Source organism: Lygodium microphyllum, chromosome 8 (assembly GCF_053477565.2).
Source record: "Lygodium microphyllum isolate KBCC chromosome 8, Lygodium_microphyllum_v1.1.10, whole genome shotgun sequence".
In the NCBI taxonomy this organism is placed as follows: Eukaryota; Viridiplantae; Streptophyta; class Polypodiopsida; order Schizaeales; family Lygodiaceae; genus Lygodium; species Lygodium microphyllum.
The window spans coordinates 110244468-110388646 of NC_141142.1; positions in this window are offsets into that span (position 1 = coordinate 110244468).

Here is a 144179-nt window from a genome sequence, read left to right on the forward strand (position 1 = left end):
CCTACTTCGAGTCTAATCATAATTCTTTGACCAGAAAACACCATTCAACGGGTGAAATGATCTCTTGGAATGGAAGCGACACTTGTGCAACAAGTTGCAACGTCGCATAGCCTTGTGGTTTGATCACAAGAAAGTTTTGCCATTCCTTGGAATGAGGTTGGCAGGTTCTTGCGCAAGTTTAACTTGCAAGGGGATGGGTAGTCATCCTGTTACATCGCCCTCATTAGGGGAAATTTGCCAAGTTAAGGGAAGTTAGGTATTTGCTTGGACGCAAATGATTAATCAATAAATTAAAGCGACATGGCCGCCGGGATTTACTATTAATAAAACCTAAGGTATTGGTTAAGTTGGGTTAACAGGGTATGACCCTAACCCAAGGACAATAGGAATCTTGCCAAGTTGCAATTGATTCCGGATCGAATGATGGATGCATTCGGAGAGAAGGATTCACTCCTTAACAGTTTGCCAAATAAACAACCACTGGAATTGATTGTGCTTGTAACAGTTTAGAAAGCACTGTTTGCATTGTTTGCTCAAGGAACTAAAGGATGAAAAGATATATAAATGCTTCAGGTTGAAGGCCTGAAGGGAGAGGCAGCTTCAGTTACCCCCGACTGCCTGCCTGACCCTAACCAAGGGGGTTGTTGACCGCGCCGGGAACGTGGACCGAACCCGCCGCGAGAGGTCTTTCCGTTGAGCTCTACTTGGAGCAGGAGGACGCTTGGGTGCCAGGGGGGGCTCTGGCCGTAAATCCCTCGCCTTCCGGGTCCTGCACAAGAGGCTAACGTGACTTGGGATTGGATCTCGAGGCCCGCATACTAGTCAACGGGTAGAAGCTTGGAATAGTGATCCCTAGCAGATTACTGGATAAGCCTTCAGGCGGATTATGGACAAGCCTACGGGCGGAACTCCTTGTATTTCAAAGAAAAAAATGATGAAATGATAATAAAGAAGTTGCTTGATATTGTTTTTCTATGTCACGTGATAAGATTACGTGAAGGAACCAGTGCTTAACAGGGTTAATTAAAGAAGCTGTTTGTTATATGTCAAATTAATGTGTTAGATAATTACATAACTAAAACAAACTGAGGAAAGTGCGGAGGATGGACCATGGGTCCGTCCTACGGTTGGGTGGTCCCGGTTAGCCGGGAACTTTTCTCAAAAATCTCGAGGAACAGCGGAATGATCATCATCATCAAAACGAATAACGAGAACGATGACTTAGAGTTACATCTTACCCAAATTTACGTTGTTTTAGGGGAACGGAATGGGACTATGCCTTACGGCAGAGAGGTTGAGCCTTGCATCCCTCTCGTTTCCCATTCTCTTTGAACCAAGTGCAGCGTGAATCCGCCTCGGACCTGGCATTTCTGCGTAAAGTAGTTCGCTCGGGTCTGACGCTAGTTGCTGCTAGCTAATGACCAAACAGGGAAAACCCAAACTCAGGTCGATCCTAAGTGGGAACGGCCAGGATACTTCCGCTATGTGGTAGACACGGGAAGACCTAGATTGCAAAACCCGTAACATTTCGTGGGAGTGCCGGGCGGAGTTTTCTAGACATCCTTTCCGATGGACTGCTAAGACGTGTCCTGGATGATTCTAGCGGACACGTTACACATGGCTTCTTTGTAGCCTCCAAATCATGATGGGGGGGATCATGGCACATTTTTCACATGGCCTACAGACGTTGCCATCTTCTTCTTCTTCACGTTTGTTTTCATCAGAAAATTGGGTGGGTTTAAAATCTCCAAAGGGCACCCCACCTTTGGTCCCAATCTTATTGTCCACCTTTTCGTATCTTGGCCAATTTATGGCCTCTTCCTCGTCTGGGCTCCGTTTCAAGCTCTGAAAAATCCTGCACGTCTGGCTCAACATCCCGCACTGACTAGCAGATCCTGACATCCCACATGGTAGTTGAAAAAATTATCAAAAATCCACAAGTGTCACTCGAGCACCTTTTAAAAGCCGTCTTTCACTTGGTGCTTAAAATCGTCCTAGTTGTAGCCGCCGCCTTTGATGTTAAATTTTTTCCCCTAAATTTCGGATTTTTTGGCAAATTTTAGACACATGTCGGGATCAAAACTCCACTCTCAAGAGAAGGATTTGGCGCGAGAAGAGAACTTTGGCTAATTACCATGGCTTTAACCTAGCAAGTTCCCTTTGCGAAGTCAAACCAGACGTGAATCTCCTGCAATTGATTAAACTTTCTCCAGGAGTACACAAGGAATTCAAGAAAATCCTGTGTATAGGGTATATACTCGAACCTTTGGGCATAGCTAGAGTGGGGGAAGATTGGCTCGATCATGATGAAAAGCATTGCCCTAGGGTTCCAGCATATGTGAATGGAATATTAGTGGAGCACGCTATCGTGGACACTAGATCCTCCATCAATATCATAAGCTCAGACTTGATGGAGAGGTTAGGTCTAGAGATCCAAAAAGATAGCTCCACACTTCTTAGGATGGCTGATGATAGTCTAAGACAACCAGAAGGTTGCATTACTAAGGTCCACGTTACAATTGCGAATGTGGAATGCTATCTGAACTTTAGGGTGATAAGGTTTGCAGGACGTCCTAGCTATCAGGTTTTGCTAGGTAGGCCATGGATTCTATGGACAAACTGTCAAGTCGATATACCCACTGGTCAAGTGATTCTAGGTCGAGGTGCCCATCGTGTAATAGTGGATGCTTACCCTGAGTCCCCTCAGAGTGAGAGAGCTCCATTATCCTCCACTAAACTAGAAACACTAGATGATCCATTTGGTAGTGAGACATCATCGAGCAATGGATCTAAGGAAGGGTCCACTATAGAGGATATTTATCAGATAACCTTGAATGAGCCGATAGAGCCTCATGATCGAATAAGAGACGCGGACATTATTGAGCTGGATCTTGGTATGCTAAATGATTCACGATCAATTAAATTAGGGTCCATGCTCAATTCAGAAGAAAGAGAGGATTATGTGTCCTTAATTTGAGAGTTCCGCGATATCTTTGCTTGGAGCTATGACAAACTTCGGGGTATTCCTCCCAGTCTAGCTATGCATATATTCCTGTAAAGGAAGGTACCCACCCTGTACGTCAAAAAGTAAGGTATATGCCTTTTGAATTAAGGGACGGGTTGTATGAGAAATTACATTAGTTGCAGAAAGTGGGTTTGATCTTCCCTGTTCAGAATACTGAATGGTGCTCACCAGTTGTGATCAGGAAGAAGAAGAATAATCAGATCTATCTTTGTGTAGACTTTAGAGAGCTGAATAAGCAAACTGTTAAAGATTACTACCCATTGCCATTTATTGACCAAATTTTGGATCAACTAGCGGGTAGGGAAATATATTCGTTCATGGATTGCTTTGCAGGGTATAATCAAATGGCGATCGTTGAGAAAGACAAGCTAAAAACGACGTTTATTACAGTCTTTGGTACCTTTGCGTACCATGTGATGGCATTTGGGTTGTGTAATGCACCTGGTTCGTGGCAAAGAACAGCCGACAAGACCTTCGGTGACATCTCCTAGAGGAGCTGAAAGTATTCATTGACGATCTGGGGGCAGCCAACCATAAGGGATAGACAATTGATCATTTTGCGGAAGCGTTCTAAGCATTGCAAACAATTTTGCATAGCTCTTAACCCACGGAAGTGCATCTTCAAAGTCCCTTATGGGCCCTTGTTAGGCCATGTGGTCAGTTCCATAGGGATTGTGACTAATCCTGAAAAGATCAAGGTTATATTCGCCATGAGTCCACCACGTAATCCAAAGGAAGTGCATAGCTTTCTATCATCATCAGTAGGGTATTATCAGAGGTTTATCAATGCCTTGGCAGAAAGAACATTGCGGTGACCAACCTATTGTCCTTTAATTGTCAGTTTTCATGGAGTGATACTTGCAAAGTATCTTTTGACGATGTGAAGCAGGAGCTTGCCAAAGCACTTATTTTAAAAGCACCAAAAAGGGGTAAAATATTCTATATATTTTCAGTAGCAACCATGTATAGTATCAGTTGTTGTTTAGCTCAAATTTGGGAGGAAAAGTGGTACCATCCGATACCTTTTGCTAGTAGGAAGTTGGGCATATCAGAAATTAACTACACCTATATGGAGAAGTTGTACCTCGAGAGGGTGGTTTTTTATGCGAAGGTGGAAGGGCTTTGATTATTGTTGAATAAGTTGCAGCTGCCTGACCGTTTAGGAAAGTGGTTAATCACTTTGCATGAATTTGATTATGAGATTAAGAGCAAGCCGCCGAAGCTTCAGGGCATTGTAGAGTGTCTTGTGGATTTCGGAGAGCCAAAAGAGGTCGTGGTTGAAGGAAGTGATATGGAGAATTTGTTCAAGATTGATATGGCATCTATTCCCTCCTGGTATGCTGCTATAACACACTATCTTTCTACGGGAGAGACTAGAGCTACTTTATCAAAATCGGAGAAGAGGAAAATTAAACAGTAAGTGTTAAAATTTTCCTTGATCGCAGGCACATTATATCGGCAGGGTATTGATGATATCTATCGCCGATGTGTAATGCTTGACGAGGTTCCCTTTATTTTGGAAGAGTGCCATGACTCCCTGTGTGGAGGGCACTTCGCTGGGCGGTTGACGGCACAGAAAGCTTTAAGAGCTGGATATTGGTGGCCGTCCATCTTCCAAGATTCCTTTGAGTACGTCAAGAGATGTGATACATGTCAAAGACATGATAGTTGAGAGAATAGGAAGTGTCTACTTACACCTATCATGGCTATCCTTCCATTTGAGGAGTGGGGCATTGACTTTGTGGGTCCTATTACGCTGTCATCTGTCAAGAATCGCGTGGTGAGGGGACTTGCTCAAGATGCTACGTCAACATAAAGGAAAGTGGCCTACTAAGTCAAACAATGCATAACCGACTACACTAGTCGACTGGCGCTATAACTATGCCAGTTGTAAATAGGTGTAACAATCTGATATAATAAGTAATGAGTCAATGGCCATGTGAGAGTCATAATGACCATCGACGTGCTAAGTGTAGACATGTGGACCCATCTAACCAGGCAGTCCATCATCAATGTCCACATGTGTTGAGCTTGTCATCTCAACATCATCTACTACTCAGAAGAGGTACATTATAGTAGCAACTGATTACTTTACAAAGTGGTTAGAAGCATGGGCGACGAGGCAAGACAATGCAAAAGAGACTGCCAGTTTCTTACTTGAGCAAATCATCTGCCGATTTGGTCTGCCAAAGGAAATAGTATCGGACCATGGAACCCATTTTTTAAACGAAGTGATTGAAAGTCAAATTGAAGCTTGGAAAATCAAGCATAACAAGACGACCCCCTATAATCTGCAAGCAAATGGACAAGTCGAAAGTACCAATAAGTAGCTTGTGGGTATCCTATCCAAGTTAGTCTCCAAAAAGAAGCGAGACTGGGATACAAAATTATATGTGGTGGTTTGGGCATATAATACAATGTTTAAACGAGCCACTGGCCACACCCCATTCAAATTAGTTTACAGGGAGGAGTGTGTCTTGCCCTTAGAAATTGAGTTGCTGACCATAAGATTCGCAATCTGGGTGATGAAGATGCCCTATTTGAGTGGTTTACGACTATAGCCCACTTAGACAAGCTCAAATTGCAGAGTTTGTTACACCAAGAGGTAGCTAAACATCATATGAAGCAGTTGCATGATCTGAAGGCAAAGAAGTATACCTTTAAGAAAGGGCAGTTAGTTCTATATTACGATGCACGTAGGGAGCTATTTCTAGGGAAGCTAGAACCTCGATGGAATGGTCCTTACAAGATAGTTCGGATATGTAAAAATAAGTCCACAATTCTATTAGTTGATCTACAAGGGGTGGAATTTAAGAATAAGGTTAATCTTAATAAGATTAAACCTTATTATTTCTAAATATGATAACACACTAAATGCATTGCAGGTCCATGCTGGGGCTGATTTGAGACCTATAGGAGAGCTTAAATTGGTTGATGGGGCGGTTAATTCCCTATTTGGAGCACCCATATCTCGAGCAAAGATATCATCAGGGGAGGACTATCTAGTGGAGCAAGGGATATAAAGTGATTGAGAAGGAAGACAGTACCTTTGTGTGGGAAATTAAAGCTTTCTGCCATCACTGCTTACAAATCTTGACAAGCATCCCTGTTGAGTTTAATGAAGAAGGTGTGATGGAGCCGTCTGTTCATCCTTTAAATATGTTGAACTTTGACTATCATAATTACGAATAGGGGAGTTCTTGATGGCTGGCTGGGTAAACCCATTATGGACGTATACATTATACTTTGATGGAGCGTCCAGGGGCCCTAATAGAAAAGGAAGTGTTGGAGTAGTTATCGGAGATCCCCGACGTAGAGTTACAATGAAATTAGCTGCTTATCTCGGGGTAGGATTTACTAACAACATGTCCAAGTATAAAGCCCTGATTATGGGATTGAATATTGCCAAGAAAGGTGGTATTAGGCAGTTGTTAATAAAAGGGGATTCCCAGCTGATCTTAAATCAACTCAATGGGACATATACATTCCGGAATCCTCTCCTTTGTATGTATCATCAAACTGCTATAACCCTACTTGATGAATTTGAGAGCATATCTCTTCAGTTGATTCCACATTATTGGAATCAGTTTGTGGATTTCTTAGCTCATTTTGCTTATGAAGAGGACCTCTTTTTCAACTGTGGTCCTAGTCTAGATATTGCTATTCGATAATGAGACAGGACCTGGTCGCTTGTGGGGGATGTTATCAGACCACGCGTTATATGGCAGGCAAAGGTTGATATGGGTGATGCAAAGAGTAGCCGAGACCCATCTACCACTATTATCCTAGACCCATAGGTTGATCCGATGACATGTTATGCGTACGCCTCTTGCTATATATGTAGAAGGTATGGGCCATAATTTGATGCATTTAGCTTAGGGCTGCGAGCCCTATTTTTCCCCTTGGAATGGAGTGTATTTGCGTATATTTGCCTTTTTCCAAGGAGGGATCTCTATGAGCTATTTTATTTTATTCCGTTAGGCCAAGAGGGCCAATAGCTTTAGGTAGTTAATGTCTGATTTTGTTAGGCCAAGAGAGCCAGTTGTTTTCAAGTTTTAATAATCCATCTCTTTAGGCCAAGAGGGCTAGTTAGTTTGCAGAGAAATGTGTCATTTCTTCAGGCCAAGAGGAACCTATCTCTGTTTGGTGCAGGTACGTTTAATGCTTTGTTGTTTTAGTGATTGTGCCATACAGGTTGACGAAGTCGCTAGAGGAAGCCTTTGCTGCGAAGAAGCTTCTTGTGGCCATTCCAAGTGGTTTTGTCCCCTTTTGGAGTTTTTCCCTTAAGCAATTAATGATATATGTGCGGGTGAGGGTTACTTTCCTTTGTTTGTTGGGGATCGGCAATCAATGCATGAAGTCCCATGTTTAGGTTAGGTATGTCTGGGGGAGGTCTGAGTAGTCATTGCCTCCTACAAGGCATTGTCAGGCATTGAAAGACCTATTTTAGATGGGATTTCTAGTGACCCTGTTTTGCTGACCTGCTAGGCGGCTGTTCTAGGAGTTCTTCTAGTTGTGAGACAGCTAGAGAAGGCTATTGAAATAATGATGGAAAGAGACAAAACCCTAAAGATCTGAAAGACAATATATGAATATACGGAGGTGTGTAAAAAGGGGTTTTTACCCTTATAAAAATAGAAAAGGAAAGAAAGAAAAATCCTTGAGTTGTTGTTTATCGCCTTGCAAAGGCCTAGTAGGTTCCTCGGGATGATATCTTGCCATAAAAATAAAGAAAATAAAGGAGGGTTGGAGCGAAAATAAAAGTGAGCATTAGAAAAAGATTAAGTGTCGCCTTGCAAGGGCTTGGTAGGTTCTTGGGTACCGAGACAGGACCTAAGGCAAATGCTCTGTTCTCCTTGGGTCACTACGCTCAGCTCCCTCCTTTTTACACGCCCAAGTATGGAAAATGAGAGGTTAAAAGAAAAACTGTGCTAAAAGAAAATATTTCTTGATTAGGCTATAGGAGTTCTTGCTTAGGAGGAGCTCCTGGTTGAGTTGTCCTTAGTTATGTAGGTAGTTCAGACCACCACTTAGGATGACCTCTTTGATAGCTCTTTTAGTTTGGTCGTGTTGTAGCAATTGGTTAGTGACTAGCTTCGGGCCTTCTATCAGATTATGTTGGGCCTACTCCTCGTGGATTTCATGCCTTGGTTTTGTCAGGGGGATGTGTTGTGTTGTGGATTTTTTGGATTAGCTTGATGAAAGCGGCGGTGGAAATCAGTATGATTTTAAGCGGCAAGTCCCTAAAGAGCTAGTGCTTATTTTCATGGAAATCAAACGGTGGCAGATGGCCAAGCTGGAATTTACATAGATGTAAAATGGCATTAGGAATCCAACGCAAGTGTCAGATCTCAATTCCGAGGTCATTTGATCCCCCATTCAATCCCCGCAAGGTTCGGGGTTGTGAAGCAGCTACTAGATTTGGAAGTCGGGAAGAGCATGACGGGGCCCAGCTTTGTAGATTTCGATGTCACGGAGCCATCCGTCTAGACAGATCTTGAATCCGATGTTGTTTGCCCCCTCAAAACTGAAAAAGCCACTTGCCGTAAGTGTGAATGCAAAATGCATGAACTAGATATTTGGGGTGTTTAGCCTTAAAGCTCTAATTAAGAGCAAAAATGCCAACGATATGAAACATTGAGGGGGAGGGGACGCGCGTCAATTTTTTGCGCCCCATTCCCCCCCCCCCCCCTTCATCATGATTTTTTGATCAAGAGAATGGAGAGGAATGCTCCTGGGCTTGGAATGCTTCTATCCTTCGCCCTCCATCACCACAAACGGATCAAGGAATGATACACTGAGTGAAGAGATCAAAAACTAGTCTTTCTCTCTCCTCCTTCTCTCTCTTGCATAGAGGCAATTCGTGTGCAAGAAATCAAGGAGAGGGGCTAAAGAATGCTTGTCCGGCTGTGATCGGATTGCTTCAAGATGAAGTGGAGGCTAAGGAAAGAGATTCAGCACTAAAGAATGGTTGTTGGTCGGTCCGTGGACTGCTCAGAATAATTATTAAAAATGTGCAACACGTAAGACACGCGGTATGCTTCAATTTTACAAAGAAATTTGATTGTTTTTGTTGTTTAATGGTCCAAATGTTGTTTATATGTGATGAAAATTTTGTTTGAACCTTGTTTGCATCATGATTGAGGGTTATAACTACAAAAATACAGAACCCGTGATGATTTAGAGCCGTTATTAATTCTATAAAACTCGTAAAATGTCATTTTCAATGGAAATTAGTGGTTTTTTTCAATTTTGAGTTGGAGAAAAGGGATGGAAATGGAATAAAATCAGAGAAAATGTTAAGTTTCAGTCAAAAAAATAGGACAATACAAATAAATCAGAAAATACCTATTTTTCATGAATAATAAATAGGAAAAAATAGCAAAAATAGAGAAAATTTGGGCTTTTGCGCTCAAAAAATATGGAAAAATAAGATTTATGTGCGTGAATGTTTGGCAAGGTTAAAGCATGAGGTCAAGCCTCAGTTGGCCTTTTCCTTTGTGTTATAGTCCGTGTTTATCGCTTTTTACATACAAAAATGATACAAAACAACCATTTACACCTATGCACTGCAGTAACACCTAAACGGTGAGGGGAGGATGAAGGTTGTGCGACGATCTAATTGTTGGAAAGATAAAAATTCTGATTTCCCTCTTTGTGCATAGCATTTAGGGATAATTCCATAATTAAATATAGGCAACTAGTAGCACGAAAGTTTCAGTGCTAGTTCCTAAAGCAGTGCAGCACGTAAGGCTTAGTTAAAATTCATGAAAGGGTTGTTTTTCGCACCCCACATGGCTGGTTTTTTAATCATAAAATGGTTATACGCAATCTTTATACACCTTGCATCAAGCATACCATGTGGTATCTCCGGGAATGCATTGCAATTGATTGATAAACTTTGACCAATACTGAGAGGACATGAAACCTAAGCTATAGGTTTAGATGGATACTTCCGTTGGGAAAAGTTTTGTGAGGCAAATAAAAATCTCCTAGAATGCTAAATTATGAAAGAGTGGAGTTTATGTGAATGTCATATGTGTTAGCGATGCATCTTGGGGCTAATCCCCGAGGTGTAGGAGAGTCGCAGTGGAGCCACGGCAATCAGTTGAGAGGTGCTTCCCTATGTGTATATTACGAGGCAGTATGCCTATATGTTATGGAATCTCCCTCTGAGGAGAAGGGAAGGTGAACATTGGACTACATATTGGATACAAATTCAAAATTGTCATAAGCATTTAGTGCAAAGTGAGTTTTAGTAGATACTCCTGGCCTGTGAGGTCATGTGGTGGGGTTGTCTGTCGTATGTATGAGGTCCAGCTAGTGCCACAGCCAGTGCCGGCCCATTTTAGGTCCCATCAGTAGCTAGTAGTTTCCCATTATTAAATCCCCCTCTCTTACATTCCATCCCCACTCGAAGGTTTTTTCCCTCAAAAAAAATTTGGGCACTTATGATAACTGGGCAGGAGGAAATCAGAGTACTACTCTACTGCATTATTATAGGGGTATACTAATGAATGAAGAGGTATTATTGTGTATGATGGATCATTGGGGTATGTATGATACATGGGCCTTAATGGGGAATTATAAAAATGAAAATTTGACCCAAATATCTTGAGTAAATGCGAGCTGTAGACAGTGGACAACAAGTTGTTTACTACAGGGCCCTATTGTAGTAAATATGTCATAACTTTCTGTAGGAGACTTCGATCGGGGTGTGCCATATGTCAAAATGGAGCTCTCGAGGAGTACTTTCATCTCATGTACGATGTCCATATCTGTCCATAGTACAAAATAAAATCTTCTTTGAAACAAAAATCTGAGAGAAGTCAGGGCCATAGTTAGCTAGATTTCAGCCAAATCTACTTCTAGTAGATTGGAAACTCTTCCAAAACTGAAGCTAGCCTCCAAGAAGCTTCCTCAAGTGGTAAACCTTGCCACTTAATCAAGTATTCCATGATGGAGTGAGAGTGAAGATTCTTTTCCCTTTGTCCTATGGCTTGCTCGGGTATGTACTGAATGATGCCTTCTTCATCTATTGATGGTAGCTTCTCAACATAATCCACTAATGATTCAATGAAGGGCTTCAATTGACTCATGGAAGACATTATGAATCTTCATGGATGGGGGCAATGCCAACCGATATGCCAAGTCTCCCACTATTTTGACAATCCGGTATGGCCCATAGAACCTGTGAGCTAACTTGTTGTTGGACCCATCCTTAAGGGTGGCATATCTAGATTTGGGCACCTTCAAAATCACCAAATCCCCTTCTTGGAACTCAACATCCCTTCTTTTGTCATCAGCATAAAGCTTCATTTGATCCTGAGATTTCTTCAAGTTGACTTTACACTGCTGAAGTAAGGCCTACATTCTATCCAACTCCTTCTTGCTTTGTGGGTTTATCTTATCACTTGAAGATAACGTGGGAAGGGGCACCTTATAGTCATAGAATGCCTCAAAAGGTGAAACTCCAATGCTGGAGTGTGTAGAGTTATTATAGGAAAACTCAACCAAGTGCAACCATGAGTCCCAAGCATGCTACACATCATGACAAAAATGCCTCAAGTAAGTTTCCAGCCACTTGTTAACCCTCTCTGTCTAGCCATTGGTCTGTGGATGGTAAGCAATGAAAGGGGCTAACTGAGTGCCCATAGAGCTGAAAACTGCTTGCCAAAAGTTACTCATGAACTTATCATCCCAGTCATGCACAATGTCCTATGGTAAGCCATGTAATTTGAAAACATGTTCCATGAATTGGCTGGCTACTTAGAAGCATTATATTGAGTCTTTGTAGGAATGAAATGGGCTACCTTAGTGAGTCTGTCCACAACTACATAGATGTTGTTCGATCCTTTTTTGGTCACCAGTAGGCCTTTATCCAATCATTATGAAGTTCCATGATGGCTAAAACTTTACAGGCCCACATTCTAGATAACGAATCAGCAACTACATTTTCTTTTCCCTGCATATGTGTAATGTCAAAGTCATAGTTCTGCAATGTAGCTACCCATCTGTATTGTTTGGGGGTAAGAAAAGACTGAGAGAGGAAACACTTGAGGACCCTATGGTTGCTTTTGACCCTAAATCTGCTGCCATACAAGTAGTGGTGCCATTTCTTAATGGCATGAAGGATGGCCAGCATCTCTTGGTCATATACATTCATGGTCATCTCATTTTCAGCAAGTTTGCACCTCTTAAACACTATAACCCCATGCTCCTGTAACAATACATCCCTTATGCCTCTACCACTAGCATCACACTGAATGGTGAATTCTTTCAAAAAATCTAGGCAAACCAAGATGGGAGCTGAGGTAAGCAATTCCTTGAGCTGTTTAAAGCTCTTATTAGCTATGGCAACCCAGGAAAAGGCCTCTTTCTTAAGCCTATCAGTCAAGGGAGCTACAATAGTGGCATAATGCCTAATGAATCTGCGATAGAATGATGAGAGACCAAGAAATCCTCTAAGTGAAATGGTATTTGCAGGTGTGGGCTAGTCTTTTATACACTGCACTTTCTTAGGATCAGCCCTAATTTCATCTTCACTAACAATGTGCCCCAAGTATTCCACTTATGTCTTCATGAAAGAACATTTTGTCTCCTTGACAAAGAGTCTATGCTGCCTCAACACATCAAACACCTACCTCATATGCCAAAGGTGATCCTTCAGTGATCTACTATAGATGAGGATGTCATCAAAGAAAACCAACACAAATCTGAAAAGAAAGGGCGGAAGTATTTTGTTCATTAAGCTCTAAAAGGTGGCTAGTGCATTAGTTAACCCAAAAGGCATAACCAAGAAATGATAAAGCCCTCGATCAGTCTGAAATGCTATTTTGACCTCATCCCTTACCCTCATGCAGATCTGATGCTGACCTCAAATCTATCTTTGTAAAGTACTTAGCCCCCTTGAGCTCATCTAGCAAGTCACCTATGCGTGGAATGGAGTTCCTATTCTTCACAGTGATCTTATTAAGATCCATGTAGTCTATGCACATCTTGAAAGATCCATCCTTCTTTTTGACCAATAACATAGGGGTAGCATATGGTGAAGAACTAGGCTCAATAAATCCCATTTCCAGTAATTCTTTGACTTGTTTGGCAACTTCTTCTCTTTCACACCTAGACAATCTGTAAGGTGGCTTGTTCACAGGATTTAACTGAGGCTCCAGATCTATGGGATGATCAACCACCCTATTAGGGGGTAGTGCTGTAGGTACTTGGAAGAGGTCCTTGTACTCTTCTAAAAGAGCTCTCAATGCTGAATTCTTTACTATTTTAGTGGATTGATATGAATTTTCTTTATTTAACTGCAATATAAAGATTTGGAACCGTCTCTTGAACTCTTTCTTGAGTTTGCTAGTAATGAGTTGAAATTCACTGTTATTTTGAATTCCCTGCAAAAAGTGAATGAGCTGTCCCACACTGACAAACTCCATATATAGCAAGGAAAAATCCATGCTTATAGTGCCCAAAGTTTTCAGCCAATCACAACCCAAGACAACATCTATAGGCCCCCCCATTTCCAATGCAATTAAATCCATTTACTGTCCAAAATTTTCAGCAAACTGAATATGAATAGCAGGGCATACTTGAGTGCTAATTTCTTCATCCCCATTGGCAACTTGCACCTTCAATGGCTGCTATAAATCAGTGGAAAAATACTTCACCATGTCCATGAATGCTCTATTAATGAAACTATGAGTGTGCTACCACTGTCTACAAGAATAAACACATCCTTCCCATGAGTTTTTCCCTTCATATGCAATGTATTAGGGCTTCTGGATCCTGCCCAAGCATCAATAGATATGGTATAAATAGTGGTAGCATATATTTCAGCATGTGGTTCATTCTTTCCACCCATATCCCATGATACACAACCATTGGGGTCAAAAGGAAAAGAGTCACCAGGGTCAAAGAACTCTTCTTGACCAAACTCTTCATCTGCATCATCTGTTTTAGCAGTCATCATAAAAGCATGTGCATCCTCAAGGTCCTCCTTTGAGTCCTCAAATACCAACATGCTGTGAACCCGTACCTTAGCATTTCTAAAAGTACATTTTGAGGCATGATCAACTATATACTTCTCGCAAAACTTGAAACAAAGCCCTTTTTCCTTCTTTCTTTATACAAATCCATGGGAATGGACTTTGGGAAGTTGTCCCCTTGCCTATTATCCATTCTCGGGATGTTTGCTGTCCTAAAATTACTTTGTGGTCTTAAGGCATTAAAAGTGGGGTATGTGGGGATCTTAGGAGTGCTAAATTGCCCGTTACCACCACCATAACTTGCCCCAAACTGTCCCGGCCTTATAACACCTCTTTGCTGCCCAAAATGTGACTCCATAGGTCCTCTTTGCTGCCCATGCTGAAATGAAGCATCTCGACGATACTTACAAGAGTACATCTCAGTCAACTCAATAGCTTTGAACAAATCCGATGGATTTTGAGCTGAAACATCAGTCGAGAGTTGGGGATCCAACCCATATACATACTTCTGTAACTTGGCATCATGACTAATCGACTCAACATACATGGTAAGGTTGAGGAACTGATTTGTGTATTCTCTAACAGCAAGACCACGTTGTTCAAGGCCATACCATTATTGAGATGACAAGCTCAACACATGCGGACATTAATGATGGACTGCCTGGCTAGATGGGTCCACATGTCTACACTTAGCACGTCGGTGGTCATTATGACTCTCACATGGCCACTAACTCATTACTTATTATATTCAGGTTGTTACACCTATTTAAAGCTGGCATAGTTATAGCGCCAATCGACTAGTATAGTTGGTTATGCATTGTTTGACTTAGTAGGCCACTTTCCTTTATGTTGTATCTTATCTATACTTTGTGTACATTGTAAAGTGTATGGAAGAAGAAGAAGAAACCAGCAAGAAAACGTTTTTGGCCTCCATCTCTCTTCTTATCTCTTGAGTGAGCTTCTCCTTGTGCATTCTTTGTGTGTTTGGTTCAGCATCTTGAGCAAGTCCCCCCACCACGGAATTTGTGACATGGTATCAAAGCTGCACCAATGATTGAGGCTGGTTTTGAAGGCTAAAGCAAAGGAGAGGAGCCAAGGATTCGAGCAAGCAAGCAACGGGTAAGAAGCTCTTCCATTCTCTACTTCTTCTCTTGGACAGTGCATGTGGAGGCTCTGGAAGTAGGATAGAGCAAAAATCTCAGATTGCAGTGAGATTTTGTGTGTGCGAAGAGCATTAATGTGTATTCTGTAAATATGCCCTTTAGGGCTTTCTTACTGCTATTTTGGCCATCGAAGGTCATTTCAGGCCCCATTTAAGACCCGCAAGGTTGCGGACAGCAATTCGAGATACCCTGCAATTTTAGCTGTGTCTATCATATACAGGTGCACATGTTACAGATTTTAGATCTGTAAGTTCAAAGGTGTTTACCAACGAATAAACACAAGGTTTATATGCAAATTGGTTGCAGATTGCATGTATTGTTAAGCAGACAATGAAAAAGACTGTGTAGTGTATTGATGTGCACTACAGGTCGAGGGTTGCAGAATATCTGCTTGTTGTTTGGTGTTAGTTTTGTGATAATGGCAGAGAACAGTGGAAACCCCATCATTGAGAAGCTCAACAAGAACAACTACCCTTCAGGGAAGTTCCGTGTCATGAACTTCCTTATTGGAAAATGCCTCTACGAGTTTGTTTCAGGTGAAGAAAAGGAGCCGAAGGTGAGTGATCCTCCAACTGCAGAAGAGACAAAGGCACAGAAGGAATGGAATGCAAAAGACAAAAAGGTCATGTATTGGCTATCTGCAAAAGAGACAAAGGCATAGAAGGAATGGAATGCAAAAGACAAAAAGGTCATGTATTGGCTGTCTGCAGAAGAGACAAAGGCACAGAAGGAATAGAATGCAAAAGACAAAAATGTCATGTATTGGCTGTCTGCAGTAATTGACAATAATATGCCGGGACATATTAGAAATGTAGAGAATTCATATGCAGCTTGGACCATACTTGAAAGTATGTTTTCCGTAAATACAAAGGCATGAAAGATTCAACTCAAGCAAGAGTTGAATACATTGAAGAAAGGGAAGATGTCTATCAATGAGTATGCACTGAAGGTAAGGAGCATTGCAGATGCCTTGGCAACGATTGATGCAATGCCCGATGATGATGATTTGGTGTCATCTACCTTGGGTGGACTTAACAATGAAAAGGCTTGGAAGTCTTTTGTAACTTCCGTATATGTCAGAAAGCCATTTCCAGATTTCGATGACTTGGTCTCCCTTATGATCACTAAAGAGATCAACATGCAGAGTGAGACATCTGAAAAAAGTGGTGAACAGGTCCAAGCTTTCTACTCCAATTCAGGAAGGGGACATGGTAGGTCCTCTTTAAGAGGCTGTGGTGTCAAGAATTGCGTGGTGGGGGGACTTGCTCAAGATGCTACGCCGAGCACACACAGAATACACAAGGAGAAGCTCACTCAAGAGACAAGAAGAGAGATGGAGGCCAAAACGTTTTCTTGCTAGTTTCTTCTTCTTCTTCCACACACTTTACAATATACACAAAGTATAGATAAGATACAACATAAAGGAAAGTGGCCTACTAAGTCAAACAATGCATAACCGATTACACTAGTCGACTGGCACTATAACTATGCCAGTTCTGTAAATAGGTGTAACAACCTGAATATAACAAGTAATGAGTCAGTGGCCATGTGAGAGTCATAATGACCACCGAAGTGCTAAGTGTAGACATGTGGACCCATCTAACCAGGCGGTCCATCATCAATGTCCGCATATGTTGAGCTTGTCATCTCAACACTCCCCCTCAAGCTCAACTGCATCTCTGCAACTCAAAGTAAGCTTCGAAACTTTTGAAGCTTCTCTGTACCCAATGCCTTCGTGAAGATGTCAGCTATTTGATCCTGTGTGCTGACATACACCAAGTCAATCTCACCTGCTAGTACCTTCTCTCTCACAAAGTGGTAGTGTACCTCAATATGTTTTGTCCTGGCATGGAACACATGGTTCCTAGCCAACTGTATACTGCTCATGTTGTCACAATAAATGACAACTGGACCTTCCACCTGCACATCCAAATCAGCCATTAAATTTTGTAGCCATACTACCTCACATGCTGCAACAGCAGCACCTCTATACTCAGCCTCTGTACTCGACAAAGCAACTGTAGATTGCTTTTTGCTGCTCCAAGCAACTGCTGCACTACCAAGAGAGAACATATATCCGCTGATAGATCTTCTATCAGACATACTACCAACCCAATCTGCATTTGTGTATCCAAACACCTGTACATCTGTACCTGCCTCATAGAAAAGTCCATAATGTAATGTGGACTTCACATATCTCAATATACGTCTGACTGCATCCAAATGTGGCTTTCTAGGTACTTGCATAAACTGACTCACAAGACCAACAACGTAGGCCAGACTCCCCACTATCCTCCTGAACATAGTAGGGTCTTCTATCTCATCCCCAACATCAGCACTCAACTTTACATTCTGCTCCAACAGGACTGAAAGTGGTTTGCATGCTGTCATACCATATTTGGACAACATATCCAAGCCATACTATCTTTGGGATAGCCATATACCATCATCACATCTGATCACCTCAATGCCAAGGAAGTATCTTAGCTCACCTAAATCTTTCATCTCAAACTTGTTCTTCAAAAAATCCTTGACTTCAGCAATCCCACTATCACTATCACCTGTAATAATCAAGTCATCCACATAGATAACTATGATGACCAAACCTGCATCTCCCTTTCTCACATAAAGTGAGTGATCAGCATCAGAAACATAAAATCCAATATTGACAAGATACTCTCTGATCTTGTCAGACCATGCTCTAGGTGCTTGCTTGAGCCCATATGCCTTCTTCAACTTGCACATATAAGTGGGATGCTCTAAATCTTCATAACCTACTGGCTTATCCATATACACTTCTTCCTGCAAATCACCATGCAAGAAGGCATTCTTCACATCCATTTGATGCAACCTCCAACCTTTGGCTACTGCCAAAGCAATCACACATCTGACAGTTGCCATCCTAGCAATTGGACTGAAGGTTTCATCATAATCTATGCCACATGTTTGGGCATAGCCTTTTGCAACCAGCCTAGCTTTGTACCTACTAATAGAACCATCTGCATTGTGCTTAATCTTATAAACCCACTTACATCCAATAGCTTTCTTGCCCTTCGACCATGATACTAGATCCCAAGTCTTATTGGCCTCTAATGCAGCTATCTCCTCATCCATTACTGCATCCCAATGAGTATGACCAACAGCATCCTCAAAACAAGTGGACTCAACATCCTCAACTAGTTTCACCATATAAGCATAATGGTGAGCTGCATAACCTTCAAAACCAAATCTTTTAACAGGGTATCTCACCCTGCTAGACCTGCGTACCACTGGATCACTCAATGGAGTCTTTGCATTGACGCATGCTCTCTGCACACCTGGAGTCCTCACTGAAGGAATGCCAAGCTCATCATCCAAGCTCTCTGAGCCACTAGAGTCTCCATCAAGAACTGCATCAATACCATCTGACACTTTATTCTTTCCTTTGTCTTTACCTGTAGTGCTACTAGATGCACTTGAAGATGTAGAGCTACTTCTTAGTCTCCCAGACCAAGGACTACCAGATGATGTCTCTGGTCCACTAAGAGTCCGTGATTCTTGCTTTTCAGCCTGCACATGAGTGTCATGATTATCATCATCATCCAGTGCATCACCACTAGATGCATACCAACTACTCATTTCATCAAAGATGACATCCCTGCTCACTCTAAACTTACATGTGACAGGGTTATAACAGCGATACCCTTTCTGCTAGGACAAAACATATTTAGGTGCACTACCACTTTGTGTGAGAGAGAAGGTACTAGTAGGTGAGATTGATTTGGTGTATGTTAGCGCACAAGATCAGGTAGCTGACATCTTCACGAAGACATTGGTTATAGAGAAGCTTCAAAAGTTTCGAAGCTTACTTGGAGTTGCAGAGATGCAGCTGAGCTTGAGGGGGAGTGTTGAGATGACAAGCTCAACACATGCTGACATTAATGATGGACCGCCGGGTTAGATGGATCCACACGTCTACACTTAGCACGTTGGTGGTTATTATGACTCTCACATGGCCACTGACTCATTACTTATTATATTTAGGTTGTTACACCTATTTACAGCTGGCATAGTTATAGCGCCAGTCGAGTAGTGTAGTCGATTATGCATTGTTTGACTTAGTAGGCCACTTTCCTTTATGTTGTATCTTATCTATACTTTGTGTACATTGTAAAGTGTGTGGAAGAAGAAGAAGAAACCAGCAAGAAAACGTTTTTGGCCTCCATCTCTCTTCTTGTCTCTTGAGTGAGCTTCTCCTTGTGCATTCTGTGTGTGTTTGGCACAGCATCTTGAGCAAGTCTCTCCACCATGCGATTTGTGACAACCATTAGTAGGCAAGCTTTTCTTTCTCCACCAGCGAGACAAATACTTGCACCATAAGTGCCTTAAATACTTCCCATGAGTCTACTTGCTGATTTTCTCTTTTAATGTACCTCCACCATGTATGTGCAAATCCTTCCAAGTGGATGGTTGCAAGATGGATGTTTTGGTCATCACTACGAGGCAAGATGTCAAAATAATCCTCAAGCTTGGAAAGCCACTCTTCGAGTTTAGTTGGAGATAACGATTGACCATTGAATTTTGAGAAAATAATCTTGTCTCTCAACTCTCTTTCATGATCAGGTGGATGTTCCATATATCCAAATTGAGGCTAATCCATGTCACTGTCCGAAAATGATCCATTGTTAGAGTAATTTCTACCAGAAGATGACTGAACTTGCATAGATGGAATGGGCCCTTGCGATGCTAGAAATTACCCCTCATTGCATTATTCATGGGCTTCTCTTGCCTATGTGAAGGCTCTCCTTGTTCAAAAGTGCTGTTAGGGATGCCCACTCTCCCCAAAATTCCTTGGGAGTTCATATTTGCTGCATTCACTAATGGGCCAGTCACTCTTTCAACATGCATACCCGACATATCCTCATGTTCCTTCCCTTTCATTTGGAATTCCATCCACTTAGTGAGTTGGGTAGCAAGGGTGTCCATAATGGTCCTCATTTGACCAATGTCTTCCATGAATTCTCTATGCCTCTCAGCATGCCTTGTCTCATGCGAATTGAGGGTATTAGTGAGCGCGTTGAGGCTCCCCACATCATGAGAGTAATCTTCATCTTCGACCTCAAGGTTAATTTCAGCCCTTGGGGCACGTGCATCCCTTATTTGTTGCTGGAGGTCATCATTTGCCTTAGTTTTTCCCATGTTCCCTGCCATGGCTAAGTGCAGTCCCATTAGACCTCTGCTCATTGTTTTGCTTGTAACTTGAGCTAGGGAGCTCTGATTGACCTAATTTTTGGTTCAAATCAAAGCCAAGGATCCCCTCTTCAAATAGAGCACAAGTACGTTGCTACAGCTTTAGTACAGAAAATTCTATAATAGCAAATCAGTAATTGTTTTATGCAGTCCTTCACCCTATTTGAGAGCAATAGGGGACTGTTTTGGCCTGTAAGGGATGGATAGTACCCAAATAAAGTTAAAAACTAATAAGGGGGTTACTGAGGTTTGCAAACACTCTTTGGGACCTACTCTTCAGTGCTGGTACTCACTCTTTACCTCTATAATTGATTGAAAATGTCTACAGCACCCTGTAGGAATTCAAGAGAGCTGAAATATGGTCCCCCATCTATTGTATGTCTACAACCACTTCTCCCATGGCACCATAAATTGCTTCAGCATACATACACATGGTCTACACCATAACATCATTGATGAGCATGAAAATGAGCATTCCCATGACCGTGTTATCATACATGCACTGTTTGTTGCATTCACTATCATAATTGCATACATGACTGCATATGTATCTAAAGATACATTTTAGCATTGATTCTCAGTCATACATCATTGCAAGTACATCAGTGGTACATAAATATTTCATATACATTAGTGGCATAATCCCAAGTACATCAATATATCATTGACATCAATGGCATCATCATGACATGCCAATTCTCACTGTCCCCAAAATATCTCTACACCTGCAGACAAGTTCGGCGCTCCAGATCACCGGGAGGTGGGCAAAGTGCCCCTCGGGCCGGGTTGTGCACCCCTTCAAGGTCATAATCGGAAGGGGGCTTCAGGGTTCCCTCTTTTGCTTCTGACTCGCCTGGAATGTGTACATGGCAGACATTTGGTTTAATTAAATAATCAGCATTCTATGCATGGGAGCTTGGAAATAATTCTTTTCATGAAGTGCATGGATTTGAATTGGGAATAGGGGAAGGGCTTACCGAGCAGTGACTCACTGCTATCTCACCTCATTTACAATGGATTTCAGAGATTAGTTTATGCTCAAACAATCATCACAAGTCAAGAGATTAGGGTGAGGCAATCACTAAACAATAGTGAAAATTTTTAGCATAGAATGGACCATTTTCAATGCAAGAAAGCCTAAGAGAGGACTGAGATTAAATTGGCAGAATGTAAGCATTGAAACCTTCAATAAAATGCATGATTGACTACTTGAATCTCTCCCAACAATAGGGTTTTTGGCTCAGTAATAGGATGGAAATAAAAGAGAGTTCAAGAGTCAATGACCTCTTTGATTAGTGAAGAAGGGCTAAGAATCAGTGGCCAATGTCCCAAGGTTGCTCTTCAATGCTCCAATTAGCTTCATGATGACAAAGCTTCAGTCAATAATTGAGACTTCAAGCTTGATTCTTCAATGGGAGAAGGAGGGGTTGAGCTTTAGTAGCTCCATGCATGCTTTGAAGGCATAGAAGAATAATCTCCCAAAATTTAATCCCATAATGCCTTCCCGTGCTCCAAACCTCTTCCGAATTGGTAAACAAGCTCCATTGATAGCAAAGACTCCAATCTTTAAGCCTCAAGACCCAATCTTGAAGGTAACTTGAAGAAATTCACGGTTCTTGGTCTATGGCTATGGCTGCCCCAAATGTCAAGCCTCCATTCTTGCTTCCATCTTCAAATATGGGCTTCTTAATGCTTGCTTCTTCAAAGATTCTTGTAGGCACAAGCTCCTGCACCAAAAAGAGGCAAAAGCCCTCAAGATTCAATGAGCTTACAACAAAATTTCATGCTGTCCATGGCCTGCTCTTGTTAGGGTTTCAGGGATCAAGAGAGCTCAAGAAAGGTGAGAAGAAGGCTTCATCGATGTCAAGACCACCTGCTAGAAGCTGGAGAAGAGAGACAAGATGGAGAAGAAGCTCAAGATGATGATTATTTGCTCAGATTGCAGCCCCAAAATTTGTGCAGCAAATCAAGGGCCACTGCTTGGGGAGAGAGGGAAGGTCCAACCATTCAATAGACAGCTTGAGATGAAGGTTAGAAGCCCTGGGAAGCTCTGGAAAAGTCATGAAGATCATTGGAGGTGGAGTAGAGAAGATCTATGGTGTTTTCTCCTCCATGAAAGCTTGGTAGGAGCTTGGAAATGAGGTGAGAGAAGACTCCATGTGAAAAGTAACCAAGACTAAACTCTTTCCTAACTTGTGTGACCACCGTCTTTAGAAATTTACCTTCAAATTTGGCCCAAAATGACCCATGAGCTGCCAAATCCGGTCTTCCAACCTCTAAACTTGGTCTAAGGACTCCATTAATGCTTCTGACTGTTTTCCTCCTAGTCCTTGACCTTTGGGTCCTTCAATGCTCCTCCATTTTAGTGCATGTCCCTGTGTACCTCAAGCTTCTTGGATTTTTAATTGAAAAGGATGGTAACTGAGCATGTAAGGTAACTAAATGGATCAGAACTAGAGCTCTGATACCACTTGTCAAGAAGAGGACAAGAGAGAGAGGGAAGAAGAGGAGAGAGTGTGTGTAGAAGAGAGAGAAAGACTGTAGGAAGAGAGAGAAAGAGAGTGATGAGGAGAGAAAAAGACTAGAAAAGGAGAGAGAAAGATAGGAAGAGAGAGAAAGAAGCCATGAAAGCTTGGAGAGAGAGGTGAAGATGAAAGGAGACTTATATTATTATCTGATGGTGAAAAATCAAGTCCCTAACACCTTATATACCAACCACTATAGCTAGTATTTCCCCATTATTAAATCCCCCTCTCTTACATTGTTAGGGTGCTTATCTCTATTACGCTCATTGTGTGTCAAGAATTATGTGGTGGGGGGGCTTGCTTGAGCTACTACACCAAACACACCCCATATACACAAAAGAAAGCTCACTCAAGAACACAACAAGAGAGATGGAGGCCAAAACATTTTCTTGATGGTTTCTTCTTCTTCTTCCACACACAAAATACAATGTGCATAAATTATAAATAACATACAACATAAAGGAAAGTGGTCTACTAAGTCAAATAGTGCATAACTGACTATACAAATCAACTGGTACTATAACTATGCTAGTTGTAGGTAGGTGCAACAAACTAAATCTAATAAGTGATAAGTCAGTGGACATGTGATGATCATGGTGACCATTTACATGCTAAGCGTAGACATGTGGACCCATCTAGCCAAGTGATCCATCATCAATGTCCACACATATTGAGCTTTCCATCTCAACATTGTGGTGGCCATCCACACTGATAGCTTTGTCCAAGACATCTTTTATGACAAAGTGATTCAACTCAAAGTTTCCATTGAGAGTCTCATATATCCTCTCATTTAAAATACATTTGATAAAGGCATTCGTGTGATTTCTTCTTGTGTAGCTCTTAGCAATTGGAATGCGATTAAAAATACTTTTCACTTTGGAGGCATAGTCCCTAATGCTCTCTCCATCTTGTTGCTCTATGTTCATTAGTCAAACAATAAGGTTATCCCCATAGCAAGCTTTGGAAAAGCATTTCATGAACAAATATTTTAAGAGAATGAAGGAAGTCATTTTTGTAGAATCAACACCTATGAATCAAGTGTGTCCTTTCTCTACTAGGTAGAGCCCAAAGGCTTATGCCTGCTTGCTTCACTTGTGAGATTATTTGCATCACAAACTTGCTCAAATTGCTCTAAGAAATTGTATGAATTGTCACTTAATCTATAATTATCTAATTGTTTGGCTACAAAAAAATATTTGACTAGTCTCTCTAGGTTGGATTGTTTCCCACTGCTTTTCTATTTGAACTCCAAGGCAACTACCCGGGTACTTCACTCCACTTGATTGTAGAAGTTTTCGTGCAACTTGTCTATTTTTCTCCTATGTTGGATGCGTTGTTCTATAGGCAAGTTTTGGAACTTTGGATTTATAATCAAGTTGGGGATTATGTTTTTCCATAATGGGTGGGCATGAATCCTCACAAAAACTATTGCATTCCATGATTGGGTGGGATATGCTAAGTAGACTATAGCTGCTCTAAGTGGTCAGGCCAATTGTTGGATTTAGCCTCCATATTAAAGCTCAAAGCTGAATGGTGCATAGCCACCACCTCGTGGTGGAAATTTTTCTCTTTCTCAGCCCATGAACTACCTATGGGCCACAACGCAACATCCTTGTATATTTTTCTAGACTAGACAATCACATGCACCTCTAGTTTGGACAATTCCTTGATCTCCACTGTGTTAGTGTCAGACATATGTGCCAGGCCTTGTCCATATCTTTTCTAAGCATCATATGCTTGGGTATCTAGACACTTGAATCACCAGTGTCCTTCTTACATACAAAATAAGTAATGTTTAGCAAAGAGCCGAAAATTTCATCGGCCTCTTCCATCTCTACTACACCCACCCCACAACCATTGTTGAGGGTTGTTAGTAGTCCGTATTGGTATACACCATAGCTAAGGTAGAAACTAGATTGGTCAGGAGATTTATACATTGGTCAAAATTTTTTGCTCCAATCCCCCTTACTCCAGGATGGTGGGCCATCTGGTACCTACCATTGTATAATTGATAGTACTCAGTGTTGTGTGTGGCCATGTTACAAATATTGAACCATCTTTGATTTAATTTAGCTTGAACATGTCCGAGATTGTTGCACTATGTGTACCAAAGGTTTTTGACCTCATTATTCTTGGTGTCATCTTCTTTCTTCTTTCTCTTCGGAGTTAAATTTTACACTGTTGGATCTTGCTCCCAGATTAGAATCAAAAGTGGATTCACTACTATCATCACGTTCATGTTTTGGGGTGGACTTACTGGATTTCTTCCCTTTTTTGACTTTTTTTAAAAACAAGAACTACTCTAATCATAGAGCTTTCTTCTAAAATGGGTCAATGTTATTTGATAGATCATCAAAAGCAGGCAATAATATGAAAGTAATTTTGGCACAATTGTTGTGAATGGGAATGAAAGGCAAACCAATTCAATTCAAACTAGTGTGAATTGGACTTAATCTTATTATGATTTAATAACCTTAATAGAGTGGCTCATAGCTTTTTTGTTTGTAGCAGCCGCCATTTTAATAAATGATAGTCGAGCACCTTCTATGACAGTTGAGTTGCAGCTTAAGCTTCATTAGCTTGACTAAACTTTTTGTTTATCTCCATTTCCTTAATCTTGATAGAGGGCTTAAGCATTTTCCCCTCAATAATTGTCAACACATATGATAACTAATCACGCTGATGAATTTGATGGAGTGTCGTTGACTGCACCTTTGGTTAATGTGGAGGTGATGAATTGTTGGAATATGGTAGCAAGACAGATTGCATTGGGGTATACTAGATGGCACCTAGATTAGGCAATATTGTTGGAAGGGGCCACAATGTTGGCACAAATACAAGGATCTTGACGTTGAAGGCTTGGTTACAATGATTTTTTGATAGGAGGGTAGATGGCCTATTACAGGATGTCTCCATTGAAGTGCCAGTTGGAGAGGTAGTTGAAGATGGAGCTAATTTAGGTATTCAGATCTTACTTGCCAATGATAACGAGCTAAAAAGAAGAATATTGGATAAGGTGTTAGGATGTATGTTAGGACTGTGTTTGTTCTAATACCAAATGATAAACTATGGAGGATATGAGAGAAAGTCATTCATACTAGCAATATATGCAAGTAGATGATGATGAGATTTGCATTAGCTGGTGCCTTTGTAAATAGGCAAAGGTGTACTACATGTACAATGCATTTGGCCTCTTTTGGTGCCAACTCATACAACCTTATGCTTCCATATATATATCCATTCTCTTAGGCCTAGTTTCCATACACATGAAATATGCTAATAGTAAGCAATAGTAAGAACCATTGAACCTACATCTTCATTGCTCTACTCCTCCATGGGTATGTCCATGGCAAGTAGGTGGATGGCCAACGTAGCATCACACTCTAAGAGTTCAAAGGATGACATACCCAGAGCATTACTCATAGGTATACTACATGCTCTATGCCATGGAGGAACATGGGCCAAGCATCTACCAACCACTTTTTTTTGTTCTTCCCACATTGCATGCCCAAAAGCCAGTCCAAAGGCACCTAGGATAGGTATGAACCATTGATGGATTATGAGTGAGCAACAAAGGTGCTCACAAAGTCTTCCATGACTTGGAGATTGAGATCTAGCACTAAAAGAATATGTTGCTCTAGGTTAAACACCTTCAACAAGACCTCAAAGATCTCATCATATGGGCTAGTGAACCACATGTTGTGGATCCACTTGTCAAAGTGCGTGTAAGCATCCATTGCAATAGATAGAAGAGATCTACTAGATATGAAGAGATAAAGAGAGAGCTTGTGAAATGAGACAATGAAAGTAAAAGTAAACCACATCTATCATAAAAACCCTAAATTTTTTAAAAAAGTGTTTCTTCATACATGATTTCACCTTATGTTTTTAAGTAACTCTTTAAAAATTTAATATGCATGCATCAATGTGCCAATGTGACACTTACACATTATAATAGCTAATATCAGATGAGATTCCCCTCTCTCTTTTCCCCCCATTCTCCAACATATGAGCGTGTATGTATATATATTCTTTTAGTTTTTAAGTGTATATATTTTAAAAAATTTATTTTAAAGTGAGAGAATACACACGTAGTCTATCAACTAATTTGGGAGTTGCATTCCTCCCTCCCCCTTAGTGGGTATTAGTGCACATGCTTCTCATTTCAATCTAAAAATACATATCTACACATGCAAAAAAATACAAATTAGTGGACATATCTCTTCTTTCTTAATAGACATCTAGGTGCATGTACCTTTTTAAGGAATAAGTTCAATGCATGTAAACATATTCAAATATTTTCAAATAATGTGCATGAGCATATGACAAGTTGAAAAATAATAAAAACTTAGAATATTACAAAAGTGTAGGATATTTCAAAGGACTTGTATATTCTATTTGCAAGAATACAAGTACTTTTATTCTATTATAAGCATAGGATATTGCAAAGTAGTTGTATTCTATTGTAAACATAGGATATTGCAAGATATCTCACTGTACTTATATTCTATTACAAGAATAGAATTTTGCAAAGTACTTATATTCTATCAACCAAGATTCTAAAATTTACAATCATTGGTAATACACTATGTGAAGTTTGGATATTTAAGGAGAATCCACAAATTACAAATTTTCATAATTTGTGGAGCCACACATTTTCCACTGGTAATTGTACTCCGAGCTTGGCTTCAAATCTTCCTTCCTACCATCTAATTTGAAATCAGATATTAGTAGGTAGATTCTCTATTAACATCACAATTTCTTGATGCATCATACTCGACGACCGATCGTCCTCCATTAGCAATACTTAGGGCTCATGACTCTCTCAAATGACAGTAATATCCACAGTCATTATGTATCTTGGTCAAGGCACAACCATTCACCTTTCAACATCATCTATTTGTGATACTTGAATAATAAGCATAAAGTTTGGTGCATGACAAAGTACTTGTATTTGGAAAAGAAAGTTAGCTAAACAACGAAGGGCTTCAATACATCTTTTATTGTAGATGCTTTCACCTTGAAAGCTCCCTTTATGCTAAGATGCATATACACCCAATATGAATAAGGATATGTGTCAATGATGGATGTGATTTGACCAAGAGATAAATCATGGTGAGAAGTGAATTAACACTAGTCTTAGAGAAAAAAAGCCACTTTTGCAACAATCCAGACCCTCTATTAAAAATCATATTTCTCATCAACGAGAAAGATTAAGAATAAATGGTTTTAAAAAAATATTACCAACATAAGATAGTAGCTTTAAAAAAAGCTCAAAATAAACTAGAAAGTGTATATTTCTATGTTTACCTTTGAAACCATTTTTGTAAAAAAGTGAAAACTTTTAGTATTTCTAATCAAAACAATCTCGAAAAAATTTATCAGCCTAAAACTTTCATGAAAAGTCCTTTGATATGTGTAGTATGCATTCCCATTTAGATTTTTGTAAGTAGATAAAAGTTGTCAACTTTTTTAAGAGCTCCATATAGCATTGTTAAGTGCTGCTTTGACTAATTTTCATGCACATTTAAAAATCAAATTTTTATACAAAATAAATTTCCACTTGAAATTTGTTCTAAATATTTTATTTGACTATCTTATAATATTAGTAAATTCTCATCCAATTTTGGTATCATATGCACATGCTATTTGAAATATAGTGAACTAGGACCGGAGCCACTAACATGGCTTATAGCCACTTTTGTGGCAAATTACAAGACTAGTGTTGATTTGTGATGTCTAACATAGGAACAAACAAAAGTAAGGAAGCTTCAAATTTGAATACATTAAAGAGCATTAAAATCCATTGAATAAGCTCTGACATGTCAATTAAAGCCCCTTGCATACATGTAGGGGTCCAAACGTCCCCCAAATGACTATGGCAAGAATGTGCAGGTGGTGAAGCAACAAAATCATGAAGAATGGATGGACATTGACTATATCTCAACTATTGCTACTACTGGTGATGATGCTCTGAAGTCAAGAAACAAATGTGAGAATACCAAAAGGCTTACAATAAACAAAGGAAGGCCTCCATTGAGGCTAGTAAGAATGTGTAATGGGCTTTGTATCCTTTTCAACTAGTTGAATCCATCAATGATATGCAAAGTATGTACTAGGTGGTGTGTACTTGTACTTCATGTGTAAACCACCCATGGAAGATGAGCTCACAAGGTGGTTGGTGTTGGTGAAGACAAGATGACTACTATTAATCATAATTGATTTGGGGATACAAAAACTCACATTACCATCCATGTGAAAACTTATATATATAATATTATTCAATCAATTGTATTATAATAAATAAAGAGGGCTATCATCAAAATACATATCCATGTACTTGCTAATAGGTAGTATTGTTTAAATTATATAGCCTACAAAAGTTAAATATAATCATTTGAATGTAAATGATATTTTAATAGATATTATTATAATTTTTAAAAATAAATTACATAAAAATATTAAAATTTCATGAAAGAGTCATGGAAAACAAAAAACATATTTTTTAATGCTCGACCTAAAATCATCATTTTCTCTCACAAAAACCATAATTTTGTAAATGTTCTCACATTGCCTTATACTAGGTTTGTTTTGGTCAATTTGAGTATGCCAACATCCATATTCATAGTTTGCTGGAGAAAGTTAGAGCAAAAACAATTTGCAAACAACTTCCAAATAGACTACATAGATACAAGGAGTTCTTGTCTCTTATTTCTTTTCTTTTTGAGTTATGTATGATTATTCCTCTTATGTTACTAAGTTTCATTACGACAATTGAAATTGAAAGTAGGATTAAGAGTCATGCATACACATCTGATTTGGTATATCACACATATTGAAATGGGCTTTTCTTGAGAGATATATTGTTTAAGAAGAGCTTATGGTTGATAATATGGTTCTCAAGCAATTTCCAAATTCATATAGAAGATAGCTAATAGAAGTGATTCTTCTTCTTCTTCTTTTACTACAAATTTGAGATTTTGATTATGATTATGATTGTGATTGTGATTGTGATTGTGATTGTGAATGAGAGTGAGATTGACAATGAGATTAGAATCCCTTATCATGTACATAACATAAGCTTGGATGGTCGGGAGGTTCGAGCTCCATATTGGAGTATATGTCGTGATGGTTCACTACTCCTACTCTATACATTTGATCAAATATCATATAGATTTATTTTCTTCTCTCTAGTTTCTCAATATGTATCTTTATTTAGTTTGATTGGCTAGATGATTTGTCGTAATTGTAAAGGAGTCATGCTACAAGTGGTATCAGAGTAGGATGACTTTATGATTGACTTAAGGATAGAAGACTTATAAAGAAAAATGGTCAACAAGGAAATAATGGTCAACAAGGAAATAATGGAGATTAACAATAAAAGAGTATATATATAAAACACAATAGTGACACAAGGATTATTTGAGATTATGTGGTCTTCACAACAGTTAAAAGGAGATAAGTACATTCTCCTCTTTTATTTATCTTATTATCTAAATATTATCATGTATATTTTTATATTGATCAAATATTATGATTTATAGTTTTTTTATAGAAATGGATTTTTATTAATTTTGCCTCTTATTCTAACTCTTAATAGAGAGTTTCTTTAAAAAAACAAAAGCTCGTATGCTTGAGTATATTTGAAAAATACTATACTATTTAAAGCAAAGAAAAAAAATCATCCTTATTATATATATAATTGCGTACTTAATCTATAGTAACTGAGGTATGATTGTATTTTTCTATTCTTTGTCTACATTATTATAGCAAATATTTTCTCACTTATTTAAACATAATCTTTAAATCTCTTTGGCTTTGTTTCGAATATTGAAGTTTATTCTCCTAGGACATCTTTTTAAATATTTTTAAAGATTTTTTTTAAAGAGAAAGAAAATGATGATTTTATTAATGATTCTAAGAGGAAATAGTACATGAGAAATAATTTAGATATTTCAAAAAATCTTTCTAAATTAGTTGAATTTTATTTTTAAAAATATTGAGAGAGAAATTTTGTAATAGTATTTAAATATTTATGATAGATATTTAAAAAATCTTTTATTGAGAGTTTTAAGCTTATGGTAATTATTTTCTTGAATATAGTGAGAAGATTTGAGAGTAATGTGATCATTATTTTTCAATCTCTTTAAAGGGAATATACTTGATATTAGAAAATTATCTTTTTTTATAAAATTAACTTTTTGCATAGAATGCATACTCTAATCAAATTAGTTATAAAAGTAGGATGAGGGAGAAAGGGAGGTATCTAATCTCTTTTGTTGCCACTTATAGATTTATCTTTTCAATTTCATGGATATGATAGAATTGATATATTTAAATCTTATGTGGACCCTAGATGGAATAACTTTTAGATTTACCGCTTTTCTTTGAATGAAAAAATGAATGAATAATAACTCACTTTATGGTGATTATTTATTACATGGTTGTTCTTATATTATATTTCATGGAGTATTAAATCTCAAAACTCGTCTGAAGAAGAAGAGTGAGAATCACATACAACCACACTATTTGAATAACTCTCAGTAGTATATCATACAACTCTCTTAATAATCTTCAAGCTATATGATACTCAACAAATAAGTTCTTACTTCTCTTACTTATAGTGATACATTTCAATATTTTTTATATAGACATTCTTTTGGAAATGATACAAATCATATAAAAAGTAAAATAAATGAATGGTATACATTAGAGTATGTTAAATTCAATAGAGCTACATTTTTTAGATTTAAGCAATGAGCTAGTATTTACCATCATTAGATATTATGATAAGATACTTAAGTATTTTTAATTATCTAATTTTTATTTATTAAAATTAAATAAATATGATTACATATATTCTAAAAACTAGAGTCATCTTATTGATAAATAGTGTAGTTGTTATTGAGTGTGGATTAAATGAGAGAATATACATGCAACACACACACACACACACACACACACACACACACACACACACACACACACACACACACACACACACACACACACACACACACACACACAGAGGGAGGAAAAACTCAGTTTGATTTTAAGTTCATAGATTATGTATTTTATAAATATTTGTATTCCCTTACTGTGGAATATCAAATATATTTCATTTTATAGATACAAATATAACATTTATTATGATGGAGATATGTAAAACATTGGTATTTTAGATGTGTTGATTCATATTCTATGAATCATCCTGCAACTAGGATGGGAGTCTTCCTCTTATGATATCATATATATTTGCAATGTTAAATGATCAATAGTGATTGAGTATTACTTTTGAGAGATATTAAGATGACTGAGCCTTTGATTATTTCTAACTAGATATACTTAGATATAATCTCCAAGTGAGAGTGAGATTAATTCAAACCAATTATGGTTGGACTCCACTCTATTGTGAATAATATTCTTTAAGGGAAAAAAAAGATTCATCTAAAGATTTTGATGATCACTTTATGAAAAATTAAATATGAAGGACCATGAAGAAGATGCCTAGCTATCCATAAAGACTCTTTGTGAAGACTTTATGTAGATGACACGAGCTATTGAGAAGACTCTTTGTGAATATTTTATAACAAGAGAGACTCTAATTTGAGGGCTCTATTCTTACAAAGATATATATGAATTTGAATATGAACATCTATGTAAGTGATGCTCAAGATCTACAACCACATTCAAGACATACCAACAAAAGAAACAATGGAAAGAAAAATTTCTTAGATATTTTAGCTTAATGAGTCTAAATTTTATTTGGCAATAATGAATATAGGTTAGAAATAAATATTCTAAAGAGGGATTAAATGACATAATAATGACATAATCATTTCCTTAAAGCTATAAAATGTATTAATTATAGGTTTTATTTGTATAGTATTATCTAATCGATTATGATACAATAGATAAAGAGTGCTATCATCAAAATATAAATCCATATAAATAAAATTTAAAAAAATCCTAAAATAGTGTGAAAGAGTATTTGAAAATCAAAAATATTTTTTTAATGATACTCAATCTAAAATCATAATTTTCTCTTATAAGAACCCTAATTTCACAATTTTACATGTGGTGCCTTATCAACCCAATCTATTTCAATCAGTTTGAGTACCTTAACATCGATATTCTGAGTTTGGATGAGAAAGTTAGAGTAAAAACACATAAAATATAATCATATTGATCATAAAGGATATTTTGATATTTTTAATAGATATATATATCATTTTTTAAAATAAAACACATGTAAAGTCTAAAATAGCATAAAAGAGTTGTGGAAAACCAAAAATATTTTTTTAATGACACTCGATCTTTAATCATCATTTTCTCTCACAAAAAATCTAATTTTGCTATTCTACCTATGGTGCCTTCTTGGCCATGTTTATTTCAATCAATTTGAATATTCCAATATTCATATTTTGAGTTTGCAGGAGAAAGTTAGAGCAAAAAAAAAAAGCAAACTCAGACTACATAGATACAGGGAGTTTGTGTCCCTTACTTATTTTCTTTTTGAGTTATGTATAATTATTTCTCTTATGTTAATGAGTTTCATTATGACAATTGAAATTGAAAGTTAGATTAAGAGTCATACATACATATCTAATTTGATTTATCTCACAAATTGGAATGGCCTTTTCTTGAGAAATGCATCATTCAAGAAGAGTTGTATGGTTGATACTAGGATTCTTTGCAATTCTCGAATCCATATAAAAGACAATTGATCGAAGCATTTCTTCTCTTCTTCTTCTAGAAATTTGAGATCATGATTTTGATTGTGATTGTGAATGAGAGTGAGATTGTAACAAGTGGGATACACGAAAACTAGGGGTTAGACACCTAGTCACAATAACCCTAAGGTATAAGAGACCCATATTTTAGGACATCCAGATATTATCAAGAACTGACTCTTCACCTTCCTCTCAAGCTTCCATGGCTTCTTCCTTCTTTCTCCTCTCTTTCTTCATGTCTTTCTCTCTTCTCTTTTAGTCTTTCTCCTTCTTCTTCTTTGAACTCTCTTTCTTCTCTTCTACTCATTCTCCTCTCTCCTCTCAGCTCATTACAAGTGGTATAAGAGCATCAAGCTTTGGCCCTTTTCTCCTTTCCTCTTTGGAGCAAGCAAGAGCTCTGGCTAAAGCTTCAAACATATTTGGATGTAACATGGGTAATTTAGCAAGTCGTCACTATTTCCCATGTAACTTTCAAGGGCCTCAAGGCTAGTTGGAGTCTTAGGAGTTAGAGGAGGATAAAAGTTACATCTATTTTTTATTCTAGGCTTCTCTCTCTTCTTCCTGTAAGCTCTTTGAAGGTTTGCAAGAAGATAAAGAAATAGATTTTGATGAAAAATCTATTTCTTGTAATGATAAATCTATTTCTTTATCTTCAAACATTTTGCTCTAAGTCATTGTCACCTGTAATAATCAAGTCATCCATATAGATGACTATGATGACCAAACCTGCATCTCCCTTTCTCACATAAAGTGAGTGATCATCATCATAAATACAAAATCCAATATTGACAAGATACTCTCCAATCTTGTCAGACCATGCTCTAGGTGCTTGCTTTAACCCGTAGAGGGCCTTCTTTAACCTCCACATATATGTGGGATGCTTTAAATCCTCATAGCCAGTTGGCTGCTCCATATACACTTCTTCCTGCAATTCAACTAGTTTCACCATATAAGCATAATGATGAGCTGCATAACCTTCAAAACCAAATCTTTTAATAGGGTATCTATCCCTACTAGATCTGCGTACCACCAGATCACTCAATGGAGCCTTTACATTACTAAGAGCTCTCTGTACACCTGGTGTCCTGACTAAAGGAATACCAAGCTCATCATCCAAACTCTCTGAACCACTAGAATCTCCGTCAAATCCCAAATGACTAGTAGATGCATCATTACCATCCAACACTTTCTTCTTTCCTTTGTCCTTCCCTACAACACTTATAGATCCACCTGAAGATATGGGGCTACTCCTCAGTCTCCTAGACCAAGGGCCCATTGTAGGTATAATATCAGATGATGTTTCTGGTCCACTAAGACTCCGTGATTCTTGTTTTTCTTTTTGCACATAGCTGTCCTAATCATTATCATCATCTAATACATCACTATCAGGTGAATACCAACTGCCCATCTCATCAAAGATAACATCCCTGCTCACTCTAAACTCACTTGTAACTTATCCAATAAAAATACATTTTTATGCCTTTGGATCAAGCTTCTTCCGTAGCTCATTCGGCACATGAATATATGCAACACATCCAAATACCTTCAAGTGCGATACATCGGGCTTCTTGCTAGTAAAAAATTCTTCAAGAGTCATTCCATGAATTGCAGCTGTGGGGGTTCTATTGCAACATCCATTTGCATATCCAATACATGGCAACATCCATTGCAAGAATTCCATCATCTAAAGTGAACATGCGGCCAACTCTACTTTCTTTTGCAACCAACCTGCACTTATCATTAAAGTCTTCTACAAAACAATCTTTTACATTGAATCGGACCTGCAACCCCTACTCTACCATTTGGCCAACAGACACTAGATTCTTTGTGATTGATGGCACATGTAATACATCTATCAGACTCTTTGTCTGGCCATCATGCAATGACAAGGGAACCTTTCCAATGTGTGAAATTGGGTGGCATAAATCATCACCCATCTGCATATAACCTGGATTTTGTAAGTTTTGCATATCTCCAAACCATTCAACATGACTAGTCATATAATTAGATGCACCTGAATCGATATACCATACATCATCATGTGTCCCCTTTCCTGTAACTGCATTCATCATATGCTGCATAACAAACAGATGCTCATTTTTGTCTTCATTCTATCGTGAAGACGATGCATAGTTTCCTTGTGCAATTTACCACTACGAATATCATCCTTCTTAGTATAACAATTGGCTGCAATATGACCTATTTTGCCACAATAATGGCAAACAATAGCAAAATTTCCAGAACCTCTATTCTGCCATCCACCTCTTCCTCTAGAGCTCCCCTTGCCTTTAAAGTTTCCTTGGCCTCCTAAAACTTGCATTTCACGAAATTGCTGATTGAACCTGTTTTGTTGGTTATCACCAGCACGTCCCATTCCCTAGCCTCTCGAAGAGGATCTACCACATTCCCTGGCCTCTTGAAGAGGATCTACCACATCCCCTTCCTGAACCTAAGTAAAATGCTTGGACCTCTTCACCATTTCTTTCAGACGAATCACCCTGCATATTGATCTCTTTGGTAATCATGAGAGAGATCAGCTCATCAAAATCTAGAAATGGATTCTGTAAGTATACTGAAGTAACAAATGATTTCCATGCCTTCTCATTATTAAGGCCACTCAAAGTGGATGAAACCAAATCATCATCATCAAGCATTGCATCAATCGCTGCTAAAGCATCTGCAATGCTCCTCACCTTCAACACATACTCATTGACAGACATTTTCCCTTTCTTCAAGGCATTCAACTCTTGCTTGAGTTGAATCTTTCGTGCCTTTGTATTTACTGAAAACATGTTCTCAAAAATTGTCCAGGCTGCATGTGAAGTTTCTGCATTCTTGATATGTCCCAAAATCGTATTATCAATGACTGCAAATAACTAGTATATCACCTTTTTGTCTTTCACATTCCATTCTTTCCATGCTTTTAATTCATATGCAGTCGGAGGGATGCCTAGCGTTGGCTCCTTTTCTTCACTTGAAACAAACTCATAAAGGCCCTTTCCAATGAGAAAGTTCGTCACACGGAACTTCCATGAAGGGTAGTTATTCTTGTCGAGCTTCTCAATAATGGGATTTTCACTTTTCACTGCCATTATCATAAACAATGATACAACACAGCAAGCTAGTCTTCTGCAATCTTTCACAACACGTGTACAACAATACACCAAGCAACCTTTTTCATTGATTGCTCAATAGTACATGTAGTCTGCAACTTGTTTGCAGATAAACCTTATATTTGCTTCCTACAAACACCTCAAAAATTACAAATTTGAAATCTGTAACCCATGAACCCACTTTCAGTCAATACAATCGAAATGACAGCGTACCGTGAAACTACTATCCCCAACCTTGTGGCTCTAAAATGGGGCCTGAAACGGCATCAGACGCCCAAAATAACTACGGACCAACCCTAAAGCGCTAACTTGCAAAATATAAAGTGCTCTGCTTGCACACCAAATCTCACAGCAATCTGAGATTTTCGCTCTACCTTGCTTCCGACTTCTTACCCATTGTTTGCTTGCTCAAACCTTGCTTCTTTCCCTTCACTTCAGCCTTCAAAATCAGCCTCTCTCAATGGCGTAGCTTTGATACCATGTTAAGAATTGCGTGGTGGGGGACTTTGCTTGAGCTGCTGCACCAAACACACACTGTATACATAAGAGGAAGCTCACTCAAGAACACAAGAAGAGATATGGGGGCCAAAACTTTTTCTTGCTGATTTTTTCTTTTTCTTCCATACACTATACAATGTACACAAAGTATAGATAAGATACAACATAAAGGAAAGTGGCCTTCTAAGTCAAACAGTGCATAACCGACTATACTAATCGACTGGTGCTATATCTTTGCTAGATGTAGGTAGGTGTAACAACCTAAATATAATAAGTGATAAGTCTATGGCCATGTGAGTGTCATAATGACCACCAATGTGCTAAGTGTAGTTGTGCGGACCTATCTAGCCAGGCGGTCCATCATTGATGTCTGCAGTGTTGAGCTTGCCATCTCAACAACATTAACTCCCTAGCATTTGTTGTTGCTGACACTAACTCTTATTTGATCATGTGTATCTTGGATTAATCCCAAGTGGATAATAAGCCATTTAAAAGGGTAAGTGGCAACCAATGAGTCATTAGATTTCCAAGGTTAGTCCTACCTAAGCTCTTGTTCAGCCCTTGTATCTCATGAAATGACCCAATGCTTATTTTTCAATGCAACTCATGCTATTTGCTTAATAAAAAATGTCTATCATGTATACTCCAGTTGAGAAAAAAGGTTGATGTTTAGCGAGGTGGTAAGACAAAAGAGAGGTGATCCTCCCTTATCAATTAAGACCTTGAAGGCATACATAACCTAGCTTTGGGAAAACTTTGCCTAACTCCATAGTCATCCCATTCTTGATGAGATACCCCTATTTGGACACAGTTTTAGTGATCAAGGTACCCATGTATGACACTTGACATGTACGCGGTTAAAGGAGATGTATGATACTAAAACCTACTTATGCAGCCATGGTAGAGTAAATGGCTATGTCAATGTACTTGATATTATGCTCAATATGCTTGACATGTTGTTTATGATGATGGTCAGGCCCCTCAATGTGGAAATTGGGACAAATAGTGTTTTAGTTATAGGAACTTAGAAATAGTCATAGAAAGCTTGCTACAAAAAAGTTTGTATTGCATTTGGGAGTGAATCCTTTAGCTTCTCTTGAAGAGGGCTTTGTCATATTTGATTTGAATCAAAATTCTCCCTAATTAGAGCTAGAGTCTAAAAGTTACGCCCATTTTTATGCACTGAGGTCATTGTAAATAGGGTGCAGACCACTCTAGGACATGCACAAAAATCCAATTGTAAAATGATCTAATATTTTTTGACACAATAATTAATAGTTCATCTCAAAGAGGATTTATTCCCCTTTGATTTTATTCAAAATATCACCAATCTGATTTTTCTACTAGAAGTTACACCCCATTTACTAACAATGAGTCTTGTGGACTGCACCTAACTGGCTAGTTAAAATACAAAAGTAAGGCCTATGAGGAGGTCCAAAGGGAGATTAGGGACTCCACAACCTCAATGAATGATGAACCTAGCTTGGAACAAGATTAGTGTGGTGATATGCATGAGGAAGTGCATGATATGGACCCCTATAGCATGCTCAATCACACTCTATAGATCAACATGAGCTTTGTTACATGGAGAGGTATAATGTCATGATTGTCGATCATCACTAGATGTTATCTAAAATTAATTTGGAAATTGAGAAAATGTCCCTCTCGAATTCTTAGGCTCAACGAAGCCTAGAGCAACTCACCATTCTTACAGCCCAATTAGCCATCACAGTAACATAAGAAAAGGCCAATGAGTCCTAGTACAAGTCTTAAACAACCTCCACCATTGAAGCCATTACATGGTCCACAATGCATTCTTAGATGCAAGGGTATTCTCCCTTCCACTTATGAGGTTGGTGAGTCCTCTCATATTAATGACGAGCCTCTCTTGAGCTCCCTTATCATCCATGTAGCCAATCCTCTAATGAGACACTCACCCACCATTGTTAGAAGCTCCCCCACTCTTTCTAGGAGCCCCAATGACACTTATATGGCTCAGTCCAATCATGGGGATAGTATGGTATTAATGGCCAACATGGCAATAATGGGCACCATAGCAATAATAGATAGCATGGAATAAATACACAACATGGTATGTATGGATATCATGGTATGTATGGATAGCATGGCTTTCATGGGCAAGAAGGCCCCAATGATCTCCAAATAAGGTTCTTCTCACCAAGTACAATGGGCAATTCCTATCGCCATCAAATTTGGAAGAATATACTTCCAAATTAGAGTGCTATGTCAATATCTATCCCTGCACGAGTGATCAAAAAATTATCTTTGCATCTCTTCACTTGTGTAATATTTCCACACAATAAAAGTTAGTTGGTTAGTTTGAAAGTTAGTTAGTCAATTAATAAGTTAGTAAGATTACTAACTAAAGACTAACTAAGGTAAAAACTAACTAACATTAATTATTAATCATTTTTATTTAATTGAAAATATTTTATTTAGAAAAATCAAGAGTCATAAATTCGATATTTTTCTCGGATTGAAAAGGACCATAGCCACCCTTCACGTAATTACAATGTGAACGAGACTTATGAGTTATATTAATCACTAGGTTAATGTGTATAGTTTGGATGGTCCAAAATATTAGATTTTGGGCAAAACTAGTATATTTTAGATATTTTAGATATTACCCTTTTTTTTTAAAGATATGGAGATTTTTAGAACTAGATGTCATTTAAAAGAAAAGACGAGTGATATTTTAGTTAGTTTGGAGATTTTATAAAAAGAAAAAAAATAAAGAGAGGATTTGCGAAATCGCGTGCGCCGCGATCGCAGTACACAGGCAGTGGACAGCACTTTGAAGAGAGAAAAGAAGAAGGAGTGAACTAAGAGCTTTATAAGAAAGTGTCTTGGGGTTTTACCCCCCCTTTCGGAGCCAATGGAACCATCAGATTTATGATCTAAGCATCAGATAACTGATCTTTCCAAGATCCCCCTTCACAAAGAGCTCCACTTCTCAACCACAAGACCTCTTCTCTAATTCACTATAAATATGAGGCATGGGAGAGGCATAAGGAAGCATAAGGAGACCCCGAGAGGCTGCGAGAGAGAGGTAGAGAAATGGATACCCCTCCAAGAGATTGTGAGGAAGAGCTTGAAAGAGAGCTTGAGAGAGAGACAGAGAGAAGAGTCACCTCGAGAGGCTGCAAGGAAGAGAATTAACTCAATTCCCTCTATCTTGATCCTCGACTTAACCATCTTCTCTTACACTCTCCCATATTGAATCTATTGCACCTTCTTAATCTCTTGAGTCTACTTGCAGACGATGGCCTCCAAGCAAAGAATGTCGCGTTGTGCGGATGACAATCCTGCAACTAGCAACAAGGCTTCGGGCAAAGGCATCACTGTCAATCCAACTGTAGTTCCGATCGTAAGTAATGTATTTTCAAATTGATAGATGCTTGCTTTGATTCTCGTATGAGATACATTAGGCCCCATACTACGATGCACGAGTATAGGTCATGGGAAAGGATAAATTTAATCTCACCTACTCGAAAAATAGAGTTTGTGAATTGAATATATCAAGGGAAGTTAATTGCACCTAGTTACATATGACTTATTTGCTAGCAATTACAAGGAAGAATTAGTCAAGGGTTATGAATGGCATAGTCGACAAAAGAACGACATTAAAAGATTGTGCATACAAGTGCTAGATTAAAGTATAGTCAAGGGTTACAAATAGCATAATTACTAAAAGAATTTGACATTGAGATTCATGAATAGAAAGTACTAATTTAAAGTTTAGATACTTCAAAAGTACTTAGCCTAAGAGCCCAAATATTAAGAAAAACTAGATTCTAGCTCAATGCAAGGCCTGTTGGAGTCTAATTACTTGAGATCATCTCGCACTTATCTTATTAAGTATTCACACGTTATGCCTATAACATGTTTGATATATGAGGACAATTTTCTAGTTGCCTCATGACTTGCCTAAAGCTAGTACAAGAAATTAATCATAAGGATTAAAACTAAGATGTTTTGAGATCCTTTGGGTAATTATAATCCAATTCAGGGTTGGGTTATCGATTAATGTAAGTGACCTATAGACCTTACGTCATGAATAGTGTTTGAACCCTTAACATGTGCCTTACCCGAAGGAAGGAAGTGTTAAGAAACATTTTGCATAGTATCGCTCTTCGATCCCAAGGGAAAGAGCAAATATGCAATGGAAATGTTATGTCATCTTTTCTTGCATTGTTTGGAAGAATGAAATTGGTTTTGTCAGTTGATCGAACAACATCCAAAATTCTTTTACATTCAACTAGTTGCTGCTTTGTTGTTTGGATGATTATTCCAAGTGCTTGTGATTTATAGTAAATACATGGCAAGGGTCTGTGATGACAAGTCGCCATGGGAATAAAGGAATGTTTTCTTGGAAAATGATATTAGGACTGAATGCCTTGTTTGTGCTTGATTCTTAAAGGATTTAATTAAGGAAGGATATATTGCACGGGTGGATCACCTCCATGATCGCACTGCGTATTAACTTGAGAGGGCACTGCCCGAATCATGGATCGAAGGTCGAGTGGTGAAAAAGCCAACCACGGGAATGATATTTTGCTCCTAGATAGCTTGCGGGTCAGTTGGAGCTCTAGACACCCCTTGCTAGGTCTAGAATGGAGTTGAAGACCTCCGTGGCCCCCAACATCTGGGCATGTTGGGAGATCCTATTCTAGATAAAGGATTGAGTTTGTGGTGCCATGTGAATTGGACCAGTTACTTCTGCAGGGCATAAGGGATACTTCTGTTGGACAGAAGTGATACATAATTTCTCATGTATGGGCAGGAGACAAAGATTAACTTGAAGATAAGTTAAGGAACTTGTTTGAACTTGTTTGTCAATAGATTGCTTTGCTCTATTTTCGTGTCTGTGCTATAAGTTATGCGAATGAACCCTGTTCCCTAAAAGGCTTAATTAATCAAGCTGACTTTAAGTGTCACACATAAATGTGGTAGGACCTAATTAGAAAACTAAAGCTATTAAGGGAAGCGGGTGGGCGGAACCTCTGACGGGTCCGTCCTACGGCAGGGTGGTCCCATAAAGCTGGGAGGCTTCTCACAAGGTTTACCATCTTTGACCTTAGAAATTGTTAGGATAGAACCTCGGTTCATGCCGTTTTAGGGGACCGGAATGGGACTATGCCCTATGGGCAGAGAGGTTGAGCAACACATCCCTCTCGTTTCCCATTCTCTTTGAACCAAGTGCGGCATGGGTCTGCTTCAGATTGGGTATCTCTACGTAAAGTAGGATGTCCAAAACCCAATGCTAGAATGCTAACAGGAAACCTTGACAACTAGGAACCCGAATTTCAGGTCGATCCTAGTGGGTTTGGTCATGAACGTTCTATTGCGAGGCGGATTCGGGAAACCCTAGGCGACAAAACTCGGAACATTCCCTGGGAGTGCCGGGCAGTGACGCTTAGATTTGTTTCTCGATAGTCCGCTAAAAGAGTGCCTGGAAAGTCGATGGGTGGGCACCTCACAACTTGGAAGGGTTTACCCACACATGGTTGCACTACATGAATCGAGAGAATCATTAGTTTATTGATTGGGAAGACTTTAAAATTCTCATAGCTTATTTGTATCCACTCTGAAAAAAGAGCAATTGGCATGATGATTGTGGACTCTTGACCAATGCAATATCATTGTACAAGAGTTTACAAATCAGTTTATGAACCTGACCATTGTGCCAGGAATAAAAATGGGGTGGCACTAGTACTAGGGCTCTAGCCGCGGGCCTCCTAAACTCACCTTGGTGGGCCTCCTAAACTCACCTTAACAACCCCATAGCCTCATGATCAAGAGCATATAGACATTATGAACTAATTTATCCAAAGAACGTGTTTGTAGATACCATCTCTAGATTGTAGTTCAATCTGATGCCCTTCCCAACTCTAAGCAAAAGGAGTATCCAAACATAATAGTGTCTAGCACCTCACAACACAAACAAAGGGAGCACCCCCTAGCTTATTGCTCTGGCCCCACTATGGCTCTCCTACAACCAAGAGATTAGCCCCATGATATGCCCTTTCAACATAAAGCATATACACAAAATAGTCCTCTCTTTTGATAAAACGTTCTAGGAGATAGAAGAATATAGAGATCTCTTCCCCCAAAGGATGCCTTTTGATTCCAATAGGTGCCAAATACTTTTTTTAAAATGAAAAATTAGGGCACTAAAAAAATGATGTCCCCTCCCCACATTTTTTAAAAGAATCTTTAAGCTTCTTTTAAGGTTAAACAAAAAATTAGTTCACTTTTGAGTGTTCACACTTGACCACAAGTGGATTTTGGCCAATAGAGGGCCAAATGACCTCTGACTCGTGAATGGACTAGACAACTGGCTTCGTGGCATTGAAATCTATCAAGTTGGCCTTTGTTACATGCTTTTTAACTTCCAGATCCAATAGCTTTTTCATAATGCCAAACCTTGTGGCCATTAAATGGGGTTCAAACGGACTCCAATTGACAAATGGATGCTTGCATTGGATTTCCGATATCAAAATGCATCTAGAAAAACTCTAGCTCCTTGATCCACGACCATTTCATTTTCTGTGAAAATTTGCTTTTTTATGTCTCCAGGGATCTTTTGTGCATTAAATTGGCTCCAAAAATCTACTCTCATTAGCAACCTCAAGATAGGGCAACTGAGTTCATTGATTCCACGAAGAACTAACCTGCACATACAAAATCCATAAAGAGTATCAAGTTTCTATAAAGAAAATACATAACAAAATACAAATATAGCTCTCACCCTATCCCCTAACAAAATCAAGGCATGAAGATCCACAAGATATAGGCCAAGTCTAGTCTGACAGATATCCGGAGCCAGTTGCTAACCAACCACTCCAATACCAGACCAGCTAAAAATAACTATCAAATGAGTTTTCCTAAGTGGTGGTATGACCTACCTACCTGACCTAAGACAACTAGACAATAAACTCCTACTAGATGAGGACTCCTATAGCCTAAGATTTTATTTTTAGAAAATTCATTTGTCACCTTTTTTATACTTCAAGGCTTGATATGCGAGCATGTAGAAAGAAGGGAGCTATGTGTATTGTGATCCAAGGAGAACAAGGTATCGGCCTTAGGTCATGTCTTGGTACCTAAGAACCTACCAAGCTCTCCACTAAATCCTTTTTCTTCTACTCACTTTTATTTTCACTCCAACCATCCTTATATTTTTTTATTCCAACTAGATGCCACCCCTAGGAAGACAAGGCATCGCTGACTCATCCCTAGGAACCTATCAAGCCTTCATAAGGCAATGATCACCTGCTCTTTGAATTTTTCTTTTTTTTCTTTTCTTATTTTAGGGGTTAAAACCCCTTTTTACACACTTCTATATAGTATATAGGTTTTTTCAAATATATTTATCATTTTCATGCTTTATCTTTAGTAGGCTTCCCTAGCTGCCTCCACAATAAATAGAAGCTCCTAGAAATAGGTGCCTAACTAACTAATAGAACAAGACCACTAAGGACTACTCTCAAAAATAGGACTTTAAGTGCTTGACAATGCTTTTAGAGGAGGCAGACAACTGCTCAAACCTCCCTAGACACACCTAACCCAATCTTGTGACTACATGTATTGACTTGATGATTCCCACAAGAGAAAAACTCCCCACATATACATATACATATATAACACAAAGGAAAAGAACTTGTAAAGGAAGGACATCACCCTTTGGACCTGGCCACAAGAAGCTTTGCCACAACAAGAGGCTCACCCCAAGTACTCCATCAAATCTGTTTAATAGAGCACTAAGACAAGAAACCATTAACCACACTCGTACCAAACAAATAAACTTCCCTCTTAGCCTAACGAAATAAAGCATTTTAGTGCATAAGAAATGGTTTTCTTGGCCTAATGAAATAAACATTTACTATGAAAGAAATGGTCCTCTTAGCCTGATGAAATAAAGTATTTTACTACAAAAGAAATAACCCTATTGGCCTAATGAAATAAAGCATTTTACTATGAAAGAAATGGCCCTCTTAGCCTTATGAAGTATAACGATACAACATACCATTCAGCATCTTATAGCTGACAACAAACCCTTGATCCCCATATAAATCATACTAAAAAATAACATTAGACCAAGGGATGGGCCGCTTAGTCCCTATACTAAATGCATCAAATTATTAGCTAGGCTCCCTACATAAATGGCAAGGGATGTCTAGTGAATATGTCGTTTAATGATCCTATGCATCCATGAAAGAATCATAAGATGGTCAATCACTACTTAACTCATCACCCATACTGACTATTGGCAGCCATAACAAGACATGTCAAGCTATCCCCACAGTAGTCCTGGGCTAATAAGATTGGGAAATTCTAATAACCCCTCAGGACCATAATTGAGAAATACATCCTCAACAAAGGCATAATTTTCCAACAAATTTGCAAAGCAATTCCATTGACGAGGAACTAGCTAAGTTAATGTCTCAAAAATCTCAAGTATATCCAAAGTTACACGATGATATATTTGTAGAATATGATCCCTCATTACACTATAAGTCCCATTTAATTGATTGATCACTTACTATGAGTCACCTTTCACCATTAACCAATGGATACCACCATGTCATCCTATATTCAGCCCCATGATTAAGGCCTTCTTGTAATGTGTCCCCTTGTCCACTTGTAAGGCACGTCTTAGCAACCCATCGGGAAGAGAGTCTAGAAAGCGCCGCCCGGCACTCCCAAGGAATGTCATGGGTTTTGCGATCTAGGTCTTCTCGAGTCTGCCACGAAGCGGAAGCATTCCAGCCGTTCCCACTTGGGACCGACCTGAATCAGGGTTTTCCTAATGGTCAAGTTCTTAGAAGGTAGCTAGCATCGAGCTCCAAAAAAACCACTTTACGTAGAAACATCAGGGTCAAAGTGGATTTATACTGCACTTGGTTCAAGGAGAATGGGAAACGAGAGGGATGCGAAGCTCGACCTCTCTGCCCCTCGAGTCACGTCGGCCTCTTGTGCAAGATCCAGAGACAAGGGATTTACGGCCAGAGCCTCCCCTGGCACCCAAGCGTCCTCTTGCTCCACCAACGGAGAGACCTCTCGCGGCGGGTTCGGTCCACATACCCGGCGCGGCTAACAACCCCCTTGGATAGGATCAGGGAGACAGTCCGAGATAACTAGTACTGCCTCTCCCTCCAAGATTTTAACCTGAAGCATTAGATATTTTTCTTGAATTAGTTCTTTGAGCAAAGAAGTACAAACAATGCACCTAAGTGTACAATCAAGAACATTCCAGTGGTCGTTTGTATGGCCAACTGCTAAGGTGTGATCCCTTCTCCCCGAATGCTTCCAGCATTCGATCCTGGATCAATTGTGACTTGGCAAGATCCCAAGGGTTTCGTAAGCTGAGTTGCTTTTTCACCCTCTTTCCTTGGGTTAGGGTTTATACCCTGTTGACCCAAATTGGCAATACCTTAGGTTTCCTTATATTAAGGTCAATAAGTCCTGGGTAACCTTGTCGCCCTAACTTAGTTTGTCAATTGCTTCCTTGGCAATTCATTACTTCATTGGCTTGGCAAATTAGTCCCAAGGAAGAGTGAAGTAGCAGGATGACTACTCATCTTCTAGAAAATTAGACTCACAATTAGAACTCGCCAAACTTGGTCTAGGGAGTAGCAATTCTATTTTGTGATTTAGACACAAGGTCATACGACGTTGCAACTTATTGCACGAGATAGGTGTCAGCACCTAACTTGTGGGATTATTTTCTCATCACACGGTATTCCTTGGTCAAGAATACCTTTGATCAAGATAAGGGCTTGGGGATCCTCTTGACCCATTCCAAACCCTAACCCTACTAGGTCGATAAACGTTTTGGCCCTAGGGTTCCTAGATTCGGAAGTCTAGCATTTGGTCTCAACTGATCCTTAGGGTGAGAACCCTAGATCGTTCTTGCATGGGTGATTAGATAGTCCTAACATTTCGAGAATGTGGGTAGGACCTTGAGATCGAAAATATTAGATCCGCATCATAACTGCGATACTAGGCAGAATTTTAACATAGCTTAACACTACCTAGCACATTGAGGTGACCAACATATGCTAACTAATCATGAATTTCATGTAGGCTACTCATTTACGCGAATTACTTAATTGATCAACCCACGATTTAAGATGATCTTCCCTTTTAGAGATGCAAATACTTTCTTATAAATTTGCGAGTACTTTTCCCTAAAAGATGTGAGTAACTGCAAGATAGGTGAGATGCATCATTCCATGCAATTTCAAGAACATAGACCTTTTTGCCTTTGTGCAACTAAATGATTAACATTCACAGATAACTCTTATAAACCCTACGTCGATGCATCGAATTCAAAGCTTTAATATTTTAATGAAGATGCATCCTTTTCCAAATTCAAACTTGACAAAAGAACTCCATGCATGGGCGAATGCCATGAGTCCATCATTTATTTAATCCTTCCTTTATCACTTAACCCAACCTAAAATGTAATTATCATCGCATGCAATTTGCAAAGTTCATTAATCCTTTCCATGCATTGTGACTATTTCGACATTATTTAATGGGTGTCTACGGTTATCTTGTACACGAGTCACAACTAGGGAATTATTATATAAGTCCATTATGTGTTATATCCCTTGTCCTTTGCTCCATGCAACAAGGATGCCTTTGCACCATTCCGTCTTTTTACTTATGCATCATACGTTCAGAATTTCAACTACCCTTGACCATGGAAGTGCAAGCAATTGCAAATACACGACATGCAACGAAACTTTGTAGATCAAATGCGTATATAAATTTCCTAATGTGTTTAAACTTGCCTACAAGAATTAAACATGCTTAATGCATCCTTTCCATGCGGAATTAATTTTCAAAAACTAGGTATTCAAAGTCGGGGCATTGTCCACTCTCGTACTCGGGTTGGAAGCTCCCGCATGTGCTCCTCTCGTCTTTTGCTTAGGAGCCATTGACGCAGCAGATTTCAATTCAGAAAACTTCCCCTTGGCTCTCTTATGCATTACGAAGTCACTTTTGCCCAAGATTACTTCCCTGCGTAGAAATTGGGCCTTGCAAGACACGATTTTAAGAAAACTGGATGCATGGGGTGAACTAGGCCTATGGAAGCTTTAGTTAGAAGCTTCCAATAGAAGCTTCCAAGCTTCTGTAATAGGGATGACGTGGAGAGAGAGTGATGATTGAGGACGATGAAGGGGATGAAGATGACGACGACGACGACGACGACGACGACGATGACGATGATGATGATGATGATGATGGCGCAGCAGCAGGCGACGGTGCAGCAGTCCTAGTGGCAGCAGCAGGCGGCTCCTCACGGCGGGCACAACACGAACCGTCCTTCCTCCCCTCCTTCCTCAAGCTTGGGAGGGGGGTTCTTATATAGGCTTGAAGGGGGGGTAGCCACACAAGTGGCGGGCTGCATGCCTCCTCCCCATGCCCCTCCACCACTCACTCATGCTCATACTCCCTCTCCTGCCATGCAATGACTGAAGGGGAGGGAGTTAATATATAATTTTTTTTGCAAAAGTTATCCCTTTTTTTCCCGTGAAGGGGTGTTCCTGCGGAGGCCTACGATTTCGAGCCACGACTTCCTATACACGACACGGAGCTGGTGTTTGTTGATGCACGTGGAGGGACCACTTAGCCCAAGGTTTTTCTGTTGAGTGGGAGGTTACTTTGAACCGCTTTTTCGTGAGGTCTAGAGTCGTTAATATTTCGTTGCGGAAATATTACATTCTCTCCCCCTTAGAGGAATCGAGATGTCCTCATCTCGAGTAGATCTGGGGGTATTGTTGGTTGAGAGTACTTTCATCCATCCAAGTGGCATCCTCTTTGGGGTAATATTTCCACCGGATTAGGTATTCTCTCAAGGTCCTGGATCTCAAATGCCTCTCCCTAACATCTAAGATCCTGTTAGGCCATAGCTCAAGGACTCCTTGGCTCGGCATTACAACTTGTTGATCATGAAGCACATGACTAGGGTTAGGTACATACTTTTTCAATAAACTGATATGGAATACATTATGAACTTTTAGGTTTTCAGGGAGTTGCAGTCTGTAAGCATTAGGCCTTAGGCACTTGAGAATCTTGTAGGGTCCACAATACCTTGGATTTAGCTTTTTGCATTCTCCTAAGGATAGGGAACTCTTCTTTGGACGTACGCAAATGAAGACCATATCTCCTTCAACGAAGGATCTGTCTTGCCATTTCAGGTCCGCGTAAGCCTTCTGTCTATCCTTGGCGGCTTGGATGTCTTGTCTAACTGATTTGATTTGGTCATCCATGTCTTCCAGCATCTACTTTGAAGCTTCAACCCTCAAGGTGGGATCTGAAAAGCTTAAAGGAGTACAACAATCATTCCCATACACTGCTTGAAATTTGATCTCTTCACTCAATGCATCATTCCTCGATCCGTTTGTGGCGATGGAGAGCGAAGGATAGAAGCATTCCAGGCCCAGGAGCATTCCTCCCCATTCTCCTGATCAGAAAATCATGATGGGGGGGGGAGGGGGGAAAATGGTACGCAAAAAACTGACCCCCCTGCCCCCCCTCCATGTTTCATATCGTGGGCATTTTTGCTCCTAATTAGAGATTTAAGGCTAAACACCCCAAATATCTAGTTCATGCATTTTGCATTCACACTTTCGGCAAGTGGCTTTTTTCAGTTTTGAGGGGGCAAACGACATCGGATTCGAGATCCGTCTGGATGGGTGGCTCCGTGGTGTCAAAATCTACAAAGTTGGGCCCCGTCACACTCTTCCCGTCTTCCAGATCGAGTAGTTGCTTCACAACCTTGAACCTTGTGGGGATTAAATGGGTGATCAAAAGACCTCGGAATTGAGATCTGACACTTGCGTTGGATTCCTGACGCCATTTTACATCTAGGCAAACTCCAGCTCAGCCATCGGCCATGGTTTGATTTCCATGAAAATAAGCACTAGCGCTTTAGGGACTTGCCGCTTAAAATCATACTGATTGCCACCGCCGCCTTCGACAAAGTCCATTTTTCCCTTGATATTCGTAATTTTTGGCTATTTTTAAGCACTTCTCGGCATAAAAAATCATATCTTAGCTACAGTGGCTGGTATATAAGGTGTTATTGACTTGATTTTTCACCATTAGATAATAATACAAGTCTCCTTTCATCTTCACCTCTCTCTCTAAGCTTTCATGGCTTCTTTCTCTCTCTTTCTATCTTTCTCTCTCCTTTTCTAGTACTTCTCTCTCCTTGTCACTCTCTTTCTCATTCTTCTACACACTCTCTCTCTCCTCTTCTTCCCTCTCTCTCCTATCCTCTTCTTGACAAACATTAGGATAATTGCATAAGACATTCCTTCACAAAAAATAGGGAGATTATGGAACTACTTACTGATGTTAAGAAGCAACATCAAGAATTACTCAAGATGGCCCCTTAAAGTTCCATGACCTTATCACCAAAACATCCATTACATACACTGTGGGCAAAGATCACCTTTCTTTAGAATGTTCAAGGCCAGCATGAGTGTGTGGGAATTGTAGACATTTTGGCCATGAGGCAGCCTATTGTAGAGTCCTTGGAAGGCTCCCTGGACCAAAATTTGCCTACCCACAATACAATCAAGGTATTAACTACCTAGGAGCTCCCCCACTTGTATAGCCATTAGCACTTCTAGCTCCATCAGACCCTTGAGCAATTTCTCAATGAGTAGAAGTTAATCCTTTAGGAATACCTTAACCCTTGATCATCGCATACCCACCCAATAATGCTACAGTCCACTACATAAAGGAACCCACCGAAGAAGTGAAACACACAAACCACTTTGTCTATCATGACAAAGAATGGCATCCAATCCTTATGTATTATCAATGACCAATTACTACTATGATGTTAGGATGAGGCTATTGGTGAGGGATGCCCCCCACTAGAGATCCTATTGTATGCTAAACTTGTAGGAAACCAAGCCATGTGTCATCATGGTGCCCACAAAGGCAAGAGCAAGCAAAAGAGAATGAGGTAGACCAATGCTACCCAAAATGTGGAATTTCACATATGTATTCCAATTTCCCACATGCAAAACCAAGAGTGGTAAGGCCATTATGCCCTCTTTTCCCTTAAGCGTATTTGCTATGGGGATGAATAAGGATGGAGACTCTATTCCCATTCTTGTCCATGCCATTACTCATGCTCAAAGCAAAGGAGGAGGAATTAATCTTGAGGAGCTAATGACCTTGAATGGAACAATTATTGGCAACAAAAGTGCCAATAAGCATAGAAGATGAGCTAAAATTAAATCAAAAAGTGAAGGCCTCTCCTCAATTCCACCTATTGTCACTATCTCCAGTAATGAGAGTTCCACTATAGTACCACCTATCAAAAAAGAGACACTAGCAAAATACCATGCCTATCCATTCTCCAACGATTAGCTACTTTCAACAAAATTTAGGAGTGGTAAAAATTGATCAAGACAAGCGAAAGGAAGCACAAATTGACAAGAAAATCAACCTCCCTAGCTTGCCTCCTATATCTAATACATCCAAACAAGTGTAGATATGGCAAACTGATGAGCTCACCATTGGACTATTGAGCGAGATATCACTCTTGGATCATGACCTCTCTTTTGATACAAGTTGATCACAATATCTCTACAAGCATATTGAACTAGCAATGGTTGCCTCACTTGCATCAAAAATTGTCAAAATTCCGCTCGAAACTCTACTAAAAGGTAGCCCAACTATTTGACAATGATTAAAGGCCTAGGTTGAAGGTTTTGATCCAAACTAATCACATCATGATCCTTACACCAACCATAATGCATATCTAACCTTGAATGCTCTCAAGTTCAACATATTTTAAGCAACATGCAATACTTCATATGGAAACCCTTGAGGACACTACACACCACAAAATAGTGGATACTGGAGTTGGTGTGAGTATAGCTAACTATAGTATTATCCAAGTATGGGCTAGTCCAGCCATAGAGTCCAATCTAACTATTAATGATGAAAGATTTAAGGTTTGGTCCTTTGGAGTTCTACCAGATTGGCCAATCAAAATTGTTGGAATCTTGTTCAAGGTTAACTTTTTTGTCATAAATGGAGTAAAATACGACTTGTTTCTCGGTAGCCCATAGATGTGTAATGTGCGACTCATTGAAGATTGAGGCAAAGATCTAGTCTTCCTAGGAAATTGCAACGAGCTAGTTTGCATTGAAATGGAGTCATGAAAGACAACCCTTATTAACCTTGATGCCATTTTGGCCCTATCAAAGGAGAATCCGTAGAACCTCCAACCATTATACCTTTGACTAGATACCTTCCCTCCCTGGATGAGCAAGATTGGATGCAAATTCTTGCCACATTGGAGTTGCCATTCATAGAGGAGTTGGAATATCATTTAGTTTATGAATGTGTGAGTCAGAAAGTCACACTCACAACCACAACTCTTGTGATTAAACCATCCTTGGAAATTCCCTTAGTGCCTCTTTTCATGATGTTATTTGACTTTGTAGCACCACACCCAGTCCAAGGTTATCAAATCCCAGAAGATAGATTGATACTAAAGAAAAATCCTAAGCCAGTCTAGACTTAAACCATCCTTGGAAATTCCCTTAGTGCCTCTTTTCATGATGGTCTTTGACTCTGTAGCACCAGACCCAGTCCAAGGCTATCAAATCCCAAAAGATAGATTGATACTAAAGAAAAATCCTAAGCCAGTGGGGACCATGTTTCCATGATTGTCCATACGCAAATATTACAATCTTTGAGGAATTATTGACTAGCCCCACTTAGTAAACCTGCATCAAATCTTATTCAAAATTCATAAAAACCTATTTGTATCACTAATATGCAAGCTAGGCATAGAAGCTAACAAGCTTAGTGACATTGGAGGATGATCAACTCAGGTTTAGTGGATTATGACATTGAGGGCCACACCATTGAACAAATCCAATTAGATCCTAAACCATCTCAACACTGACCATTGTTCATTGATGCTTGAATGGTAAAAATTACTTCTGAATTAGAATGGCTAGACTATCTCAAGGTTGTGGATCATGATCAAATTGGACCTCTAAGTGATGATCTAGGCCTCAACCTTGAGTTACTTCTAGCCCAACATAGCTAGCAAGGAGCCACAACAAGTTCGAATTTGGGCATAAATGAAGGCAGGGACTCTAACCCTAAAAGAGCTTTAATTATCCCAATTTAGGAATGCTAAAGTTAAATTTTCAATCCATTCAAGGAAGAAGCACTTGAAGAAAGATGCATGCTATGTTGAGTTAGACTCCTATAGTAAAAAAAGCCACAATATTTACCACCTTGATTCACCAAGTTTAAGAAAAGTGATAGAGACATTCTTTTACTTGAAGCCAAGCAAGAAGGTGAATCCAATGAACCTATTGAGTGACCAAACAAACTCAAGGAAGTGAATATTGCTAAGGCTAGAGAACCCCCAAAATTTTATATATTGTTGATGGCCTCAATAGGGAGGATGAGACATGACTAGTGGAATTGCTCAAGAAATACAATGACATGTTCACAAGGAGCTATTTAGATTTGAAATGAGTTCAACTACAAGTCCTAACTCACACAATCCCACTCAAGTTAGATGACAAGCCTACAAAGAAAAAACCTTATCCAATGAATCCACTTATGCACATCATGTAAAGGAGGAAATTGAGAAACTTTAGTAGGCTAGATTTATCTACAAAATCAAACATATCGACTAGGTATCCCCAATTGTCATGGTACTCAAGAAAGATGGTAAGATATGAGTGTGCATCAACTATAAAAAGAAAAATGTAGCTACCATGAGAGATCACTTCCCCCTACCTTACACTAACCATATGATAAAAGGAGTAGCATGGAAGGAGACACATAGCTTCCTAGATGGATTTTCAGTGTATAATCAAGTCCAAGTCCACTTGAATGACCAACCTAAAACAACTTTTGTAACAAAATGGGGAGACTTGCCTATATAGTCATGACATTTGGGAACTCATAATGCACCTATAACATTCCAAAGATTCATGTGTACCACTTTCAAAGGCATGCTTAGGAAATGGATTGAGTTATTTGTCGATGATTTATGCGTCCACTCTAGTTGGGAGGATTATCTTGAGAACTCTAGCTTGTTTTTGAAAGATATCGGTAGTACAATCTATCCTTGAATCCTCTCAAGTGTCAATTTTGGTAAAGCATGGCATCATCTTGGGTATATCATATCCAAAAATGACATTGGAATGACATTACTAAGGTTAGGGTCATCATCAACTTACCATCCCCATCCAATGCTAAGGGAGTCTAGTGCTTTCTTGGATACACTTGATACTATTGCCACTTTATGTTTAGTTACGTATCTATCACTTGCCCTTTGTACAAGCTACTAGTTACCTAGGAGTGAACTGGCTCTCCTGAGAACCTCAATCTTACAAGCCCCATACTGATCACGATTACTTTTCACATACATATAGATGCTTCCAAAGTTGCAATTGGGGCAGTACTATGCCTCCAATGAGCACAACCTTGATTTCCCATAAGCTTTTCTTGTCAACAACTCACTGAAGTTGAAATAAACTATTTTGAGCTATGGTATAAATCGTTAAGGAGTTTTGCCATTATTTATTAGCCATGCCCTTCACCTTTTTTGTGGACCATCACTGTGCTACTAGATGTATTGCTAGATGTCTTCTCTTGTTATTAGAATTTGATTTTTCCATTGTCATATGAAAGGGAAAATAACATTTCATGGCTAATCACCTTTCATGAGTGGCAAGAAGGCCATGGGAATTGACAACCAACTTCCTAATGCTCACTTATTTTACATTACCCAAGAAGCTCGACTCTTCTAGGATAACCTCATGCCTCGTTTGGTCTAATAACATAGTACACATTCTAGAAAATGGTCTTCTAGAAGGCCCAATTGAGAAAGTGCACCTCACCTACATTTTAATCAAAACTTGACCATGCTAACTAATTGCTGATCAATTGTACCATTGAGGACACGAAAACCTTTTCAAGAAATGTATGTGAGCATGAATAGAAGCCACACTGGAAGAGGTGTATAGTGGTATTGCTAGAGACTGATCCAATGTCCATGGTTTGAAATGTGCTTCAAGCTTAATTCTTATGGCCTACACTATTCAAGGATGCTAGTCGCTTTGTTAAACACTGTGAGGAGTGTCAATGCACCGACTTGCCCACTTGTAAGGACAAAATGGAACTCACACTAGTTATTTCCCACCAACATTTTGAAAATTGGGGCATAGATTTCATGGGACCAATCAGCCTAGCTACCTAGTACTCAATAGGATCAATATATCATTGTTGCAATTGGTTACATGGTTAAATGGGTAGAAGCATGGGAAACGCGTAAAAATAACACATAACCACTCTTAGGTTTCCTTGACAACAAGTTATCTCATGATTTGGATGCCCCATAGAAATAGTCAGTGATCAAAAGATACGCTTCCTAAATGAAATAATCCATCACCTCTATCCATGTTCTTCATCATCCATGAAAAATATAGCCCATACTACCCTCAATCCAATGGCAAAGCTAAAGCCATCAACAAAGTTCTCACTACTATCTTGACCAATACAATTTTGGTTTCATGCTTTGACTGGGATCACAAGCTCATGGTAGCTGCTCTTTGGGCATATCACACAACTTATAAGAGTGCCATAGATCAAACCCCATTTTTTTAAATGTACGACAGCAATCCCCTCATGTCTATCAAATTCTTGATCCTTAGTCTGTGCGTCAATATTCAAGAACATTGGGAAGACACTAAAGTGTGGCAAACTTGCTTGCTTAAGTCGGCAGGATTGATTGAAACACGATTACTAGCCACTCATGCCCTACTTGTGGAAAAGTTCAAACAAAAAGTCTAGTTTGACAAGTATGTCAAAAGCAATGCTCTTTCCATAAAAGGGGGACCTTGTTCTACTTTATTCAATTAAAGAACACAAGCAAAAACTCAAATTATGAGACCTTGGACCTTTCCATGTTTGCGTGATTAGTAGAACCAAGAATGTAGAGTCACAAACGCTAGACAACCAACCCATTGGCCACTTCAATGGTAGTAGAATTCAAAAATATTACCCACCTGAACACCCTTCACATGAACCAGTGATAGTAACCATAGAGATTCCTGTGCTAGGCATAGAATAGACGTTTTATGAACAATGTGAGCAAAGTCAGCACATGACTTCACTTATGCCAAAATGTGTGAATATAAGAGCTATGACCATTAGTAGTACTAAGTCAGATGATGAACATGTCATCCTTGTGACATACCTTTGGATTTGACTCACTGTTGCTTGATCAATGAAAATAGTTGACATTCTCATTGATGAGGGATCTGACTATAACACCTTGCCATACTCCTATTGAAAGCACGTAGGGCAACCCACATTACAACCAACCAAGGCCAAGGCTTAACCCCCTATGGAGGATGACCATGCACTTTCTTGGATTGTTGCAAGCTTGTAATCACAATTGTGATAAAAACCATTCCACTTCTTCTCTATGTTAACATGGAAGGAGTTAGTATCAAGAATCTCTTGGGATGCACCTTCAACTATTTGACCAATTGTCACATAAACTACCTTGATAAATGCATCCACCTTCAGTTGATTGATACTCATGTGATTACTATGTTTGCTATTCCAAGGTGGATGATCTAAATCCAATTTAAATAATTATCATCCTCCACCTATCCAACTTGCCAAGACCATGACCTTGCTAAGTAGACTTCTAGAAGATCATGCTAAGAAGAAAACTCCTATTAGCACCACAACACAATGATAGTGACAACCTAAAAATTTCCCACTTGCTCCTTCAATGCTCAAGTGCCCTAAGCATTGGTCCCATTTTCGTCCTATCAATCCCACCACAATCCCCACCTAACAAAAGTGTCCTAAGCATTGGCCCCATTACTATCACTGTCAATCGCACCACAATCCCCACCTAACACATTGTTGTGTTTTTCCAAGAAGCTTCTAGAAGCTCAAGGCTATTATCAAGGATCCTACAAGCTATGGTTAAGTTTTAAGAATATTCTATATGGCTGCAAGAGCACTTGTGTGACTTAACAAATTTCTCTCACTATTCTGGTCACTGAGATGATGATCGCATGTCCAACAGTTTGAAGTGACATGCTTAGTGAATGAGATCATTGATGATGATAAAAACTTCACATATTCCCAGTAACTTTGAAGGATGAAGCAACCTTGTGGTATGGGAACCTTCTTACTACCACAAGGGTGACTTATATAGTATTAAGAGAGGCATTTTTAAACTAATTTTAGGCAACAAGGATTCCAAGACTATTTAGGATTGGAATTTGACGATCTACCGCAGAACCCATGAGAAACTGTGAAACATTACATTGAGAAGATGGAGACATTAATTAGGAAGATGTGACGAAATGCTCCCTTACAGGATATGCAAAAATGAAAATTATTGAAAGATTGCAAGAAATAGTGAGGGAACATGTATGCATTAAGTGACCAACTAATCTAGCATACGCAAAGATAGAAGCACGATGGTGGGAGGAAGTAGAATTAGGAAAGTTGAGGAGGAAGGGGTTATATAGTAACCTTGGATTAGGTCCCTCAAGTATGTCACCATCCATGGCAGTTAGTACTCCATATGTAGGAGTTCCAATAGCTCCTCAAGCTACTTATATGACAAATGTAGGCATACCACCAACATCAATGCCATACTGAAGATTAAATCCATATCTAGTATTGCCTATATATCCACCACCATCAACAATCACTACATCTACAATATAGAGTCTAGATGAGTTTAAGGTGGGTGAATTGATAGCCAAATCATTGGTAGATATGAAGAAAGAGATTTTGGCTAAGGTAAACCCCAATGTGAAGGGCGTTTATAATGTTAGCCAGTTTGCTAGTGCAATGGGACCAACTCTAGTATTTGGTCAAAGGAATCCCACACCACCAAGGTCTAATGCATGGTGCGAAAAATGTCATGGTTTTGGTCATTTAGCAACAGAATGCCCCACACCAAGTAGAGTGGTTTCTGATCAATTGAGAAATTCTTTTTGCTGTATTTTTTGAAAAACAATCATATGGAGGATCAATGCTGGGTTAAGCAAACTCATCTACAACAGTAAGAAGCCCAAATGCAAAAAAATTATAATTATATGGATAGTCAAAATCTAACTTATTTGATAGGACCTCCTAACAGACCATTTATGCCAAGAGGCATGCCGACCCAAGGGACACCTCCTATGCTAAGGAATCAAGGATAGGGAGGATGTTTAGGGAATCAAAGGAGGCCCTCATCTTATAGAAATCCTAATTGTAGAGGGAATAATAACGTAGGAACAAGAGTAGTTTGTTAGAGATGTGAGCAACCTGGACATGTGTCTAGATTTTACCCAAATGAGCAAAAGAGAAAGGATTATGTCCCTTTGTGTGCCAGTGTGGCTGTCATGAGGATCATTATGAAAAGGATTGTCCAGGAGGAAGTACATCTTCACAAAGCCAAGACAAGGGTAAAGACCTTGCTGATTCAATGGAAAACTTAGTAGAAATTGTAGAGGAATTGGACATGAGATCGATCAAGAAAAAACAAGTAGCTTTTAACTCGGATGTAATGATTGGGGCAATCACACGTTCACAATCAAATCCAATGATTATTTTAGAGAAGGAATAGGGTCTTGGGTTGAATGAAACTATTATTGCCAAGACCGAGACTTCAAAATAGGAGAAACCTTTACCAAAACACTCGAAAGATCATAATATAGAAAATTAAGTGATAGATTCACCACCTGATTTGAAAGATCAATCCATTTTGCCCATTCCTTTAAGTTCCCCAAAGATTAAGGAGGGAGTGGCTCCATTTCGTCAAAGATTGAGAGTATCAAAATCAGTTAAAGATGATGATAAGGAACAAAGGAAATCTTTTGATGTATGGGATGAGTTGGAGAGTTTACATTTGTCTATTAACTTGAGATAATTACTAGAAATCGCCCCTACTTGTAGAATGGAGATATATCATAGATTAGTATGGCGAAGGGCTAAAAGGATAATCCTACAATTGTCTTGCCAAATAAGAGATGATAATACAAATACAGATCGATCCTGTAAGAATTATGGATTTATTCTTGAATCCAGGGGCTCTAGTGGTAGACATGGAGGTGATGAAGCACATGATATTTGGGGCCCAGTTGGATGGTGGGACATCAACAAATTTAATGATAGAGGAAACAATGCTTAAATTAGGGTTGAGTGATAATCAGGAGATTACAAGTATTGTCTTACGTTTAGTCGATTAATGGAAAGTGACACCTTTAGTTCTCTTACGTCAAATTTCGACTGTGATTGCCGCGTTGGATTTTAGCATTAATTTCTTAGTCATGCGACCTATTCAAGGAGCTAATTCTTATTCAATCCTTTTGGGTCGACCTTGGGTATTGGAGTCTCCATGTGATCAAAGCTAGTACAAAGGTATTATCACGATAGGACCCAAGTATGATCGGGTGCAATTGAGAGTTGTAGCAAGAGAGTTTTTGCATGAACCGATGGAGGAAAGCACAAATATGAATAGATCTGATGCCTCTATAATTGAGGAGGAATTACATTAGAGTTTAGAGATTGAGCAAAATTATGTGTGGTTATATAGGGATTTGCATCATCGAGCCTCATTAGATAGGGACAAGACTGTCAAGATTGTGGGAGAGAAGGAAGGAGTCTCACTTGTAGATTTCTTGCTTACACAATGGGGGAATATGCACATAGGTGGAGGCTGAAAACAGTTTTCCTCTTCTTAGTCGTGTAAGCCAAAAAGGACTCTCATACAAAGAAACAGAAGAACCCTATATACGGGTCTCAAACCAAACTCAACTAACTAGGGTGGCATAATAACTGAACCACAAACTAGAGTAGATAAGGATAGCTGTCATCTAGCTATTATTCATGGGCGGTGTACAACCGCATCTACAACTAACAAGTCGGTGACATAAATGCACAACGGTCACCCTGGCATATCACGAGTGGAGCTCGATATCTCAACAATCCCCCTTGAGCTCAATCCCAATTCCTGCACACCAAGCAGGTCTCTGAACTTGCGCAGCTTCTCTACGCCCAATGCCTTCGTAAAAATGTCAGCTACCTGATCCTCTGTGCTGACATAAACTAGATCAATAAGACCTAGTAAAACCCTCTCCCACACATAGTGATAATGCACCTCAATGTGCTTTGTTCTAGCATGATATACTGGGTTATTTGCTAAGTGTATACTACTCATGTTGTCACAATAAATGACAACTAGCCCATTTGTAGGCTGATGCATATCATAAAGTAGCTTATGCAACCAAGCTACCTCACATGCAGCCATTGCTGCACCCCTGTACTCAGCCTCTGTGCTCGACAAGGCAACGTAGGCTATTTCTTGCTGCTCCAAGTGACTGCAGCACTCCCAAAAGAGAACACATATCCACTGGTAGATTGTCTATCAGAAATACTACCAGTCCAATCAGCATCAATGTATCCATGCAACTGTATCTGAACCCCAGTCTCATAAAATAGTCCATACTGCAATGTGGACTTCACATACCTGAGTATGCGTCTAGCCGCATCCAAATGCGGTTTCCTTGGAGCCTGCATAAACTGACTTACCAATCCAACAACATGGCTCAAATTTGGCCTGTTAATAGTCATATAAATCAAACTTCCTACTATGCATCTATACATAGTAGGGTCTTCGAGAAGATCACCTGCATTTGCGCTCAACTTCACATTCTGCTCCAAAGGAACTGAAATAGGCTTACAGCCTGTCATCCCATATACAGCATGTCCAATCCATACTGCCTCTGCAAGAGCCATATCCCACTTGGTGATCTTATCATCTCAATGCCCAAGAAATAACATAGCTCTCCCAAATCCTTCATCTCAAACTTCTACTTCAATAGCATTTTCACATGAAGGATATCTTCATCACTATCACCTGTGATAATCAAATCATCAACATAAATGACAAGTAGCATAATACCTTTCTCTGTTTTTCTCACATAAAGTGAGAAATCTGCCTTGGAAATCTGAAAGCCAACAGTGACAAGATACTATCCTATCTTGTCAAACCATGCTCTAGGTGCTTGTTTCAAGCCATACAAGGCTTTCTTCAACCTGCAAACAAACTCAGGATGAACAATATGCACATAACCTGGTGGCTGCTCCATATAGACCTCTTCTTGCAAATCACCATGCAAGAAGGCATTCTTTACATCCATCTGATGTAAAGACCATCCCTTTGATGCAGCCATAGCAATGACTGCTCTTACGGTTGCCATCCTTGCAACCGGACTAAATGTTTCTTCATAATCAATGCCATATGTTTGTGCATACCCCTTGACTACTAATCTTGCCTTGTATCTGTTCACAGAACCATTTGCATTGTGCTTCACCTTATAAACCCACTTACAACCAATTGCATTCTTATCTTTAGGCAAAGGTACCAATTCCCATGTAGCATTTGCTTCCAAAGCATCCATTTCTTGATCCATGGCTTTCTCCCATTTTTCTTTTCCCATGGCTTGCTCAAAAGAAGTGGGTTCTGGTTCCTGTATCACTTTGGCTATATAGGCATAGTGAATGGCTGTAAAATCCATCATATTTTAGCCTATCCACATGATACCTAGCTCTGGTAGACCTACGCAAAGTAGACTCACTTCCAGGTGCTCTCAAAACATCCATGGTCTTCCTTACTCCAGGTGTAACAATAGAAGGAATACCCAACTCATCATCAATGCTCTGTTCTGAGCCACTGGATTCACCATCCACATAAGAGTGACCTGCATTTACATCAAACATGGGCTGATCTACCTTCTCTTTTCCTTTTCGTGATACCTGCATACCAATATCTGCATTGCTTTGAGAAGATTCTCCTGATCTCAATTTGCCTGTCCATGGCGAAGAATGTGAACCACTGCTAGAGGACACTCCAGGTCCACTAATATCTTGTGACTGCTGCTGTGAATTCTGTGCAGCATTACCATTTTGTGCATCTACATTATCAATCACATTTACTGGTTTATACCAACTACTCATCTCATCAAAAACAACATCTCTACTCGCTGTAAACTTACGAGTAGAAGTGTTATAGCATCTATACTCTTTCTGCCAGAGAGTAACCAATAAAGATGCACTTCTCAGCTTTTGGATCCAACTTGGATCTCAACTCATATGGCACATGAACATAGGCAATGCAACCAAAAATTTTCAAATGAGAAATATCTAGTTTCCTACCAGTATACCTCTCCTCTGAAGTCATGCCATGTATTGCTACAGTGGGAGTCCTGTTCATTATGTAGACTGCTGTAGCAACTGTCTCAGCCCAGTAAAAATCTGGCAAGTCTTTTTCATTGAGCATGGCACGAGATACCTCTCCAATATGCCTGTTTTTTCTTTCTGTAATTCCATTTTGCTGTGGGGTATGACTACATGAATATTGCTGCTTTATGCCATGCTCCTGCAAGAACCTTGCAAACTCATTTGAGAGGTACTCTCCCCCTCTATTTGACCTTAGGCATTTTATTTGCAGGCCTGTTTCTTTTTCAACCATAGCTTTAAGAGTTTTGAACTTCACTTTTCTTTTTCATAAAATACACCCAAACTTTTCTGCTATAGTCATGAATAAAAGTGACAAAATAATGACAGCCTCCAATAGATGCAGCTTTAGTAGTCCACACATCAGAGTGGATTAATTCCAATGGCTTCTTACTCTCTTCAACATGTCTAGGAAATGGTTTCCTTGCCTGTTTTCCAAATTGACAGGCTTCACATACCTTATGCATTTCTGCAACCTTGAATTTAGGCAATCCTGCAACAATATTTTGGGCTTGCATTGATTTAAGTCGCTGTACATTAACATGACCAATGCGTTTATGCCAGATATCAATATCTGCAACTACATTGGTCCCATATGCAAACATTCTGCCCTTCTTCTTTCCTTTTGCTATCAAGCGACCTTTATTTTTCATATCCTCATCAAGGCATCCATGAGGATTAAATCTAACCTGCAAGCCCTGCTCAACCATTTGACCAACAGAAACCAGATTCTTGGTGATATTCGGGACATGAAATACATCTGACAGGTATTTCTTTTTCCCATCCTACATAGACAAATGAATTTTTCCAATCTGCACAATAGGATGTGCAGTATCATCACCAGTCTCCACAAATCCTGGTTTTTCCATTTTCCTTGCATCCTGCATCCATTCTGCATGACCTGTCATGTGGTTTGATGCACCTGAGTCAACATACCACACATCGTTGCTTTCTTCTGCACTTGTCATAGAGTTGGTCATGTGCTGCATCATAAACAAATGCTCATTTCTGTCATCACCCTGTCTACTAGAAGATGCATAATTCCCTTGTTGCAATTTTTCATTCATGATGTCATTCTGCTTTTTATAGCAGTCTTTAGCCATATGACCCATTTTACCACAATAGTAGCATTCAACATTGCTGTTTGTATTTTGGCCTCTTTGCCATCCACCACGACCTCTTTGGCTCCCCCTACCTCTAGAGTTACCATGTCCTCCTCCATAGGACTTGTTTTCTTAAGTTTGCTACATATTCTGATTTCTACCACGGCCTCCAGATCGGCCTCCTCTACCTCTGCCTCTACCTCTTCCAACATTTGAGTAGAAGACAATTTCTTTTGAAGTTCCTCCTGAAGAAGATGCACCACCATTTCTCTGCTCCTCAGAAATTAGAAGAGAAATCAACTCCTCAAAATCAGGAAATCTTTCACGGACGGAAATGGATGTTCGGAACTGTGCATTATCCTTTCCTAGACCATTCCATCATGGAAACTAAATCATCATCTTCCACTGGCGACCCAATGGAAGCAAGTGCATCTGCAATCTTCTTCACCTTCATGTGGTAGTCATTGATGCTCATACTTTCTCTTTGCACATTGTGCAACTCTTGCTTGAGTTGCATTTTCCTGGCTTGCGTATTTGTGCTATACATTTTTGACAAAGTATCCCATGCCTCCTTTGGCGTACTTGCATCCTGAATATGCACAATCATAGAGTCTGAAATACTGATAGACAGCTAGTACATAACTTTTCTAGCTCTCTCATGCCATCCTTTAAATGCCTGCATTTGCTGTTGATTGGGAACATCAGGAAGAACTGATTCTTCTTCATTTCCTGCAACAAATTCCCAATATCCTTTTCCCATAAGGAAATTCATCATTCTAAACTTTCATGCTTGGAAGTTTTTACAATCAAGCTTTTCAGTGTGACAATCTGTGAAAGAGAATCAGACGCAATTACAGAATACTGCAAAAAATTATGTCACTGTAAAAAACACAGCTTCAGCCTCACAAGGGCAAATTTGCAAAATTGATGAAAGTGGTATTTGACCACACAGTCACTTCCTAGTGACAATTTTGCATCAACAGGCAACAAGGATGATTCTATAACTCTCAATGTCTCTGCGCATAGGCATACGATGCAATTTCTACGGTAACTTTTCATCGGCCTGTAGAACAATGGTTGCACTGCATAAATAGGGCCTTTTCCTAAGTGCGTGCGGAAAACTTCCGCCTCCAAAACAGGCCCCACAGCATATACTGCCCTCTTGCTACACCGCAAAGAGCGTCTCAATCTAAGACAATGCACTCTTGCACTTTCCGGCTGTGCTACCTGCAGAGACTTGCTCCCAAAACAGAAAAATGAAAGCAACACTGGTCCTCTTACCAGAACACCGTGAACTTGGTTTGCTTTCTTGAGCTCCTTACCACGAACAAGGATCTGATACCATGTCAAGATTGTGGGAAAGAAGGAAGGAGTCTTACTTGTAGCTTTCTTGCTTACACAATGGGGGAATATGCACATAGGTGGAGGCTAAAAACAGTTTTCCTCTTCTTAGTTGTGTAAGCCAAAAAGGACTCTCATACAAAGAAATAGAAGAACCCTATATATGGGTCTCAAACCAAACTCAACTAACTAAGGTGGCATACTAACTGAACCACGAACTAGAGTAGATAAGGATAGCTGTCATCTAGCTATTATTCATGGGCGGTGTACCAACCGCATCTGCAACTACCAAGTCGGTGACATAAATGCACAATGGTCACCTTGGCATATCACGAGTCAATATGGTGCACCAAAAGAATGTTGCAAAACCTTTAGGAATGGGGGAATATTTTGTGGACTACTCTTTGGAAGACAACAATGATAATGATATAGCCAATTGGTTGACTACTTTCGATATAGTTCTTTATATGATTTCTTGGAATTTCTGTGGATGAGGAAAATGTGGAAGATGAATGGGAAATTTCTCATCTTGATGCTAGAAGCTTAGTGTGAGAGGGAGCGTACAAGGTCAACTATTAATGAAATGCAAGAGCATGATAATTTTCAAGATTTCTTCTTTGGGTTTAATTTTTGAGTTGTGATATAAGAAGAATCCAGAGAGATGAAATAGAGGAGACAAGTGATGAGCTAGATACTGAAGAGCCTATAACAATATTGGAGACTAATGAAATGATGACAGAGGATCCACCTGATACCTTTGCCCTTATGCGGAGGGATGAGATTCCATTTGGGTTTGCTCAATTACCTTCGTCCATTCAACGACTTTACTTCCATTATTGGAGAGAGAGAATTCGAGAGTCTCATAGTAGTAGGAGCTATAGGTCTTTCCAGTCTTTCTCTTGTAAATAAGATAATGATGATCTTTTGAATGGCAGAGTTGCTTCATGTTTTGCTACAATGATTAATTGGGAAGAAAAATGAGGAGATGAAATTATCCCTCATGATCAAGTAGTTGATATGCCCTAAAGAATTGTGTCTTGTTCAATGGATGTGCTCATTGGAGGATGAAATTTTACATAATAAAGATGAGGTTACAAATGGTAGTGATCTCATTCAACCATCGTTGAATAGAATCACTCAACTACAAATAGATAAAACTGCTGTAGTACATGAAGCATTAAAGAACAAAAACATGGCTCAATCCTTATAGTTATATTATGATGAGGAGATGAATCATTTAGAAGATATTGTGTTTCAAACGGAGAATTTTGTCGAGCAAATATTACAAGAGAAGCGGAACATGGAATAAGTACAATCACAATTGATAAATCAATTAGCTATGCAGGTTGAAATGATCAATGCTTTGCAAGTAGGAATGAATTCAACATTAAAACATGGAAGAGTACTCATGGTACCCACTAATAGGGGGCATGAAGCTACAAATATCCCTTGGCTTTATCAATCAATTCTATCGAATAAATCATCTTGATTGGGGAGTGTCTTTATGATCAAGGATGGGAAGTTTATCTGCATGTGTAAGTGGCGAGTGTGGTATAAAAATGATTTTAACACATCTCGCCAAAAAGATTATGGAATTTATCATTGATGGTGATGGGGTTGAACCACATGTCTCATGCTATGAATGAGTGGCTCCAACAAATTTCATAGAGCTTAACAAGATTATTCACTATTTAGGTTATCGTTTATAGGATAAAGCAAATGAAAATATTCATTTGTTGATACTCAAACTGAAACGGAAGAAATGGAGCCAGGCTTACCAAGATCAACAATGTCTTGAGTATCATAATTAGATTCTGCAATGTTATTGTCAGAATTTGCATGACTAAAGTAAATCATGCAAACTCACTAAAGCTAGTGAGGGAGGAATGATAACTACTTATTTTGAGGTATTTTTACACTATTTTTCATGCAAACTGAAGGGCTTTGGCTTTGTATTACACACTATTTTTCATCAATTTTAATTTTAAAAAAGATCGTAAAGCTGTATTTGAGATGTGCTGAGGTGGAATTAGAAGTTGAGAGTCAATATATTTTTAATGGAGAATTTAGGGAGAAGAAAAAATAATAGTACTAAAAAGTGAATGTGGGAAAATTTTTAGTGAAAGGCATATACATTTTAGAGACTGGCAGAAATGTGGGTATAATTTAGTATGCATACACTGAATTTGGGTCGAGAAGCAATGGGCGGGGACAAAATAGGTTGAGGGATGTGGAAAGGTATCCGAAAAATCCAATTCAAGTGAGAAAACCTTAAAATTTGAAAAGGGGTTATTCAAGAAGTTGGAGGAGGATGTCATGGGAAGTGGGGGGTTAAGCAAGAAGCAAGAAAGAGAACAAAAAAATGGGTGCCATGTTGCAAGAGGATGCTGATTATTTTGCTATAACATTTATTTTGGCCTCAATTTTAGCATCATATGTTGTAGACAATCCCTTTTCTCATCTCCTTCCTCGTCATCCCATTCTTGGTTTGCATTCTTGAGTGTAGTGAGATGAATTTTCTATAAGATTAAGAGGAGATTAGTGCATATTAGTAGGCGAAGCGGAAGATTAAGGAATTTGAAGATTTTTCGTAGTGAAGGGAGAGAAGGAGCAAGCACCAACACCCCCAAATATCGTGGAACATCATTCAGTTATCTTCTTAATCGGTTATGCTCGTTTTCATTAAAATTTGAATGAAAAATGGATGGAAGGAATGGTTTGTGGTTGAATGTATCAAGTTTGTGATCTCTGAGGCATTAATTGAATGAAAATAATATGAGTTCTTGCATTGGTTGCATTGAAATGGTAGAGAAATGGTCGAAAATAGGCTAAAAACTATATTTTTAGGCCATAATTAAGAGAAATTAAGAGTTTTTGATAATTTCAACAAGAAATTAATCAACAAAAGTTAGAATAAATGGAAATGAATTTAGAAATGGAGTTTTATAACCTGGAGGTGAATTTAGTAAAAGATTTATGTATTTTAATACTAAAACTGACAATTTTTAATTGTAATTAGTGAAAATTAAGGATATTATTGGGGGAGATCAAGGTCAAGGCCTAAAACTAGATTTGAAATAGGCTAAGATAGATTCACATATCAACTTTTAGTTCAAATGGACCTATCGAGTTAAAGGTATTAACTTTTGAAGCGTGAAAATAGTAGTTTTAAAGTATTTTTGAGGAATAATGAGTGAATATTAAGAATAAATGGAAGATTTTATGGGCACAAAATGGTAGAAAAACTACATTCATAATGAGGAATGTTTGGTTCATACGGTTTGATGTGTTATGATTGGATATATTTAGTATAAATATTTTTATTTTTTCGAGTAGTAATAAAAGAAAAATCAATAACTTTTGATAATGAAGTAATTAGAAGGAAAATTGAAAAGATACTATAGTTCATTTTTTTATAAGAATATTTTCCTAAATTTTAATATATAATGGATATCATTTACATACACTTCCTTTGTAAAACACCATTCAGGGCTGAAACAATAATTAGTGAATATTAGTGATTGTATTAAAGATTTAATAGAAGCTAAGAATGAATTTTTTCATCTCAGATTAGGGCAAAATAGGGAAGCCATCAAACTTCATCTAAGTTTACTTCCTTGAGGCTTCAATTCATGGGGCTTTCGTTGTCTACAACCCCAGGAAGGTTTAATTGAAGGTATTCCATCAAGATTGGGCTTAGATTGAAGAAGTTCTTCAAGATTTGAAATGAAGGTTGCAACTTCAATGAAAATTTACACAAAGACTAACATGAAATGCTAATCAACAAGAAATGTTGGAAACCATAACTTGTCATTTCTTAATTCAAGATGTCTTACAAGCAAGAATTACAAGAGATGTTGAAGCCATAGAAGCTTGATAATCATTTGATGACAACTGCTATAAGGAACTCACCCCTTAAAATGGTGGGAAAAAAAATACCTTCAAGCTCCAAGAAGTGGAGATGTGAAAAATGATTGAAAGATGATTTACGTTGGCACCCTCTTGCCTTTTATACTCCAGCTTAAAATAGGATAATTGTCTAACTAAGGTAGCATGAAAATTTGCTTTATTATAATCCATCGCTGCCCACGAGTTTTGTCCTCAAAAGTTTAAAAAATTGAAAGGACAAATGGATGGTAAATGTGAAGAAATGAGAGGCCTATGCTGAATATACTTGTTGAAGTTGTCCATTGAAGAAGATAATCTTCCATTAAAAGAATCTCCAAAATAAGCTCCAAATAGTGGAAAATTGGAATGCTATCCTGAACAGGGTAGTGATAGTAAATGACCTAGAACTTTGGATAGAAATGTCATAATGATGCATATGAGATATAAAAACGAACTATACTCCATAAAGTATCCATCCATATCATCAAAATCCAATTTTGATGTCGATAGGTCAATTATTTTCATGACATAAAATTATAATAGCAAGCTGTCCATTGTGCAATGAACTAATTATCTTCTTGAAGAAGCCATGGAAATTAATATAAATATGAAGCATGTTGCCAAGATAATTCTTCTATAGGCAATCCCTTCCACTTGACAAGATATTCCATAACAATACGATTCCTTAGAAACTTCTCTCTTTTGCTAATAATCCTTTTGGGCTCATAGATGATTAAGCCATCTTCATCAAGAGGAGGTAGTTCTTCAAGAACTTCTATGTCAGGACCAATGTATTTCTTGAGACTTGCTCTTTAAGTGAAGCAGATTGCTAATTTTCATCTGCCTTTGATAAGTGTGAAAATGCAAGACATAGCATTAATTTCCTTCTTCATCTTCTTCTTGTGTTGATTATTTCCACTTGCTTTCTCTCCATGCCATTAAGTTTTACTTGCTGCCCATTCCAAGTAAACTCCATGAACATCTGATTTAGATCCAAAGAAAAATTTCCAAGCTATTTAAGCCAATCATAGCCAATGATGATGTCAATAGGACCCATATCTAGGACAATCAAGCTCGTCATAATAGTGTAAGATTGTGATAATTCAATAGGAGTCTATCGGCATATCTCTTTGCTCAACTCTTAAGCACCATTAGCCACTTGTACCTTCAATGGGCTTCTATTTCTTGAGGTAGTAACTTCAGCTCATACAATGATTTGGCACTGACAAAACTATGTGTGTTTCCTGTATCAATGAGTATATGAGAAACCTTTGAATTTATAGTACCCTTGAGTTGAAGTGTATTTTCACCTTTACAACCCATCCATGCATCTTGAGATATGGAACATAACATGGGCTAATAAGAAACCATAAAAGAATCATCAATCTCTGATCCACCAAGATCAAATGGACCACCTGGATCATAAGGGAAACTATTAACCGGCTCTAATTCCTCCTATGTGTCCTGATCATCATGCTCATGCATCTCATCACAAGTAGGAACTGTCTTTACTTGCAAAAGATTTCCTTCTTGTGTCCCTTCTTCATCAGAATCTTCAATATTCAGCATATTAGACTTTGCCATGTATCCTTTATACTTCTACTTGTGCTCAGGATACCATTTCTCCCCACATTTATAACATAGATCCTTGGATTTGTCATTAGGAAGTGCCTTGTTGCTTTTGTTATTGGGATATTTCCTAATTGCACCTTTAGCCCTCTTGAATTCTCCTTTTGGATCAACATTATATATGAAATTATTGCCTTGTTTTCAAAATAATTTCAGCAAGGTCAGTGAAGGGTTATCTCCTCTCTTTGTTGGTTGAATTGCTATCCAAATCTCATAGACTAAATTATTTTGAAAGGTCGGTGAAGGGTTATTTTGAAATTATCCCTCAGTTTGTTGGCTGAATTGGTATCCAAATCTCATAGTCTGGTCTGATTGATAATTCATTCTTGTTTTGGGCTGAAATGAAGTCAAATCTCTTATATATTTCTAGATTTACCTCTCAGCATATTGAATGGCTGCACGGACATTTGTAGGCTTGGCTGCCCCAACTTCAGCTGAAAGGTTTGGATCAAGATCAGAAATATACTTGTTCAATTTGGCTAAATCGGAAATGCCTTCCACACACAAGGAAATGTTTAAGAATTGGCTAGAATACTCCCTCATGGTAGAATTCCTTTGCCTAAGATCATACCATTTCCTTTCAAGCCTTTCCTTGTCCATTGGTGACATGAACACTTGAGTCATGACTGATTTGAAGTCCTCCCAAGACCGAAAATTCTCCCCAATCTTACTCATGTATCTCCACCATGTATGCGCATATCCCTCTAGGTGTAGGGCTGCATAAAAAATCTCTTGATCATTGCGTGGGTAGAGAGTGAAATACATTTTCAATTTTTTGATCCATTCTTCAAGTTCATTCGGTGAAGGGTTATCTCCTTTGAAATTGGATATGTTGATCTTGTCCTTGTATTCCTTGTCATAATGATAGTGCTGCCCATTATGATTGGTATATCCAAAAGACTATTGTCTATTAAAATGATCGCTCATTGCTTGTTGTCCATGATTAGGGATAGATGAATGCTGCCCATTTTGATTATTTTCAAAAGATTGACAACCAAACAATGAATTCCCATCATGTGATTGTTGGTTATGAGTGGATATCCCATATGGCAACCTATCATCACGATCTTCAGCATGCTAGAAACTGTCTCAATTCCTTGATTTATCATATGCATATTGCTCTTGATCATCTCTTACATGATGAACTTGAGTATGTTGAGAACCAAACTCTTTATAAAAGGGATGGCATCCATGTACAAACTCATTTCTATCATCATGCAGGGAATAATCTTGATGTCCTTTATCTCTTGAATTAGTGAAGTTTGGTCTGGTCCTATTCCAAGAGTTGGTATGAGGCTTAACTATTTCATTCACCTTAGAAGATCCTCCATGTTCAAAAGTGGATGGTATATGCTAATGGGCTGCTGTAAACCTCACATTGCCATGAACAATAGGTACATCTTCAGCATGGGAAGGTGAATTTCTTTGCAATTTGTTACCCAAGTTGCTGAATATTGTAACTACTTATTCAAATTTGACATCCAACCATCTTTCCAAACTTGTCATCTATTGAATGGGTAAGTTGGATTAGACCTTCATTGATGTTACCAACTTGCTTTGATAGCTGCTGGAAATCATTGGAGTCATGAGTAACATTTTCTTCAATTCTAGGCTCATTGTCATGAGGAACTCTTGGCCAATGGACCTCTTCATTAATTGTATTATTGCCCATAAAATATTGTCCCTGATTTGTGTCCCCAATGGTAGCACTAGCTTCAGCATGGTAATCTTCTAAGCCTTCATTAATGTGCTCTAATACCTGCTCCTTCTTCTTATTCCTTGCCACCATGGAAACTATAGTAATTTAGGACTGTCTGTCAAAGAAAGGTCAATAACTAGAGCTATACTCCTCCAATATAAGTGCTTGATAGCTCCAAACAAAGCTAATAACACGTAGATATACTAGATTTACTGAGGTTACAAGTTTGGAAGAGGTATATGGTTGCTTCAGATCAAAACAGTGTACCTTGTCAACCTGTCTAGGTGCTATCTACAGTGTGACCACGTGTCACTAAAATGGCCAAAACTTTTGAACTGTAGGTCCAAATGAGGTGCTCTATAGCTAGGGTTGAAGCTAACTTCATCCTCTATGCATAGAGTATAAGAATTTATTTTTCAGAGTGAAATATCATATTTCTATAATTGATTATTTATGACTGTCCAGGATGAGACATCAATCTGTAATAACCTGTAGGCTCACTGTTTGGACCCTTTTTCAACCCCTTTGGTCATAGATCATTAAGAATCATCTATGGGCACTAAAGTACAACCTGTAGTCTTTGTCATCAACCTGGAGTCACCTTCAAAGTACTTGTAGACATGTATATTTGTTCAAAATTGTCACCAACTATCCTGTTTTGCCCTATTTGGTACCATAAGTCTTTAAGTCTTTATCCACTCTTTCCCAAGTGGTCTTCCATGGTCCACCACCTGTGGTGAGGGATAAAATGGCAAGACACGCACCTAAATGGGCTCTGAAACTTTGGAAGGTGTGCAAAGTTCTTTCCAGGCCAGGTTGTGTACCCCTATACGGAGTCATAAATAGAAATGGAGGGTCACCTCACTATTGTCTTGCTATCTTGTCCGGCTTCGACCATTTTTCTTAGTCGGAATATACATGGCAGGGTTAGTGTTTTAAAAAATCAAGGCATGATATGCATGGCTGAATCAAGATTTTGATATTTTCATGATATGCAAGAATTGGAAGGTAAAATGTATGTAAATGAGGATGATAAAGGTTTACCTATAGTGCTCAGTGACTCATTGATTTTCTATGGTCACCTTTTACAAATTTCTTGGGCATTCTCAATAGATTGAATTAGCAAGAGACCCCAAAGTTAGAAGTTAAGAAATCCTTTAGCAACATTGAAAGGAATTTGCATGGGTTTATGCTATGGACTGATCAATCAACAATGCAAGGAGTAATGATACCATCAATTTCAATGGGTTGATTCATCAATCAATTCATGCTTGGTATTCATGATTCAATGCCTCAATACTTAAGCATTATGGTTCAATCAATCAATTGCTAAAATTGAAGCTCAATGCAAGAGTACTCTACTCAACCTCTCCTTCAACAATAGGGAATGCAACAACAATTGAATGTCATTGAGGAATTGGAGAGATTAAAGAAGAGTAATATAAATACCTATTTCAATGATTAAAGAAGGAGATGTTGCTTGAGTCAAACCTCAGTCACAAAGATTGATAGACCTTCTTCTTGAATCCAACAATTGATCAAGAGAAGAATAGACTCCATAATCCCACACATTAGTTCCAAATATGATCCAAGAATGAAGTCTATATCTAATATTCAACTCCAATGAATAGTATAGATGAAATACCAGAAATTTGAAGCCTATTTGATGAAGATTTCAATGAAATTCTTCAATGATCCTTGTCATACTTGTAGCTCAAGAGAAGATTATGCTTCAATCTTGAATGCATTGTTTGGATTCTTCAAAATCTTGAATGTTTGAAGTAGAAGAGAGGTCCCCAGAGTGATTTAGAGCAAAAGCCCCATGAAATGGAAGAGAATAATCCAAGAATTTGATGCTTAAAGATTGTTGCCCTATTTTGACTCCATAGCCAACTATTCTTGAAGCTTCAAGTCCAAGAATGGTGGTCCCTTGAGTGTTGAGGAAGCTCCGACAAGCTTGATAGAGTAAAAGCCCTTTGATCTCTTGAAGAAATTTCTAGAAAAATCCAATGCTGTCATAAATCTTCCAAAGCCAGGGTTTGGGAGATCAAGAATGATCAAGAGAGTGAAACATGGAACTGAGTACTTGTGCTATAAGCTTGAGTAGTCTTTGTGGAAGCTTAGTATAGCCATAGCCAATAGCTCATTGGTTGAAAATTTTTGTGGAGGAGGGGGGAATGTGTTCAATGCAAAAAATGCAAACACATCCTCTCTTACTTGAAAATGAAAAGACTACAAGCCAAGCACTAAGGTACTCTATTGAGAGCTTACACACTGAAGATTTCAGTATTGTAGGTCATTTGAGCCATTGAAGGGCTTGGGAGAAGGGAGAAGCCAATATCCACCATGAAAGCTTGAGAGAAAGAAGAGAGAGAAACTGGCTCAAAAAGTAACCAAGGTCTAACTCCCATAATCCTTGTTTAGAATCCAATTAGGGTTAAAAACCTTCAAAATGGGCCTCCGTTTGACCACGACCTGCTATTTCATTCAAGAACCTCCATCTTCATCAAGATCTCCTTCAAGAACCTCCAAAATTAATCTCGACTTGTTGCAGAGAACTTTGATTAGTCACGATTTGAACTGTACCAAACCTTATGATCAAATTTTGATACTCCAATTACCTCCTACCTATTCCTGTGACTAAATTCTCCATGAAAAGGCTCTTCCTATGGATCAAAGTCCATGGTCTGATACCAATTGAAATGAAGGTTTCCATTTCAATGAAAATTTACACAAAGACTAACATGAAATGCTAATCCACAAGAAATGTTGGAAACCACAACTTGCCATTTCTTAATTCAAGATGTCTTACAACCAAGAATTACAAGAGATTTTGAAGCCATAGAAGCTTGAGAATCATTTAATGACAGTTGTTGCTACAAGGAACTCACCCCTTACAATGGTGGTGAAGGAAATACCTTCAAGCTCCAAGAAGTGGAGATGTGAAAAATGATTAAAAGATGATTTACATTGACACCCTCTTGCCTTTTATACTCTAGCTTAAAATATGCTAATTGTCTAACTAAGGTAGCATGAAATTTTGCTTTATTATAGTGCCCCTAAGACTGCCTCACTTTTCTCAGCATTGGTATTATCTACCAATCTTTTTGTGAGTAGCTCACTCATTGTAAGGTTGGTCTCTAAGGCTCTTTCCCTATCGGCATTGCCTCCCATTCTGTTCCTATCTAAGATGGCTAGGATCTTGTGAACCTCATTGAGCTCTCTCTCCTAGCACAACCTGTGATCCCTTTTCTCTTGGCTATAACTTGCAATACCCTGCAATGCTATCCTTCCCAAACTCCTCTCCTCCTCAAGATGAGCTATGATATCAATTGGTTGTTGGCCTTCCATGAAGCGCTATCCTTGTCTATTGGTTGTACTGTGTGACAAGTCATCAGATGTCGTCTAGATACTCTACCATGTTAAGATCAAGGTCGAGGTCATTCTCATTCGAGCTAATGCCTACCATGGTGGTTGTCTCCTAGCCCACTAGTGCTTTTATGAGGTGAACTAGGCCAACTAAAGATGTACCCCTAATCTTGGCTAGTCGTTTCTTCCCTCAGCAACAATTAGATGGCTTTACATTCTCTAGGATTTTGTTTTGAGTGTATTGGGCCACTCGTCTAATTCTTAGGGTTGTACTCCTACTACTACATTCATTTTTGGCTTAATCCCCCTTAGTGTGCTCCTTGTTAATCCAACATGTTGCAATTGTATGTAGTTATATGCTAGTAGTGTGACTCAATGTGAGTTATGCAAAATCAAGCTTTCCAACTTTCACATGTGCTTAAATGTCTACAATACAAAGTGTAGCCTTTGATGAAGTCAACTGCATCCAATCAGTTTCATGCCATTGCAACTTTTTGGGTTGGTTTTGATTACTCCTTTTGAGTCCTTCACAAGTTTTTACAAGTAGTTTGATAGGTGCTCATAGTTGAGTGGGTTAATGATGGATCCCTCGAAAGCCCCTATATAAGTAGGCAAGATGACTATATGTGAAGTCATTGTATTAATTAAGGTTTTGGGGTGGATATATATGTCTTCTTTATCCTCAAATTACCAACATAAAAGTCACATTATCATTTCTCTCTGTAGTCCAACCATCAACTATTTAATAACCTTATTTACTTACTTTCAATTCCTTAAACATTACTATTTAACCTCCCCAATTTAAACTACAACCCATAGTGTACAAACTCGGTAAAGAAGATAATTCCCATAGGAAGCCATTAAATTGAAAATACAAAGAAATAGAATACTTAACCAAGGAATGATAGACAAGGTGGCTAGGCATGAAATGGTATTACCATTGTCTGCTAAGAATCAAATAATGAGAGATTGCAGCATGGTATGCACCCCAAGCTACGGTGGCCAAGAGTATGCACCCTCTTAGATGGTGGGAGGTTGAGACCTCAAACATAAAATGTTGTAAAATGGAAAAAAGGTACTAGGCTAGTTACAACTTAGCCTTTTATACTTAACCCTAGGAGGCTAAATGTTGGTTAAGGCATTTAGGCACTTTTACTCTATTACAAGCCATCCTCACCTAGAAGAGCTTTGTTCTCAAAGCTAAATTTGGGAATAAGATACAAGGATGAGTACAAGAATAGCTTGAAATAGATGAAGTCATGTTGAAATAGGAGTCCATGCTGAAGAAGACCAAATAAGTCGATGAAATAAGATCATGTAAATGGAACAAACTACTGTAGAAAACAAGCTACAGTACAAATTTGGCCATATTTTGAAGTAGAAGTATCAAATTTCCATGTGTGAGGTGTAGAAATGTAGAGGATAATATGTAGTATCCATCCATACATGCCATCAAAATGAAATTTTGATGAAGATAAAGCATTTAAGTATAGACCAAAAATTTATTACAACAAGCTAATTACTGTCCAGTGAATGAACTATCCTTTTGAAAAATCCATGCAAATTGTTCCAAATATGAAGCATGTTGCCAAGAAGATTCTTCCATAGACAAACCCTCAATTAATAAGATAATCCATAAGAACTCTATTCTTAGAAATTTCTTCCATTTACCAATAATCCTTTCAAGTTCATAAATGATCAAACTATCTTCATCAAGGGGAGCTAATTCTTCAAGAACTTGGATTTCAGGGCCAACATACTTCTTGAGCCAAGATACATGAAAAACATTGTAAAGGCATGTAGTTGAAGGTAAATCAAGTTGATAGGCAAGATCCCCAACTCTCTTAATTTTTAGGTATAGACCATAATACCTATGAGCAAGTTTATTATGTCCTCCCTTAAGAGAAGCAGAATGGGATTTTGGAACCTTCAAGAAAACCCATTTACCTTTGTCAAACTCCACGTCTTTTTCTCTTATCTACATAGGCCTTCATTGTCTCTTGAGCTTTTCAAATATTTTTCTTGCATTGCTTCATAAGAGCTTCTATCTTCTCTAAGTCTTCATGAGCATTAGGATTTACATCATCATGAAACAATGTAGAAGGCACTTGAACCTTGTAGCCATATAATGCTTCAAAAGGAGATATTCCAATACTCATGTAATGAGTATTATTATAATAAAATTTTGCAAGATGAAGCCAATGGTCCTATGCTTTTTTTGTGTCATGGAAAAAATGATGTGAATGGATGATAAGCCGTACTAGGAGTCAAAATAGTCCCCATAAAAGAGAACATACTCCTCTAAAAGCTGCCCATAAACTTGGTGTCATGATCGAACACAATCTTCATTAGCATTCCATGAAGCTTAAAGATGCATTCCATAAATTGATTAGTCACTTGCTTTATTGTAAATTGAGCCTTTGTTGGAATAAAATGGGTTGATTTAGTCAACCAGTCTACCACCACATAAATGCTATTCCACTTGTGTTTTGTTATAGGCAATCCCATTATGAAATCCATGCTAATATCAATCCACTTCCCGTGAGGAAAAGGTAGCAGCTGAAACAAACCACTGGGAAGTGTGGAATCCTTATTTTGTTGACATGGAAGATAACTCATGACATAGTTTTTTATATCTCTCCAAATCCCTTTCCAATAAAAGCTCTTATGAATATTATCAAATGTTTTGAGCAAACCATGATGTCTTGCTAAAGGTGAAAAGTGCATCTCTTGCAAAATGCGGTCTTTGAAAGATGATTGAGGAGTCAAGAAAACCCATCCTTGATACCATAGAAGACCATTGTGCCATTTATAATTTGGGTACTCTTCTCCTTTGCCTTGCTGAAATTCCTTCATCATTTTGGAGGCTTTCTCATCAAGAAAATACTCTTTTTGAATGTCGTGGATCCAATCTTTATGCACTTTTGAAATGGTAGAGATAGAACATGCCCACATTCTTGATTAGGCATTTGCCATCACATTGTCTTTTCGGGCCATATAAGATATCTCAAAGTCATATCCTTGAAGAGTAGCTAACTATCTTCATTGCTTATGAGACTAATTTGGTTGTGAAAGGAAGTATTTCAGCACATGATGATCTTGCTATTAGCACTATTTTGGGACAATTTAGAAGCATTTTTAGATCTTGAAAATTTGCCTCTTGTATCAATCACAGTTTTGAAAATTTACCCATGTTTCTATGCATAATTTATCGAGGAAGTTACTATATATATATCCTCTACATCACATGCGTTCAAGGCCTATTTCTAATATCCTTATCTATGAATTTTTCTTGAATAAAACATAATATTTTTCTGTTCAATTTGTAAATACCCCCTTTATATTACACCCTTATGTATGCAAAAAATATGTAAAAATGGTATACCCACATGATGCACACATATATTCATGAGTAACTTACCCGAGCATAATTTTCATGCTATTTAGAGGCATAAATAGTGGGAAAAGTTGACACTTTGCTATTATAATTGTTTTGACTGTTGTAACTCCTATTTTCTTGCTTAAAAGAGTCTCTTGATTGGCTAAAAACTTGCCCATATTTTGTAGGTTGATTGGAAATATTATTGCCCAAACTCCTTTGCTAGAAATTTCATACATCTCTCTTGTACTTCAAGGAATATCTTTTAGCCAATTGTATGGCCTCATGTAAAGTTTTTCGTTGTTGAGCTCCTACCTTCAATGATAGGGCAGGTTCAAGACAAAAAATGTATTTATTCAGCTTAGTAAAATCTAAAATGCCTTTAGCATATATGGAGAGATTCAAGTAGGTGTTGGAATAACAGACATTTCTCTTTAAGCACATGCATACTATATTCTTTGGAGTCTTTCTTTTTCCAAAGGAGAAACAAAAACATCAATCATTGCTTGCTTGTAACTCCTCCCAAGTGAGAAATTTTTGCCTAATCTTGTGCATGTAATGCCACCAAGTATGGGAGTAACCTTCAAGATGAAAAGCTGTGAAATTAATCTTGACTTCTTCACTTCTAGGATAAAGGGTGAAGTACAATTCAAGCTTATTAATCCACTCCTCCCATTCCAAAGGTGAAGTGTTATCCCCTTTGAAATTAATAATATTGATCTTTTCCTTATACTCTTTTTCATGGTAAGATGGTTGCACATAATTATGTTATTTCCATGACTCTTTGTTCCAAGAGTTTTTCCTAAAAGTAGATGGCCCAAAACAATGGGATGAGGGTTGACCATTTGAAACATGCTCTTTCTTTGAAATATCATGAGCTGATCTTCTCTCATCATGTCTCCCACCTTCATGAACTTGATTGTTGACTGCATTTTTTTTTGGTACATTTGAGGGTTGATGGTAAAAAGACTTGTAGAAGGGTTGCGTCCATCATAATCATCATCCCATCAATTGTTGTCTTGTTCCCCTTCATGTCTATGACTATCTTTTGGGCTGCTAAACTGAGGCCTTGAGGTATGAATGCCATAGATTTGTGAAGGGTGATGGTTGCCCCTCACTCTAGATGGTTCTCCCCTTTCAAAGGTATGCATAACTAGCTGAGAAATTTCTTTGTTTGGATGGGGAGAATTGCCAACAAGAGGAAATACATGTGGATCTTCAATAGTTAGAGGTTCCCTTTATGGCTTGCTCCCAATTTCCTTTATGGCTTAAATGAGTTCTTGGAATAAAGATTTGTTGCTTTGCTATTGCAGATCAGAGATTCCCTTGTTTACCTATGCCATCCCTTGCAACAAACCTTGATTCATATGTATTAATCCTTCATTCAAAGTCTTCAAATCCTTAGAAATTCCTTCATTCACATATCCCAACTATTTTGAAAATAAAACGTAATCATTCACTGCATGCACATCATCTGTGTCATTTCTTCCTTGGTATGTGCTATAAGTAATCCCAATGCTTAAATATTCATCTATTTGTTCAACATTATGGATTTTATTTGTGTAATTTTGATCCTTTTGAAAGTTCTTGATACATCATTTAATGCTTCAATAATGGGGTCTTTCTTCTTATTCATGGCCATTCGGAGATAGTGTTGTAATAGTAGACAATTTTCAATAAATACCTATTTCTCTTAGAATATAGTACCAAATCCAATGATTAATAGCTCTATAGGAAGCTTATTATATAGAAATATACCAAATTTCAAAAGATATGGAATTGGGTTAGAAACTTTGGGTGGAACAATGACAAACAATGTCCCTAGGATCCCCTTTTCCAATGGAGCTATCAAGATCTCAATTTGGACCAGGACAGACTTTTTTATAATTGAATCTTCAGGCCTAAAAAGAAGTTTCCTACACCCTATCCACCACTTGTAATAAGTACCCTATTTTTTGACCCTGTGGGAGTACCTTGAGTGGAAAAATCCCTTATAAACCTTTGTAGCAACTTGAAGAGGGTTATGGGACACTTGTAGGGCTCAAGGATAACCTGTAGATTGGTAGGTACCTGTTATAAGACTTGTAAAACTTTGACTACCACCTGTAGGCATCCTAAGAGTAGGAGATGCCCTACACCTCTTCCAATCTTGTTCCAATGGAACCTTTAACCACTTATGATATGCTGAATATGATTGATCATTGCTGTAATATTTCCAAAATCTAACAATGGGGAATGTACCTACACCTAAATTTGAAAATTGCATGGACTCCGCCGAGACTTGAGGGGTGTGCAAAGTTCCTCCTCAAGTTGGGTTGTGCATCCCTTCAAGGTCATAATTAGGAAGGGAGGGTAACCTCTCTTTTGTCTTCTCAACTCGCTGGGCATCCACTTTTCCTCACAAGAATCAACATGGCAAGTACATTCTAAAGGCTAATCAAACAAGGATGCTATACATTGACTGGAAAAGCCTTTAATTTTTGAATGAAATGCAAGTGGGTATTGGGAAATGACTTAATTGAAAAGGCTATGGATAGGGAATTACCCTTTTGCAGTGACTCATTGCTTTTACAATATTCCCACTTACCATTTTCATCATTATTTAAGTCCTACAACATCAATATTCAATCATCCAACAAAAATCCACCAAGTTAAGTGGGCACAGTGAGTGGCATTTATGCAACCAATTTAGCACCAACATTTGAATGGGTAGGAAAGAAAATTCATCAAGCAATCATAATTAGTCCTAGGTTGAATTCTACATACCCTTCAATGGGAATTAAGAGGATCTATTACACTCAATCTCTCTTATCAACAATAGAACTGGTTCAACAATTGGATGAAAAGAGAGATTAAGTTAAAAGCAATGTGGAGGGAACAACCTATCTAAATATTCCAATTCTAGATCGCAACCAATAGATCATGGCCTTGTGCCAACTATGGAAGATTCAGGTATGACACCATGCACTGCCTTGTCAAGATGATTACCTTACCAACAACCTTACACTCAGCCATACTATCCAAGAGTTAGGCAACCATACTTTGAAAGGGGAGCCCCTTTGGTTGCTCTACCCTACCTAACGATTCAAAGCCAACTACTCTAAGGATAGAGACATAAACCCAATGGGAGTTCATAGACTGCTAGAACCTCTCGTAAGCCACCCACCAAGTGATGCTCCATTGCAGTTTGTGGAGGAACCATTGGAGGAAGACTCATATGTGAACCCTTATGTCTCTTATGATAAAGAGGGTAATCCCATATTGATGGACTATAGGCATGTGTCAGTCATGGCCTCAGGAGGCAAAGGGAGAGATAGAGACCTAGGAGGATCTTATGAGCCTATTGCATGTTGGGGACGTGTGGCCATCCAGATCATATCTCATCTTGTTGCCCTAAAAAGGAGCAAGAAAATAGAGAGAAGGCCAACTTGAGGTATCTTGAATGCGGTGTGACACACCTATTTTTTGATTACGCTAGGCAAAAATCCTCCACTAGCTCAACAATCATACCATTTGTGGCACTCAAACTCTTTTGTATGGAGTCACTTGATAATGAGACCACACCTATCCCCATAAATAAGCTCAAATAAAGCATGCAGGTATCTCATTACCTAGACCTAACAACTTGGATGCATCCTCTACAGGAAAGAAGAGATAGTGAAGAAGGAAAAAGAGGATAGAGGCAAGAATAATGCTCAAGACAAAGAGTGACACCATGTTAACAAAGGGGAAATAGGTGACTGATGCAAAAGTAGAAATATCTACTTCTAAGATGAGGGAGAAGGGAAGTGTAAATGTTGGCGAGTATCCTGACCTCAACCAACAACTAACGACTATGGATAAGATCAAGGAATTGATAAAAGAAGCATAAGCTCACTTGCAAGATTCTAAACCTATCATTGATGATGGGATCAATGAACTCTCAACCATGAGCCCACCAATCTCTCCCACATACCACATGAGAGCAAGAGATCCAACACTACCACATGAATAGCTACATAGATAGAATGAGGATACCACAAATAGGCAAATGTCTCAATAGCATTGGTAGGGAGCCCATGATGTTGAGGAGGGAAAGACAGATGGAAAATTGCTAGCCACACTAATATCAACTTCAGTGACATTATCACTGGGAGAATTGCTTAGGAAAAACCAACACTATGGCAAGAATTGAAGTGAAGTGTAGAACAAAGTAACAAACATAAACCACAAGACTTCTTTGGTCATGATGCCATGACACACATACCAAGCCTAACATTGAATCCAATGTCTAGGTCCCCACAAGTGAATGACTTTTGGGAAGGCATTGAGATACATGCAGTCTTACCTATCATTGCCCTAGGAGATACCACGTGAAAGGGGATAGTAGACATGGGAGCGAGGGTTAGTGTAATTAGCCACATAGTCCTGTAAGCTTGGGGAAATCCACTTGTAGAAACTGCATGTTTCAATATCACTCTAGTGAATGGGATGAAGGTTAGACCTTTCGGAGTCTTGAAGGATTGGCCTCTAAAGATAGTGGGAATCCAATTCTTTGTCGTGAACTTCATAGTCATGAAGGGACTTGATTATGATATCCTACTTGGCAAACCTTAGATGAGGAATGGCAGAGTGATAGGGGACTGGGGTAGTGGCTTGATATTCTTAGGTAATAGATTAGAAGCTATCTAAGTAGAGATGGACACTTGGAAAACCTCATCAAGGGACCTAGATTCCATATTTGCCATGCTAAATGGTGACACAAGGGATAGAAGTGATTATGGACCTATAACAAGATATATTGCTTTCCCTAAGGATGACATGATTAGATGCATGTGTTCGCAACCACTGATCTCCCATTCTCGGAGGATAAGGATAAATATAGGCAAGTTGTAGACTCAACTAGCAAACCTAACAATGGCATCACTTCTAATCTATTGATAGTGCCCTTGTGCATGGTGGAGTTGGGAGTTCTATCATCCTACCAATGCCAATCATCTATCGCATCCCAACTAAAAAATTCAAACTCCACAAAATACTTGAATGTTTGTCAAGTGAGTTGGCTGGCAACCCAACCTGCTGATTTAAAGCCCCTCAAGGATCTTATGGAAAGCAAATAGTGGCAATGGACTAAGGTGCATGAATTAAATATCTAATATAACTGGACTCTCATGTTAAGTGAAAATTTTTGAAAACAAGAACTTTGAAAATGACACATAGTCCACTTATGAGGATTCCAAGGATGAGTACAAAGATTGTTGTTCCATCAATGAGGAAAGCAAAGAGGAAGTAGAGACCATAGAATATGACACGGATGGAAGAGTGATTGAGCAAATCAAAGTGGACACTAAACCTTGAGAGTTCAACACATTTAGAGTGAACAAAGGAGTTTCCAAGGTAGATTGCGATCGAGCTTGGCTAGAATGCCTAGAGGTGGAAGATTATGAGCAAGCAGGATTAGTGTAGCCTTGCATCACACAAGTATTTGGAATGGATTCAACCTCATAGTTGCAACCACCAGGGTAGACAAACTCTTCCATTGAGGATGACAAGTATAACTTTGAGTGAGAGGTGAGCTTTGATAGTGACCCCAAAATACCTTGACCACCTAGGAGAAAATGCACCAAGGTGGACCTTTCAATCCATCTAAGGCACGTGAGGCCAAAGGAGGAGAGAAATAAATAGTCAAAGCCTTCAAAAGCTAAACAACCGAAGAAACCATGGGACCTACCCAAGTGCTTCATGAAGTTCAAGAAAGGTCATAAGATAATGGTGTTAGTAGGAGCCAAGCAGAAAGGACAAGTAAGTGAACCCATCAAACCATTCAAAGCTAAGGAGATCAAAATCGTGAGGGAAGAGAACAAGCCTTAACTCGTGTACATAGCAAACAACCTAACTAAGGAGGAGGAGGAGAATGATTTGATAAATCTCTTAAGGAAAATTTTCGATGTGTTTGCATGGTCTTGAGATGAGCTAAAAGGAATAGATCCGAGTATCATGACTCATAACATCCCTATGACCCCTGATGTAGTACCACTTGAGCAACGACCATACATGATGAATCTGAAGCATACACATGCATTGAAGTAAGAGAATGATAAGCTATTGAAGGTAGGATTCATTTATGAGATAGAGCACACGTATTGGGTGTCACCTATAGTCATAGTCATGAAAAATAATGGGAAGATTCAAGTGTTCATAAATTATAAGACGGTCAACACAACTACAAAGAGAGACAACTGTCCATTACCATACACTGAGCACATGCTAGAGAGAGTGGAAAAAGGAAGCCTATAGTTTTTTGGATGGCTTCTCAACTATAACCAAGTGCAAGTCCATTCAGATAATATGCACTAGATGGAATTTTCGCCACCAAATGGGGGGGTTTTTGCCTATATAGTTATGCCATTTGGGCTGATAAATGTTGCTATGACCTTCTAGTGTCTCATATGTGCCCTCTTCAAGGACATGCTTAGAAAATGGTTGGAAGCCTTTGTTGATGACCTATACATCCACACCAACTAGGAAGGGCACTTGGACAAGGTGTGAACAGTCTTTGAACGATGTCAATAATAAGGTCTCACACTGAACTCGTTAAAGTGCTAGTTTTGAGTGAAGCGTGGTTATATTTTAGGGATTTGTGTCGAGGAATGGGATAGCCATAGACTCCTCAAAAATCAAGGTAATTCTTTGTACAAGCTATTAATAGTATTCGAGTGGACCAAATAATGTCAACAAGCCTATGAAAGGCTTAAACATGCTCCAACTTCAGCTCCTATATTAAGAGCCCCATATTGGTCCATTATCTTCCATGTACACATTGATGCATCAAATTTTGCAGTGGGGAAAGTGGTGTGCCAACCTGGTGAACATAACCTAGACTATCTAGTGAGATTTACTAGCAAATTACTCATTAATATGGAAATGAACTACTCTACAATAGAGAGGAAAGAGTTAGCCATGGTGTTCATCGTAAAGAAGTTTAGACAATATCTTCTAGCAACACCCTTTATCTTCTTTGTAGATCATCAAGCATTGCTTTACCTTGTGAATAAACCTTATGCAACAAGATGCATTTCTTGATGGTTACTTTTGCTTTTGGAATTTAACTTCTCTGTGGTCATATGCAAGGGCAAACAACATTATATGGCAGATCACATGTCTTGTACACCTACCACAGGAGAAGCCGCTGGATAGGGAATCAATGATGACCTATCAGATGCACATGTTTTTAGAATGTCTAGTGAAGAAGATTTTTTTAGAGTAGACCTCACAATATATTGGGTGAATGATAGAGTCCACATCCTCAATAATGAATTTCCAGAATGACCCATAGAAAAAGCTAGGTTAAGGAGACTAATCTTGAAGGTCTAACTCTATCAGTTGATCACATATCAATTCTATTGGTTAGGATAGGATGGACACTTAGCTGCTCCCTAGGGAATGCACCCATGTCTGACATAGCCACGTGTGAGCACTTTGAGCTTAGCATCCAACTCAGGTAAGCATTATGCGACACTTCTATGTTGAATGAGGGCTTGCTCAATTGCTATCTCATGCAAGGTTATAGGAGTTTTTCTAGGCTTAAGCATAGCTGGGGGGTCAGGCCTAGATGAGCAAGATTGGTCAATGCTAGGATTTCTTATAGTCTCGGGGTTTTCATGTTTTTCCTAAGGTTTTGCTATTATTGCATCATGGTTCTCCTTGGATGTGACCGGTATAGTCTTATCACCCTGTTGTGACAGTTTTGTATCCACTCTTGATTGGTTAATGTGAGTTTTGTTGTCGGTGGATTGAGTGTTGCAAGCAACCATTGATGGTAATGGTTGCTTTGATTTTTCAGAGCACATGGATGTGTTTGAGGTTTCACCACTGTTAGGAGATATGGCAGTGGGTTATTCGTGGGTGGACTTGATGCTTTATTTCTTAGCTCTTCGGCACTCTTGATCTCCATCTTCTTGGGGTCTACAACCACTTGCAATTGCCATTGTTGTTTTCGTTGTTTTCTCTTCTCTTTCTTAGGAAATCAAGGTGTATCCCTGGAAGACTCGGGACCTTGAACTAGGTCAGTCATTGATGTGCTTGGTTGGGCCTCAGCATTCTCTTTCTCTAGTGTGTCCTCATGGGACATAGCTGCGGCATGCTGAACAACCCTGCTAGGTTGTGAGGGTACAACTGCCCCTCTTTTTGGAGAGTCTAGGTCTTCAAGTAATTCCCCTCTATTTAGCTCCTCAAGCCTAAGCTTTAGGTGCTTTGGAAGTGTTGGAGTTGTCAAGGATGTTGGTTGTGACACCTCCTCCACATGTGAATGGCTAAGGACACGTTCTACAAGGGGCATTTTCATGGTGAAGGGTTGTGACTGCTATAATCCCTGATTGGAAGTAGTAGTAGCTAGTTCAATGGACTAGCTACTATTGGTGGATTGCAGTGTCAAGTCCTTAGGCCAATTGGAAGTGGTCATGACTTTTGTTTCCCTTTGAGCATTCACTTGTGTAGATCGATCTAGTCACATTAGGTTGCACAAGTATATCCTTGGGCCAAGAGCTATGGGTGGTGTCATGTCCCACCTCTTGGACATCTGGAAGCTTAGATGGAGATAGAGGTTGGGATTGATCAGCTGCACTTGACGCCTGTTGTTGTACTTCCTGTGTCCATTTAGGGAAAGAGGGTGTAGGAGATCTGGGACTCTTAGGTGGACTTGGCAGTGGCTGAAAGATTTGCTCGCGGTTGTTAGACGATTGTGCCATTTTCTTTGTTGAGAAATCAACCTTCTTATGAGCAGCATTGTGCCTGTGGTGCTCATGATCCTCTTGGGAAGTCAAAAGTTCCTTGAGCACTAGTGGTCTTTGTGCACGCTCAATGGTTACATCTGACATCTGCTTATTAAGCATGCTAGGCTCTTCCTTTCTAATACTCATGTTTGGTTTCTTGTCCCGAGACCTGGATTTTCTCTTAGATTTCCTCTTGTGCTTCTTTGCTTTTGATGCAATCTAGCTTTCAGCTGATAGAGGTGGTTTAGCAGGGGGTTTTGGTACCCAAATCCATCGGTTACCTGCGTAATACCCTTGAACACATAGCGACGCTTTGGATATCCATCGCGGTGTTGTGCTAACTCTCCATCGGTGCCTTCGTCTATAAGGCTTGGGCTTCTTTTGCGGTCTTCTACAATGTTTGTAAGTCCAAAGCCTACCCTTGGCATTGTCTCCTGAACTTCTTGTTTCAAGCCTCGCCTCACTCACTAGTTCTCTCTATTCAACATGTGCTTGTAGCAACTCTTTCAACAAGTCCTTGCTCTCATCACTAGGCTTGCTTGGCATGTCAGAATGTTCCTTGTCTTTCCCTCGAGGTTTGATGAGGTCACCCTTACTAAAGGTTGTGATTATCCTCACACCCGGTAGCATCAACTGTATCCTCTGTGCGACATAGTCAGCCTCAAACTTGATTGCCCTTTTGAAGGGTCGTCCAAGGAGGGTTTCCTTTCCACAACTAGCACTATTCGAAGGAACATGGAATAGGACAGACAAGCTTTTAGTTTCAATAGTTACAAGGATTTTGCACTTTCCTATGAGTGTTTGTGGGTGTCCCTCGTAAGGACTAGGAGTTGCATTAGTCGGTGTGAGCACTAGTTGGCCTAGTAGGGTCCATGCTTCATAGGTCAAGATATTAAAATCTGCCCCTTCATCGATGAGAGCATTGACAGTATGCTCTCTTTTTACTGTGAGTTTGACCCTAAGATAAGCAGGCAGTACTATGTCTTCATCTTTTGGGTCTTGGCTTATAAATTTAAGCCTTCTAACAAATGCCCTTGAGTTCCCAACTGCACGACCATATATGGATTCTCCACTGATGTCTTGGATAATCTGTGTAGTGCTATTCAAGGTGCATGTATCGTCAGGATTGTCATATCTAGTCATTCTCGCAGTTGTAGCTTGATGTTGTTGATTTCCACTTTGATTAGATGTAGTCCGAATGCAACACATACGTGTTTTTGTGGTGTGGCCTTTTTGACCTTGTTGGCTAGATTGGCCCATTGAGGTTCTAGGGTCTCTATTTGTCTTTGTTCGGGTATGGGATTTTGGTTGCTCCTTTGCAGGTGAGAATCCATGCTTGTGTAGAGCCATTACTACACTAGGATCTATTTTGGAGGACCTGTCACGGTGCACGTTTTCTCTGCAACCTACTTGGGGGAGGTGCGGAGGGGGTAGAGCCCCCTCTACAGGGGTCCGGGCGGGGCAATCCCCCTAGCCCGTAGGGCCATTACGATAACCACCATGTGCAATTTGAAGGACCATTCGTAGCCAAGTTTTGAACTACTTGATCTAGATTTCAGTTTATAATAGATCTATGATGTGCTTTTGGCTCTACTTGGTCTTTGGTTGGTTTCGGAATGTACAGGTTAGAATTTTGAACAAATCCAAATTCAACCCAATAACTCCAAATTGTAGGGGTCGAATGCCCAATTCGTCTCATCCGAATGGCCGAGAGCCGAATGTAATTGGTCAAATGTTAAATTTGGCCAGTCCAAGTGCATTTGTTCGAGGGCCGAGTGCCCAAGTGGTCCGAATGCTTCACTTGAACAGGCCAAGTGAAAGGCGTTTGAGTGTAGTTGGCCGAGGGCCAAATACTAAAGGGCCGAATGGATTGAGTGGTTTGAGGGCCGAATGGCCAAGTGGTCCAAGGGCCGATTCTGGGACTTGGCCCAAAATCGCCATCACTCAGACGGGCCAAGCACGACACGTTTTTTCATTGGACTTCCAAGAATTTATCGCATCGAGTGATCGAGGCCTTCCTACCAGTTGAGCACCTCCAGATCCAAGCTACTCATGTAGAGGAAGGTATGGAATTACCTGTGCTGGGCAAATAACTCCTACATAACAAGATCAAAGTAGGTCTACGCAATGGAGCTCTCTCCCTCTCTCCAGCTCTCGTGAAACCCTGCAATGCAAAATGCGGCCTTTTTTACCACTCTTGGCCCCTTATCACCCTGCCCAGGCCTGTACTCACCTTAGTCTTGCTTCCCTTACTAATATTTAACCCAAATTTTCATTTTTTGCCCTTCTTTAACCTGTTTCAACCTATTATACAGTAATAAAAAACCCTACTGTGTGCTCCACTGTTTTGCTCCTACCCTTCCTACATGCAAAAAAAAATCACAAGGGAAATACATAGGCTACTCCATCATGCTTTCCCAAGTCCAAAAACCAAACAACTACTTGCTAAGGAGATCGAATACCTCTTCAAACTCCCTCGCTTCCTACCTACCTACCTCAAGCACCGGTTGAGGGAAAACCCTACTTCAATGCTCTATTCAAAGCGCGCAAGTGCTCAAGGCTTGAATCCATTGCTCCCAACAATGGAACCAAAATGTAAGAGTTCACACCCAACCACCAAGACCCACAGACCGCTTATTGTTTCAAGCGTTCCAAGCCGAGCACTAGTGGCTACCTCTCACATAGGCGACGCGCCATCCATATCTACGGGTGTAGTGAGATTACCTCCATGCCGATTGAGTTACCTCCTCTCACGTGCACTCCGGTACCTCCACGATCCAAGTGCAAGCTTCAAGCAAGCTCCATCCCCAAGCTCCATGCTCCAAGCTCCATTGCTGCGAGCAAGAGAAGAGAAGAGAAGAGAAGAGAAGAAGAGAGGAGAAGATGGAGAGCTTCTCGTCCCCGGTTCCTCACCCTCACACACTCATTTCCTCACACTTTCACACTCCCTCTCTCAAGCACAAGCTCAAGCTAGCAAGAAGAAGAAGAAGAAGAAGAAGAAGAAGAAGAAGAAGAGGAGGAGGAGAGCCACTTTTGGCCACACATAAGAATGAGCTTCTCATTCATTTTTCAACTTTATATACAAAACCCTAAATCCCTTTTGGACAATCATCCCCTTATCCCGTTTTTTGGGCATTCATCCCCTTATACAAAACCCTAAATCCCTTTTGGGCAGCCATCCCCTTATCCCCTTTTTTACATGGCCTAGGTCTTTTTTCCCAATGTCCTCCTATCTTCCTAGCTTCCTTTCCACCGCCCGTCTACATTTACAAATTGCACGGGTGAAAGCCCGGCACTCTTAAAATAAATCATGGTGCACCTTGCACTTTTTACAACAGTATAGACTTGCGCTTTTTCTCATGCACCTTTTTCCTTGATTTAATATTTTTCTGTACTTCTTGTATTTCCAGATTCTTCTTGGCACGCCTTCGTCTTCTGTTTCACTTTTGCCTTGGCCTTGTCTTCTGTTTTAGATTTTCCAGCTTTTCCACCTTGTTTGTTTGAGGGTTAATAGCTTGAGTGTAGTACTTATTGAGAAAAGTGTAAGAAATTGCACTTGCCCCTAGCAAAGGAGCCCCCCTTATAGGAATGAAAAGGCCAACATTAGAGACGATGGATATTGAATCGCACAAGGGCCAAATATGCCTTGTTTGTAAGTGTTGACTACTGCCATGCACAACATTGAAGATCACAACAAGTTGGTAAAATAAATCCAAAGCCAACTAGACAAGATGTTTAAGGAGAAAAAGGCCATGCTTGTAGAGCTAGAAGAAGAGAAGATTGCCTTTGTAGCCTACAAGGGTAGAAAAAACAAGGGTGATGAGCATCATTAATAGAGAGATGATTGCATTGAAAGAGGCCTTTAAGTCAAGGCAGGGAGAAGAAAGCTTGAAATATCTGTATGATAAAGAAAGAGACAATCGTATAGCCCTAGAAGGAATGTGTGCCTTCAACTCCAGGGAAAATAAACACCTCGAGCTAGAAAAGTAGAAGTTGAAGAGGCAAAGCGAGGAGGCAAGGAAAGAGATGCATGTGGAAAAGACTCAAAGAGATGAGGAACCATGAAGAGGCTAGTAGAGCTGCACAACCAACTTCAAGAAGCTCTCCACCACAAGCAGGCTATACTAAGGAAGCAAGTAGAGCATAGAAACCAGAAGAAACAACAAATGCATACATTGTGGTAGGAATAGGAGCAAGTGATTGCCACTCTAGCCCAATACCAAAATCAAGGGCTAGAGCATATGAAAGAGAAAGCAGAGGAATGGGAAGTCAAGAATGAGGGTAGAATCAAAGACAACGTACAAGTTGGCCCACTCAGAGAATGAATGCATCATGGCAATGAGCAAAGTTGCACTTGTGGAGATAGGAATGCTTAAGCAACAACGAGCTTTTTTAAGCACAGTGTTGAACGCCACACAATCAAGAGAAGAAGAAATACTGGAGGAAGTAAAAAGAAAATTACTGGCAAGGAAAGCATTGCAACATGGACTCCATGCCAAGGCACCCAAGCCTAGCACCAGCTTGGGAGTAGAGGAGCAATGAACCCACTCTAATTTTACCTGGATTATCCTTGCAAAAACTCAGCTTGCTAGGGTTTTGAGAGCCAGAGCAGCAAGTGTAGCCACCTCCACATGAGCCAATGGAGTGGATCCAAGACGAAGGGCCCAATTTTGAATAAGACCAGGAAGAGAAAGTGCATGACCGGAGCCCCCCTCTGTAGCCACAAGCACAACCAAAAGAGTAAGGGGAGGAAGCCATACCACCTGAAAGGATGGTGGAGATGAGGCACAAAAGTAGAGAATAGGTGGAACTAGTCCACATGAAGCTCTAAGCCAAGCCACTGCAAGCTCCACAGGTGGCCATCCATCAAAGCAAGGAGTGTGACCCTATAAACTGGGGCCAGGAACTTGTAGTATGGGAGCAATGGGAAAACCACAGTTGCCCATTTGAATTCTCCTTCACTTTCCCTCGTACATTGGATAGGGTGCTATCTCCAAGGGTGGTGGAGGATGTGCTGGGCACATACAAGTACATGATATGTTTGGCAATGTATATGCCTTGGACTTTATGCATTTGGCATGGTTAAAAGGGGTTGAGAAATCAATTTTGGAATGCTTTACAGATCTGAAATTGTAGGCTAAAATCTATCATTGGATATATGAGAGCTTACACCTATGATGTCATTTTGGGTCAGCCCTTTATCATGAAGCACAGATGGAAGCAAAGGTTATAGATGATGGATCTACATGTATGCAGATTCAAGGAAAAGATGGGAAAAGAGCTGAGCAATTTATGACACTCTGTGTAAATCACCCACGAAACAAAGAAACATTGCGGGATTCTCCTCTACCCGCAAAAGAGCCAAATTTTCACTAGGTTCCACTGTCCTACAAGACGACGATGGTACAAGGAGAGAAAAGCTCTCACCTCCTAGCAACAATGATGCTTTTTCTTCAAGATTTATCAATCTTTCAACTAAGAGTTCTTTTTCTTTTCACAAAGTTGCAAAGATTTCTAGGGTTGCTAAGTAATATGCATGAAGAAAGGAAAAAGAGTTGAGAAGAGCAAGTTTATTGCAGGATGAGGAGTGCATTGATAGGATGTATGATGGGCTATCTTATGCGAAGACTATTACAAAGATTGAAGATATTCTAAAAACAGAGGTGCAAAGTGGTTTTGATTTTGTGCAAGCACATTCCCTAGATATGTACTATGAGATTGTTGATTTTATGCAACAAAGAGGGTTGGGTACTGAGTTTTCTCAACAAAAAGAGTTATTTTCTTATGTATTTCAACAAACATAGAAGAGGACTGAATTATCAGCCAACAAAATTACAAGGGACTGAGTTATTTCAGCCAAAAGAGTTTTATGCTGATTCATTTCAACATACAAAGTTTGGGGCTATTTATATGCAGTCCAAAGATACCATAATTGATTTATTTCAACTGACAGAGTTGGGTGCTCCCCATTTGTAGCAAAAGTTGGGTTTACAAGAGAAAAAGAGTGAATCCAATGTTCAAACCAAGTACAAAGCAAGCCAAGGTTCAAGCCAAGTACAAAACAGTTGACAAGAAAGTGAAACCAGTGGCAAGGTCATTACCTCCTAACAATGATGAGAAAATGAAGCTGGTTGCCAAGCAGTGAATTTGAAGAATCCAAAAAATATTTTTCCAGCAAAGACATTAGCAAAATTGAAGATCAGGAATGGGGAATTCTTGCTTCATGCAAAGAGACAATGCTTTGAGGAGAATATGCTCACTATTACTGATGCAATGTTTAGAAAGATTGAAGCTATATCGACAATGAATGCAAAAGAGACACTAAAAGAGCATACTAATGATACCTTGACTAAGAGTATTAATACTAAAATACTTGAGAATGTAGATTAAATGGATAAAGTGCACGTAGATGATATAGACTCAGGATGATACATAAGAATTGGACATTTTGATTGAGGGTGTTCATATGCAGGATATGTAGAAGTTAGAGAGGCGTGCAAAAAAGACATTGTGACAATGTTTCTTGTACAAGACAAATATACTTTCATAGGTGTTTTTCCCAAATTAATCATAGAGAGATATGCTATGGATTGCAAAGCTAGAGGGGTTGACGATACTTGACCTATGTTTTAGACATGGATGCTAAAACAAGGAGATGTATACATACTTATCTATGGATTTCAAGAGTTTCACCAACTTGAAAAGGGAATGATAAAATATTCAAGTGATTGTCTTTAAGAGGAAACATATGTAGAATGATGAAGTAGGTTTTCAATCCTAGCGGACTCCATGTGTTGCTAAGTATTATATATAGGTTGTTTAGACCAAAATCAAATGTATGGGATGTATGCATACCTTATTGGTCGATTATCCAATGGTTGTTTGATCCAAGAGGAGGGATATTGCTGTAGGTTACTGCAGTAGTCAGGTTGGGGCAGAATTGAAGATCTTGAAAAATGTTCTATGTCAGCGAGGATTACTGGTGTCCGGAACTTCTAGGATGGGCTTTTATACCTAGGGAAGGGGCATACCAAGTTTGGTTGCCATCCGAGTTGGTATGTGAAAGTTATAGGGACAAGCAGGCCATGTTCGAGCTAAGACTGAGTGCAGTAAAAGATAGTTGTAAGATGCACATAAAATTTTAGGGTCTAAAATCTTTGAAATTTACTTTTGAGCTCTTCACAAGAGTTATAAATTAAAATCAAGGCTACAAATTCTTAGAAGAAAGCTCATCAAACCAAGCTACGGATCAAAAGATACGGGCATTTTTCTACAAGGTGGTCCTGTAGGACAGTTTTTTGGGCACAAAGAGATTGAATCTAAAGGATGTAAAGTATTGTATGTGACAGATACTTAAACAAAGGTGGATAGGATTGACTTGAGGATGCTCGGAGTAGGAAAAAGTTTCAAAGTGTTTAAGAGAAGAGATAAAAAAGAGTATGCAGTGGATGACTTGACAAAAGAAAGACAAAGATGACAGGGTGGATGAAGATGCACCCTTTTCCCTGCCAAGAAGCCTCAAGGCCTGGTGCAAGTCACCTTGGCCACAACAATATGTTTTCATCCCTTTGATGCTTGGGTGGTGCTCATTAAGCTCCATATACCTTCCTTATTACTCAATGATGCACCTAGGGTTGTTGCTTGACAAAGGGAAAGCCTATTTCTTCCTATTTCTTACTATTGACAGTTGTGATGCTACCTGAGATTAGAGTGTCATTGGGTGGGCTAGAGGCATGCACCATCATCTCTTTTGTCTAAGCCATGATTCTCTACCTCACAGGTGGACTACTAGAGAAAACTCCTATTTGTAGGATTAGAGATGATGTCTATACAATTGAAACAAAAGGGTTCTATGGAAACATCCTGTGTAAAGATGCAGTCCAAAGTTCTTTGAAGAGGGCAAATGGAACCACTGTTCAATCATAAAAAGGTCTAGAATTGGCCACACTGAGAGTTCGAGGTCTGATACATGTACACTCCCTTAACATAATTAACAAATGTACTAGTTTTTCCAACCACCAAACAAATAAAAAAATTCACAATATTGATTGATATGTAAACTGCTTCAACACAAAAAGGGACTACAATTTGATGAGGCCAATCAGCAGTAGGCTATACTTAAGGTTAGCCACCCTCCTTCTACACCCTCTCTGCCCAACTAGCGAGTTCTCCAAAACCTAACAGGCCTAGATCAAGGATGTGTACTATCCAATGAACCAATCCCCTTTGGGAGAGGGGGGTGTATGGAAGCAGAGTTCAATCCATATTTGTATGTCTAATGTGTTTGACCATAGGTTAATGATGTGAATCTTTGATCTTGGCATATTCCATGTGATATACAAGTTATTTAAAGCCAAAGGGAATGTATTGCATGCATGTGTGCCTTCTTGGTCAACTATGCAATGAATATTTGACCAAGTAGGATACTACAATGGGGATAGGCATGACTGAATTGAAGATGTCTAAAAATATTTTAATTGGGATAGGATTAATGGTGATTGACACATCAAAAGTTTGGTTAACATCCGAGTTTGTATGCAAGAGATACAAAGTTGCGAAGGTCGATGTCTAGCTAAGACTACATGCTGTAATGAACAGTTGCAGGTTGCACAAAAAATTTCAGGGGCTGAAATCTTCAAAATTTAGTTTAGGTGTCTGCATATAAGTTTTAGGTCATGAGTGGGGCTACATTTTTTCTTTTTAAAGCTTGGTGATCTGAGTTATGGTCCAAAATATACGAATTTTTTTCTGCAAGTTGGTCCTGTAGGACAGTTTTCTGGATAGGATCATTGAATCTAATGGATGTAAAGTATTGCATGTGGCATATGCTTTGATAGAGACATCTGAAACTAACATGAGGTCATGTAGCCCCCTCTCCTACCAACCTATCACAAAAGTGTTTCTTGTAGAAGAATCTGCAACAAAGACGTCCAGCTCAATGTAGACAATATGAGTCATGAGACTAGAAAGACCATGAATTGAGAGAAGAGAGAAGCCCAAGTCAAGAACATGTAGGGCCTCAAAAACAGAGCTCAATGAATGATCTGACAATAGAGGCAAGTTACCAGCATCACTAATAGGCACCAAAGTAATGTCACTAGTAGCAGTGATGATACCCTCTGATGGATAGAGAACATGTAGTAAATCACCTTGCAGAGTCATAGGACTAAGGAGAGTATAGAGGCCTCGAACATATTACCTAAGGGATGTCCAATCAAGAATGGGTGAGCCAAGTCTATGAACCAACTGGGAGACAATAGCAAGGATATTAAAGGCATCATAACCTACCAAAAAAGAGCAACCAAAGGCCATGGGATAGGCATGCAAGCAATAGGGGATTGAAGGGAGCTCTGTAGCTCAACCCAAGACCTACAGACCGCTTATTGGTCAAGCATTTCAAGCTGAGCGGCCATGGCCACCTCTCACATAGCCGGCGAGCCATCCCTACCCATGGGGTATAGTGAGCTTACCTTGATGCTCGATCGAGTACCTTCCTCTCTCTTGCACGTCGATAGCTCCATGATCCTTGAAGCAAGCTCAAGCAACCTCAATCCCTCTCCATCAAGCTCCATCCTCCATAGCCACACAAGATAAGAGAAGAGAAGTGAAGAGGAGAAGATGAAGAGAGGAGATGGGGAGCTTCTTCTCCTCGATCCCTCACTCTCACACACTCACTCCCTCACTCTCTCACACTCCCTTACTCAAGCGCTCACAAGAAGACAAGAGAAGAGAAGAAGAAGAAGAAGCTTTTTGCCATAAACCAAAGAATGAGCTCTCATTCATCTTTTGAACTTTATATACAAAGCCCTAAATCCCATTTGGGTGGTCATCCCCTTTTCACATGACCGGCCTAGGCCCCTTTTTCCATTGTCCTCCTATCTTCTTAGCTTCCTTCGTATCGTCCATCTACCTTTACAATTTGCACTGGTTAGAGCTTGGCACTCTTAAAATAAATCATGGTGCGCCTTGCATTCTTTTACAAAAGCATTAACTTACACTTTTTCTTGTGCGCCTTTCTCCTTGATTCAAGACTTTTTTGCACTTCTTGTGTTTCCATATTTCTCTTGGCTCGCCTTCGTCTCCCATTTCACTTTTGCCTTGACCTTATCTTCTAGTTTAGATTTTCATGATTTTCTACCTTATTCGTCTGAGGGTTAACATTACCTCCCTCCTAGACAAGTGCTAGTCCCATGGCACTTGTTGGTGGTGAGGGGGACAATGTTGCTGGGATGCTGGGGATTTCTTGAGGTTGTGGACATACCATGATGGGGGTGTGTTTGAGGGGTTTCTGGACTGGTTAGAGGGATTTATGGAACTGAAAGGCATTTGGGCTGGGTAGGGGCCCTAGTATTGGAGGGATTTTTGGAACTGAGAGGTCCTGGCGTTGGATATGATCCCTGATAAACTTCAAGTAGAGGAAGACAAAAGATGGAGCATGTAGAGGTCAGGAGCTACTTGCTCTCCTCCTCTTCATTATTGTCCAACCATTTCTCCAACTGTCCACACACACTAAAATGGTATCCTCAAAAGATAGATACCCCAAACTTAAGGACACTTTACATACAACCATAGGATATGACATATTTATCAACACTCCCCCTCTAGCTCAAAATGAGCTTGCACAAGACTCCAAGTGCACTCCTAAAGTACTCAAACTTATCTTTACCTAATGCTTTGGTAAAGATATCAGCAACTTGGTCATTTGTTTTCACATGGACCAAGTCAATCTCTCCATCAATGACTTTTTCTCTAATGAAATGATAGTGCACTTCTATGTGTTTTGTTCTTGCATGGTAGACTGGGTTCTTTGCCAACATAATGCTACTAACATTGTCACAATACATAATGACTCCACCATCAATCTCTATGCCCATGTCATATAAGATCAATCTCAGCCATGTCTGCTCACATGCTGCCAATGCAATGCCTCTATACTCTGCTTTAGTGCTTGATAAAGCAACTGTAGGTTTCTTCTTACTGCTCCAACTTACCATGGCTAATCCAAATGAGAATGCATAGCCACTAGTAGATCTTCTATCCATAGAGCTACCTACCCAGTCTACATCTGAGTATCCAAATAATGTAGGCTTGATTCCTTTTCCATAAAACAACCCAAATCCAGCTGTCTTCTTCACATATCTAAGAACTCTTCTTACTACATCAAAATGTGATTTGCATGGTTTCTGCATAAACTGACTTATCAATCCAATAGCATAGCTCAAGTCTGGTCTTGTAATGGTCAAGTAGATAAGACTACCAACCATCTTTCTGAACATAGTAACATTCTCAACATAAGATCCATCATCCATCAACTTAGCATTTTGATCCAATGGTATATCAATCGGTTTGCATCCTGTCATGCCATATTTTTCCAACATCTCCAATGCATATTGCCTTTGTATCAGCCATATACCATGAGGTGTGTCAATAACCTCAATACCCAAGAAGTATCTCAACAAAACAAGGTCCTTTATATCAAACTCTTTATGTAACCCATGCTTGACTTCAGTAATCTCCTTCTCAAGTGTACCTGTAATAATGAGATCATCAACATAGATGACCACAACAACCATACCATCTTCTGTATACCTCACATAAAGTGAATAGTCAGCTTTGCTCTGCTGAAATCCCATACTGCATAAGAATTTGCTGATTCTATCACACCATGCTCTTGGTGCTTGCTTCAGTCCATATAAAGCCTTCTTCAACCTGCATACAGAATGTGGGTATTTTGAATCCACATAGCCCTGTGGTTTATCCATGTACACTTCCTCTTCTAAGTTGCCATTCAAAAATGCATTTTTCACATCCATTTGATAAAGCCTCCAACCATAGATAGAAGCCAAAGCAATTACCGATCTCACTGTCGTCATTTTAGCTACTGGACTGAATGTTTCTTCATAGTCCAAACCATAAGTTTGTGCATATCCTTTTGCAACTAGCCTTGATTTATACCTTTCAAGAGAGCCATCTAACTTACATTTGACCTTATAAACCCATTTACATCCAATGGACTTCTTGCCATAAGGTAGTTTCACCAAATCCCAAGTCTTGTTTTTCCTTAGTGCATCCATCTCTTCATCCATTGCTTGTCTCCACTCTTTGCTCTCTACTACTTCTTCAAAGCAAGTAGGCTCCACATATTGTACATAAGAAACCATGCATGCATAATGCATCTTCATGAACCCATTATAAGTCAATCTATCAACTGGATACCTTACCCTTTCTAACCTTCTTAATTCAGGTGCACTACCGTGTGTCTCATCTAATCTAGTTTGTGGTGGCACATACTTTCCTGCACTTCTAGTGCCTAGTGCCAGGTGTTTTAACATGCGAAATGCCATACTCGTCATCTATAGATTCATCTTCTGAACTTTCACTCATTGGTCTCTTACCTTTTGCAACTTCTGCACTCCTTTGTGCATTTCTCAATCTACCACTCCATGAATTGTAGCTGCCACTGCTTTCCACATTCTCTTGAGGTCCTGAAGCATCTTCCACATGCTGATTTTTAGCCTTGCTGTTTGCTGAAATTTTCCTTCCATAGCCATCATCATCATTGCTTTCATAGGAATCAACATCCACTGCAATTTTGGGCTTGTACCATGATTCATATACACTGAATCTGACATCCCTACTTATGTATACTTCCTTACTCACTCGATCATAGCATTTGTATCCCTTCTTCTCATCAGGATATCCAAGGAAAATGCATTTTACAGCCTTAGGTTCCATCTTCTTTCTCAAATCATCCGAAACATGAACATAACAAACACATCCAAATACTCTAAGATATGCAACAGTGGGTGTCATGCTGTACATTCTCTCATATGGTGACATATTATGAATCAAGGCTGTAGGTGTTCTATTCATAATGTGAATTGCAGTATGCACTGCTTCTGCCCAATATGACAATGGCATGTTCATTTGGTTCATCATTGCCCTTGCAACCTCTGCAATAATCCGATTCTTCCTTTCAGCCACACCATTTTGCTGAGGTGTATACCTGCATGTCAATTGCCTTTTGATACCATGATCTCTCAAGAAGTCACAAAACTCATATGAGATGTATTCTCCACCATTATCTGACCTCAAACATTTTATGTAGCATCCAAACTGATTTTCAACCATAGATTTAAATTCCAAGAACTTTTCAAATGCTTCACTTTTATGTGCATAAAGTACACCCAAGTCATCCTGCTAAAATCATCAATGAAAGTATATAGAATCTACATTTTCCACTCATGGAAACATTCTAACATGGGCCCCAAATATCTGAGTGTATTATTTCCAAAGGATAGCTGCTTATTCTCCCCCTCTTTGGAAATGGCAATTTGGACTGCTTGCCAAATTGACAAGCCTCACATACATGATCAAAATTCACATATCCTAAATGCGGTAGACCACGGACTATCTGTTTTGATTGCATTTGCTTCAATCTTTGCAAATTAACATGACCAATCCATCTATGCCATAATTCCACATCCTTATCTTGCCCATGTCCTCTCTCAACATACATAGAGTTTTGAATCACTGGAGTACTTGCATCCAAAGCAAACAATCTCCCTTTCTTTCTACCACGAGCAATCACCCTGCCAGTTCTCCCATTATGGAACTCTTCAATGAAACATCCAAACTTATTGAATCTCACCTGCAATCCTTGATCTGTCATTTGGCCAACCGATGCTAGGTTCTAGTTATTGTGGACACATAAAGTACATCACCAAGCTTGTTCTCAATCCCATCTTTAGTAACAAGTGGCACACTACCAATATGAGTAATTTTGTGTAAAGTATCATCATCAGTGGCAACATATTCATCATTCTGCATTTGCTCCTTGCTATCAAACCACTCAGCATGATGAGTCATGTGGTTTGTAGCTCCTGAATCCAAAAACCAGTCATTCTCACGAAGAGGATGAGTCATGCTCCCAAGCACATGCTCCATAGCAAATAGGTGACCTCTAGGCGATCCACCTCTAGGTCCATAACCTGCACCACCATAAGTGCCTACATAGTGGTCATATTGGGTCCTTCCACAACCCCTAGACATGGCATTCTGTTTTTGATAACAATTCCTCTCAAAGTGACCAAACTGCCCACAATAATGACAAGTGCCATCTCTTTGTGAAGAAGGACTAGACCATTCTCTACCTCTAGGGAAAGATCTCCCCCTGCCTCTATGCATGAAGTCACCACGACTAAAGTTACCTCTTCCACGAGCAAAACCATAATTACTACGACCAAGTGAAGAGCTTCTAGCTCTAGATGAGCTACTACGACTTCTCTGGTGATAGAAAACACTATCTCCACCTACATTTTTGTCACTCCTAGATGCATTCAATCCCAACTTGATTTCTTCTATAAGTAGCAATCCAATAAGCTCCTCAAAGTTAGGCATAGAGCCTCCCCTAATGGAAATAGAGGTATCCAAAGATTTGAAGGCTGGTCCAAGCCCATTTAGTCTCACTGACACTAAATCATCATCATCAACAGGTGCATTAATGGATGCAAGGTCTTCTGAAATTTGCTTGATTTCTGCCACATAGTCACTGATACTACGATTGCCTCTCCATGCACCATGTAATCTCTGCTTAAGTTGTATCTTACAAGTCTGTGTACATGTTCCATACATTTTTTCTATGATTTCCCATACCTCCTTACAAGTACTTGCCTTTTTTATATGAGGAATCAATGTTTCTGAAATACATATGGAGATCCAATGCAAAACCTTCCTATTCTTTCCAGTCCAATCCTTGCACACTTTCTTTTGCTCTTCAGTTGGATGTTCGGGAACTTCTGGACATTCATCATCACCTGTTATGAGGTCCCATAGACCTCTACCCAACCATCAAAAAATTCTCCATCCTATAGGACCAAACACTATAGTTGTCTTTGGTCAATTTGTCTCCCATGATCTGAGTGATCTGTGCCATGTCAGACATTATAACTGCTGCAAATTCAAAAGAAAAACAACAATACAACCTGTCCAGAAATGGTATTCAACAATATGATTGTCATACACATGCCCAAAAACTATCATATACATCCATCCATGATGCCAACATGTCATACATTCAGTTCCCAACAAGAAACATCCAAATCGGATCCCACACGATGTCTGTATGACCCAAAATGCATCAAAACATGGGTCTAAAGTTGACCACTTTTCCTGCAAATTTTATGCAATTTTTGTAAGCTGAAGTTACAGAAGAATTGTAGAGCTTGTGCCTTCTTGGCAGAAATTTTCAGATGATAGTAGAGTCGAGATAATGATCAACGAACCTCATTCTGATATCCAGGTCAATCTTCTTGCATTACGGAAGTTGGATGCAATGCTTCTGGATTGCTTAGATAGCTTCAGTGAAATAGAGGACTGCTTCTACAGAGAAATACTCTGAAGAAATATGCTTGTAAATGGTCTCCCCAAGACTGGTTTTTCCACTATTGGGCAGTGCATCCCAATACACTACGGGCACTTCCATTTCAGTCAAGACTTGACTATTTATTGACATTGCAGCCTTTAGTATCTGGTTTACATCCTCAACATCACCTTCTGCAACATGCGCAATAACCCCTTCTGTGCATGGATCTATAGTTGGGAACATTTTACCAGATGTAGCATCTACAAATTTTCCATCAATTAGAAGCTGTGTACTTAATTGATACAGATGGCTTTATCAGCTCTTCTAGTGCCTCTGCTGTTGCTCCATACATGCGCTGGAAGCCCCATCTAGCACCGCTTCTGTAAACTGGTCAAAGGGATGCTGGGGAGAAAGGTAGGCGGGAGGCGTGCTTGAGGAGCAGAGAAGCGTAGCGTCCTGTGCAGAAAACAATGCCCCCTCTCTTTCTCTCTCTCTGACTCTACAGGCTATTGCCTCGTCTTGAGGACCGCTTTGACTTGATTCTTCTTCTTCTTCTTCTCCTCTACCGCTCAGCTTGGAACCTGGCAGCCGCTGTGCTGATTTAATTTGATCACCTGCCACCAGCAGCACGCCTCGAGTATTTGTTTTAATACACCCTTAGCACTTGGGTTAATGCTACTCTATGAGAAGCATAACTAGTCACTGTCATGCTGAATCCAGCAAGTCTTGGCGATGTCCATGCTAGGCAAAAGAACCATGTGTTTACTGCTCTGTGTCAATGCTCCTAATTCTACATACTTCAGTTTTGATAAATGAGTCAACACTGCAAGCATATGTCAGCTCTACGATGTTGCATTCAACCTTGTGAAAGATTTGGTCATGAGTCTTCTATCTCGATGCGTTTAATGCACATCAGAATACCTTGGTCACACACCTCACCAGTTGAGCTCCATTGCAGGTCATTAACCCCTTCACATGCTGCCTTAACAAGACTTGTACAGCATTTGCATTTGACCAATGTCACAGAGCATGTCAGGCTCTGATACCATGATAGATTTCAAGTAGAGGAAGACAAAAGATGGAGCACGCAGAGGTCAGGAGCTACATGCTCTCCTTCTCTTCATTATTCTCCAACCATTTCTCCAACTGTCCACACACACTAAAATGGTATCCTCAAAAGATAGATGCCCCAAACTTAAGGACACTTTACATACAACCATAGGATATGACATATTTATCAACAATCCCTAGTGTTGGAGGGATGTTGAGGGGCAGGTCCATCTTGGAAATTCCAAATGGTGTTGGACGGATCCATCATTTAACTCTCCATGGCGGAGTTCACCTGCAGTGGTCCAAATGAGCTTCGTCATTCACTTTTTGGTCGTGGCTAGTGTGTTTGCCCCTTGATGGGTTGTGCTTTATCTAATGGCACACAATGGAGGATGGGGAGGGCATTGCATGGATGATGGGGTCTCTGAAGCTGGTAGTGGGGCCTTTGGTTGTACCTGGAAAGAAAAGAAAGGTGCATTACATGTGGGTGTGTCCCACTTCTGTGTGGTGCATTGTGCATGTGCTAGTGGGATGGATCTTAGGGTGACAGGTCTAACCATATGCGAGTGTTACCTCCCTGGGTGTCTCGTATGCATGCTAGTGGGATGGAGCTTAGGGTGACAAGTCTAACCACAGGTGAGTGTTACCTCCTTGGGTGTGTCCTATGCATGCTAGTGGGATGGAGCTTAGGGTGACAGGTCTAACCACAAGTGAGTGTTACCTCTCTGGGTGTGTCCTACCCTTGATGTGCCCTAAGAAGGAAGTGGGGGATCAAAATGAGGCTAGGGGGTTAGGAACAGAGTGGCCGATCAGGGCCACCGAACGTGCCTATCTTGAGGACCCCTAGGTGTAGTGGCTGTGGTGAATGTGCAACTTGCTTTTTTTTTTTTGGGCCATAGGGGTGCTCTTTGTTAACCCCAATACGAACAAAGCAAAAGGAAATAAAAAAGACGTAGGGAAAAGGCGGAAAAAAAGTAGCCCAACTCAAGAAAGAATTGGAGAAAAGGCCAAAAGCGCAAGGGCAACCTTAAAAGTCCAAGGCAAATACAAAAGGGGAAATGCGCATTTTTAAATAAAAAGGTGCACCCTGAAATCTTGTAAAAGAGCACCGGGCTCTCACCCGTGCAATTTGTAAATGTAGATGGGCAGTGGAAAGGAAGCTAGGAAGATAGAAGGACAATGGGGAAAAGGGCCTAGGCTATGGCCGGCCATGTAGAAAAGAGAAAAAGGGGATGACCGCCCAAAAGGGATTTAGGGTTTTGTATATAAAGTTGAAAAGTGAATGAGAAGCCCATTCTTTGTTGTGTGGCAAAAGGAGTCTTCTTCTTCCTCTCTTCTTCTCTCCTTCTTGCTTGTGTGTGCTCTTGAGAGAGGGAGTGTGAGAGTGTGAGGGAGTGAGCACGTGTGAGAGTGAGGGATCAAGAGGGTGAAGCTCTTCACCATCTCCTCTCCTCTTCTTCTCTTCTATTCTCTTCTCTTCTCTTGCACGCGCGGCTATGGAGGATGGAGCTTGGAGATGGAGGAGGCTTGAGGATGCTTGAGCTAGCATCTAGGATCGTGGAGCTATCGGAGTGCAAGAGGGAGGAGGATACACGATCAAGCATCAAGGTAAGCTCACTACACTCGTAGGATCGACGGCGCGTCGGCTAGGTGAGAGATAGCCATTAGAGCTCGCTTGAAACGCTTGAAACAATAAGCGGTCCGTGGGTCTTGGCGATTGAGTGAAAGCTCCAATATTTTGGTTCCATTGCCGGGACCAACGGATTCAAGCTTGAGCACTTGCGCGCCTCATATCGAGCATCGAAGTAGGGTATTCATCCCGAAACGGAGCTTGAGATAGGTAGGAGGTTGGGTGTTTTCGATCTTCAGAACATGTAAGCATTTTGGGATATTCTGGTTGTTTGATGATTGGAAAACATGGAGAAACTAGTTCAATGTTTTGCTTTTGATTTATGTTGTGTTTAGGGTAGATTAACAGTAGGAAATCACACACGAAGAGGCAGAGGGTTGCTGCTGTGAAACAGGGAGAAAATCACAGAAAACAGGGGGGAAAATAGAGTAAATGCAAAGGTAACTACGTAGGAAATGCCAGGAGAGGGATCTGTAGTGTTCAGGGAAGGACCAGCAGGGTATAAATTCTGGAAGGGCAAGAGAACCCCCATTTCCAACCAACGGAGAGAGAGAGAGAGAGAGAGAGAGAGAGAGAGAGAGAGCGAGAGCGAGCTTGGCGACCGTCCGATCGACCAGGGCATGGAGGACATTGCATTCGGCGATCCCCAGGTACACCGATCTCCCCCTCACCACTCCAACTCCATCGTTGGTGAATTTCGTGGTCAATAGTAATAGGCATCTAGAGATACTTGGGCGAATCCGTGTGCGCAAGCTCATCGGACCAGTGGACTCGGACGTCCGACCCAATGTGCGATTCCCAGAATCGGACACTCGGACAACCGTTCGATCGGCCGCTCGGAGACTTGGACGCTTTGACTCGGACCCACCCTGTCCAATCGGACGAATTAAGACACGTCACCAATCGGACCACCTGCCCGGTCCGATTCCCAGAATCGGACCCCACCCATAATCGGACCACTAGGATTGCACACTCGGACCAGTCTGCCCGATTCTAGAAATCGGACCACCCTGTCCGATCGGACCATTCGGACGAATCGGACCACCCAAAATCGGACCAGCCCAAAATCTGATCCCCTTGTCCGATTCATTGAACACTTGCTTGTCCGATTTTTGAGAATCGGACACTCGAACTTTGATTGCCACTCAGCCCTGATACACCTGGTCCGATTCCCAAAATCGGACCACTGGTAAATCGGACCATTGGTAAATCGAACCACTCATAAATCGGACGCTGGTAAATCAAACGTCGGATTCCCAGAGTCAAACCAAAACAAAAACCTGACCCAACCAGGGACACACTGGGGCACTCCCCAGCGACCCACCCCCGCGTGAACAACAGGAAGCAACACAAGATCCTAGAACCCGTTAGAACGGCCAGGACTGGAGTAGCAAAGCCTATCAGGCCCAAAACGAGCGAGAGTGAGTGAGACGTCGGGGAATTGCTCGCAGCACTCTTGTTGAATTTCCGCACTTGAATTACACTTAGGGAAGCTGAAATCTTGATTGAGCACAAGTGCACGAAGAACAACACACTCACGAGTGACCATAAGTTGAGCACTGCATTCAAAAAATAAAGGAACTCACTCAAATAAATCGCTCAAAAAACCCACCAATAGGAGAAGACCCAAGGTATAGGCAAACGCGCGAAGCGCAGGGTAGAATCAAGCAAGGAGCATCAACGACAAGGATCTGTCTCACGACCGGTTAACCTGATCGAGGGCGCAGCGAGGCGCAAGAATTCAACCATGACAGAGGGAGGCTCAAACCATCGGTTTACCAAGGAGCTTGATGTGAGCACATTCCCAGACGCTATACAGCAGATGGTGAGCAGTTACGATGCGCATGCCCGGTACGAGCACCATGGCAGGACGGTAGATGCAATCATTGCGGACCTAGAGGAGGAGAGAAGGCTAGCCCGCAAGGCATTGCAGGGCATAGTCGAGTATAATAGGGATCAACAAGCCAGAAGCCTAAGGCAAAGCATGGAGCTGCATGAGGTGCAGTGAGTGCTGAACTTGGCTGGCCGGAACCGGACAGACCAGGAAAGAGCACTAGAGGGAGACCTGACGCTGAGCGAGCTCCTCATGAAACGACTGCTCGATAACACCGCGGTAGAGCAGACTGCCACTGCGCTAGCAACGTCGCTGCTTGCAGGGTTGGGGGCAAACCAGGGCTCAAAGAGCCAAGCCAAAATACCTATTGTCGCCAAGCAACTCGACAAGTACCAGCCACCTGACGACCTGTACAGCTTCGTCGAGCAGTTTGAGCAAGTCTGTGAAGCCAATGGCCTCAACGACCAGGCTCAACGTTCGCAAGCATTAGGACTTTGCTTAAGCGATAAGGGTAGGACGTGGTATACAAGCCCAGACACCATAGAACGAGCCAACTTCAATAACCTCAAGGACCTTTTTATCAAGAGGTTTGCCGAACCCGGATACTCTGACAAATTGCTAGTACGCCTAATGAACGTCAAGCAGAAGGAGAAGGAGGGCATACGCGACTATGTGACCCATGTGAGAAGCCTCCTTAAAAGAATCCCCTTAGGCGAGAGACCGACTGACAGGGCAGTATCGACTATATTCATCAGTGGAATTCGAGATGAGGAATTGTACAAGGCATTGGCAGGCAACTCAAGCTTGCAGCGAGATGTGGTAGCTAGGGTTTTTGAGGAAGCCATCAGAGTCGATGACCAGCTAAAAGAGCAGAGCTCCAGGAGCTCAAACCTAGAGGAAACCAACCCATGGAGTTTAGAGCGAACGTCAACCTCTAGCGAGCGATCAAACCCATCATCCCAAGATAAGGGAAAGACCACCCAGACGAACCAAGGCTTGGCCGAGGTCAAGATGGAATTGGCCAAAATACAAGACATGTTGAGGCGACCGACGCGTCCGCACATCCAGTGCGTGTACTGTGGAGGAAACCACCTGCCAGCAGAGTGTCAAGACCCTAGGTCAAGAGCCTGCGCTAACTGCGGTAGGTTTGGCCACGATGCCGCACATTGCAGACTACCACGAAGACTACCATACGCGCAACCCTACGGCCAGCCTTATCCGGCTAACAGGCCACAGCCATTCTTCGGACGGGGAGCCCCGCTAGCCCTACCTGCGCCTAACGATATGAAACCAGCTATCCCTAGGCTGGATATAAATCCTACCGCCATTCCTAGACCGCCTGGTCCCTATGTGACCCACCCACCAAGCGACGCTCCCGTACACTACGTGGAGGAGGCCAGTGATGAAGAGACCTACATATACCCTTACATCTCGCATGACAAAGAGGGCAATGCGGTCCTCATGGATTATCGGCCCGTGCCGGTGATGGCATTAGGACAAGGACGGGGTAGAGGCCTAGGAGGGCAGCCACAGGATCCGGTCACTTGTTGGACTTGTGAACATCCCGGTCATGTCTCATCGCGATGCCCCAAAAGAGAGCAGCAAAACAGGGACAAAGCTGACCAAAGGTGCGCAGAGTGCGGAATCACCCATCTTTTCATAGACTGCCCAAAACGGAAGTCACCCTCCGGTTCAGCTAATTTGCCATCCATCGCGTTGGGGCTGTTTGGTGTTGAAAACCCCGATGGGGAGGCCACACCTATTCCCTTGCGAGTTATGACCCGAGCACAAACGAAGTAGGCCGGCATCTCTCTGCCAAGACCTAGCAATCTTGACGCGACCTCAGTAGGAAAGAAAAGCCGTAGGTGGAAAAGAAGAGATCAGAGGCTAAGGTCACACTAAAAATCGACAATATTACGACCTTACCTCATGGGAAGAAAGTCTTAGACGCAAAGGCAGAGACTTCAGCCCCTAAAACAGCCCAAAAGGGAAGCGCTAAGATAGGGGAATACCCATACCCCAAGCAGCAATTAGAGGCCATAGAAAAGGTGAAGGAATGGGTGAGAGAGGCTCAACAGCACCTCAAAGATGTTGAACCCATCACGGAGGACGAGATCGATGAACTCTCCAGCATAAGCACGCCAATGTCACCGCCTCAACCTGGCCGAGGCTACTATACCACAAGCAGTGCCATTGAGGCCAAGCCTAGATGCAACAGAGCTGCAGATCAGCCGCGGCCATTGGCCCGGACAGTCTAGGCTAAAGGAAGGATGAGGATTTAGCAATCTCATGACCACATTAGTGACCACCCCTGTAACGTTTGGCCTGGGAGATCTGCTTAAGCAGCACCTTGCCCTATGGCAAGACCTCAAGCAGTGGGTCGAGGGATCACAAGTGCAGGCCACGGCAGATCCTCAAGACCAGGATGCGGAAACACAATTGCCAAGTTTGACGCTATACCCCGGGCCTAAATCCTTGCACGTCAACGCCTTCTGGGAGGGCTCGAAGATGCACGCAATCCTGCCGGTCCTAGCCCTGGGGGATGCAATGAGGAAGGGAATTGTAGACACAGGAGCTGGGGTTAGTGTGCTTAGCCATGCAGTGCTGCATACGTGGGGAAACCCGCCTGTCGAAGTTGCTCGGTTTAATGTCACGCTAGCAAACGGTATGCGAATGAAGCCATTCGGGGTCTTGAAGAATTGGCCAGTAAAGATTGCAGGAGTCCAGGTCTCTGTCGACTTTATAGTCATGAAGGGAGTGGACTATGATATCCTATTGGGTCGACCCTGGATGCACAATGCTAGAGTTATCGAAGATTGGGATAACACCCTGATCTTCCTTGGCAACCGAACTGATGCCGTGAGAATAGAGATGGACACTTGGAAGACCTCGCCAGTCGACCTAGACGACATCTCTACTATGCTCAAAGGGAACACTCAGGTCAAGGAACCCTATGGGTCCTTAACTAAGTATATTCCATGCCCACAGGACGAGCGGGACTGGATGCACATTCTCGCTACACTTGACCTACCGTTCTCAGACCATGAGGCGTACGAGCAGGCTATCAAAACATTTGGCAAGCCAAACGAAACACTCTCTACACTTGTCTACATGATGGCAGCAAGCCTCCATGAAGGGCCTAAGCCTGTCATCTTCCAAGTACCTTCCAACAAGAGGGAACTCCAGGGAATACTGGAGCACTTAACGGACCGACTGGCAGGCAACGCAGCTGCTAACCTCAAGCCACTCCAGGACCTCTGGGAAGAGTCTGAGTGGAAGTGGACCAGGGTACACGAACTGAACCTCAGGTATAACTGGGCTTTGGTTCCCGACCAACAAGATGAGGCAGAGCAAGCCTTGGGAGACATGAGCAGTCGAGCGATAAAGATTCCTGTGATGAATACGAAGATTGCCAATCCTTCGATGATGAAAGTGAGGGTGAGGTGGATACCATAGAATACAACACCGAAGGGCGAGAAATTGAGCAGATACGAGCAGATGCTAAGCTGCAGAAGAGACAGGCCCTTAGAGTGGACCAAGGAGTTATGTGTACGAAATGTGATCGTGCTTGGTTGGAATAGATAGGAGCAGTAGACCTTGAGCAAGCCGGCCTAGCCCAACCAGGAATGGCAGCACTGCTTAGAACCGAATCGCCATCTGAACTACGGCCACCAGGGGAGACCACCTCCTCTAGTGAAAATGGGGGGTTTAACTCTGAATCGGAAGTTACTTCAGATAGTGACCCAGAAATCCCTAGGCCACCCATGACCAGACGCACCAAGGGGGACTTACATGTCCACTTGAGGCGCAGACGGTTGCGGCAGGATGAGGCAAAGCGTCCCAAGGATGCACGATCAGAGGAACAAAGGAAGCTGCAAGACCTCCCTAAACGCTTCTCCAAATTCAAAAAAGGGGATAGGGTGGTGGTTCTGCTAAGTGCCAAGCGCCAAGGGCAAACCAGCGAACCAATCGAAGGGCCAACCAAGGTCAAGGACGTAAACCTAGCCCTGGAAGGGGAAGTACCCCGACCAGTGTTCATTGCCGAGGACTTGACTACTGAAGAGGAGTCCAGTCTTGTCACTCTTTTGCGGGAGTACATAGACGTATTTGCTTGGTCCTTAGATGAGCTACGAGGGGTAGATCCGAGTGTTGTGACTCACAACATACCCATGACGTCGGATGCAATGCCGGTCAAGCAGCGACCGTACCCCATGAATCCAAAGCACGCTCATGCTGTCAAGGAGGAAATCGAAAAGTTGATGAGAGCTGGATTCATTTACGAAATTGAGCACACAGATTGGGTGTCACCCATAGTCATTGTGATGAAGAAAAACGGCGAGATTCAAGTGTGCGTCAATTACAAGAAGGTGAACGCTGCTATAAAGAGAGACAACTACCCCTTGCCGTACACCGAGCACATGCTTGAGAGAGTGGCAGGTAAGGAAGCCTATAGTTTCCTGGATGGCTTCTCGGGGTACAATCAGGTGCAAGTGCATCCTGCAGACAGGCACAAGACCGCCTTTGCCACTGAGTGGGGCGTCTTTGCGTACGTAGTCATGCCCTTTGGGTTAACCAATGCCCCCGCCACCTTTCAACGCCTCATGTGCACCATATTCAAGGACATGCTTCGCAATGATTTAGAGGTCTTTGTTGATGACCTGTGTGTCCATTCGACCTGGATTGAACATCTAGACAAACTTTGCACGCTCTTTGAATGGTGTCGCTCATACCGTCTCTCCCTGAACCCCTTGAAATGTCAGTTTTGGGTGAAGCACAGATGCATCTTAGGACACGTGGTGTCAAAGAACGGCATTGCCACGGACTTCTCAAAGGTCAAAGTTATCGTTGACCTTCCACCCCCAGGTAATTACAGGGGAGTTCAATGCTTCTTAGGTCACACAGGATACTATCGGCCGTTTGTACTGAACTACGCGCTGATCACTAGGCCATTGTACAAGCTGCTAATTGTCTTCAAGTGGACCGAAGCATGCCAACGGGCGTACAAAGAATTGAAAAAGGCTCTAACAATGGCACCTATTCTACGAGCCCCAGATTGGACCATTACTTTCCACGTACACATTGACGCCTCTAAGTTTTCCGTAGGGGCAGTGTTGTGCCAACCTGGTGAGCATAACCTAGATTACCCAGTAAGTTTTGCTAGCAAGCAACTCACTGAGACGGAGATGAATTATTCGACAACGGAAAGGGAGGGATTAGCCATGGTGTTTACCGTGAAGAAGTTCTGGCATTACCTGCTAGCCACCCCCTTCACCTTCTTCATAGACCATCAAGCCCTGCTCTATTTAGTGAACAAACCTTGTGCTACAGGACGTATAGCTCGATGGCTTCTCCTGCTCCTAGAGTTCGATTTCTCCGTGGTGGTGCGGAAGGGAAAACAACATTACATGGCTGATCATTTGTCTTGTATACCCACACGAGAAGCCGCTGGACAAGGCATCATGGACGAGTTACCGAACAGCCACTTATTCTATCTGTCCAGCGAAGGAGACCTATTCAGGGCCAATCTGACACCATACTGGGCAAACGACATAGTCCAAGTGCTCGAGCATGGGCTGCCCGAACGACCAATAGAACGGGCACGGCTTAGGCGCTTAATCCTGAAAATCCAGCCCTACCAGCTGATTACAGGCCAACTCTATAGGCTGTGGCAAGACGGATTGCTACGTAGGTGCGTATGTGAGCACGAGATGCACGATGTGCTCTCAGAGGCGCACAACGGTAAGAGGACACTTTAGCAGAGACACGACAGCACGGAAGGTGCTGCAGTCCCAGCTATGGTGGCCCACACTTTTTCGCGATGCTACACAATTTTTCAAGCATTGTGACGAGTGCCAATGGACAAAAGTCCCGATTCATAAGGATCAGATGGAGTTAACCCCTGTTATTGCTCGCCAACCCTTCGAAAAATGGGGGATTGACTTCATAGGACCCATCAGCCCCGCGGCGCAATACTCACAAGCCAAGTACATCGTGGTGGCCACAGATTGCCTCACCAAATGGGTGGAGGCGAGAGCCACACGGAGAAATGATGCCAAGACAACTGCCAAGTTCTTATGGGAGAAAGTAATCTCGTGCTTTGGTTTCCCCATCGAACTAGTTAGCGACAAGGGAATGCACTTCATCAACGAAGTGATAGCCCATCTCCTATCCGCCTTTCTCATCATCCATCGCAAATCCTCACCATACTACCCTCAGGCTAATGGCCAGGCAGAATCAACCAACAAAATTCTCATCAATGTCCTGACTAAAGTGGTCTCAGCCTCACGAAGAGACTGGGATAACAAGTTGATGGTAGCCTTGTGGGCCTACCGAATAGCTTATAAAACGGCCGTCGGTCAAACACCTTTTAGGCTGACCTATGGGACTGAAGCCATTCTCCCATTAGAGTTCTTCGTCCCTAGCCTAAGGATAGCTCTCCAAGAACGGTGGGAAGGGAAGGAAGCATGGATGCAACGCTTGGTTGAGCTGGAACGCCTATCAGAGATTCGTCTTCTAGCACCTAGGCACTTATCTGCGAGAAAGCCCGACGCAAAATCTGGTTTGACAAACATGTCAAGCAACGGGAGTTTGAGCAGGGTGACCTAGTGCTCCTCTACTCAGTTAAAGGACATAAGCAAAAGATGAAATTCAGAGGTCTCGGACCCTTCAAGGTCTGGGCAATCAGTCAAACTGGTAATGTCGAGCTGGAGTCACTGGATGGTGAAGGAATGGGCTTCTTCAATGGCAGCCGAGTCAAGAAGTACTACCTGCCCACTCATCCTTTGCATGAGCCACCAATGGTAGAACCACCCGTCAAAATACGAGTGGCCACAATTACGGAAATCTACGAGAATGAAGAGGAGCCTGTAGAACCCGCCTACCTCTGTGTCGTGGGCACTGCCAAGCAAACGTGCTTCTTCGACGCCCTGATTGATGAGGGGGTGAATTTTAACGTTTTAACGCACAAGCATTGGATCCAGCTCAGCAAGCCAATACTTCATCCCACAACAGCCAAATTAAGCCCATACGGGTCTCAATTCTACCCGCTTCTCGGCATCGCCGTTTCTATTGAGTCTGAAACTATCCCCATGCTGTTTTACGTGTTGCCAAGTACCATGGATGCAAGCACAGAGTCATTGCTCAGGCGAACCTTTAAAAAGCAGACCGAGTTATGAGTCGCAATGCATCCACTTAACGATCGGCAACGTGCGTATTGTCACGACTTTCAGCAAGGGTCTCCTAACCCTATCACTGCTCACAGGGCCACGGATAGAAACAGCCGTAGGTAGGACTAAGGAGGGGGGTCATGTATATCTGCCGCACCCAGATCCCCATAAACTGCAGGCCGCACCACCCAAAGCAAAACCCCAACAGCCTCACTTGCAATGGGTACCTAAGCAGCCTTAAGGACCGCCTAGAACTAAACGTGCATGTCTGCATAAGACCTACAAATCTAAATCTAGGAAACCAAGACTCCATCACCACAAGTGCCATGTGATTAAACAAATATGGGTCCCTAAAATCCTCCTACGTGCACAAGGCTACTATGAGGGGAATGCCTCGTTGTGGATCCCTAAAATCCCAACTACCAAAAGCACTAGTTCTACGTCGACCTCAAGTCTAATCAGTCCTTGTCCCCCGACGCCTCAAGACCATGAATCACAGGGCTCACCCCACTCATCCGACCCCTCTACGCGTCAACCCAAGAGAGTCGCACACACCTATCGGCCCCAACAACGGCCATGACCACAAGTGGCATCATCCAACCAACTCAACCTGCCGCTCCACAGCCTAGTTGACTGCAGTAGCATAGCTCCTGAGATCAAACCTGACCCATCCATCTTGCCAACACCTAGGTTGCTGACTCAAATGGACCCCCAGCTACAACTCTGTACTATCAAAACCTCCAGCTCCAATAAACCTCAACCACTCGACCGCCGGCCTTAAGCCCTCCTATGAACGAAAGTCATTTCTAACGCTGGCCACCACTGACCTTGCAGAGGACATTGGAGATGATGTGGTGGACTGCATCAAACAGCTTGATGCCACCTTTGTTGCACTGGCCCTCAGCTATGATCGCCTGGACTTGGGACTATTAGCAGAACCCTTTGCAACAGACGTGCGCAATATGCCTTGCTCTTGGGAGACTTTTGAATTCACCTTTGCACAGGCTTCTCGCTCTGCCGCCGTTGAGTTGCTCGCTAGCGAGGTCTCCAAAGAGCAAGCCATTAAGCAACGCCTCATCACATCATTTGACCCACAGACAACGTCTGCCATCACTGACCAAGAGAATGCAAGGTTATCCCACCTAGCAGTTACGGGATCACCCTTCTTGAAGCAGTGGTACGCTCTTAGGTTGAAATGAAGTCGACGGGTGCCACATAATGACCAACGCCGAGCCATCAAAACGGCTGAGTATGATCCCACCTTCGTCGCGCCTACCTCATATAGAGTGTTAACTACTCTTCGAGGTCGGCCCATGGACGATCATATCTCAGGGCACCCCTATCTCGACCGCCTCTTAACAGAGGAAGAGCTCCACATCGCAAGTCGGGTCGACTCTGGTGATTTGCTCACAGATGTCCTCACGTACATCACACATGTAGGCATTCGACCCTGTGACCTGGACTGCGCTGCACAACTAGAATATAACCCCAACTTCTATGTTCGGCTCCTACACAAATAAACATTAATGCCTTGGCCCCACAACCTCCATCCTGGGACGGATTCTTCTTTTCCAAAAGGGAGAAGGGGCAGTAAGGGGATAAATGAAGGGGCAGTAAGGAGATAAACGAAGTAAAATCTAAAAAGTAAACTAAGTGTGAAATGCTCAAAATTGAAATGCCATATAAAAGGAGGTGATAGAAGTCTGAAAGGAAAAGTTAGGGCTATGGGCAATAAAATCTGCTATGCTTTTGGTCGTCCAGCAAATTAGTTGCCAAAAAATACTAAAAAGGAAAATGGCTAAATGTGCAGGTGACGACCATGGCAAGCCAGGACAAAGTAGGCAAGCTCCCCTTCTCAGAGGAAGAACAAGTAAAGTACGGCCTCACGGTGGAAACAAGAGCGTTCAACCAGCTAAAGTTCCACCACGTATTCAACCTGGAAGACGTAGTCATCGAAGAACCGGCGGTACGTCAAATTATAGAGCAATGCCACCTACAGAAGTACCTGGACGCAGTGGGTCGGAGGATAAACTACACCCTGTGCACTGATTTCTTGCATACCTTCAACAGAAACAGGGGCACCGTCACGGTGCGGGACAGGGAAGCTACCAGACAGGTGCAGATCGAGCTAACCCCCGAGCTGGTGGAAAGGGCACTAGGGCTACCAAATAAGGTGGAAAAGAAGCCAAAAGGAGACATCTATGCCATGTTGGGGATGGATAAAGTTAAGGTTCACACCAACGACGGAATTAGCCTGGTAGACATCCCCAACCAAGAAATTCAACTGCAGGCAAAGATAGTGCACGCCCTGTTCTCAAGCCAGCGGTACAACAGCATTATGACCCAAATCAATGTACCTCTGCTCAAAAGCATCGCGGCGCAATCGTCACTGGACGAGGTGAACCTCAATGGGTTCGTAAGAAAGACAATTGAGGCTTCGGCAAAGGCCCTAGCAATACGAGGAAGAGCCGTGGCAGGAGAATCCCCTTCATCCCGATCGACCCGCAAAGCCTCATCCTCCAAGGCCTCCACCATAGGGTTTGGAGGTGTCCTTACCGCAATCATTCAAGAAGCGATAGGGCAGGGACAAGCAGGAGAAGACAAACAGGGAGGTGATGAGAAAAGTGGCGAATCACTGTCACAGTCCCACCCTCACACGGAAGAGCAGTCTGATGAAACAGAAACGAACACCGATGAGGAGGGAGAACCCCAGGCTACACCACAAAGGAAGGCGGAACAACGAACTAAGGCCCTACATGGAAAAAGAGAGGAGGAGGGAAAGAGGAAAGAGAAGGAAGATCTCAAATGGGCCCAAAGGGAGTCGGTAAGGGATGAGGAGGAAAGAAAAAAGAAGGCCGAGGAGGAGCTGAGAAGGAAGAAAGAGGAAGATTTGGAGCTGGCAACCCGTCGCTCCATCGAGGAACAGCAAAGAAGAGACGAGGAAGGAGCAGAGGGTCCGCACCAACCTGAGGCACCTGGTCCCAGTACTGGTGTGTCAGAAATTGTGCCCCTGCCCCCTGCAGAAGGAAAAGGAAAGGACCTAATCAGGCCAGCTTCCCCTCTCCTCATGCCACCCATGCAAGCCACCCCTATCATGATGACACCCCTTGCCACCGCCACTCGGGGGCACACCCCAAAAGTCGACGAGAGCAATGTGGTCACCTAGCTGCAGTTTCTGGTGGAAAGGGAGCTAGCAAGGGAAGCGGCTGTGGCCACCCCAGCTTCAGGAGCCAAAAGGGCAGCCACGGCCAAATTGGAGCCAAGGTCGGAATTGAAAAGGTAAAAATTAGAAGAGATTGCCACCACTACAACCATGCCCCACCCCCCACCTCCAGCAGGCCAATACGACGAGTATGTGAAGGAGCTGCTCGCGTAGTTGCAAAGAGCCAGACAGGAAAGGAGGATAGCCGTGGAGGAGCTGGCAGTGGAACGAGAATCACAAGCCGCCCTCCAGCTGGAAAGAATGAAGCAAATAACAGTATATCAAAGGGAAATCGCTGTGCTCAAGGAGGAAGCCAGCACTGAGGAGGCGGAAGAACTAAAAGCCCTGAAGAAACGTGACGCTACCTGGGAGGGAAGAAGAAAAATCTTGATGGAGCGTCTCAACGGGGAGAGGGAAACGAATGCCCACCTGCGGCGCAAAAATGATCAGTTATTTGCAGTCAACCTGGAAGCGCAAAGCCATCTTGACAAAATCAGACAGGAGGCTGCAGAGTTGGACCAATTAAGGGCAGAATAGGTGCGAAGGATGCAGGTGAAGCTGGACCAGCTCAATGCGAAATCGGAGAGGAACGCCAGGAGCAGTCCAACCTGCACCGTGAGCTCGAGACCCAGCAGCAACAACTCATGGCAATGACCCTCCATCAGGGGGAGAGCCTGGAAGATATGGAAAGAAGGGCAAAAGAATGGTCCGATCATAACGAGCATAGAGTACGGGACTTAGCACGCCGGCTAGCCAAGGCCAAAGGAGACAGGGTGCTGGTTGAGAATCAGACAGAAGCGGCCCAGCTCTCTATGATAGCCCAGCAGCATACCTTTCTCAATACGCTGCTCCATGCCACCAGACCAGAAGGAGATGAAGCCAATGATCAGCTGCTGCAAAGGAAACTAACCATTGCGCGCAGAGCTCTCACAGTAGGTCTGCACATGCCGCTGCAGCTAGGAGGCCCGCTGCAGAGCCTAGAAGAGTAGAGAAGATATCTTGCACAGGTAGGCCTGATGGCATAGGAGATAGATGACCTCGGTTTCACAGAGGAAAAAACACAAGAAGACGAGCAAGCAGAAGGGGGTGAACCGGAGCTCGATTTGGGACCTCAGGAGGAGGAATACGTCCCACCACCCCCTCAACCACAACAAGCCGAAGTGCAGCCCCCTGATACATCTGCCGAGAGAAGAGCGGCCCAAACCAACCGTAGGAAAGAGATGGTGGAGAAGGAAAGAAGAAAGCTGAATGCCAGACCTGTCCCGAGACAGCCCGCCCCTCTCCTACTGCGCACCCAAGATTCCCCTGCTGAATTCCATGCCAAATTGATTATCTGGGAACAGCAGGAGTATAACCGCGACCCCTTTGACTTGCGCTTTGAGTTTCCCACTGCCTTGAATAGGGTACTGCCCATTCAACTGGTGGAGGATGTCATTGCCATGGGGGCAAGGCTCAAAGCCAAATGGTTAGCGGAGCATGAGGCTCACCCAACTGCTTGGGGAGCCGAGGACCGCGAGTTTTGGTAAGATAAAGTCCTCCAGGTGCCTAGATCAGTGGAAGGCTATAATTGCCAACCCATCTGGAGGAGACGCATTTTTTACGTCAACCTGGAAGCGTGGATGGCATTTTGCAGCACCCTCCCTTCAGAGAGAAATGACCCCACTTTTATGCCTTATCCTCGAAGGGTAGGAGTGGACTTCAATCCGTCCATCCACGGCAGGTTTGATTTCCCCATCATCTATAATACCAATAGCACCTCCCATAGAAACGCCCTTCTTTTCACCCTTCCCGACTTGTATAGCTCTATAGATAAATTTCTTAGCGAGTTCACCTCTTGCCCCGACCCCGCATTCATCACCACTTGTAATTATCTTAGGTTAATTAGGATCCTAGTCCACCAAGAGCCCGCACCCCAAGAACGCCACCTCCCACCCCTCTATTTTGACCCCAACGCCATCGACAGCAACACCATGACTCGCCTCATGATGCGTGCTTCTCTTTTGCCATCTTTCTGTGGTGCACTACTCGAAGACATGAACGACAACAAATTCACCCAGTGCAACCACCCCTTCCTTTCTACCACCACCCTCAAAACCCGCCTCCACATCAAAGGCTACTTGTTGAGTCGAAAATTCCTTAGCAAGGCCCCTTGCCCTCCACCAACCCCTACCCACTATTCAGATGACGAGGCATAAACTCCTGTCATGCCCTTGTACCGCTTGCCTCCATGTATACGCCTCCTCATGCTATTATATTTTTTTAAAAAAAAGCACACACGATCACAGCACCGCACCTAGGGGTCCTCAAATTAGGTATGTCTAGCGACCTTGGTCGGCTAGCTCTGTCCCTAATCCCCTAGCCCTTTCATACATCCCCCACAATTGTTCAGGGCACATTAAGGGCAGGACATACCTAGGGAGCTTGCCTCGCCTATGATTAAACCTGTCACCCTGAACCACTTGCACAATCCTTTTGCACTAATCTCAATCCCCTTACAACCCACAGTGGTAAGCAAGGCTTGAAAGACAATGGAAAGACCATAATGACGTCTCAAGCAATCTTCAAGTGTACTCCCCGTCTTCATTGACAAATTTTTCCATCAACTTAGTCCCTTGCTTCACCGACCCCTTGCTATACAAGGAACCAGGCCGACAGTCTTCTAACTAAGTAATATCTAAGTATGCACAAGCACTCACATAATACCTGCACTGAAGTATATACACAGTTTGGGTCCTCAAGTGCAGGACAATACTCTCAGCTTGCTTAGAGTTCAACCTATCTCCCAAACTAATCAAATATGTCTTGTGCACAATAGAGAAGACTAACACTACCCTTAGGGAGAGACCACCTAAGAGGTTTTCAATTGCAGGTGTTGAAGACCACAACGGAAGTGTCATTCGTTCTTCATCAAACACCCAACTCTGACTGCTTATCCCTCACCATCCGATAAGCCCGAAAGGAATAGTCCTATGCAGAATCCCCAACAAACCAACACGTGTGCCGGCCACCAATGCAAACCCCACACAGAATAGCCCTACCACCAACACTCCTTCACGAAACCCACAGGCGTCCTTGTCACCCACGTCTTCGGTGCATGCTACCGCCTGCTACCTACGACAAGGAGTGCCATGGGGCTGGCACTCATCTAGGAGGGGGGTAATGTTAACCCCAATACGAAGAAAGCAAAAGGAAATAAAAAAGACGCAGGGCAAAGGCGGAAAAAAGGTAGCCCGATTGAAGAAAGAATAGGAGAAAAGACCAAAAGCGCAAGGGCAACCTTAAAAGTCCAAGGCAAATACAAAAGGGGAAAGGTGCATTTTTAAATAAAAAGGCACACCCTGAAATCTTGTAAAAGAGCACCGGGCTCTCACCCGTGCAATTTGTAAATGTAGATGGGTGGTGGAAAGGAAGCTAGGAAGATAGAAGGACAATGGGAAAAAGGGCCTAGGCTATGGCCGGCCATGTAAAAAAGAGAAAAAGGGGATGACTGCCCAAAAGGGATTTAGGGTTTTATATATAAAGTTGAAAAGTGAATGAGAAGCCCATTCTTTGGTGTGTGGCAAAAGGAGTCTTCTTCTTCCTCTCTTCTTCTCTCCTTCTTGCTTGTGTGTGCTCTTGAGAGAGGGAGTGTGAGAGTGTGAGGGAGTGAGCGTGTGTGAGAGTGAGGGATCAAGAGGGTGAAGCTCTTCACCATCTCCTCTCCTCTTCTTCTCTTCTCTTCTCTTCTCTTCCCTTGCGTGTGCGGCTATGGAGGATGGAGCTTGGAGATGGAGGAGGCTTGAGGATGCTTGAGCTAGCATCTAGGATCGTGGAGCTACCGGAGTGCAAGAGGGAGGAGGGTACTCGATCAAGCATCAAGGTAAGCTCACTACACTTGTAGGATCGATGGCGCGTCGGCTAGGTGAGAGATAGCCATTAGAGCTCACTTGAAACGCTTGAAACAATAAGCGGTCCGTGGTTCTTGGCGGTTGAGTGAAAGCTCCCACACTCTTAGACTGTACCCTGATCTTACTCGGACCAATCGCGAGGTAACCTTAGGGATTTAGTCAAAAGGGCATGGCTCTACAAGTATTCCTTGATGTTAGCCCTCGCATTGAGAGGTGTGGTTGACAAAAAAGGGTGGCTGCACCTTGTAAAGTGGCTATCATTCATGTCTTCAAGGATCCTCATGCAAAACGAGGGAAGCAAGGTTGCCCTCATCATGAGCCTAGCCATAGCATAGCTATCTATTCCTAGCCATAGCACAGCTATCTATTCCTAGGTTAATGTCAAAAAGGAGTGGGGGGAGGTGGGCTTCCTCAACTACTGGCTTTTGTTTAAGCAGAAACCTAATGATCCTTAGGTAATTGCAAGTGGTTATGAAGGTTGGGTATGGACAGGAAGAGAAATCCTCGAGGAAGCGGTTAATAGAAGGGCGTAAGTACCCTACTATAAAGGTCATGCATTCCCCGAGAGTTGCTAGATTGACATTGTAGATCTTTGGAAAGTCATACCTGCCATGCACTCCCTATTATAATCCATCATGTGTCTGAGAGGGTAGGGCATGTAGGCAGGATCATTCTGTTCTTCCTGTAGCATGCTATAGAAAGCCATCCATGCATCAAAATTGGTGTCCCAAATCATCCTCTGCCACTTTGGCTATGTCTCGTAGCCTTGGATAGTTTTGGGAACCTAATAGACCTTGTCCTGCCAGTAGTCCATCGGCTCCTGTCTCCATTGGGTGATGATGATGGTCTGCTCCTTGTCCCTTCGGTTTGCTAGGGTATGGCCCAGACGAATGATTCCTTCCACTACTTCTAGGGGTAACACTTGGTTTAAGGCCCGTGGGAAGAGGAAGGAGAACTCGAAGGTTTAGGATTAGAGCTCTTGTTTCCAGATAGTTAGCTCGTGCGGTTAGTTAATGGGGTAGTGATCCTTGCGTGGTGGCATGGGCTCATCAAGAAGCTACTGTGGCCGCGCTTGCGCCCTCTGCTAGGCTTGCTCCACAAGTTCCCATCTTCTTCTTCTTGCAAAAATAATGTGCTCAGAAACCTGGGTACCCTCCGGCTCTTCTGGGGGTAGATTAGGTGAGGGCAGATTTGCCTTCTAGATTTGCGGTTCTTTTTCAAATGCAGGCCCTTCCTAGGTATCTTGTTCCATAGGAAGTTGGATTGGGGGTGGGTGGGGCTACTCTTGTTCCTCAAATCCAAGTTCCCTGAGATCATTGGTGGAGAGGCCGGCTTGTCGCAAGTAGCTACGTTGCTACTCCTTGGTTACGCCCATGCCGGTTGAAAGTGTGTGCTCTTGCAGGCCATATCTTAAAGCTCTAGTTGTCAGTGCTCAAAAAGGCTTGCCTCTGTGTGTTGGATCATACTTCAATAGCCTCAACTCTGGACTCTGCAAGCACCCTCTCACATTCTAATACTGCCAAGCGCTCAATTAGTCCTTGTATTCTTTCAAGGTTGCGTTCCTCCCACTGCTATGCCTTTTCTTCCATGTCTTCCTTACCCCTTTCCATCTCTTGAGATAGCATCATTACCACATGTTGCTGCTCACTCTAGATTTCCATCATCTGGGTCTTCCTTTCAAGATCTGGATCTTTAGTAGTTTATGCACAACTTTCAAGATTTGCTAGGTGTAGCTTCCTTTCAGTCATGGCCATGGCCATTAGTGCTTCCACCTCCTCTCGGGCATTCTTCAAGTCGTCTTGTAGGCTTCATGTGGCTTTGTCGATGGCCTTGGCCCTCATTTCTAACATGGCTTCTATTTCTCTTTCCAGCCTTCCTTACTCTTCCATTGCCATCCATAGCTAGAATACCAAGGCATTCTCCTGCTCTTGGCGTTGTTCTTTTGGTGCCTGGTCTACTTCTTTCGAGCTTCCTTGTAGTTCTACATGCATAGCTTCCACCTGCGCCATTTGCTGCTAGAGCTCAGCATATTGCTAGATGAGCCACTTATCGCCCTGATGCTCCACCACCAAGTCTTGGGCTTCAGCCTCTAGTCTTTGCCTCTTAGGCGATCTTCATTTTCTTGAGGCTTCTTTTCTTGGGCACTGGGTTGCACCTTCAAGCTCCAAAATTCTTTCTGATGCTCAAAGGCTTGCCATGTCATCTCTAGTTGTAGGTCTGCCACAACCTCTCTTTCGGCCTCCAACTCCATAGCAACGGCCTTCTTCTCTTCCTTGGCCCTCTCTAGTTGGGCTAGGAGCTCTACCACATAGGCATCATAGTCCATGGCTTGTGGCATTGTTGGCAATGATGTGGTGGACGCTTCCAGCTTTTGCCGCTTTGGGTCCTACCTAGATTCCGGCATCCGCCGGAGTCCCGCAGACAACCTTTTCGCTCCTATCTATGGCGCCATCTCTCGTAATTTTGTGACCAAGAAGTACATCATGGTCATGAGTTGAGTGGTGTCCATGGTAGATGTTGGCTCCTATGTGGTGGAGGTGGTGGTGATGGTTTGAGGCATGAGAGTCGAAGGGAGGGGGTGCAATGGGGCCTTGCCCTTTCCCACGACGATTGGGGCTACTTCAACGCTGCCGCTTGGTTCGCCTTCATGCCATGGGATCAAGGTGACCATTCCTCTAGAACCGTAGGCCTCCTCTACAGACCTGTGCATGGCCTCTACCATGTCTTCATCTTTGATAGACGATTTTTGATGCCGAGAAATGCTTAAAAATAGCCAAAAATTACGAATATCAGGGGAAAAATAGACTTCATCAAAGGCAGCGGTGGAAATCCAAACGATTTTAAGCGACAAGTCCCTAAAGCACTAGTGTTTATTTTCATAGAAATCAAACGATGGCGGATGCCCGAGCTGGAGTATTCCTAGATGCAAAATGACGTCAGGAATCCAATGCAAGTCTCGGATCTCCATTCCGAGGTCGTTTGATCCCCCATTTAATCTCCACAAGGTTTGGGGTTGTGAAGCAGCTACTGGATCCAAAAGCCAAGAAGAGCATGACGAGGCCCAGCTTTGTAGATTTCGACGCCACGGAGCCAGCCGTCCAAGACGGATCTCGATTCTGATGTTGTTTGCCCCCTCAAAACTGAAAAAACCACTTGCCAGAAGTGTGAATGCAAAAGTCATGAACTAAATAAGTTGATTAAGAGTTTGGACGCTCTTAACAAAGAGCAACGAGATGAAACGATTGGGAGGGGGGGGAGGGGCATCAATTTTTTGCGCCCCATTCCCCCCCCCCCCAATCATGATTTCCTGATTGGGTGAGGCAGGAGAAATGCTCCTGGCCTTTAGTTGCTTCTATCCTTCGCCCTCCATCGCCACAAACGGATCGAGGAATGATGCACTGAGTGAAGAGATAAAAAACCAGTCTTTCTCTCTCCTCCCTCTCTCTCTTGCGCATAGAGGCAATTCGTGTGCGAGAAATTAAGAAAAAGAGGGGCTGAAGAATGCTTGTCCACGGATTGCTTCAAGATGAAAAGGAGGTTGAGGAAAGAGGTTCAGCACTGAAGAATGGTTATTGATCGGTCTGTGGGCTGCCCAGAATAATTATTAAAAAACCTGCAACACGCAAGACACACGGTATGCTTCAATTTTACAAAGAAATTTGATTGTTTTTGTTGTTTCATGGTCCAAATGTTGTTCATATGCGACGAAATTTTGTTTGAACCTTTTTTGCATCATGACTGAGGGATGTAACTACAGAAATGTAGAACCTTAATGATTTAGAGCCGTTATTAATTCTTTAAAACCGGTAAAACGTCATTTTTAATGGAAATTAGTGGTTTTTTTCGATTTTGAGTTGGAGAAAAGGGGTGAAAATGGAATAAAATCAGAGAAAATATTAAGTTTCAGTCAAAAGGATAAGCCAATAAAAATAAATAAGAAAATATCTATTTTTCATGAATAATAAATAGGAAAAAATAGTAAAAAATAGAGAAAATTGGGATTTTCGTGCTTTAAAAAATGGAAAAATAAGATTTATGTGCGTGAATGTTTGGCAAGGTTGAAGTATGAGGTCAAGCCTCAGTTTAGCCTTGTATTTTGTGTTATAGTCCGTGTTTATTTTTTTTACATACAAAAATGATACAAAACAACCATTAACACCTATGCACTGCATCAACACCTAAGCGGTGAGGAGGGGATGAAGTTTGTACGACGATCTAATTACTGAAAAGATACAAATTCTGATTTCCCTCTTTGTGCATAGCATTTAGGGATCGTTCCATAATTAAATATAGGTGACTAGTAGCACGGAATTTTCGGTGCTAATCCCTAAAGCAGCGCAATGCGTAACGCTTAGTTAAAATTCATAAAAGGGCTGTTTTTGGAATTTGTGCGAATGTTATATGTGTTAGCGATGCATCTTGGGGTCAATCCTCAAGGTGTAGGAGAGTCGCAGTGGAGCCATGGCAATTAGCCGAGAGGTGATTCCCTATGTGTGTATTACGAGGCATTATGCCTATATATTATGGGATCTCCCTCTGAGGAGAAGGGAAGGTGAACGTTGGACTACATATTGGATACAAATGCAAAATCATCATAAGCATTTAGTGAAAAGCGAGTATTAGAAGCTCCTGGCCCACGAGGCCGTGTGGTGGGGTTGTTTGTCGTATGCATGAGGTCTGGCTAGTGCCATAGCCACCAGTGCCGGCCCATTTTAGGTCCCATTAGTGGTGTGTCTACCGGGAGCTACCTATAAGTGGCGGTCTCCGAATCTAGATTGTAAAGGGACCTAAGTTTATAATTTCCATTAGGAGTATGCTAAACTAACCATAAAATGGGGTTTGTTCAAGGATGGAAAACCTTGGCTTTCCCTATACAAAACTTACTGATGGACTTAGTTAGTTATGTTGAGCATGAGTCCTCTACAGAAGATAATTTAGGTTATGAGAAGAGTAACTAGTTAGTGGTTACCCCATCCTCTAATGCGATAGCATGGGCCGAGGTTCACCTTGGTGTGGTCTCTACCCAAGAGAAATCATGTATAACCATCCATCAACCTAGAGGGCATGGAACAAGTATGTTGGAAACTATGGCGGTCATGGCATTAACAAGTGATTATGCTAAAGCCGTAGTGCCATGGGAAAAACTCAATACACAGTGGAGTGCAGTTATGGCTAAAACATCCCATGTGGTGGGACATCATGCCAAAATTTTAAGTATCACAAGGATGTTAGAAGCCCTAGATGTAAAGGGAAAACCTTTGCTTAAAAGACGCGGTCCCCAGGTCCTAAGTGCTAAGGATAAGTTTGCTTTTGACTAGGGGCAGAAGCTCCTAGTTAAAGCCGTCATGGAACTGTCTAGGACATGGCAAGATATGGAAGATCCTCTAAGAAAGGATTGGAATGACATGCTAAGAGCTATAGGTATCCCTAGACCACTTTATGAGTTGGCAGAAAGGGACATTAAGGATAATATTAACCTCCCTACACCAGTAAAGGTGGAAATGGAAGAGGTTAGAGACCCTAAGACACTAGGGTTAGGCCATGATTATGAGGATTTTAATGGCCCAATGCTAATCCCGAAGGAAAGGACTAAATGCCCTCCTCCTTGTAGGGATCTCCCAGTGTTTCATGGGCTGGTTAATGAGGATCCAATGGTGCATTTACGAGAATATGGCCTAACTTGCCTTGCAAGTGGGTTCAATTATATTCATCAAATGCTCATATTCTCAAGTACCCTAAAGGAAGAGGCTAGAAAATGGTACTGGAGCCTCCCAAGGGGGTCTATTAAATCCTTTGAGGAGTTGAGTGATCAATTTTTAGATGAATATGAAAAGAAGGTGCCTATGATCCAAGTTTTAGGGCAACTGATGCAGATTAGGCAAGATTCCTATCCTTCTGTTAAAGAATATGTTAGAGCCTTTGATGATATTTTGAGGCTTTGGCCAAGAAGAGCTACTGCATTGCCAGGTGATGTGTTATGTGAGCTCTTTTTGAGTGGCTTAGAGATTAACATGCAAATCCAAGTAGGACTGCAGAATCCTAAGTCATTAAGGGAAGCAAAGATGCATGCCATTGATTATGAGGGACATATTCAGAGATGTTGGGAAAACTTTTGGAGTTTTCCCCGCTCAGTACAAGTGCATCCTAGCTTCCAACCATTTCTACAAGGAGACAGCTCACTTGTTGATACCAAGGCAACCTATGAGAGGAACCTTGGTAGCCAAAATCTCCTAGTAGAAAATGGAAATAGTAGGGATAATATACCCCCTAGGGATAAAAAGATTCCAAGCCCAGTAAGTCCCATCAAGGCTTGCAACGCTTCCATGAGAGGTAGTTGTGATGGTGGAATTGATAAAACCATTAGGTCTGCAAGCTTAGATGAGTGTTCTATGAGTGGTTCTAGTTGTGCTCCTAGTAAGGCTCTTAAGAGACCTTTCCAATTTATAGATGAATCATGATTTCGAGTAGATGCTATTCCTTTTAGTAAAAGCATGGTTCCTATGACTAAGCAGTTGTTGCAGAGTGGACAAAGGCAAGTAAAGACATCTCATATGAAGAAGATGTAGCATACCCAAGGTCCACCTGTACTAAATAGAAGCCATAAGGCTATGAGGCCATCTGGTAATGGTGATAAATCCACATTGAGTCCATTGGACCAATGTGGGCAGATGAGGTAGTCTAAGAATATGAAAAGGGATATGAGATGGGTTTGGAGGCCCGAAACCCTTAAAAATGTTGTTGGTGTGTCAGATAAAGGGCCAAGAATTGCATGTGGACATGCTTTGATGGATTCCCAAGAGGATGCGACTAAGGCCATAATGCGACATCTGACAATAGGGACCGTTGCCCTAAGATGCATCTATGTGATGGGTCTAGTGAGAGCGGAATTTTGGTGCCGAGAACTACTTAAAAATAGCTAAAAATTATGAATATCAAGGGAAAAATATCCAATGTCAAAGGCGGCGGCTCGATCTAGGACGATTTTAAGCATCAAAGTGCTCTAAGGACGCTCGTGCAACACTTGCGGATTTTTAGTAATTTTTCCATGCGCCTGTGCCAGTCAGCGGAGTTGTCAGTCAGTGGGGGATGCCGAGACGAGCTCATAGAAATTTTCAGAACTGGATTCGGACACCGTATGCAAGAAAGGCCGGGAAAAGGGCCAAAAGGCCAGACAAAATTGAGAAGGTGCCCAAAAGAAGAAGTGAAGGGGTGCCTTTGGGAAGGGGCACCCCCAAAAATCAAACGAAGGATAGGAGGGCGGCGTGCAGCAGCCACCGCGTGAAAAAATGGCGCCCCCCCCCCCCCCCCCCCAAAATGCAAGATATGGCTGTCAAGCAAGCCATGTATCCAATGACAGCAAGCAACTACATTGATTCCTCGCTCCAAATCACTCTCCTTCGCGTAGACAATGGTAGCCTGTAGAGAGAGAGAGAAAATCAGTCTTTCTCTCTCCTCCCTCTCTCTCCTCTAAGGGGGGATTCATGCGGGAAGAGAAAGGAAGAAGAAAGAATGGTGGAGGCTTGTCTGGCATCGATCGGATCGCTCCACGGGCTGGAAATGGTGATGTGTGATCGGCATGAGCATGAAGTGCTGCTGATTTTTAGATTTGCAGCCATGGACATGAAACCCGAAACACGCAAATAAGCGGTAATTCAATATTTTTCAAAGGAAATTTGAGATTTTATGGCTTTTGATTAATAAAATGTTGTTCATGTGGGCTAAAAATTGTTGATGTTGCTGTTTTCCATGAGTATTTGTTGATCATAATCAGAAAATCAGAAAAACACGCATCTTGTGGCCCAAAATAATAAACTAAAACACGTAAAATATAGAAAACCAAGGGAAAATGATGTTTTTGAGCATAAAAATGAAAAAATAAATAGGAACACCAACTAAATTTTCATTTTTGTTGCAAGAAGGAACTAAGGGCCACAGCTCATAACCTATTTTGAATTTTTAGTAATTAAATAATGCTAAAAATAAGGGAAAATACAAGGAAAATAGAGAAAAACCACTAAAAATAGGGAAAAAATGCATTTCGAGTGCCGAAAATTGATGAAAATTAAGAACAATGTTCGTGAATGTTTGTGGGGACTGAAGCATGAGGATTTGCCTCAGTTCAGCCCCACCTTCTTGTTCTAGTGTGTCTTTTTCCGCTTTTTACGCGTAAAATGATGGCAAAATGCCTTATAAATCTATGCAACAATGCAACGTTTGATCGATGGGAGGGTAGAGTGGTTAAAATGTGTCTAAATGCTGAGTGAACCGATGAAAAGCTTGCTGTTTTTTTTATACCATATAGGTCAGTAAATAATTATAGAATAAGGGCCTAGTAGCACGAGGGTTTCCTCGGTGCTAGGTTCATGCAACGCCGCATAAGAACGGTAGCTGAAAACCATTAAAAGGATGTTTTCCACATGTGCATAATACTTATTTTATAATTGTTTGAGCACTTAGCATCCACAATATGCATAAATCATGGAAACATTTAAAGGTATCAGAAATCCTGGATGCACAGTAATTGCTTTCATTAGGACCTTGATGTCAAGAATCGCGTGGTGGAGGGGGTTGCTCAAGATGCTGCGCCGAACACACACAGAATGCACAAGGAGAAGCTCACTCAAGAGACAAGAAGAGAGATGGAGGCCAAAACGTTTTCTTGCTGATTTCTTCTTCTTCTTTCACACTCTTTACAATGTACACAAAGTATAGATAAGATACAACATAAAAGGAAAGTGGCCTACTAAGTCAAACAATGCATAACCGACTACACTAGTCGACTGGCGCTATAACTATGCCAGTTGTAAATAGGTGTAACAACCTGAATATAATAAGTAATGAGTCAGTGGCCATGTGAGAATCATAATGACCACCGACGTGCTAAGTGTAGACGTGTGGACCCATCTAACCAGGCGGTCCATCATCCATGTCCACATGTGTTGAGCTTGCCATCTCAACACTCCCCCTCAAGCTCAACTGCATCTCTGCAACTCCAAGTAAGCTTCGAAACTTTTGAAGCTTCTCTGTACCTAATGCCTTCGTGAAGATATCAGCTATCTGATCCTGTGTGCTGACATACACCAAGTCAATCTCACCTGCTAGTACCTTCTCTCTCACAAAGTGGTAGTGTACCTCAATATGTTTTGTCCTGGCATGGAACACAGGGTTCCTAGCCAACTGTATACTGCTCATGTTGTCACAATAAATGACAACTGGACCTTCCACCTGGACATCCAAATCAGCCAATAGCTTTTGTAGCCATACTACCTCACATGCTGCAACAGCAGCACCTCTATACTCAGCCTCTGTACTCGACAAAGCAACTGTAGATTGCTTTTTGCTGCTCCATGCAACAGCTGCACTACCAAGAGAGAACATGTATCCGCTGGTAGATCTTCTATCAGACATACTACCAGCCCAATCTGCATCTGTGTATCCAAACACCTGTACATCTGTACCTGCCTCATAGAAAAGTCCATAATGTAATGTGGACTTCACATATCTCAATATGCGTCTGACTGCATCCAAATGTGGCTTTCTAGGTACTTGCATAAACTGACTCACAAGACCAACAGCATAGCTCAAGTCTGGCCTTGTAATGGTCATGTAGATCAAACTCCCCACTATCCTCCTGAACATAGTAGGGTCTTCTATCTCATCCCCAACATCAGCACTCAGCTTTACATTCTGCTCCAATGGGACTGAAAGTGGTTTGCATGCTGTCATACCATACTTGGACAACATATCCAAGCCATACTGTCTTTGGAACAGCCATATACCATCATCACATCTGATCACCTCAATGCCAAGGAAGTACCTTAGCTCACCTAAATCCTTCATCTCAAACTTCATCTTCAAATAGCCCTTGACTTCAGCAATCCCACTATCACTATCACCTGTAATAATCAAGTCATCCACATAGATGACTATGATGACCAAACCTGCATCTCCCTTTCTCACATAAAGTGAGTGATCAGCATCAGAAACATAAAAGCCAATATTGACAAGATACTCTCTGATCTTGTCAGACCATGCTCTTGGTGCTTGCTTGAGCCCATAGAGTGCCTTCTTCAACCTGCACACATACGTGGGATGCTCTAAATCTTCATAACCTGCTGGCTGATCCATATACACTTCTTCCTGCAAATCACCATGCAAGAAGGCATTCTTTACATCCATTTGCTGCAACCTCCAACCTTTGGCTGCTGCCAAAGCAATCACACATCTGACAGTTGCCATCCTAGCAACTGGACTGAAGGTTTCATCATAATCTATGCCATATGTTTGGGCATAGCCTTTTGCAACCAGCCTAGCTTTGTACCTGCTAATAGAACCATCTGCATTGTGCTTAATCTTATAAACCCACTTACATCCAATAGCTTTCTTTCCCTTTGGCAATGATACTAGATCCCAAGTCTTATTGGCCTCTAATGCAGCCATCTCCTCATCCATTGCTGCATCCCAATGAGCATGACCAATAGCCTCCTCAAGACATGTGGGCTCAACATCCTCAACTAGTTTCACCATATAAGCATAATGGTGAGCTGCATAACCCTCAAAACCAAATCTTTTAACAGGGTATCTCACTCTGCTAGACCTGCGTACCACTGGATCACTCAATGGAGTCTTTGCATTAACACGTGCTCTCTGCACACCTGGAGTCCTCACTGAAGGAATGCCAAGCTCATCATCCAAGCTCTCTGAGCCACTAGAGTCTCCATCAAGAACTGCATCAATGCCTTCTGACACTTTATTCTTTCCTTTGTCTTTACCTGTAGTGCTACTAGATGCACCCGAAGATGTAGAGGTACTCCTTAGTCTCCCAGACCAAGGACTACCAGATGATGTCTCTGGTCCACTAAGAGTTCGTGATTCTTGCCTTTCAGCCTGCACATGAGTGTCATGATCATCATCAACATCCAATGCATCACCACTAGATGCATACCAACTGCTCATTTCATCAAAGATGACATCCCTGCTCACTCTGAACTTACATGTGACAGGGTTGTAACAGCGATACCCTTTCTGCTCTAAAGAGTATCCAATAAAGACACACTTTTCAGCCTTTGGATCCAGTTTCTTCCGCAACTCATCTGGCACATGAACATACGCAATGCATCCAAATACTTTCAAGTGTGAAACATCAGGCTTCTTACCTGTAAAACATTCTTCGGGGGTCATACCATGAACTGCAGCTGTGGGAGTTCTGTTCATAATATAAACAGCAGTATGAACAGCCTCAGACCAAAAATGCTTAGGCATATTCTTTTCAGCCATCAAGGCGCGTGCAACTTCTGCAATATGCCTGTTTTTCCTTTCTGCAACCCCATTTTGCTGTGGGGTATACCTGCATGTGAACTGTCTCTTTATCCCATGAGACCTCAGAAAATCACTGAACTCATTTGAGAGGTACTCTCCCCCTCCATCTGACCTCAGGCACTTTACTTTCAAGCCTGTTTCTCTTTCAACTGCAGCCTTGAAAGTTTTAAAGTGCTCAAAAGCTTCACTCTTTTCCTTCATAAAATATACCCACAGCTTTCTAGAACAATCATCAATGAATGTGACAAAGTATGAACTGCCTCCAAGAGATACATTTTGTGTAGGCCCCCAAATGTCTGTATGCACAACATCAAGGATATTTCTGCTTACATCTTTGTCATGTGAAAAGGGTTGTCTTGCCTGCTTACCAAACTGACATGCTTCACATACCTTCTGAAATTCTGCAACTTTAAATGTAGGCAAACCGGTAACCAACCCTTTGGACTGCATTAATTTCAGCCTTTGTACATTTGCATGTCCAATGCGTTTGTGCCAAATTTCAATGTCTGCAACAACACCTTTTCCTTTGGCATACATAGCAGCTTTCATAGTAGGAATTCCAGCATCTAGAGTGAACATACGTCCAACTCTACTTCCCTTTGCTACCAACCTGCACTTGTCATTGAAGTCTTCTACAAAGCAGCCCTTTGCATTAAATCTGACTTGCAGCCCTTGCTCTACCATTTGACCGACTGACACCAAGTTCTTTGTAATAGATGGCACATGCAATACATCTGAAAGACTCTTTGTCTTACCATCATGCAAGGACAAGGGAACTTTTCCAATGTGTGAAATTGGGTGGCATGAGTCATCACCCGTCTGCACATAGCCTGCATTCTGCAAATCCTGCATCTCCCCAAACCATTCTGCATGGCTGGTCATATGATTGGATGCACCTGAATCAACATACCAAACATCTTCATGTGTTCCCTTTCCTGTAACAGCATTCAGCATATGCTGCATAACGAACAAACGTTCATTTTTATCTTCATTTTGTCGTGAAGACGATACATAGTTTCCTTGCTGCAACTTACCACTGCGGATATCATCTCTCTTAGCATAACATTGGGCTGCAATATGACCTGTTTTGCCACAGTAGTGGCACACAATACCAGAGTTGTTAGAACCTCTGTTCTGCCATCCACCTCTTCCTCTAAAGCTCCCCCTGCCTCTAAAGTTAGCACGACCTCCTGAAACCTGCATATCGCCAAATTGCTGATTCAATCTGTTTTGTTGGTTGTCACTACCACGTCCTGTACCACGGCCTCTTGAAGAGAACCTGCCACGTCCCCTTCCTGAACTGGAGTAGAAAGCTTGGACCTGTTCACCACTTCTTTCAGGTGTCTCACTCTGCATGTTGATCTCTTCAGTGATCATAAGGGAGACCAACTCATCGAAATCTGGAAATGGCTTTCTGACATATACAGAAGTTACAAAAGACTTCCAAGCCTTTTCATTGTTAAGTCCACCCAAGGTAGACGACACCAAATCATCATCATCGGGCATTGCATCAATCGCTGCCAATGCATCTGCAATGCTTCTTACCTTCAGTGCATACTCATTGATAGACATCTTTCCTTTCTTCAATGTATTCAACTCTTGCTTGAGTTGAATCTTTCGTGCCTTTGTATTTACAGAAAACATACTTTCAAGTATGGTCCAAGCTGCATATGCATTCTCTGCATTTCTAATATGTCCCAGCATGTTATTGTCAATTACTGCAGACAACCAATACATGACCTTCTTGTCTTTTGCATTCCATTCCTTTCGTGCCTTTGTCTCTTCTGCAGTTGGAGGATCACTCACCTCCGGCTCCTTTTCTTCACCTGAAACGAACTCGTAGAGGCCTTTTCCAATAAGGAAGTTCGTGACACGAAACTTCCATGATGGGTAGTTGTTCTTGTCGAGCTTCTCAATGATAGGGCTTCCACTGTTCTCTGCCATTATCACAAAACTAATACCAAACAGCAAGCAAATCTTCTGCAACCCTTGACCTGTAGTGCACAGCAATACACCAGACAGCCTTTTTTACTGTCTGCTCAACAATGCATGCAATCTGCAACCAGTTTGCAGATAAACCTTGTGTTTACTCACTGATAAACACCTTTGAACTTACAGATCTGAAATCTGTAACCTGCGCACCCACGTTCGGTCAATACAGTCGAAGTCACAGTGTACCCCGAAACTGCTGTCTGCAACCTTGCAGCTCTAAAACGGGCCCTGAAACGGCCTCAAATGGCCAAAATCACTGCGGGAAAGCCCTAAAGGGCTTATCTGCAGAATATACAGCGCTCTTCGCGCACACCAAATCTCACTGCAATCTGAGATTTTTGCTCTGCCCTGCTTCCGGTGCCTCCACAGGCACTATCCAAGAGAAGGAGTGGAAGAATGGGAGAGATTCTTACCCGTAGCTTGCTTGCTCGAACCTTGCTTCTTCTCCTTTGCTTCAACCTTCGAAATCAGCCTCTCTTAATGGCGCGGCTCTGATACCATGTCAAGAATCGCGTGGTGGAGGGGGTTGCTCAAGATGCTGCGCCGAACACACACAGAATGCACAAGGAGAAGCTCACTCAAGAGACAAGAAGAGAGATGGAGGCCAAAACGTTTTCTTGCTGATTTCTTCTTCTTCTTTCACACTCTTTACAATGTACACAAAGTATAGATAAGATACAACATAAAAGGAAAGTGGCCTACTAAGTCAAACAATGCATAACCGACTACACTAGTCGACTGGCGCTATAACTATGCCAGTTGTAAATAGGTGTAACAACCTGAATATAATAAGTAATGAGTCAGTGGCCATGTGAGAATCATAATGACCACCGACGTGCTAAGTGTAGACGTGTGGACCCATCTAACCAGGCGGTCCATCATCCATGTCCACATGTGTTGAGCTTGCCATCTCAACACTTGACCCATGTTGAGTGAGAGACAGGACACCCTAAGCCATAGGCTAGTCATGGGGTCTAGGGGAAAGAGAAGTAAGGACAATGGTACATTCCTATATACGATCAATTGGTACCTTGAGTGGATTTTGTACGAAATGTTTATATGTTGAGCGACGCACCGAGGGGCCAATCCCCAAGGTGTAGGAGAGTTGCAGAGGGGTGGCGGCACTCAGCCGTTGGAGGACCCCCTATGTCTGTGCTTCGTGCCATTAGGCAATGTGTAAGGGACTCCCTCTGAGGAGTAGTGGGTGAGAGAAAAGTGGACTACAAACGACGTAATACAAACGCAAGATGTTTAGGAAGGCAATGTATGTGTCATCAACGCTCCTGGCCACGAGGCTGTGGGGTTGTTGAGCACATGATAGAGGTCCGACTAGTGCATGAGCCAGTGCCGGCCCATTTTAGGTCCCATCATCTAGGCTTGAAGCTCTGTCTATTTTGGATCGTATCATTGACATATGGAATGGTCCAACTAGAGAAGAGTTGAATGATCATAAATCCATGATTCTCCCTATAGGGGGAGTTAATGGAAAGTTGGGATAAGCGATCCGTTTGAATGACGACCAAGGGGATGAGATATTACAACCTAATGATGTCATTCATTCAGCTCATAGTACCTAAGAAGAGATGGCCATTATTAATGAGATATGAGTAGAAAGGCTTGGACTAGTGGATCTACAAAGAGCATAGATCAAGCTTTTAGTTAACTCACATGAGGAGCATGAGGCTAGTCCTCCTATTTTATGCTATCCTTGGTATCCTGATTAGTTTGATAGGATGTGCTGTATATGCCAAGGAGATTATATATTGCATGGATTAGAATGAACTATCCATTTTAGGTCAAGAGGGCCAGTTAGTTTGTAGTGCAAAGTGTTATTTCTTTAGGCCAAGAGGGCTCTATCTCTATTTGGTGCAGGAACGTTTAATGCTTTGTTGTTTTAGTGATTGTGCCATACAGGTTGACGAAGTCGCTGGAGGGAGCCTTTGCTATGAAGAAGCTTCTTGTGGCCATTCCAGGTGGTTTCGTTCCCTTTTTTGGTTTTTTCCCTTAAGCAATTAATGATATATGTGCGGGTGAGGGTTACTTTCTTTTGTTTGTTGGGAACCGGAAATCAAGGAATGAAATCCCAGGTTTAGGTTAGGTATGTTTGGGGGAGGTCTGAGTAGTCATTGCCAGGCATTGAAAGACTTGTTTTAGATGGGAGTTCTAGTGACCCTATTCTGCTGACCTGCTAGGCGGTCATTCCAGGAGTTTCTGTTAGTTGTGAGGCAGTTAGAGAAGCCTGCCAGAAAAAAAAAAAGACGGAAAGAGACAAAACCCTAAAAATCTGACAGACAATATATGAATATACGGAGGTGTGTAAAAAGGGGTTTTAACCCCTATAACAATAGAAAAGGAAAGAAAGAAAAACCCTTAAGCTATTGTTTATCGCCTTGCGAAGGGCTGGTAGGTTCCTGGGGATGAGACAAGATCCAGGGCCAATGCGTTGCCCTTCCTTGGGGTGACATCTTGCCGAAACACAAAGAATAAAAGAAGGTTGGAGCGAAAATAAAAGTGAGCATTAGAAAAGTATTAAGTGTCACCTTGTGAGGGCTTGGTAGGTTCTTGGGTACCGAGATAGGACGACTTGAGGCCGATGCCCTGTTCTCCTTGGGTCACTACGCTTAGCTCCCTCCTTTTTACACGTCCGAGTATGGAAAAATAAAAGCCTAAAAGAAGAAAAACTGTGCTAAAAGATAATACCTTTTGATCAGGCTATAGGAGTTCTCGCCTAATAGGAGCTCCTGGTTGAGTTGTCCTTAGTCAGGAAAGTAGTTCAGACCACCACTTAGGATGATCTCTTTGATAGTTCTTTTTAGCTTGATTGTGTTGGAGCAGTTGGTTAGCAACTGGCTTTAGACTTTCTGTCAGATTAGGCTAGGCCTGCTCCTCTTGGATTTCATGCCTTGGTTTTGTCAGGGGGTAGGGTGTGAGTTGTGATGTGTTGTGTTGTGTATTATTTGTATCAGCTTGATGCTCCTTTTTGTTGTTTATGTGTAGATCTATTCGTCGGATTCGACGGACTGAGTCGCCCTATCCCGTGGTCGCCAATGGCAGATGATTTTTTATGCCGAGAAATGCTTAAAAATAGCCAAAAATTACGAATATCATGGGAAAAATAGACTTTGTCCCTAAAGCACTAGTGCTTATTTTCATGGAAATCAAATGGTGGTGGATGGCCGAGCTGGAGTTTTCCTAGATGCAAAACGACGTCAAGAATCCAATGCAAGTGTCGGATCTCCATTCTGAGGTCGTTTGATCCCCCATTTAATCCCCACAAGGTTTGGGGTTGTGAAGCAGCTACTGGATCTGAAAGCCAAGAAGAGTGTGACGGGACCCAACTTTGTAGATTTTGACACCAGAAGCCACTCGTCCAGACGGATCTCGATTCCGATGTGGTTTGCCCCCTCAAAACTAAAAAAACCACTTGTCGGAAGTGTGAATGCAAAAGTCATGAACTAGATAAGCTGATTAAGAGTTTGGAAGCTCTTAACAAAGATCTTAGCCAACAAAAGCCACGAAACGAAAGGATGGGGGGGGAGGGGGGCATCAAATTTTTGCGCCCCATTTTTCCCCCCTCATCATGATTTCCTGATCGGGTGAGGCAGGAGGAATGCTCCTGGCCTTTAGATGCTTCTATACTTCACCCTCCATTGCCATAAACAGATCGATGAATGATGCACTAAGTGAAGAGATCAAAAACTAGTATTTCTCTCTCCTCCCTCTCTCTCCTGCATAGAGGCAATTCGTGTGCACGAAATCAAGAAGAAGAGGAGCTAAAGAATGCTTGTCAGTGATTGGATTGCTTCAAGATGAAGAGGAGGCTGAGGAAAGAGGTTCAGCACTGAAGAATGGTTGCTGGTGGTCTGTGGGCTACCTAGAATAATGATTGAAAAACCTGCAACACGCAAGACACGCGGTATGCTTCAATTGTACAAAGAAATTTGATTGTTTTTGTTGTTTCATGGTCCAAATGTTGTTCATATGCGATGAAATTTTGTTTGAACCTTGTTTACATCATGATTGAGGACTGTAACTACAGAAATGTAGAACCTGTAATGATTTAGAGCCATTATTAACTCTTTAAAACCCGTAAAACATCATTTTTAATGGAAATTAGTGGTTTTTTTCGCTTTTGAGTTGGAGAGAAGAGGTAAAAATGGAATAAAATCAAAGAAAATGTTAAGTTTCAGTCAAAAGGATAAGCCAATACAAATAAATCAAAAAATACATATTTCCATGAATAATAAATAGGAAAAAATAGCAAAAAATAGAGAAAATTGGGATTTTCATGCTTAAAAAATATGGAAAAATAAGAATTATATACGTGAATTTTTGGCAAGGTTGAAGTATGAGGTCAAGCCTCAATTTGGCCTTGTATTTTGTGTTATAGTCTGTGTTTATTGCTTTTTACATACAAAAATGATACAAAACAACCATTTACACCTATGCACCGCAGCAACACCTAAGCAGTGAGGAGGAGATGAAGTTTGTGTGACGATCTAATTACTAAAAAGATACAAATTTTGATTTCCCTCTTTGTGCATAGCATTTATGGATCATTCCATAATTAAATATAGGCGTCTAGTAGCAGGGAAGTTCTGGTGCTAATCCTTAAAGTAGGGCAGCACGTAACGCTTAGTTAAAATTCATGAAAGGGCTATTTTCCACACCTTACATGGCTGGTTTTTTAATCATAAAATGGTTGTGCACAATCTTCATACACCTTGCATCAAGCATGTCACGTGGTATCTCCTGGAATGCATTGCAATTGATTGATAAACTTTGACCAACGCTGAGAGGACAGGAAACCTAAGCTGTAGGTTAGACGGGTGCTTCTGTTGGGGAAAGTTTTGTGAGGAAAATAAAAATCTCCTGGAACGCTGAATTTTGAAAGAGTGGAGTTTGTGCGAATGTTATATGTGTTAGCGACGCATCTTAGGGCCAATCCTCAAGGTGTAGGAGAGTCGCAATGGAGCTATGGCAATTAGCCGAGAGGTGCTTCCCTATGTGTGTATTACGAGGCATTATGCCTATATGTTATGGGATCTCCCTCTGAGGAGAAGGGAAGGTGAGCATTGGACTACATATTGGATACAAAGGAAAAATTGTCATAAGCATTTAGTGCAAAGCAAGTATTAGATGCTCCTGGCCCGTGAGGCTGTGTGGTGGGGTTGTTTGTTGTATGCATGAGGTCCGGCTAGTGCCATAGCCAGTGTGGTGGGGTTGTCTGTCATATGCATGAGGTCTGGCTAGTGCCATAGCCGGTGATGGCCCATTTTAGGCCCCATCAATCATCCTTTCTTTTTAGCTATTCAGTCTCTCTCTCGGCTCTTCTCTTTCTCTCATCTTTGGCCCGCTTGGACTCTTTTTGGGCCTTCCTCAACTCGGACCATTCTTTCCTTGTCATCATTTCTTTTGTCTCCTTCTTCAACTTTGATGGGGTTCCCTTCATATGTGCCTTCGGCTCTCCTTGGTTGGATTGCGTCTCTTGCTCTTCCTTATCACTTATAGTCCTTTCGCTTGACTGCACTTGTTCATGCTGAGGCAGTCAGTCAGGGATTTCCCCTACTCCTTCTCCACCTTCATTTGTATCCTTCAAGGCCTCTTGGATGATGGCCGTTAGGATCTCACCGAACCTGATGGTGGATGCTTTGGAGGAGGACTCCTTTCAAACTGAACTTGTTGTGGAGGTCGGGGATTCTCCTCCTACTACCATTCTACCAGTGGTCAAAGCTTTCGCTGATCTTTCAATGGTTTTGTGCATGAAGGCATTCCAATCTATTTCATTTATGGATCATGCTACGATGCTCTCTAACAATGGCACCCCGATTCTATTCATAAGGACATTGTACCTTTGACTCGAGAAGAGAGTATGGACCATCTTTGCATGCAGCTTGATCTCAAGATTTGGAATATTTGCTAAACTTACCCCATCCATTGTGTGAACGGCAGCCCTATTCATCCCTAGCATGATGTACATGTCCCTTTTTGGGCATCACTTGGTCCTGCTAGTTAAGCCTAGGGCCTTTTCCACCACCTTAGGGCTCAATTCCACCTCTACTTGGTGGATTTCTTCCCCTTTCCTAATTGTCACCATGCCATAGTTCCTTTCGGCATTGAAGCTCCTTAGAAACTCTACCCATTTTTGTAGTACCGCTTGCCCAACCTTTTCTGCATACTTTTGCAAGCTACACTGGTCCATGAGTCGTTTTATGGGTGGCTCTTCCATGATGACGTCCTCTAGGTTCATGGCATGCTTGAATGTGAACTGGATGTAGCCCCTCGTTTCTACTGTCAAGCCATACTTAGCTTGCTCTTCCTCTGTGAATGGAAGCTTGTTGCCTTTATCTTGCCCTACCATTTTAGGTTCATATCACATATCATGGTTCACCATTAGTACTCCTAAGACATTTTCTTGCTGGAAAATAAACATGAATTGATCATGCTTTTAAGGCAAGAATAACACGCTTTAAGAAAAAGAAAGAATGTTCCCTTGAGCAGTTCTATTCATTTCCAAGATCTTATGATACTTTTCCTTGATTTCACCTTTCTTCATGTTTACCCCCTCCCCCCTTGGGAATGAGAAGAATCCTCCTAGGATTGGACATGAGAGAGGCAAGAAATTTGAGCATTGTAGGGTGCTATTTACTTGGGCATTAGCCAATTATAGAAATTAGGGTTGTATTCCAATTGGGCATGAAGATCAAGATTACGAGGGATAATGCACACTTGGGTAATGTAAGTCAGGACATCGATTATAAAGTCACCCGAGCTAATGCATACTTGGGTAATGTAAGTCAGGACATCGGTTAGAAAGTCACCCCAGTTGATGCAGCTAGCCACATGTAGCTCTTCTTCCATAAGGATACGATCAATGTAAGGATGGGCCAAGACCTGGTCATCTAGGTGTGTGGAGCAAGTGGTAGCCAAGACCCTAAATGAGGTTGGTGCTGCATAAGTCAGTGTGAAATATGTGGGATCTAGAGCATGGCAAATGCGAAAGCTATGGAGGTTGAAAGAGAAAAAAGAAACTCATGAAGACATTGACCCTAACTATGACAAATTGTTACACAAGTGAATTAGGTTCCAAGATTGAGACTTGGACTCATAAACACAATCTTGTGTATTGACAGTGACATGACATTTTACTGGAAAAAAAAGAGTACTATCATTGCATTAGAAAAAGAATGCAAGTACAATGCTTTATAGGATTTGAGTGGTGGTACTTTCTCCTACTGTGCATATGGGATTCTGGTCCTGAGCCCTCACTGCTCCTCACAAAGGGACTGAAGTAGGTGTGATTGCAAATATCTCAACACCCCTCCTCAATCACAACCAAAAGTACAAAGTGTGTATAGGCTTTAGTGAAAGAAACAACTGCAAAGTGTGGGCACACCATAAACATGGCAAAACACCAGCTTCATGTAGGCAAACTAGCACCAAGGCATGCCATGGATACTTCAAATCACTTCTTTCACATATATATTTGAAGATCCTTATGAAAAAGAGCTTGGGGATGGTAAGCTTGTGGTGGTCCATGATTCTCTTTACTTGAACAATAGGAGGGGGTCATTGAGATTTTGGACCCCCCTCCCCTTGTATTGTGTGATACACACCCCGGACTTGAACACCTAGAGGGGGAGTCCTTGACATTTTGGATCCCCTTGCATTATGCAGTATGCCTCCACGACCCAAACAACATGAGAGGGGATTCTTTAGATTTCAAACTCCCTTCCCTTTACATTGTGCAATACACCCCATGTGTGTGAACAACATGAGAAGGGTCTGCAAGATTTTAGACTCCCCTTCTCTTGTATTGTATGTTACCCCATGGGGACCCAAACAATGTGGGGAGGGATCCTCAAAATTTTGGGAGCCCTCCCTCCCACCCCAAGTTGTGTGGTACCCTCAAAGACCCGAGTGGGGGGATCCTTGAGATTTTGGATCCCCTCCATCAAGACCCAAGCCACGTGAGAGGGGGTCCTCGAGAATTTGGATCCCCTGCCCCTCTCATTTTGTAGTAACCCCTAGGACCCAAACAATGCAAGTGAGGGTCCTCGAGATTGCAGAACCCCCCTCGTGTTGTATAATACCTCCCTTGAGGACCCCAAACAACATAAGGAGAGGAGGCTCTTGGTGAGAATTGTGGTGAAAAGAAAGCTATGAGCTTCAACATGTATGCAACAAATAAAATGAGAATTTCAAATTCAAATTGGAGCTATATGAGGTGATTACATGTGCTAATGTCACTCCATACCACATCATGAAAAATATGGGGGTTGACACATGTCAAAATTAATCAATGTGCATTGATACGATTACACATGTACCTGCCAAGTATCCAACACATGAGGCTATAAATGATTGAGCCAATGGTAGATCTACTTGTCATTTTCATGATCTCTCACAACATAAGGAGAGGAGGCTCTTGGTGAGAATTGTGGTGAAAAGAAAGCTATGAGCTTCAACATGCATGCAACAAATAAAATGAGAATTTCAGTTTCAAATTGGAGCTATATGAGGTGATTACATGTGCTAATGTCACTCCATACCACATCATGAAAAATATGGGGGTTGACACATGTCAAAATTAATCAGTGTGCATTGATACGATTGCACATGTACCTACCAAGTATCCAACACATGAGGCTATAAATGATTGAGCCAATGGTAGATCTACTTGTCATTTTCATGATCTCTCTATTCTCGCTCTCCCAATTTTATAATCTCTCTCTCCCGTTTTCATTATCTCTCTTTGGCTCTCTTCCCCCCGATTGTGGTATGCACCCACACACACACTCTTTCCCAAGAGATCAAATATCTTCCTCTTCTAAGGTGTGGCCCTTGTCTTTATCATTTTCTCATTGATTTTCATTGTAGCACAACAAAGGGGGTTCTTGAGATTTTTTTGTTCCCTCCTTCACATTGTTCAAGTCCCCAAGGT